The sequence below is a fragment of the Nyctibius grandis genome, chromosome 2 (assembly GCF_013368605.1).
Source record: "Nyctibius grandis isolate bNycGra1 chromosome 2, bNycGra1.pri, whole genome shotgun sequence".
Lineage (NCBI taxonomy): Eukaryota > Metazoa > Chordata > Aves > Nyctibiiformes > Nyctibiidae > Nyctibius > Nyctibius grandis.
The window spans coordinates 1,135,781-1,279,449 of NC_090659.1; the positions used below are offsets into that span (position 1 = coordinate 1,135,781).

Below are 143,669 nucleotides of genomic sequence, written 5' to 3' on the forward strand. Positions count from 1 at the left end.
CATAGTACACTGCACTGCACCTCCAGTTTGGACAGAAAAGTTACATCAACAAATGCTTGGGCAGATGCAAAAGCATTGCTAAAGAAATGGACCCCAGTGAGGATCTGATTTGATTTTTGGGGTAAGTTAACATGTTTGCTTTGGGATTACTTTTTTTTCATCTGGATTTATTTCCTCCTTTAATGCCAATAAACCGCAAACCGGGTGACGGAAAAGAAACTGGATTGTGAGTCGTAAATAGGATTATTGGCTAAATACCAGTTGTAGGATATACACTGCCAATGCATGAGCCAGAAAGCACATCCTGACTATACGGTTTTGTTTCTATTTTCACAGAAGCAGCAGTTAAAAAAATCATTATCACTTGTGTCTGAGCTGATCGTGTTTGATTTGGAAGTCACTGGGATGCAATAAACAGGAAACCCCAGGGTGCCATTTCACTGAGTCAGTTTTCGGAGAGGAACCACAGTTTCTGCTACAAAGCACTGTTGATTTACATGGATTTTCTTGTCACATGTTTTGGCAAAATGTATCAGCTTGTGCTTCTTAGCATCAACAAATAATACTTGACTTGCAAACGAGCTCCTTGGCAAGTACCCAGCTATGGGAGGCTTAGAGACTCGACTGAATAAAAAAGACTTTCATTTCACCAATTTGTGCACTGGCGCTATCCCTGCCGTGGTTGTCTGCAGTCACTCTCTGATCCTTGCTCTTGATTTTGGCTGTTGAAGCTATTCACTCTGTTAGCTTTTACCAAATTCCAAGCAATGAAAATTAAACATCTATTTTTTTTCAATTTCCATGTAAATGCCTTAAAGGGCTCTCAAGCTCATTTGTGCTCTCACGTTTGAAATTCATCTTTTCTACATGTGACATTGATATCTTTTCCCTCGCTGTGTAGGCCTTTCAAAACGTTCACCTTCTAAAGAAAAAAAAAGCAGCTTACTTTGTATTTTTACTGTGCAGCCTTCTTGTTCAGAATGAGCTTAAATATAATGAGCACAAACCCATCTGGAAATAAAATTATGCACCACGTTCACTAAAAAAAGTAATTACATTATAATCAAACTGTCACTGTATGAGATAGTGGGCGATTAAATACACCATAAGCTGACAAAAGAAGAGGACAGCTTGCTCTTTTAAATATCATCCATGGCACAAAGCAGTGAAGAAACTCTGAATTACGTACAGCATAACCAGGAAAGCTCTTGCAACCTGGGAGGGGAAGCACAGCACTAGGACCAGAGAGACAGAGGTGCTTTCTTCTGGTGGAGTGGAGGAACCTTCAGCCATATGTAGCCCAATGCATGTGCAGTAGACTGACAGCCCAAGTGTGTTTGGACACAGGGTGGGAAACTTTGACCCCGTGATTAGGAAATACACTGGATTCGTGCATCGTGTTTTGCACGGACCTCCAGCCTCTGTAAGTGTGGCAGGTCTTGAGTTATCGTCCCTGATCGCTTCACCTGAAGCATTTGTGCCCCACCAAGCTGTCAGCCTGTATTCAGTAGAGGCTGAATTGCATCTCAGGTTAAACGCGCAAGTGAATTGGGAAAATCTGAACGTGTGAGGGGTTGCCTTTGTTTCTTGTGGCCCCTTCAACCTGCATTGCCTTAGTGTGGATGGAAATATCTTGCTTTGAGGGGAAATTCATGGTCCTTTGTAGCCACTGAGTAGATGGCAGCATTCAAGTGGGAGCGATCTTTAGTCCTTCAGGCCCTTGTCATGTGAGCTGTTCTTGAGTAAAGTCCTTTTTTCACTCCTGATGTAATTTCTTTGGGATTTGAGTCCATTCCCTGCTTTCCTTTCTCTGCCAGCAATGGATCCTTTACAAAAATTTGTTTTCATATGGGGCTTTCTTCTGGTAACTGAAAACAGCTTCAGGAATATGAATGGGTTGAGCTTTGTGGTTTTGTAGTCTGATTTTGTTTCTATTCTAGAGATAGAAATGGTGACATACTGGGAGGTCCATGCTGTGGAAGTGGCACAGCCGATACCTTTATCCAGTGTCTTGTTTTTCTCTTTTCATGCTACGAACACAGCGACAGAGCAGCACAGCGTGCTGTGCTGGCTGTGCACGGTGTTATTTTCTGTGAGCAGTGGAGAAGACCCACTTTGTGTATTCATGCCACATATCTATCTGGCAGGGTACTGCGAGCCTCAGGAAAACAGGAGCTGGAGGAGCCTGCTGGAGACTTCTCAATAGTACAGCTTGCTTTTTCAATTTTAAATCTCTGATTTGTTTAAGTACAATTAATTTTATTTTTCTAAGAAAACTGGAAAGATTTCCATTCCAAGAACATGAACGTGAAACGAAGCTTCATCAAAAAGAAGTAATAATAAAACCTTGTCCAAATGCCTGTGTAACCATGTAGTCTCTGTTTTGACAGAAATATCTTCTGTCAGAAATGGCTTCTGACAGTAGCTCTCTCTCCCCAGATAAAACTAACAGTTTTAAAGCTACTGTTTTTTAACTTCTGTCACCAAACCTCAGCACAAGCGACCCCAGTCACGGACTGCCAACAGCGGACTACTGATGAGCTGTAAGTTGTGTGTTGAAGGCCTCATGGGCTTAAATTTAGCATCATCCTGATTTCATGTGATGCTGCTGTTGCTGGCAATAGATTTGGTTAAAATGCCATAGTTTTCTTCTCATTAAATTCATGCTCCTATAGCCACCTTTATCATGCAAGATGTGTAAGATGATGTCTTGAATTACAAAAAAAAACCCCTCAAACTAAAACAACAACAAAAAAATGTATTCTCATGACAGAAGATGCAAGTAAGATTTTCTTGGCTTTAATTGTGCAGATACTTTCGTGAGGCCACTGTGGCCTGTTGGGCATAACAAGGCTATTTGAAATAGACACTACACTCATCCCGGTGTCTTGGGTAGTCTCACTTTCCTCCTTGTTGTTCTGCTGCAAGGATGAGGACAGGGATGCTGGTTCATCTCCGTGCCCACCTCACTGCATACAGCAAGACTCAGTCGAAGCCTCGAAGTCGCAGCAGAGCCATGGGTGGAATTTGGTTCCCTGGTGGATTTGAATCCTTAAGAAAGGTGGAGGATTAGCACGTGTCAATTGTGTTCACTCCCTTTGGGACCCACTGCCTTTCTGGCTGTCCTCAAATTGACCCTGAGTCACAACAGATGCTGCAAAAAAAGGCTTCTACACAGATCAGATGGTGCTCTCTTTTTAAAAAAATCTGTTTAAACAGCTGGGGCTTAAGTTGCAAGGGTCTGTTTGTGGTGTAGGTAAGCTTCATCACTTCCACATGGAAAGCTGAATTGAAGAAGGGATGTAACAGCCTTCTTTTAGAAAACAAAACCCTTGAATCTCATATTAACCCTAGTACAGAAAGATGTGAGGCTTTAACTTCTCCTGCTCCTAACCAAAGTGCATACACAGAAGGTATTTTTTTACAACGCTAGCAAGAAGCTTTGGACATTATGTCAAAGAACTGGCAATAGAGAATAATCTCTGGCTTTTGACTTAGCCTAAACTAATCATCAACAGTCCCATAAACAGCTACATCTTTCTGATATTGAATCCTCTTTACCCTGTGAAGATCATAGCAATGCAATAATTAAGCTCAGATAGATGTGGCACTGTAAGGCTGAATACTATGTTTTACCTGCCTGCAGCAGCTGCTGCCTAGTGACCTAAACACTAGTCATGATAAAGACAAAAATAGAAATTTTACCTTAAAAGTGGTGGGTTTGGGCTTTTTTGGTAAGTAGAGTCATGGAGGTGTGCAAAGACAAAATGACCCAGCTGGGCCTGGAGCAATGTTCTCAGGATGTATATCACAGTTGTGGACAACAGTAGGTGATGTAGCTGACTCAGCCTGAAAATGAGGGTGGCAAGATGACTGTAGTAGGTTCATGACACTGCATGTATCTAGGGAGTCTACACACAAGATATAAATTCTGGTCTGACTCAATGAACTTGTTTTTTTGACAATTTTTTTAGTTTCTTTTCTTTTTTTTTTTTGTCGTCGTCCCCCCCGCCCCCCGTGTTGCTTCCTTCAGCTACTGTGCTGAGTGGAAAACAGACACTTATTTATGAGCTGGTCTGTTAAGGTCTGTTCAGGGCCTGATGATTCTTCCTGGTCCTGAAAGGGAGAGAGATATTAGAGCTTTGTATTGCTTCTTTACAGGGGCCAGAGCACAAAGCCTCTGGCACAGCTTGACACTGAGGTATAAGGGCTAGACTTGCTTAAAATGTACTAACAGAGAAGGATTATTTTCTAGTCACTGGGTGCATTTGCGTTGTACTTTTGTTGGAGGTGCTATAGGCCCCGCAACTGCCACCAAAGGTCTACACTTTTCCTGGTAGCCAGGCCTGCATGCACTAGTTTTTAGCCTGGAGAAGAGGAGGCTCAGAGGTGACCTTAGTGCAGTCTACAACTACCTGAAGGGAGGTTGTAGTGAAGTGGGAGTTGTCCTCTTCTCCCGGGCAACTAGCGATAGGACAAGAGGACACAGCCTCAAGCTTGGCCAGGGGAGGTTCAGGTTGGACATTAGGAAGAATTTCTTTTCAGAAAGGGTCATTAGCCATTGGAAGGGGCTGCCCAGGGAGGTGGTGGAGTCACCATCTCTGGAGGTGTTTAAGAAAAGACTGGACATGGCACTTAGTGCCCTGGTCTAGTTGACATGGTGGTGTCAGGGCAATGGTTGGACTTGATGATCCCTGAGGTCTCTTCCAACCTGGCTGATTCTGTGATTCTGTGATTCTGAAAGCTGAAACTTCCATCTTCATTTCTGAAATGGCTGAGCACCTCTGTCTCTTCAGATCGTGTTGCGCTCCCTTTCTCTCTCCACTCCAATGCTGAGATGCACAGTATGGGCAGTATGGCTCTGAAACTGTTCTACTGTCCAGTCTCCTTACAAGAACGCATATGAAGAGTGGTGAGGCTGGTAACTCACGTAGCTTCTTCCTATTTTTTTCTTCTTCAAGCATGCTGAGACTGAGGAAAATCAATATCACACTTCTTCTAAAACTATCCTTGTGGCTGATGCAAACCCTCCTAAAAGCATGTCAAAACAACTTGCTTAAGCATGGCAATTTGCTAAAAAGTAATGATGTTGGAAAACAGGACAAACTCATACGAAGACTGTAGGAAAAGAGCTTTGGCTGCTTGTAATCTCAAGATTTTAAACAGAATATCAGCTCAGAGGTGTGTGATGACTTTTGATTGTGGACAAACCAAAGATGGAGGTTTTAGGAATCAATCTCTAATGTATTTAAAAAAAACCCATCTGGGCAGTGTCTTCTCTCTGCCTGCAAGAAAGAAGCCTTCCATGTGATCCCTGCTCTTCAAGCAAAGGCAGCAAGGCTTGTTGACCTGGATGAAATAAATCACTGGTCTTAATACAATATTTAAATGAAATATGCTCTAAAATCTAACCCGTGTGGGCCTAAGACAGTTGGCAGCTTCCACATGTACGAATGAGAAGCTGATGGTCTGCTTGCTTATTTTTCTACTGTAATTATCCTTATCTTTGTAAAAACATATTATTCCATTTTTATACTCCGTAGATTAAAGCCAGAATTGCTAATAATAAGGATTTTTGCTGTCTCATTGTAAAATGCTCGTGGCTTCATTAGAAGCAATATGTGAGCTCTTTACACTCCTGACCTGACTTAAAAGGGATGTGTAATGCAAAACAAGCACAATGGGAAGAGCTCTCCCATTCTCACTTAATGTGTTTGACGAAGAACGAAAACCCCTCCATTATAATACTTAATAATAAATTCAGCTCAAAAATAGAGGCTTAAAAAAATCCAACTTTTTTTTTGCATAGCTCCAAACACTCTCGCTCCTATTGGCCACAATTGCCACTGAGTCCTCTGCAATGTAAATCCCATTACAAGGCACCTGAGTTCTGGCCTTAGAAACAAGTGGAGACCGGGCCACAACAACATTTACTGTAATTACTTATTTTATTAGGAATAAATTGTTTTTTTTCCAGTGAAGTCATTGCACTGCGTGCAGGCACATCAACGCTGGACCCAAATTTCCTCGTAGAAAGTGGCATTCTCCTAGAGTTTAGCACGTGTCTTCAGCTCAGAAGCCTGTGCTTACCCTGTCCTTACTGTTACTCTGATGCAAACTTAAGGGTTTTGTCTCCACAGCCATATCTGACCAAGGTAGTTATCTGTATCAATGCAAGGGCAAGAAATAAGCTCAAAATCTGAGACATATGTGTAATTACTATGTGGGTTGGTTGTTTTTTTTTTTAGATTCCCTTCCCTTCAGTGCTATTAATTTATTTGACGAACCTCATCATGCAGTGTTTCCAGACTCAGTGCATGGTACCTGCTTGTTACAAGCATGACTTACCCTTCCACACCCCAATAGATCATTTCAAGCACAACCATTCCAAAATGGGAAATGTGTTAAATAGAAAGTTAGAGAAAATTCAGGAATCAAAAATGAAACAGAGCTTACTCAGAGGCACAGAGTCCCAAAGGAGCTTTTTATGTGAAGAACATAAATCTAGCAAGTTGTAGTTGCTAAGACACATGGATGTCAAGGCTCAGGAGGAGTGACTTGCTAGACCATTAATAACATAAGCAAATTACACCCAGATATGAAACTGCAAATAGAGTCAGAGCTCTGCCCTTAAAAAGATTTTGCACATTAGCACCATAACCTTGAAATTAATCTTTCCTCCTTTAGCATTCTCACCTCTGTTGCAAGTAAAGTTGCTACAATACCCATTGAACTATCTTTCATGCCAATGCTCTTTGGCAGCCATACTGTGAAGATGCTGATGAAAGAAGAGAGGTCATTTTACGTGGAGCTGGTGTACCAGGTGAGTGTTGCTCTGACTGTGTCCAAAGGAAAAGTGTGTGGCTTGATTTTATGGAAACTGCCAACAGATCTGGTTGAAAAAATATACAGTATTCTGAAAGATAGCTTCATCTTTCTCACAGTCTGCCTAATTAATAAGCTAATTGAAAATCAGCTCAGAATGAGCTTTCTCCCTGCAGGCATGATCTTTGCTCAGGCTTCAAGTGATGCTTTCAATGCATTAAAATATGCAGACAGTGGTCATGGACTGAGGCTGAGAGCAGACAGCACCCATTTTAAGCCTCTCCAGGACACATTTGAGAATGAAAGCCTGGACTGATTCAGCCTTTATTTGTCCTACAAACTTAGAGCAGTTTATGGGCTTTCTATCACTGAGACAGATCTGAGAGTCACTGGCATGGAAATGAAATTTCAGGTTACAATAATGAAGACTATATCGTGAGGACATGATAAGCACCCAGTAAAATGCATGAGCTTTTTAATGGGCTTCTGTAGGAAAGGTGCTGTCTTAGGCAAGCCATAACGTACTTAAGGCTCTGCACCAGTGAAGGTTCAGGTAGCAGCCAGAGAAAGCCTGGCTTCAATGTTGGCTTGAAGCCAGGCTGGCTTTGAAATTGGCACTTTTGCTTGGCATAGCTTAAACATGCCACCTTTCTGGCTTATCGCTGGCTGGAACAACCAGCTCTGTCAGGCTTGGTAGGTAAGCTGGAGAGATCCTGTTCTGAAGGAAAGCAGAGCGGAAAGAGGAACTCAGATTTGTATGTGGGGAGCTGAAGGATGGAGAGATGAAGCCAGTTCCCCAGGTTTATGGAGCCTGCACAAGCTGAGAACAGAGTTGGGGTATTTGGAGTCTGAACATTATCTCTGTGTTTCTTTTCATAGCTACATCCAGGAATACCAGCTGCCCTGGCTTGCTTGTGGCAGGACAAACTGTTTTCTGAAGCGTGGAAGAAAAGATCATGATTTGCAGCTGAACCTGTTAATAACTAAGCTTGTTATTAGTTACCTTATTTAACATTTTTAGAGGTACTGTCGTAACGTCTAGAGAGGACAGATGCATAAGAGTCAATCTGATTTATGCAAATTAGAAGTGGGAAAATGGGCTTATGTAACGGGGATGTCATAAATATCTCCGAGTTATGAAGTGGGGTGTTATCAGAAAGGTCAGGAGCAGGACGAAGTGATTGCTCACGACCTGGTATTCATCATGAGTCCCTTCTCTAATCCCTTTGTATTGCTCCTTTTGTACCTTTGAAAAATACACTGATAAGCAGAAAGCTGGAAATGGAGTCTAGAGAGGATCATACCATGAGTTAAATTAACTCTACCAGAGGTGAATAACTCCAGTGGTAATTCTTCCCTGTGTATTGGAGTTATAGTGTCAGATATGATGTATATTCAGATGCATTTCTCCAAGGAGCAAAGAGGCCAATGAGTGATTGTTGTGTCATATAATCAAATAATTGTTTTTCAGCCTGCTGTAGCTTACTATTGATGGCAAGAATCGCCAGGAGGCACTCAGGCAGGGAAACGATCAGCGTGTGCATGAGAGCTGCCACAGCAAAGCTGAGATCTTACCCCAGAGCAGGGTATAAATACAATAAGGGTGAGGAGAGGGCTCGCACACATTCGTGTCTCGGGAATGCATCCGGCGTGTAAGTGCATTAGATTTGAATGCCCATAATGCCTACCACAGACAAGTATCTTAGTATTAGTATGCATTTCTAATGTTTATGCCACAGACACAGGGTGCAGGACTGAGGGAAAAATACAATTACACACATTTAGAAATAGAAAAGCTATGTGGTGATTAATGGGTAGTTGCGTTGTATCTTTTGCTGCAGTGTGCTAATTAGTAGAATCTTGGTAAACCTCTGGAAATCCTTAGGTGTAACAATATCTGTTCATTTCTTCTGAATTTTCCTTCATTGGCCTTTCCCAGTTATTTAACAGCAGGGAATACTCAGAGAGCATCAAGTAAATCCAAAAAGTTAAAATGGCATGTGGATGGGCACACGTACAAATCGTTCTGCATTCGAGAAATCTTTTTTCAGACAAAATCATGGAACTGATTAACCGTAATTGATGAATAACTTTGTTGCATTTATGTTTTACAGTTTATCTTACTCAGTTAAACTTCATCATAATCAATAAGTTGTCTCTCAGGTCTCACTGAGGGGTCGGTAATTATTAACTTTGTCTCCATGGGAACCAAATCACTTCAGGAACCTTGAAGTTTATTTGAGGGTTAAGAAAGGTAACAGTATTCAGCTCCACAGGGATCATCTTGTTCCATATCATTTACTAAACAATTAGGACAGTGTGGACTGTCTTTGAAAGGAGCTATTCTGTGGGCTTCTCCATAAGCAGCTGATAATCATGAAGATCTGGTGCCTAACATTTAGCAGCTGATTCAATGTCAGAGTAATTGATTTTAGGCTATGGAGATGTTATTTATAAGTTTAAAATAATAGGAAAGGGTGACATTCCAGGAAAGTTTCTATTTGCTGTTTTTGACATTACCTTGTTGATGGTGGCTTGCTATTGAATATGATTTATTATACGTAGATGTTGATGGTACAGAGGATACGAAATAGAAAACTGTTCTGTGAAGTTCTGGTTCAACAAACCTGTCACTTCACATTTCTCTGTTCTGTTTTGTTATAAAACGGTGATGCCGCTTTCATGATCAGCCCGACTTCTCTGACTAATAGAATATTTAGCTTAAGACTTGTAGCATGTGCACATTCTTCATCTGAACTAGTGGAGAAACCATCCAGATGAGTGTAGTATGTACAATCCTACTGTACTCAGTTGTTGCAGACATGGACAGAGTGCTTAAAAATACAAATCAAAACACAAAAATTGAACACCTCCTATCATATTGCAGTCTTTGTGTAAGGGTAGTGGTTGTGTGGGGACTCAAATCTCTCAAACAGCATGGTTTGCAGTCTGTATGGCAACGGGACTCTCATTGCGAGGACCTTGGTATCAGCATTGTATCCATTGTTACTGATTATCTTAAACTACATACAAAGCACCTACCTCTTCAAAAGATGGTGACCATTGCTGTATCTGCAGGAACTATTTCTATATCCAAGTGTCCCACCTATGCAGAACCTGGTCAATTCTGCAGCAGGAATTGCCTGGGAAGACCCTGGGACAGCCAGATCCCCACCTAGGATGCACATCAGAACACTGAAGCATAGATTGCTCTGCCCATAGCAGGGATCTACCTGGGAGTCTAGCATTTTCCAAAATCCTCTCCTGAAGAGCTCCTGAGAAAGTTAGTCACGTGTTTTGCTATGACAGTAACTAGGAGTTTGGTCAACACCATGCCTCACATCCATCTTTTGTCTTATCAGTCCACTGATTCTTCTGGGCAGAGACTAACCTGCTAAGATCCTGGAACCCAAGGAATTAAGGACATAAATGCACTGGATGTACAAGCAAGTGTTTAAGAAAAGGCTGGACATGGCACTTAGTGCCATGGTCTAGTTGACAGGGTGGTGTCAGGGCAGCGGTTGGACTCGATGATCCCTGAGGTCTCTTCCAACCTGGTTGATTCTGTGTGTGATTATGCCACAATTAGAATTATAGAACAAACTTGAGTTTCTTCCTCATATCTCACAAACAAATTAAATGCAATAGCTCTTGCCACACAATACACATAACGGTGATTTACAAGGTGTGTTTCCATTCTTGCTGTTGCCCCAGGAAATGGTAGATGCCTGCCTCTGAGCTCACACATCAGGAACTCCTTCATTTCTGTCATCACTAGCTAAAATAAGTCGTTTACACCACCAAACTGAAGCTCAGTGTATCTACACGCAAAATATTGTTGCCTGCTCAATGCACTGCTCTCATACCCTCTGTAAATTGAAAAGACAGCTCCTTCTTAAGCTGTGGGTTGAATTTCGATATGAATTACATAAAAGCAGCAACATTTTCCAGGATATTAGCTTATAAACTTAACACTAGCTACGTCACCTTTTATTTCTTGTTGCTTGTGACACTTACACTTCTGTAACATTGGCAGTTGTTTACAATGCTTAGGTTGGTGAATAGAAACAAAATTAATAGAGCTTTTTCTGATAAGAAAATATTGGAAGAGATTATTGGAAATGTCTTGACAGTTAAAGCATCCAACTCAAGATGCTTCATAAAATGTTAGTAATTGTTCAGTATTTTTGATCTGCAACTTCATGTGGGCAGAGGAGTAAAAAGCCAAGCTAATGTCAAGCAGCCTTCGGCAAACATAAATGAACGTGTAGAAGCCACACAATTCAAATTGACTTTTTCTACAAACAAAGGCAGCTCTACACTGTTCAATAATTGAAAAATCCCTGTGGCATGAACATACGTAATGATGGGCAGCGAAAATACTTCATCTCCCTTGCAGTGCTTGTTGTGGGTTTCATGACTGGAGCTTGTTGAATTATTCATTGGAAACTGTTCTTATTGGGGATGTGTCTCCTTTTTGCATTCAGAAGTCAAGAGATGCTGTGGCTCAGTTAAAAGAGGCTGTGATATGATACTCACTGTGTCATTTCCCGTGACCAGATACATAGCATTGGGATGAGAGAATCAAAATGTCCCTTTGGAGAATCACAACTGTAGCTCTCAAAAATTCAATTTTCTCTCTGATTGTATTTAGTCAGTAGTTTATCATGCAATTAGGTGCCATACAACTTTCTTTTCATCCTGTGTGCTGCTCAGCTTGCTACATGAACTTGTTGCTCCTTAGTCTCACACCATATCTGGACACACGTCTCTGTTCATGGATCTTCATGTACATTTAGTGATGCAAGTGCACAAAAAGGACTGAATGCAAACTGTGAAGCTTCACTGTCATAATGTTTTCCCAGCTAGCCTCCTACCCACAGAATCATGGAATCGTAGAATGGTTTGGGTTGGAAGGGACCTTAAAGATCACCTAGTTCCAACCCCCACCCACCATGGGCAGGGACACCTTTCACTAGACCATGTTGCTCAGAGCCCCATCCAACCTGGCCTTAAACATGGCCAGGGAGGGGGCAGCCACAGCTTCTCTGGGCAACCTGTGCCAGGGTCTCACCACCCTCACAGTAAAGCATTTCTCCCTGGTATCTAATCTAAACCTACCCTCTTGCAGTTTAAAACTCTTTCCCCTCCTGTCACTACATGCCCTTGTAAAAAGTCCCTCTCCCACTTTCCTGTAGGCCCCTTTCAGGTACTGGAAGGCTGCTATGAGGTCTCCCTGGAGCCTTCTCTTCTCCAGGCTGAACAGCCCCAACTCTCTCAGCCTGTCTTCATAGAGTGCTCCAGCCCTCTCATCATGTACATGGCCTCCTCTGGACTCGTTCCAATAGCTCCATGTTCTTCTTATGTTGGGGGCCCCAGAGCTGAATGCAGTACTCCAGGTGGGGTCTCACCAGAGTGGAGAGGAGGGGCAGAATCAAGGCTTTCTTTGATAACCTGAAAGACAGACAAACATTTCTGGCAAGGGTATGTGAAACTTGATTTCAAGTAACCTGTCACTGCCATGCCTGGTCCAACTAGTCATCGAGAATTTTGTTTTAGCAGTCCACAAACAGTTTTGCTCAGGTCACCATCTTTGGAGCACAAGTTCCTTGTGGCAAGGAAAAAAGTTGTAGAAACTTCTTTAAAAAGTATTGGCAGTGTTTTGCTGGGCATCAAGTAAGCTATCCCTGTCGGTCATGCACAGTTAGTCTCCAAAGTGATGGATCATCCAAAAACCTAGTTCCTTGTGACTGTCATCATCTTCGATGAAGTACAACTAGATTGTGACCATCTCATGCACGGGTAGCACATTCAGTCAGTCAGCATTGTTGCAGGGAAGGGGAGGAAGTCTCATACTTTTGGTTATGATGCCATTAAAGGGCTTAAGCATGTTCACAGAATCAACCAGGTTGGAAGAGACCTCTGGGATCATCGAGTCCAACCATTGCCCTGACACCACCATGGCAACTAGACCAGGGCACTAAGTGCCATGTCCAGTCTTTTCTTAAACCCCTCCAGAGATGGTGACTCCACCACCTCCCTGGGCAGCCCCTTCCAATGGCTAATGACCCTTTCTGAAAAGAAATGCTTCCTAATGTCCAACCTGAACCTCCCCTGGCGAAGCTTGAGGCTGTGTCCTCTTGTCCTATCGCTAGTTGCCCAGGAGAAGAGGCCAACTCCCACTTCACTACAACCTCCCTTCAGGTAGTTGTAGACTGCACTAAGGTCACCTCTGAGCCTCCTCTTCTCCAGGCTAAACAACCCCAGCTCCCTCAGCTGTTCCTCGTAGGTCAGACCCTCCAGACCCTTCACCAGCTTGGTCGCCCTCCTCTGGACTCGCTACAAAGTTTGGTAGTTAAGAAGATGAAGAAGGAAAAGTAAGCACTCATAAATCTACATGCTATAAATCTGAATGACAACTATAAAAAATTATTTGTATTATCTGGGGGTGGAGAAGAGCATGTGCCAGAAAAAAAAATCCCCAGTCCCAGGTATCTATTTTTAAGCTCTAAACATTCACATGTATTCCTTCCAGGTTGTGTATTCCCCACTGGTTGTCCTGTAATTTTCTGTGCTCAGTTTTACAGTGCACTAAGTATGTTGTGTTGTATTATTTTCCTTGAGCCAAAATATCACAGATGGCTGCTCATGTACACACTTGTCAATGAAGCTGGCATGTAGAAGATGTAAGGATTCAAAAGAGAAAATCAGATAAAGGATAGGAAAGGGAAAGACTTCAGCACTTGGGAAGTACAAGAAGAAAAGCTTTTTTTTTTTTTAATGTCATTAAATGTTAGCAAAATATTCATGAGAAGTTTCAAACGAATGTTTGAATAGTCCAAGTAATTTAAAGATGACCAAAGTAATTGAGAAATTCAGCTTTTAGTTTAATCTGACAAAGGAAAATATTTGAACAACAGAATGTTACTTTTCAATATGTGAAAAAGGAAATTACCTTATACCTTCAGGCTCTGGCTTCTTCTCATTTTTAAAACCATCCTAAATGTAGAGTTTTCTTTATGTGAAGCAAAATTAGTTCTTTTTTTTTCCTCATTTGTGGGTGAACAGGGGAATCATTGTTTTCAAGACTTCATTAGCTAGCAAAAAACTGGGCTGTCAGTTCTGACACCTCATAGACCAAATCCAGCTGGAGCACGACTCCAGTCATGGTGGAGCAAACCTACAGCTCCTCCCTTGCCACTGTGAGATGAACCACCAGGGCCCAGCTATGCCCCTGAGAAACTGCTCCCTGACATAGCTTTGCTTTCCTCATCTGGCCATCCCTGCAGGTCCCTCTGTCATAAATGTGGTGACCAAGGGGTTTGGGGTGGCTCCTTGGCAGGGCTGCTTTCAGAGCAGCTTATTCTTGAGGTTTTCTTGTCTCGGGACTTTCTGCTCTTAGCACACAGATATCACAGAATCACAGAATCAACCAGGTTGGAGGAGACCTCTGGAATCATCGAGTCCAACCGTTGCCCTGACACCACCCTGTCAACTAGACCAGGGCACTAAGTGCCATGTCCAGTCTTTTCTTAAACACCTCCAGAGATGGTGACTCCACAAATATCAAATGCCTGGGGGCTTTCCCTGCCCTCAGAACATCACTGCTGGCATGAAGGGGAGGCCCTGGGGCCAGATCCCTGAAGTCAAACACCACCAAAAAGAATCCAGCAGAAAACCCCACGTGAGGGATCTGGTACCTGAAAGCAGTGGTGTGGTACCCTGCTGTATCAACAAGTACTCCATGTACCTCCTAAATCTTTTGTTCAATGGCAAGAAATCAAAGGTAAATAAGCAAGTAGCATAGTCCATGTACACTTGTGAGCATAGCAGCTGAACCTGCCTCATGGGAGACCATAAATCCAATAGGCAGCTACAGTTAGAAGAGCAAAAATAGTAAGGTCCATTTGAAATAGCACTGTGTTCCAATACCAATGACTCTATATATGTCAGGAATGGCTTTTGAACACCATAAATCAATCCTCTAGATTGCTAGAAGGAGAGGAGTTTTGGTCAGAAGATGTCAAGAGATACCAGGCTGCAATAACTCATAGAGGCACCTGCCTTGCATTCACAGGTGGAACATTTCCAGAGAGAAATATCAGGAAAATGGAGTCTGCATCTAGGCTTTCTTGTTGAAGAGGAAATCTTAAAGAAATGACTTTTTTTTTTGTCTCCAAGAAGCAGTAAAAGCAATCTGCTGTAAAGGCATGCATTTGTGTTCAATGCTTCAGTCAACGCTTTTGAAAAGTGAGTTCAGTTGCTATAGAGAGGGAAGTCTCCTCTCCCCTCACCACTGCCTCTCCTCCCCTCAAGAAATGTGGATAAGCAGTGAACAACAGTCTTCACTCTACCCTTGCAGCGTGTTTCAACACTGTTTCTAGGCACCAAAGGTATTAATTCCCATTTTTGTCATTTATCGAGAAGCAGAATACATTGGAAGCTGTGGCTGCAGATCCCAAGGTGAGGACACAGTGCAGGAGACTGCCAAGTCTAAATGCTGGCCTGAGACATCTCCAAAAGAGCTCCAGTTGAAGCCATGGAACAAAATGCAATAAATTGGTTGGCTTTTGCACCATAGAGTAAAACCTACCAAAACCTTCATGTGGTAAATCCGGGTTCTGGTGCAGTAAAAGGCCACATTACTCTGTACAAATCCAGAGGTAAATGAAAGCGATAACCTTTCAGTGACTTAAATTTGGCCAGTGTGAAATATGTTTTTTTGGAGACAAGCACATCCCTTATAGAAAGGAACGTGTTGTTGAATTCTCATTGTACAGGAAATTCTATTGATCCTTGCAAGCACTCCCAGAGAGATGTCATGAGCTGGAGCAGGCCCTTGAGACTGTGTTTACTCTGACCAGTCTTCAGAAGTGGTTCATTCAGAGTTAGGATAAAGGCATGTTATTGCTTTTCTCCTGCTTTCTTGCAGGGTAAAGGAAAATTTCTTTACTTCAAAGCTGTCAGTGTAATGACCCTTACCAGAATGAACACAGCTTTTATGGAAAAATACCATCTTGTTTAATTGCACCACAAGGAAAAGGGGAAAATAAAGGGGAAAACAGGATTGTAAAATGATGCCTTCAGAGATGTAAATATAGCACATAGTGTTTCTAGAAAAGAGGGGAAATAAAAAAAAAAAGAGGTGCATGCAATTTTTCCTGATGGTAGGACTAAGACACCTGAGTAAATTTGTGCAAGAAACAGTTATGAATTTTTTGAGTGAGGCTTCAGTGTTTTCTTTAAACAAATGTTATTTAAAAAAAAAATCCTTCCAGGAGATGTCTCAGAAAATGACATTTTGATTGTTTTTTCCCTGATTAGGGGAAAATTGAACTTCAGGCAAGTGGCTGGAGCTGCAGCTTTCCTGCTGCGGGAGAACGCCAGGTATGTGAGACACGTTCGGGTCAGCTGTTGAATTTACTCATTACTCAGATTTTTTACGTACAGATGAGTGCTACTTCAAGTCTTAAAATTCTGAGGTTTTTTTGCCACAGTCTGTTTTTTTTTTAACCAGTCATGCTTTGTAAGGAGATATCAGTCTACTTCAAGGCTTTGAAGCAGAAGTTAATAGGAACAAACAGGTTTTACATAGCTCTGCAAGTTTCATACAAATAAATCACACACTGAACAAGAAAATGAAGGCAACACCTTTCTTGTCCCAACCCTATTGCAAATAAAATGATTGTTTATCAATAAATACATAATGCACTTTACAACCACATTATAAACAGTGGGAGCTGAGTGAATTTCAGTTGTGCAGAGCAATGATATTGTATCATCCATTATATAAATCAAACCCAGGCATAGGCCTGTAAGCTTTCACTGCTTCACTGATTTTTATTGCCATAGAAAATGGAAAACCATATAGAACAAGGCAAATTAGGAATTTATTGGGGCGAAAATGCAATTGGAAATGAACATCCTCCTGAAAGTTACATTCGTGCGACAAATGCCTTGTGAGATTTTATCTTTCATGCACACTGGGATGATATTCCTGTGCGTATATGGTTAAATTAATTTTCCCTTATCAGCATAAAAATGTAGCTGGCCAAAATAGATTAGAAATGCATAATATGTTGGATCACATTTTATTTAGGTGGAGAAGATGAAAATTTAATTTCAGCCTGGAATGTTATTGAGCAGAATAAAAGATTGAGTTCAAACAAAGAGATCATGATTCCCAGGGTTTTTTTCTTTTGTTGTGTGAATGAAATGATCTGTAAATTCATGACAAGACGATGATTTTCTCAGCTGCAGAATAGTGAAAAGAAAATAAAATTATTTCTCTGTGGTCAAACAGAAACTCCTGATGCCGCTGGGGTCCAGTCTCACTCCTTGAAGGATTATTCAGTTTCTTGGGGTTCAGTCAGTCAGTTTGTGCAGTTTGAGGCTAAGGTGAGATGAGGAAATCTGCGTCCTGCAGGATTGTTCTGTAAATGGACTCATCTTCTAAACAACTGCAAAATGCCCATGTCTGTTAATAAAACCCAGCTTGGTCCACAGAGGATAAGCAGCTGACTTCAAACCAGCCCAGTCAAGTTGTACGATTAACCTGCCGTTTGCTAGTAAGATTACATTTGCCTTTTTTTAGTAGTAGTTTCAGTTCACCTGTAACTACTCTGAGCAAGTGGCGTCAGGGGTGCCAGGCTTGTCCCTCTGCTAAACACACACAGCAGCCCCTGGGGCACCAAGGACGCTGTCCCCTGTACACAGACCCACTGAAACTCATCAAATGGAAAACCATTTCATTGTGAGTTGGAAAAAACAGTAGGAGAAGGGTGGTATTTATTTGTGTTTATTCATTTTCTAATCCTGTTTTTTTACTTCTCCTTGTCACATAAGAATTTCTTGAGGTTGGTCGGGTTTTGCTTTTTTTGCTTCAACCAAAATGCTATGGAGAATTAATCAGCCTTCAGCTATTGTTTACGAAAACTTTTGAAGAATACTTCTAGCGTGTGCCTTAGCTTCATGTTTCAATAACAAAACCCCCTTCAAACAAGACAGGCAAATATCTGCAGTAGGAGGAGATTTATTTTGACCACTGCTTCTAGTTTCAGCCATGTAGATATTTTTTAATCCAAAATTCAAACATTATTGATTGAACTGGTGATCATTTAACCTTAAGATGAGATTTAATTGTTATTTTTTTATTTGATTGCTTATTTTTTGATTTAATTGCTTATTTTTGGTGTTAGGCATTTCACTGTATTTCTTCAACATTCCAGATTTAATTCATACCTGTTTCTACTCGATCTTTAAGTAGACAATATTTTGTGGGCCATACTGAATGTTTTGGCCAATGTGCCCTTTAATAAGACAGGTTTATCCTGAAAATGCCTTTAATAACTCCTATGTTACTGTTCATTATGCAGTAGTTCATGGAGCACTATGGGTCAATGGAGCCTCCTGGAGAAATACACAACCTACTATATACATAGTGGAAAATAAATGCATTTCCTCTAAACATTGCAGTGCCATCTCTGTGCAAGACCATCAAAACAGTGGTAAGATGTCTTTGCTGTCATGAAAGGGCTGACCTTGCTGATATTCAGGGAGATGGATGTTAAATGGCTTAATGAAGAAAATTCATTAATTTGGGGTTGTTTAGCCTGGAGAAGAGGAGGCTCAGAGGTGACCTTAGTGCAGTCTACAACTACCTGAAGGGAGGTTGTAGTGAAGTGGGAGTCGGCCTCTTCTCCCGGGCAACTAGCGATAGGACAAGAGGACACAGCCTCAAGCTTCACCAGGGGAGGTTCAGGTTGGACATTAGGAAGCATTTCTTCTCAGCAAGGGTCATTAGCCATTGGAAGGGGCTGCCCAGGGAGGTGGTGGAGTCACCATCTCTGGAGGTGTTTAAGAAAAGACTGGACGTGGCACTTAGTGCCATAGTCTAGTTGACAGGGTGGTGTCAGGGCAACGGTTGGACTCGATGATCCCAGAGGGCTCTTCCAACTTGGTTGATTCTGTGATTCTGTGAAAATTATTCCTTCAGAAGGTGGATTGTTGAAAACATAGCGGGAGTGGATAACATTGTTTAGAAATTGTTAGACTATATGTTTATTAAACAACAGAAGAATTTGGCTTAATAAAATGTAGAAGCTAAGAATAACGAAACTGAGGTTTGTGCACTGTAATTTTGTTTTTAGAAGTTTTGTGTATCATAATTAAAATTGTTCCTAGCTTCTTATACTCCATACCAGAAGTCTCGTGTGCCCAACAGTGTGCTTGGCTCTTGGTTTTTTTACAGTCGTATTGGCTGGTTTTGTGAAAGACAACCCTTTGCTTTCAGATCTCACTTAAATCTATAGATCACCATGTTTCTAAGAAACAGTTGCATCTTCTTAATTGAGGCATATCCTATTTGGGCAACCAGATTAAATGAAAGACATTGAAACAAACAGTAAATAACAATAATTCACTAGGTATCTATCACCTGATTTTACCAGTAATAGCAATGTCTTTGGGTAAATTTAGTAAAATAAATCTGGTTGAAATAATTGTCAAAATCAATTATTCAGTTTGAGTTCTTTGTGAAACTAATCAGATGTTTTAATAGTCAACACTTATGTTTAGCAGAATTTTAAATGCCAGTTTCAATGCCTAATCACTGTATTTTAGGGAGAAATAAGGAAGACGACCCTTCAAGGCACCAAAGATCTAGTGCATAAAAGTAGAGTTCATTTTAAAAATTAATTCATGGAAAATAATTGGAAAAAATCTCCACTCTTCCCCCTCCACCCCCCAGTCTACCTCCAAGTGGAGAGTGGAAGTGGCATCTATTGTGGTAAAACGTTCCTTGGGCTGTCTATGTTGGAGGAAATGAAAAACCATTAAATGGGTAATAGAATAAAAGTGCAATGAGATGTTCAGAGAAACCATCAATAAAAGGATGGCAAGCAATTGCTAAAGACAGCCCTTTCTAAATGTAGCTTTATTGCCAGAGGATGGAAAATTGAGAGAGAATTTGCAAACAAACAACTGAATTTATGGTAATGGCATATGAGCGTATTGTGCCACCAAAGCAAAGCACAGAGCAAATATAAAACACAAAATACACCAACGTCCCATGGAAACCCTTGTGTTTTGCCTATTATCTCTTGGTACTGGAAACTGTAATATTCTGATATTAAAATCAAATACATTGCAAAATGCATTAGCGTGCAGTAACTGGGTGATACTCTGCTCTGTGTCTGCTTTAAGGTGAATTGTTGGACTAAAAGCAATTCAAGACGTGAGCAACAAGGAGCTTGCTCCAGCGTACTCAAGGCAGCTTTGTTTCTTAGCTTCGGTGATACCTGGACAGTCTCATGCTCCTACCTTGGCGGCTTATGGGTAAATTACCTCCAGATAATTTGAGTCAATTTGAATTTTAAACCTGTTTGAAAGTGCGCTGTCACTAGATCTATTGAACCAGCAGAGATGACTGCTAAATGGCAGGCGGGAAGAAAATAATTGATGGGCTCAGAGACGGAGCCTCCCAATAACCAGATAAACTGGAAAGGGGGAAAAAAACAACTTCTGCTGCAGGTCACAGATATATCTTCTGGACAAAGCCCCAAACAAGGGCTAACAGGGCTAAAAACCTGTGGCTGAAAAACCGCAGGCACCAGGAAACCATAGGCTTAGAGACAGCCTGCGCTGAGGAAGCGATGGGGAAGGCTTTCCAGTAAAGCATGTTTTGATTTTTGCGTGCAAAGAAATTGCTGGCACGTTTTCAAAGGGGTTATTTATGCGTGGTTTGGTTTTTTTCACTCCATGTCCCCACCTTGCGGTGCCAGCTGCCTGCTTCAGCAGCTGTGCCTCCTCTGGTGACCACGGGGGCTCAGCGTGTCCCTGCTCCCCACTACTGCCCCCCTATAACCAACCCCACTGCACCAGTGCCAGCTGGGCCAGTGAAATGCCCCAGCTTGAAAGGCAGTCTGGGATTTTTTCTTGTTGTTTTGTTTTTTAATGATGTGTAGTCCCTGCTACTGCCAAGCGGAGTTGGCAAGAAGGTGCTGATGGGATTTAGTAGGCTGGGAGAGGGTGCTCGGTTCAACCCTTTTTTTGGCACACCTTACTGACTGTCCCTGCAGCAATGCAGGTGGTGCGGGGCAGCACCCTGCTGCTGCCTCTCGTTTCAAGCTGGCATTGGCACAAGGCTGCGGGCACTCTGCGGTGCTGCCAGCCTGCCTCTGCTCTCGCTCCTGCTGCCTTTGGCGTTCAGGTGGGTGCTCTTTCCCCAGTGACCTGACACAAGGCACGATGTGTTTGGGCGCCTCTGTGGATATAGGGCAGCGGGCACTGATGGGGTTACCTGACTGCATTGCTACCACTTGCCAAGCTGAGATTCTGGAGATCACAGAATCACAGAATCAACCAGGTTGGAAGAGCCCTCTGGGATCATCGAGTCCAACCGTTGCCCTGACACCACCCTGTCAACTAGACCATGGCACTAAGCGCCATGTCCAGTCTTTTCTTAAACCCCTCCAGAGATGGTGACTCCACCACCTCCCTGGGCAGCCCCTTCCAATGGCTAATGACCCTTTCTGAAAAGAAATTCTTCCTAATGTCCAACCTGAACCTCCCCTGGCCAAGCTTGAGGCATAAAGTAGATAATTCTCTGCGAAGCACTGAGAGGACGGAGGGCTTGCTAGATCTGTCTTCTGCAGATTTTTTGTTTGAGAACAGTGCTTGGAAACAGAACAAATGGTAATAAAATAACCCAGGTCAGAACGTGTCATTCAGGAGCACCTGCTCTCCCTAAGACAGGCATAGACAGAGCTGAGCCTACGTTCAGCTAAGCTGATTTTTCTGTAAGTCCTCTGCAATGACTGAACCTGCAAACAAGCTTCCCATACCAGAAGTCCTAGCTTGGAGGAAAAGAAGAGCAAAAACATCTTTGTAAAGAACAAATAATAATAATAATAATTAAAAATCCAATTTCTATTAATTACTTCCCAGGCCTCAATAGCAAACAGCAAGGATGGAAGCTGGAAAGTTTTGAAAATGGTAGGAGGTTGCTATAAGATAACCAGCAGTGACACACTCGATGGCTTTCAAAGCAGTGTGGGACTAGGAGACCCCAAAGAAATTAAATGGAGAAATGAAAGTAAGCTGAGGCAGCCCATCTCAGCCTGGCCCTGCGGAGAGAAGAGCTTGGAGAGTGCCACTAGTGGGGACAAAAATGTGTGAGCAGGCAGCTGATGGCCCTGCTGAGGTGGTGGGACAAGCTACTGCCAGGCAAAACATCTCTAAGCCAAGCCTCTGTTTTAAAGGCAAAGCCTTGAATGTTGATGGCTTGGGCTGTAACACAGTCTTGTGTCTCTTTCCCTGAAAACATTTGCTAAAAATCTAATTAACATGTATTACAGTGTTGCTGTTATTAATGACTCTACCTTTCCTGAAGTAAAATATTTCTGATTCATGGGAGTTTTTTTTGTTTTACACTGTTTCACCCAAAGCACAACTATTGCTGTATCTCTGGAAAGCCCAGATATGACAGAGGCACAGTACTGTGAGTCCTGTTGAAAGATTTAAGCCTGTCATTCCAAGAAGTGTAGTTGTCTTGGCAGAAAACAAGGATTTAAGGATACCTTTGAGACACTTGCCTTAAATTGTGGAGGAATGGCATCACCAGCTGCAAAAAATTTAACCCTCCAAAATGCTTGTCTTACTCATTAGCATATCGTTGAGGTGCTGGTTACAAAGATGAGGGCTGGAGAGGTGTCTGTAGCATTATTGTCTTGGCTGGGGGGCAAGCAGAGCCATGTGGGTTTAGCCGAGCCTGGCATCAGGAGGCCTGTGGGGCCTCCAAAAAGTTTATTTTTTTGAGTAACTAAAGGTCTGCAGTGTGGTAACGTGATGTTACGGGCACCAGCTGTCTGTACTTTAGCTGAGAGGTGGAAATGTTCAAGAGTAGTCACAAACCTGATAAAGCTGGGGAGGGGAGCAACTGTGGCGTTGTTGAGGGCCAGGATGGAGGCTGGCCATGTCCCTTCATAGGGCACAATGATTGTGGTCATCTTGTTTCCCCCATATTAGTCTCAGGCATCCAGAAGTTTGATGCATCTGGTGGTGGTGTCCCAGGAGAAGACCTGTAAGTATAGCAGAGTGCATGGGGAGCAGGGGGGAGGTGTTTTAGTTTCAGCCTGAGCAGCTCAAGAGCTGTAGTCTGTTTTTCTGTACCACTAAAGCTCTGTACACCTGGAAAAAAGTTTTTTTAAAACATTCTATTTTCCCAGATAACTTTATATTGGGAAAAAAGAGTGGCCCTGTCTGCATTTTTTGGAAAGCCATGATAGAAATTAACATGGATAAAATCTTCACGCCTGTGCTGCTTCTCTAATGATGAATGCTTCAAACCTTGTTTGTCAGAAAGTTGTGCTGGACTTTCCAAGCACTGATATGCAGCCATGGCTGCTGCTTTCTCCCCAGCAGCTGCCTCTCCCACCAGTCACTACCAGCATGGTGACGGTTTGATGAGTTCTGCCAAGGCTGGCCACTTTAAATCACCAGCTAGTGATAATGAGTGCTCAGCAGGCTGTCCTTGCCCCTTCTACCTCCCCCTATTCCCCAGCCAGGAATCTTAATTTACTCAGCTGTCTTTAAGCAGAGATCTGATTCAGTATTGTATTTGTCACCCCCAACATTCTTTATTCAAGTAGAATGGCTGAAAAGTAGCAAACGCAACACTGCACCTGGTGGGGTCCAGCTCTGTAGAAATTTCTTTCTGAAGGCTGGAGTTGGGCTCTCCTTTTGTATAAATTAAATCAGCTCTTTACAGAGGGAACTGTGCATTTGCTTGTCAGTCACTGCCTTCTGCCCAGCACTCAGCTTTCATTCCGGATCTGTTCACCATCAACCCTGTCTTCAATTTATTCTGTACAAATGGAGATGCTGTAATTGGACTTCTCCAAGTCTGCACAGCCTTGTCTTAAAGTACCCCAAGTGTCTTATCCAGGCTTCAATTACTCCTCTGACAGACTACAGGCATCCTGCTTTTTTGTTTATTAAGCAGCTTCTTATCCCAGTTGTAGTCTTAAGAAACTCCATCATTTCAGTTGCACAGCTCCCAGTAATTAGGCTTCCTGCTTTTTGGGTCCTACTGGCCTATATAAAGAGAGCAGAAGAAAGAGGTGTAAGAAAGAAAACATTACAACTGCTAGCAGTCAAGAGTGTAAAGTAAGAACATAAAGATATGTAAAGATCATATACGTCAGATGCTGAAGCCTGTAAAGCTAGGGTGTTGAGCAGACCAAAAAAGTGCTAACACAGGACCAGAGACCAAAAAGGTTAATAAAATAAGACAGATTATCTTGTCACAAAAACTGCTTATTGCCTTTTTCCATCGTCAACGCCCACCAATTACACATTCACTGGGAAGATGAGCTTGGCTTGGGGTTGCAAGTCACTTGCCTTGGGTGAATCTTCATCAAATGGCAACATGCACCTAACAGGCTGCTAAAGTACAAATATTCTGCTTTTTTACCTGCAATAATACCTGAAGTTAGAAAAAATTGAGGATTTATAAATGCCATTTATCCCCTGGAGAAGGAAGCCTGACTTGAATGCAGTTGAAGGCGCTGCAAATTAGAAATGTTTTAATCATGTATTGCCACTGGTGAGCACACATAACAGCAACAAATATTTATCCAGATGGATGAACGCAAGAATCAGCTTCAGCCTTAAGCTGTCACTGCTCGTAGCCAGCCACATATTTCACTGGTGGGTCTTGCTGACATGCTGTCTTCCTTGCTGAGAGCACCGGGGTGACTCCAGCTGCCTGCCAGTCCCTCCTTCTCCTCACTGGGTTGCTCCCAGTCACTCCTCAGGCTGTGACAAGTACACAGGACACAGGAGCTGGTCCATCTGCTGGCTTTTCACAGGGGAACAATTTGGGGCTCTATTCCCTGAGGTCAGCAGCACTGCCAGGATCTCGTGATGTGATAGACTTACAGGAGCCTGACAAAAGGTTAAATCAGACACTTGCCTGGCACTGTTTTAATTACTCAATAGGACAGTGCAGGGTACTGCCTGCCAGTGCTGCTGCTCGTTTAGCCACCCTTAAACGTTGTTCAGGCAGGAAGGAGTTTGAATAAATTATTGCCAAGCAGGGAGCGTGGATATAGTGTTGTACCATAGAGCAGGATGTTTTAAAACTAATTTCAGTCTTTTTGGGTCACAGTTCAGCTTCTTTCCTTTGAACTCCTGTAGGGAAATTCAATCAACGCTAATTGTTAAGGTTGGGGTTATTTTTCCCCCCTTAGCTTCCATCATCCTGGCAAGTAACTGGTTTCTGTAGTAAGATGAACTTATCTGATATTATTTTAAGGCTAAATCCTGAAAAAGTCTGGAAGAAGGCAGACAAAGTTCAGTTGTTAAAAGCGCAATGGGGCATTATGGAAGGGCTTTCTGAGGATGATAATTGTGTTGGCAGTAAAACTGCATCAGGACTAAGTTGTCAGAGCAATTTCAGTGCAAGCTTTTGGTGCCTGCTCTCCAGACGCAAAAAAATGCACCTGCACTAGCAAGCTTTTTCAGGCCCTGAAAACTGGGCACTTAAAATTGACTGAGAGTTACGTAGTTCTGGATTAAACTATGCAGGCACAAAATGTTTCCTTCAACTGATTCTTCTTGCAAAGAGTAGGGACTGTGGGTGCCTGTTGAGCTTTTTGCTCAGTTCTGGGGCCGGTGCTGTTCAATATCTTTATAGATGATCTAGACGTAGGGATTGAGTGCACCCTCAGCAAATTTGCAGATGACCCCAAGCTGGGTGGGAGTGTCAATCTGCTGGAGGGTAGGAAGGCCCTACAGAGGGATCTGGCCAGGTTGGATAGATGGGCCGAGACCAACGGCATGAGGTTCAACAAGAACAAGTGCCGGGTCTGACACTTGGGCCACAACAACCCCGTGCAGCGCTACAGGCTGGGGGAAGAGTGGTTAGAAAGCGGCCCAGCGGAAAGAGCCCTGGGGGTGCTGATGGACAGCCGGCTAAACATGAGCCAGCAGTGTGCCCAGGTGGCCAAGAAGGCCAATGGCATCCTGGCCTCTATTAGGAATAGTGTAGCCAACCGGTCTGGGGAAGTGATCGTCCCTCTGTACTCGGCACTGGTGACGCTGCACCTTGAATCCTGTGTCCAGTTCTGGGCCCCGCACTTCAAGAGAGATGTTGAGGTGTTGGAGCGAGTCCAGAGGAGGGCGACCAAGCTGGGGAAGGGTCTGGAGGGTCTGACCTACGAGGAATGGCTGAGGGAGCTGGGGTTGTTTAGCCTGGAGAAGAGGAGGCTCAGAGGTGACCTTAGTGCAGTCTACAACTACCTGAAGGGAGGTTGTAGTGAAGTGGGAGTCGGCCTCTTCTCCTGGGCAACTAGCGCTAGGACAAGAGGACACAGCCTCAAGCTTGGCCAGGGGAGGGTCAGGTTGGACATTAGGAAGAATTTCTTTTCAGCAAGGGTCATTAGCCATTGGAAGGGGCTGCCCAGGGAGGTGGTGGAGTCACCATCTCTGGAGGGGTTTAAAAAAAGCCTGGACATGGCACTTAGTGCCCTAGTCTAGTTGACAGGGTGGTGTCAGGGCAATGGTTGGACTCGATGATCCCAGAGGTCTCTTCCAACCTGGTTGATTCTGTGATGCCTATATAATGTATCTCAGGAAGGACTGGCAGGGCACAGAGTCTCAAACTCCTGAAAACGAAGGGGACTGGGAAAAGCCCTGGCGCTGCTGGCAGGAGGGGTTGGCTGTTTTGCACGTGGCAGTAGGACCTGTGCCAAACTGCTCCTGCAGCAGCAGCTTGTTGTCCGTGCCCCAGTGGGCAGGGCAGCAGCCCTGCTTATTAGCCTTTCTCTGGATTTACTGCTTTACACATGAAATTAATAAGATTTGTCATAAAAAATACTCACATTGACCATCTGTGTTAATAATTGACTTAACAAGGATCTAACTGCCTCTAGCCCATCCCAGAGAAGTTAATTGAGGGGATTGTGTTTATAATCTGCCTTGAGAGTCCTAATCTTCTGTTCTGGCGCTGCCAAGCCGTGGATTGATTGATTGATTTTGGTCTCTTGGAGCAAAATAACAACCTCCTGAGACAGGCTTTGGCAGTTTCCCAAAGAGAAAGTACACACCATGGGGAACCAGGAAAAAAATATAAGCTCCTTCATGGCTCTTTAATGCGGGCTGCTAAATCCTGCTTCCCAGAAAATAGGAACCAGTAAATGTTGAGCTCTTAGGTATGCTCCAGGTCCTTTGAAAAAGCTGTTGTTTTTAGTGGGGAATTTGTGTCTTTTTGATTGGACGATGAATGGTGAAGCTTTTTCTGCGAATTGGTGTGAGGGGTTTAAATAACAAAATAAACCAGGAGGTCATCCCTGCCTTTTGAGAGATGGTGGGAGAGGTCTTACAGAGGCAACTCTCTCCTAGGTCTGGGGACCTCCTCACCGGAGGAACCACCCAACTACTTGAGCTACCACATGAGGAGCAGGTCAGGGGTTGGCAAAACACGATTCTGGTGAGAGAAGGAAAAGTCACCCATAGAGAAAGACTGCTGGAAATTGCCACTGCAACTGAAAAATGGAAAATTGCAGGAAAAATGTGCTGGAGAGCCTGTCAGGAGATCTAATTCTTCATTTTGTACCAAACCGAGCCTCAGCTATTTTTTTGGTTAATATTTTCTAAAGATAACAATTCTAAGCATAAGATAGCTAATGTACTTGCTCTGTTCAATATTTTGTCCATTTTGAAAAAGCAGATGACTTCCCTGAAAAAATCAGAGTTATTTCCTCCGGGCAACTAGTGTATGATAGAGGTGCCAGTCCCATAAAACTGGGCATGTACTTTTTATGTTCAGAAAAAGCACGCAATCCTCCCTAGGATTCAAAGAATTGCGTTTATTGCACCCAGTGTTTTCAGACAGGGGTAGCATCCACATTGGTATAATAAAACATTTCTTCTGGGTGAATGGACCACATCCATAGACTGCTTTTTTTTTCATATATGTGTTGTTAAATGTTTCTGCTGTTCAAACCACTCAACTATATATGAATTTTCTTTGAACTAACATTTCTTTCATTATCCACCTTGCCCTCTTCAGCTTCCTGGGAACCAGAGCCAGTGCAAAGCAGGAAGCCTGCCAGGGAAGTCCAATATCTGAGGGTGATATGAGATTACAGCCCAAATCTAATCAGGATAGATTAGTTTTATTTCCCATTTAGCCACGAGCGTTGCTGGTAGAACAAAATATTAAATCAGACTGCTAAAATTGTACCTGTACTCTGAGCAGCTGGTGAGTTGTACTGATTCCCAGCCCTGGTACTTTCTCTTGCGTCCTGAAAGACCACGGCCAAGACTTTTCAGAAGCACTGCAAGCCAAACGCATCTCTGGTGTATTCAGGTAAATCACTGAAATGAGCCTGAAATGATTTTGATCCAGCCTCCTGCAAACAGATCTATGGCACTTCTAAACTTGTTTTTTCATGCAGCTCTGCGGTGGGCTTTTTTTTCCTTCTTGACAAGCTCTGTGCTGTACAGTAGCATCTGCTAGAGAAATACACCATGTGAGCCAGTGTAATTTTAAAGGGAGAAAGGATGACTGGTAATGGCTCCTGCTGCCTTAGTTTGCATGATGTTTGCTGCTTCAGCTGCTGTGCAGGGGTAGGGGAGGGAAGTGTCCTCTGGAGAGTCTGATTCACAACAAGCCAACTTGGTTCAGTTCTGTAATGAGAGATTTTTTCCTTATTTGCAATTAAAATGTCAAATAGCGTTAGAAGTATTTGATTTGTGCTCGGTCACAGTGCAATCCTCCAGCTTACTGACTTTAAGGAAAATCTTGCAAGATGCTTCTTTTTTTTTAATCCAATTACAGTAACAGACTGAAATTAATTTACTGAATCATTGATTTTTCAAGGGGCAGAAGGTGGCTTCAGCCTTTTGGGAAAAAAGGCTTGGGGAACACAAGCAGCTTCCCTTGTCTACAGTGGTGCTCTTTTTGGGACACAGAGTCTGGACGCACCCAGGTGCCACCCATCAACTTGGGCAGGGCTCTGGTAAGGCCCTTCAACCCCCTGAGCTGCTGCATATTCATTTTGAAAATGGAAGCAATCATGCAAAATAGAAGTTAACTGCTCTGGTAGAGGTCTCAAATGATTTCATTGCCATTAGCAGCATCGCTAAGCTTAATCAGCTGTGGAGAAGTTAAAGCACAACCTCATTTTGGGCAGGAGGGAGAGCAGTACTCAGTTGACTGGTGCCAGTGAGTTGGTAGGTCAGGAGCAGGCTCCCAGGAGCGGGTGGGTCACACATCACTGATTGGGATGGAAATAGTATTGAAGACAAGGGGTCAAACTGGGAGGAGGTGACTACCAGCCTACTTTTGGTTCACAACCAAAACTCCAGGCCAGGTGACGCTTGGGAATGATTTTCATGTGATTGTCCCTCCCTATACTTTAGATAGATAGTAAAAGTATGATCAGTGACCCCCTTAAATGCCCACTAGTTGGGATACTCTGTTTCACTGGAACAAGGATAAGCAGTGCAGGCCCTTCCTAGCATTGTTTCAGGAGGTGACAGACTCAGCTAGAAACTGAACATCCATTTCACATGGGCAGTGACCCTTACGAACCAACCAAAACCTAGAAATCTTTCTTAATTTTAGTGGTGGTAGAAACTTTAGGAACTCGTACTGAATGCTGAGAGAAGTGTTATATGTTGAAAACCATCTTAATTCCGTATCCTTTTCTTTAGCTACTTGGCCAAGAGTACCCTGGAAGGAGATTGGTGTGCAGCACACATTGCTGCGCTAACAAGTCCTCTCAGGTTCCTTAGGGGGCAGGTTCACATTATGCCTTGGAGCACAGAGTGAACCGAAAGGATTCACATCTGAGGTAGCTAGATATTACTCTGCTTGTGGCCTGGAAAATATCATTATGCAGAAATATCTGAGAAGTTTCCTGTTCTCTGTTTTACCTTCTAGCTACTCTTGTGCTGTATTCATCCCATCTAACTGCAGGCTGTTAACTCTATTGAGATAACCAGATTTAGGAATGCACTTGCCCTACACTGCCCTTGTGTAAGGTGCACTCTGCTCTGAGTTGCCTTCTGGAGGTGACCCCCCCTCTTTCCAGGACCTGGGTGACGTGTCTTGCTCTTCAAGGCTCCAGGCTAAAGCACCTCTGGAGCCAAACACAGGCTCCACCAATATACAGTTTAATCTCTGCAGAGTCAGTCTCAACATGAAAAACAACCTCTACTTTGCTTTTCTCATTGGTGTTTCACCACCTTTTCTAAACAGACGTGGAATTAGGATGTAGTGGACAATTTAATAGAAGATGGATGTGATGGGAGAGATATCTCACTTCCCTGTGGTTGCTTCTGACAGGCTGATAGCATGAGAGGTATTTATAGGGTTACAAAGATACCACGTGCAAACAAACTCATTAATGCCTGAGGCTTCCAAAGTATTCTGTCAAAAAAAAAAAATCCAAGTTATGGTTCTCAATGTCACTGTAACTTGGCCTTTTATTGCTGTAAATTATTTGATTTTTTTTTTTTATAATGAAAAGGCAGCTGCTGCCCTCAAATTGTCACTTCTACTGTATCTGAAGTTAACTTTCACATCTTTAATCATCTTTTCTATTTGATATATTTCTTCAGTGGTGAATTCTAACCAATCTGCTGTGTTGAGCTCTGGCCAGGCGGCTGTGTGTCTGTGAGATGTTATTTTCATACAACAGTATGGAGGAATTTAAATTAATCAGGGAACGGAATCCATCAGAGATGGTTTGCACAGCAAAATGAGCTGTACAACCCATCTAGGTTTACAGCACTTTGGATGCGAACCTAAGCTTTTAGTTTCTGATCGAGTGGTCTGTTGCTTGGCTTGATAACTCCCTCTTTCACACAGACCCCAAGATAAAGCCCCCACAGGCTGTGTTTATGAAAAGCCCGTTCTCAAGAAGAGTCCTGTTCTCTCTTGCTGTTGTGATTCAGGAAAGCTGCTCCAAACATTGTCTCTGACCATGACATTTAACAGTTGGACTCGATGATCCCAGAGGTCACTTCCAACCTGGTTGATTCTGTGATTCTCTGAAGCTCCTGCCAAAGTGACCAGGGAATGACATGGCCCTTCTGGGAATCTTCATGGGAAACCTCAACCTTGTAGTCTAACATGAGCAGATGTTTCCCAGCACTGGCAGTGGGTTACTCTTTCCTAACAAATGCCTTTTTAAAGCTATGGGTGCCATTGCATCTCGTTACGTGGTTATTAACCTAGTTAGAAACATTTTCTTACGAAATGTGGAGGATGAGACGTACAAGTGAAAAGCCTTAGCTGATTCTGTGCAGAGTAAGGGGAAAGCATGGTTTGTGCTGTAGCTACAAAAGAGAGCAACCAAAGCAAGCAGGGCTGGTCTCACATGTACCTTCCATTTAAATTTGAAAATAATGACTCTGTAAAGTCTTTCTTTTTTTTGGAAATGTCTGTCTGGATTTCACACAGTGTTTTTTCATTGGTGTATAGTTGTGGAGTCAATGTGCTTTATATTTGTTTTGTTTGTTGGTTGCACTTTTTACACTCTGCTTTTTCTGTAACTTGCACTTTGCACAATGCAATGTTCAATGGCTTACACTGATGGACCATCGTTGATCAAAAATGGCATTAAATAGGAGCAGAGGACCACAGGGACCTGTGGTTGGAATGGTAGAGAAGGTGAGGGATCTGATTCTCTTCAATTTATCCCCAAACATTCTCTTTCTCTGAAAGTTAGGCCTTCTAATTAGAAAAACTACTGCCAGCTTTTGCAGTCCCCTTCTTATATCACAGAAATGGAGAGTCAGAGATGTGCACACAGGGGAACCCAGCACTAGATCACTCCCTGTGATCCTCTTGCTTTCCCAAAAGATGCCCTGTTGTCTTATCTGAAAGGCTTTGTAAATATGAAGTGGTCATGAAGAGATTTTTCCCGCAGATAGCAAGAAGAGAGGATTTAAGAGCTGTAGTCCTTGCCTATCCATTCATTTTGACTTGTAGTCTTGGGCAAGGCTGCTCAAAAGCAAGTTCTCTGTTTACAAAGTGAAGAAAGCAATATTTACCAGTGGGATGAGTAAAAGGCATAATTAAAGAGCCATCATCTGGTTGGATTTGGCCCAAAAATATCTTCAGGACTTAATAGCAAGTGAAAAGTTTGTAGAAATGGTCATCTTGAATTCTGCTCGTGTTGGCACCAGGAGTGGTGGTGGAATTGGGGAAGGTGATGGAGCAGCCCTGGCACCAGCGCAGGCCAGGCCAGAGCAGGGAGGCTGTCAGTGAGGGGAAAGGGATGAAAAGTCCATTCAGATCTTTAAACATCTTTCAGCTGGAAAAATTGCTGTTGAGAGGGAAGTGTATATGCCTTGCCATGCTGCTTAAACACCCGGGCTGAAACCGGGGCTGTGTTATGTCAAACACAGTGTGCGGACATGCACATGTAGCTGAGAGAGGAGGAGAAAGAGGAGAAGGAAGCAGAGCGAGAAACCCTCTTCCCCTCTCCTTCCCATCCAGAAGAGACAGTGCTGCAAGCAGGCGAGAGGCACAAGAGCTAAGGATGAGGAGATGGAGGAAGCAAGGGGTCACAAAAAAAACCCCATGGGGATCCCACTGCCACCTCAGTGCCCTGCCCCCTGCCACGCTGCCCCCCTAGCCTGTGCCACCCACTCGTCTGCCCCTCCATGAGGTTGTCAGGTTCCGAGTCAAGTTCGTCACTTACCACGGCGAACTAAGAGTTTTAACAGTTGCCCGGCCCGTGGCAGCAACCCCAAGTAAATCTATTGCAGTCAGTCCCACGTGGAACCCACCTTTGAATCTTGTGGTTCAGGTTGGACATTAGGAAGAATTTCTTTTCAGAAAGGGTCATTAGACATTGGAAGGGGCTGCCCAGGGAGGTGGTGGAGTCACCATCTCTGGAGGGGTTTAAGAAAAGCCTGGACATGGCACTTAGTGCCATGGTCTAGTTGCCATGGTGGTGTCAGGGCAATGGTTGGACTCGATGATCCCAGAGGTCTCTTCCAACCTGGTTGATTCTATTCTATTCTATATCAAGGAACAGTTCCGCACAGAGGTGCCGTGGCCAAAGTTGCCTGCCAGCTACAGGGTCATTAGTGCAGTTTTCAAAGAAGTTCGAAAAAAAACCACAATGACAACGTGGCAGTTTCTGTGCCAAGCAGCAAGAAACCTGAAAGGTTAGTTTACTCTTTAATGAAATTCCTGCTTCAAAGTCTTCATCTCTTTTTCACTGGGGAGCAGTGCTCTCTTTAAGCAATGTTTAGAGGACACCAGTCTGCAAGGATAATCATCCTTGCCTCTGGCAGGAAGCGCTCGCACACTCGCATTTCTGAAAAGGCTCTTTGTGAACAGTTGAATTTGTCTCTGGAGTTCAAGATTTCTTTTTCTGTGGAGCTGACTGCACCTCTGCTTCTTCCTCAGGTGCAGCTTACTGCAACCGGGGTGGAAGAACTGTATTGCAGTTGAGGGTTTTGTGAGCACGACGCATAACAGGGGTGATGATTGCCACAGAAAGAGTTGTTTGTAGTGCTCAAAATGCCTCCTTCAGCGGTGAATGGATCTGCAGCAAATAATTAGAGGACCCCCCCACTCCCACCCAAGGGGAAAAAAATTAATGTCACGTGAGGCAGCAGAGGCATCCTTGAGCAGTGGACAGGGCCCCGCACTACAGTGCACTGCCAGGGCCCCCTCCTGGGGGATGCTCAGAGCCCATCCGTTCCCCCCAGCGCTGCCACCGCCTGGGACACAGGGACCCACGAGGAGCAGTCAGACCAACTGCTTGTCCAGCCCAAAAGAAAACGTTGCGGTTCACAAATCCCCTGACAACGTGTGTCTAGTGCCTGGGCAGAGCTTCTTTTCCTTTAAAACCTCTCAGCCTTGCAGTCTCTCCAGAAAGGTACGTGTAGTGTGATGGAACAACCTGTGCATCCCGACTCCGAGAGAAACATCCCTGCAGCTGCCCCACCAAGGAAAAGCCCATCACAGATATGTGGCCTTCCAGCTATCAACAAGGTCCACTGCCCCTGGGCACATGTCAGGACCTCCTCTCGTCCCCACCATCCATAACCTGGTGTGTAACATCCCACGCTGGCACCGACCAAGCTGCCCGTGAGTAACTCTTCAGGAAAGGGGTAGTGAGGGAGGAACCTCTCATAATAATTTGCATTGCTGTGAGCAGGACCTCATGGTCCTAGAGAAGAGGAGGCTCAGAGGTGACCTTAGTGCAGTCTACAACTACCTGAAGGGAGGGTGTAGTGAAGTGGGAGTCGGCCTCTTCTCCCGGGCAACTAGCGATAGGACAAGAGGACACAGCCTCAAGCTTCGCCACGGGAGGTTCAGGTTGGACATTAGGAAGCATTTCTTCTCAGAAAGGGTCATTAGCCATTGGAAGGGGCTGCCCAGGGAGGTGGTGGAGTCACCATCTCTGGAGGGGTTTAAGAAAAGCCTGGACATGGCACTTAGTGCCATGGTCTAGTTGACAGGGTGGTGTCAGGGCAACGGTTGGACTCGATGATCCCAGAGGGCTCTTCCAACCTGGTTGATTCTGTGATTTTATGGCCTGCTCCAGGGAAGAGATGGCTCCCTGCCGGTAGGCTAAGATAAGTGGCGTGTCTCAGAAGTATTTTTTGATGTCGTATGCATAGGCAGGCCTTAGCATTTCATGCACATCAGTGTCAGCAGCAGGGTGCACGACTATTTGAGACTTTGGGCTTAAGACTGGAATTGGGGCAAAACACAGCTCTGAAGTGAACAAAAATCCGTCAGGCTGGGAGGTTGCTTTCTTGTCTGCCTTTCATCACCAAGATCAGCAACCATGCTGGATGGCTGCATTCAGCCAACATAATGCAACATGGCAGCAGTGTATTTTTAGGATGTTATTTTAGGGGGGGAAGCAAATTGTAAGAGCAAGACATAGTGATCTAGCAACTGAAACAAGCCGCTCAGGGATTTCTGTGGCTTTTGAATATACCACATGGCACTCGGGGTGTCTTGTTGAATTGTGATGTATGTTTCAGATCAACAAAAAGGCTCATTTGAGATATTTTTTTCCCCATGTTACACAAATACATTCTCTCATGGGACAAAGCTTGCATGAACTGATCAGCAGGAGAAGCGAACATAACTGCACTCATGAATGAAAGCCCAAATTCTATATTGAAGTCCAATTTTCTTGGATTCTGCAGATAATCTCCAGGTTCTTTGTGGTCTCTGCTCTGAACTGGAAACCAGAGCACATACCTTTTTAATATTTTTTTACTCTCTTCTGTGGCTGTCAATTACAATGGCTTGAATATTCTCGTCATCCTGAACTTCAGGTCTTCTTGATCCTCCGAGAGAGATCTTTGTCAGGCTTCTGAATGACAAGCAGAGATTTCACCCTCAAGGAGCATTCCCTTAGCAGTGACACAGGCATCCAGCGCATTTCCTCAGGTAGGGGAGCAAGGCAAACAAAAAAGGAACTATTCAGCAGCACTTCTACTCCAAGACATGTCTGGAGGCCTGACCATAGCCTGGCCAGCTATGGTCAGGCTAAGGTCTCCAGCTGGAACAGTCCTGTTCCATCTGGAGATCTTATCCTGCTGAAATGCACTACCAAAAAATTGCACGTGCACAAATCAGGGAAGTGGTGTAGATGTGTTTGCATCTGGTAGTGCATAAAATAGGGAAATGACCAGTGAGCTCTTTCTTTTTTACCTTGAACTCTGTGCCTTGCACACTGGAGCTCCAAGGTCAGCAAAATTAACAGTCGAGAAGGAAACAGAAAATGGTCGGGAAGAAAATTGCAGGTGGTGACAGAAATGCAGAAGACTTCGAGGACAATTCGGAAGGACTTACAGGTGACCTGTGATAAAGATAGATCACAGGACTGGCAGGAGCCATGTGGCAGCACCAAAGCTACCGTCTGAACAGAGTGAGGTACAGGGGTTAACCACAACAAGTGATGTTGTCACATGTGATGCTGTAATTCTTCATCCTGCAGAAAATGGTCTCCTTCTCAGGGGAAAAAAAAAAAAAGTGAATCTGGAAAACTCTTAATTCACTGTTTTAATTTAGGGGGATTGGTTTTGGTTTTTTTGCTGTTTTCTTAAAAGATAGTGAGTGTAGAGAGTGTGGAAATAGTATATTTGAGCTATTTTGGAATAATATGTGAAGGAAATTAAGCAGGAGGAGAAAAAAAAAGTCAGCTTTTTTTGTATGCTTTGTACCAGATATTCAACTTTAGACACCTGACAAGTTTTCAAGAGAGTTTAACCCAGTAAACTGGGCTCGTCAGAAAAGATAAAGGAAAAAAAAGATAGTCTTGAATATGGGTTTACAATATAGGTAGTGTTTTCAACATAAAGGTTTCACGAGTTAATTTTACCACTCTGGCAGGAAACTGAGGCTTTGGCATTTAATGAAGCAGTTCTTTGAAGTCACGCTAAAACGATGAGCGTGACTGTGTCACACATCTGCCTGTGTGCACCGAGCAGACCGCTTCGACTTCCTCTTCTGAGACACTGCTGGGAGCAGGCCCAGAGAGCTACGAATTTACAAAACCTTCATCAGGTGAAGATGGAAAAAAGGTGGCTCTTCTCCCTCTTTTGTTTGTTCTTGGTGCCCAGCGTTGCAGGTAAGTGTGTCAGCAGGATGCCTTGAGTCGGCTTTCGATGGAGGGTGGCGAGGGGCAGGGTGGCATGTGTGGGCTTAGTGTGTCTCACTAGGGCGAGCTGTAGCTGTAGGTGATGATTTTCTGTTTCCTGACGAGTTTCTAATAACCCTAGTTATAATGTGCAGCTAGTGAGGAGTAAATGGCTCGTGCTGAAGAGCAGCTTAGTTTATTCAAAATGCCTAACTCGTTTTCATCAGAATAATCACTGAGATGAGCTCACTTGTATTTAGGGCAACATGTGCTCATCTCCAATGTGCAAAAAGGAAAACTGCTTTCAAAGAGCAAATAAAAAATATATGTCTCTCTCACACACACACCTGTGTATGCAAAGAGAGGATAAATTTTACAGCTACAACCCCTTAAATAGATGCTACCCTTTCTCTTCCCCACCCAGCCTGCTGTGCTAAAGGCTTGAGAAACAAGTTTGTCATTGGGAGCAAACTTTCAGAAAAGTTGAGTAAGGAGAACTGCATCCCCGTCAGAGGGAGTTTAAACCAAAAATGATCTGAGGAAAACCAAGGAAAAGCCTGATGTTCACAACCCCTTCCACCCACTCCCCCAGCAGGCTAATCATGCTGAATGCAGGAGTACTTATTCCCAGCTAGGAAGAGGAGTTTTGTAGGATATGCCTTTTTCCAGTTAAGGAAGGAAAAAGGTCATGTATTTGAGCATAAATATGAGGAAAAACTTCTTTACGGTGAGGGTGACCGAACACTGGCACAGGCTGCCCAGAGAGGGTGTGGAGTCTCCTTCTCTGGAGACATTCAAAACCCGCCTGGACGCGTTCCAGTGTGATATGGTCTAGGTAATCCTGCTCCGGCAGGGGGATTGGACTAGATGATCTTTCGAGGTCCCTTCCAATCCCTAACACTCTGTGATTCTGTGATTCCGTGATTTGACTGGCGTGGTAAGATGTATCTCAAAATCTGGCATAGGTTGTTCTTATTTTCTACATCACTGAGGCAAATTGGATTTTAAAAGAAAGGAAAATATTTCATATTCATAGAAAATAATAGTTCTCAAATGCAAAGAAAGAACTGGAAGCCTCAAGACATGCCATACAGGAAAGCAATACTGTTTAGGGGAAAATAGGACAATTGTTTTTCTTCCCCTGAGGATGAAATCCTCACTGAAGTCACTCAAAAGTGAAAGTGGACACTACCGTGCCCTTTGTGGAGATCAGACATCTAAATCTCTGGGAGTTACTCTATTAAATTTCAAATAGAGCACAAGTATGGGTTAATGGACAGCATTTGATTTGGAAAAATAAAGTTTGCATAACCTGAGACTAATTATTGAGATGGTAACAAAAAGTGAAGAACACTTTTGCATGAAAGGGTTTCAGTTAAAATAACCTGAAGTGCTGGGCTACTAACAAACAGAAAATGTTGTTTCTACATATGTAACTTTTTCATCTTAATATAAAATATTCAAGTAATTCTTGGTAGGCATTCTTTACATGATCCTTTGACCTGATACAGCATCAGTATGAATATGAGAGATAGATAACTTGCTAGGTGCCCCTTGCCTGCTAGTCCGATCACGAGATTGCTAATTGCTTTTTACTTAATTTTTGCTGATGCAAAACTTGCAGTAAAATCAGTGAGCATTTGCTATAATAAGCTCCTTGAACTTACCAAAAATAGTTTTCAGTAATTTTTCTCACAGTATTTGTCACTCGGGCTTATTTTTATTTACCCTCTTACATCATCCTATCCCTTAGAAGTCAATTAAAAGATGAACAGAGCATGCACAGCAATAAAAAATGGAGATTAATGTTCGTCATGGCCATTCTGCAGCTTTGTTCTCCATGCACCTATTCTCTATGTGTTCCTGCCAGACTTCAGTGGTTAGGTACCAAATCTCAGCCAGCTCTGCAGGGACGTGGGACCCTGCCCTTGTTCTTCCCTGTCGAACCAGAGCTCCATGTGGGCCAGGTCCCTGTCTTGCTCCCAGCTGAGCTGGCAGAGCACAGGACATGCTGGCCACCCTGCAGGCCCTGTCGAGGCTGCCTGGCCCCTGGCAGAGCATCCCCTGGCTCAGGTGTCATGGAGCCCTGTACCATGGAGAAGAGGAGGCTCAGAGGTGACCTTAGTGCAGTCTACAACTACCTGAAGGGAGGTTGTATCAGGGTGGGAGTCGGCCTCTTCTCCCGGGCAACTAGCAATAGGACAAGAGGGCACAGCCTCAGGCTTTGCCAGGGGAGGTTCAGGTTGGACATTAGGAAGAATTTCTTCTCAGAAAGGGTTATTAGACATTGGAAGGGGCTGCCCAGGGAGGTGGTGGAGTCACCATCTCTGGAGGGGTTTAAGAAAAGACTGGACATGGCACTTAGTGCCATGGTCTAGTTGACATGGTGGTATCAGGGCAATGGTTGGACTCGATGATCTCAGAGGTCTCTTCCAACCTGGTTGATTCTGTGATTCTGTGAAACTGGTACTCGCTTTTTTCAGGTAAAGAAGGCGAGCAGTGTGCACTTGCTGCCATGGGGAGTCAGCGGTACAGCTGGTGGGACTGTGGGGCAAGTTCCCAAAGCAAATTTACAGTGATGTTTTGATACACAGGGAGGATAAAATCCAGTGGGGATGGGAGGCGACAAGTCCGTACCTAAGAACATCTGCACAAACTCATTTTTTTTTCTGGGGACCCGCATGCCCTTTTGGAAAAGGGCCTTTTTGTGTATGGCTCTGTGGGTGTGATTGATTACTTGCCTCACTACGACTCCCCCATCCATAAATTCTTCATCTCCTTCAGTTTGTCAGTGCCCTGCCTGCAGGGGTTTGGGGACTGCGAGCCTCTTGTTCATAGGAGAGAGAACTGGAGAGAAATCAATTTTACTACAGCAGCAGCAAAACCAAGTCGTACAGGCTCCTGTTGGAAGTCCCATCATTTCACCGATCCATTACTCTTTTATATGGCACACTAAGGGCTCCAACATGCTTTATGAAATTAATTGAGGAAGAAAACATACACACCAGGGCAGCTCGCTCTAATGCTGAAACAGACACTGGTTTAGGCCATGCAGGAGCTGTTTAATAACGTGGAGGGTAAAGAATTCATCTGTTCCTGCAGAATAACCGGGCCCAGCTTGTGCTTTATTTATATCATTTGAAAGATTTCCATTTTCACAGAGGTCCTCAGAGCTCCCATTTCTCTCCCGTGAGTGCAACGGGAGCTCCCTGCCCTCTTCCAGACAAGCGTGCATTTGCTCTCCCAGTTCTCTCTCTGCAGTCTGTACTGGTGGAGATCTGCTGTAAAGCTCCTCACTGGAAAGCCTGTTGTTACAGTTGTAGGGTCTTCATAGTTGTCTGTGACTGAAGCACCAAATCATGTCAAAGATGTCTTAGGATAAAGCTTTGTTTAAAGATTACTTGCACTGAAAATGGTCCTGTTTGGTTTTAAGGCCAGCCTGAAGACGTCGTTACACAAACAGAAGTGGTCCATGCTTTGCCGGGTGCTGACGTGACCCTGGTGTGCACCTTTCCAAAACAACCCACCACCTACATAATACAGACACAGTGGTCCAAGACCGATGACAACCAGCTTACCAGAGTAGCTGTTTATCACCCCGTTTATGGCACCCATTACTTCACCTTTCCTGAGGCTTCTTACAACTTCTCGGTGTCCTTCAGCACGAGGAAGTGCTGCGGCTGGGATGTTACAGAGGCTTTGTGTTCCCCCGACCCAACTGCCACGTCTGAATGCAACTGGTGGGCTCTGCATCTGAAAAATGTTACCACCTCCCTTAGTGGGCAGTACAAGTGCAGTTTTGCTACTTACCCGTATGGGACAAAGGCTGCAAAAATTCAACTTATTGTCAAGGCAGAAGGTAAGTGATTATGAATGAGATGTTCCTTTTCCATAACAGGGGTGGGGGAATATCAAGACAGATCAACATTTCTTGGTCGGTGATGGTGACTGGCAAAGGAACAAATGGGTTTAAATAGGATATGAATGGATTTGACTACAAATTAAACAACAGTGGCAACCATTAGTGCAGCAACTTTGGGAACAGCTGTTTAACGCCAGAAATGAGGTCAAAAGCCCAAACATGGAGCTGGATGGGGACGTTGGGCAAGCTTGTTGTTGTGCACATGGGGAACTGGATTTGATGACCCCAGAAACCTCTTCCTGACCCAGGTTGCTGTTAACAAGCCAAGAAGGATTAAAGTAAATGCAACAAACCTGGTACAGTTTCAGTTCAGGGCTCCAAGGCCAACATGCTCGCTCTGCTTGTTCCCAGGGCTGTAGATGCAGCACATGTTCAAGGGTTAGGATGGGTGCAGGTGATGTTAGGGGTAGCAGAGGGCAGCAGCACTCCCATCGCCTCTTTGGTCTGCATCTGTGAGGCCAGACTCATGGCAGGAGGGAGGGGGTGTTGGTCCCCATGCTGGATCACATTGGTCCTGCAGCAGGAGGAGGTCCTATGCAAGCCTCGTACGCAGGGACATTTAACCCAAGCTGCTGCCTCGCTCCCTGATGGCCCCTGCATGGCAGTGGCTCCAAGCATTTTGGTACTGCTCTCGTGGAGGCATGCCTCAGGGGCAACCCAGCAGCACCCTCCTGCCCTGATGAACTTACAAGGGCAAAATCAGAGCCAGCATCTCTGCACAACCCATAGAGGATGGGTGTGTTCAAACAGTACGCGCTGGATAACTCAAGGATAAAGCTGCCACTCTACCTGCTGTACAGGGATGTGCTGTGGGAATTCCCTCTGGGAATTTTCCTGCCCTTCACAAGGCAGAGGGGCTGGATCAAGTGGAGAACGGTGAGCTACAAACAGTGCTGGTAACTGCATGAAACCCTGCTTCTGTTCTTCATGCGATTTTTCTCTCTTCCTTAATACAGTAACAGCACTAAGCAGGCATCGCTCCTTTTCTCTAGCTGGTGCCCTTTGTTGATACTGGCATGTTCAAGGCCGTTATTGCTGTCTACACGTTAAACGTGGGCAGCTCTTGTTCATATCAGCATCGTTGTGGCTTTTTTTTCAGCAACCACATGATGTATCAAGCTGTGCTACTGATAACTGCTTGCTAGAGAGAACTGAAAAATTCAGTTTGCAACATACCTCCTGCAGGTTTGTATTTTAAGGTAACCAGATCTTCTGCAATGAACCACTTCCACTCAAAAGAAGGCAAAATACCTTAATCCGGCCTATGAGTGGGATGGAGAAGGGTGCTAGTCATTAATGAAGTAGAGCTCCAGACTACACCGAAGCGAAGTGAATCCAGACGGATTCAACTTGTAGGTACTGCAAAACTCCCGCAGAGCAGCATGCCTACATAGCACTGACAGACACGGGGGACCTCAGCCAACAGGCTGGTAATGGAGATGGGGATCAAAGACAGGAGGTAAATAAGCAGCTGGGACACGTGACTGCGAGAACAGGCAGAGGTTGTTTGCAGACTGAGCTCCTGGGGCGGCTGCTCGTCTTCATACTTCTACGCTGCACTGCACTTTTGCGTGGTAGCTTGTCCCATCAAAGTCTCCTGTGCACTTTTCTTCCTGGGGAAGCTATAGATTTGCTTCGTTTGTCCGTCCTTGATCCTTTCCACACTATCCAGCCCCTCTAGGGCTTGTGCACTCTGTGTCCCACTGTGATAGGCAGCTCCTCCGCTGCTTCGCTCTGGTAGAGAGCGGAGATGAGCTGCTTCTGCTGCTGGGCACCACCTTTCTTTGCATCCCTGTGGCACAGGCTGCACACTGGCACTGTCACGCCGTGCTTGGGTGCCAGACATGAAGTTACAGTCACCAGAAAGTCCCCACTGCCAAATAATGTAACAGCCTGGGACTGCTCGATACTCTCCCTCCCCTCAAGAGAAAAAATAAATAAAAAAAAATATCTATTCTCTCTCACCAAGGCACTCGTAGCATCTCCTGGCCATCACCTCTGCTCACACGCACGCAGCCCCCATGTTTGGACCACAATTGTGCTCTGTTCAGTGCATCACTCTGCTCTCCTACAGGTGGACTGGAGTCCTGGACTGGGAATGGGTAGGGTGGGAGATGCTGAAATGGTTTTTTTTAAACAGATGACAAAGGAAAGAGTGACAAGTTCTCCGCTTCTGGTAGTGAGCAGGCTGGAGAATAAAAAAAGGAACACTGACACTGAAAAACAGCATTAATCTTAACCTGCCTGACACGCTGAACACCTCGCTTAGTGAGAGGAAGCGCTGCGGGTATCTTCAGAGAAAAGGAAATAGAGGTGCACAAAATTGTTGTGAAGGTTTATTGCCACAGAGGAAAAACTGTAAGAGAAAAATTGAAGCTTCAAATTATTCTCAGCTCCAAAAGGAGACATGTTGATCCTGCAGTTAAGCAAAGGTTTTTATGAATTGCCCAAAAACTCAGGTAAAGCTGTGAATTAGTCATGAAACTGCACCTAGAATCAGATGCAGGGCTTTCACTTAACAAATGGTAATGGTTGAAAATTACAGTTCCCTTCTAATAAAAAAAGTGCTTGTTCCTTGAATAGAGGACTAGTCAGCATTGGTTTTTAAAGCACAATGAGCACATTGTTTCTGATTTTCCTTCTTGGCCTTTTCTTGTCGTTGCAATGACAAAAGAGGAGCAACACTACGTGAAGGAAGTGCAGCTAAACCAGACTTTAGAAATTCCATGCCTCGAGGATACGAGCTCAGAAAATTTGTCCAATTATCCTTTGAAATGGCTAGTGGTAAGTATTTTTCATCTCAGGTATAAATCTCAGAAGGAACTACAGGGTATTTTTTCAGATTGAAATAGAAATGTTAGACTTTACTGTGTCCTGCAGAATCTGCTAAACAACAGATATCGGTTGTGTTGGACTGTGATAATAAAGGGAAAGAGTACAAGAGTGGGTTTGCAACATAGACACCACAAACAATAGCTGTTGAACAAACAAAGAGGGAAAATTCCATCTTAATTGCTTTTAATTTTTCAGGAGTATGTGTAGAGCAGGTCCATGGAAAGTGGCAAAGAACTTAGCAAATATAACAGAATTAAAATGTTCCTTGTGTTGGATTTCTCAGGGTTTTTTGCTGTGGTATCTTTGAAAAATACATGGTTGCTGTGTAGAGAAATGAGATATCAGGGCACTTTGAAATAGGAAAAAAAGGGGCTGACTGATGTTTTCAGTTTTGTTAGCCTCTGTGTCACAGATGCACACTGAAGACGTGCAAACCCATTTATCTAGCTAACCACATTAAAACTATTTTTAAGCATTTTGCTATGAGATATAAAGCTTGTTGTATTTTTGTACTGCATCTCACTTTCTGGACAAATATTTGTATGCCTGTTTTAATGTAACCTCCTAGCATTAATTTCAGTACGTAGAGATAAGTATCAGCCAGCAGCGTCTTTGAGCTTTAATGTCTATCTATTGTCACTGAGAAGCTGTTGAGAGTTTTCTTAAAGGTGATTTTCAAATATGTTAGGTTTTTTAGTCTTTTGTCCCAGCTCATTATCTATTTAGATCTCCCCTTTACACTGCGTTCTTAACATGAAAATTCTTAAATTTTTTGTAGGGAACATCCTTGTCCTTACTACTTTTTAGTGTTGCTAGTTCACTCTACACAAAGGAAAAGGAAAAAAAAACCCAAAGGTCAGCACAGTGACATATGTGGGTCACAGAATCACAGAATCAACCAGGTTGGAAGAGACCTCTGGGATCATCAAGTCCAACCGTTGCCCTGACACCACCCTGTCAACTAGACCATGGCACTAAGTGCCATGTCCAGGCTTTTCTTAAACCCCTCCAGAGATGGTGACTCCACCACCTCCCCAGGCAGCCCATTCCAATGGCTAATGACCCTTTCTGAAAAGAAATTCTTCCTGATGTCCAACCTGAACCTCCCCTGGCGAAGCTTGAGGCTGTGTCCTCTTGTCCTAGCGCTGGTTGCCCAGGAGAAGAGGCCGACTCCCACTTCACTACAACCTCCCTTCAGGTAGTTGTAGACTGCACTAAGGTCACCTCTGAGCCTCCTCTTCTCCAGGCTAAACCACCCCTACAGCTGGTCTACAAAAATATTTGGGGGGCATGTCTGGTCTTCACACATTGTGTGGGTTGCTCTTTTCGCAGGGGGAAAATGGCAGGAAAGAGGAGCTTGTGGCCAAGGATCCCTCCTGTCCTGCAGTGTACAGGAACGGCAGCGCGCTGTACGGGCGAAGAGTCCGCCTGGGTTTGAATAACTCTCTAAAGATTTTCCCCACCAAAATCACGGATAACGGCAGGGTGTTTTCCTGCCACGTGATGTACCACCCGGAGAGAGTCCAGAAGAGCAGCACCACTGTGAAAGTATTCGGTAAGGGGCTTATGCCAACTGACCACTTGCCCTTGGAAAGGTAACATTCCTCCCTGGTTCTTAAGGCAATAACTTTTGAAATACACTGGGGTTTTTTATATATACCTATTTACACTGTATTTTTTTTTCAGCTGCAATGAGTTAAAATGTTAGTAAATAACCCCATAGTTTGTAGGAAGAATTTGAGGCCATTCCTTCAATTTCTGGCATCAAAAATAGCAGATTCATTGCGCATATTTCAACACCGCTGGCATGCACATTGCCACTATCTTGCACAGATGTGTAAGATTATGTTGGCACTCTGCAAGTTACAGGTGAGAACCTTGGTCATCAAGATTTCCATGCCCCAGTTACAAAATGACCACGCTGCCTAACCGTGGTTAGGAAATCATGGCCAAAATTTAGTCAGCACCTAAAGCAGTTTGGAACTACCATTGTTGCAAAGTCGTATCCTCGAAGGCACGTGATGTTCAACTGCTGCCAAAGGCTCTGGTTCTGAAAATGAGGTCCTGCCTGGGGATCTCAAACTTGCTTAAGGAAGCCCGAGGCTTGAGATTGGCACAGGCATGCGAGGCTGATGCTCTGAATGCAAAGAAAGATTCAACAGGGAGCAGCAAAAAAGAAAAAATAAAAGCAAAACCTGTGCCTGGTGACTGTTGGTTACTGATGCAAGAGAAACAAAAATAGAAGTTAATGATCTGAAATTTCCTCTTTACCAGCGAATGGTAACAGAGAAGAGTGAGACAGCATGCAAAATAGTTGTTTTACCTGCGAAATGTCAGCTTTGGACCGGGGTGCTGTGCCATCAGCCTCTCTTGCAGGTGTCCTGAGGGCAGGGTTAGGTGGAGGGTCTACCCTGAGAGCTGCTTTGTGCTGGGTGCTCAGGAAGGTCTCTCAGACCTCAGGCCAATAGAGTCCAGATCTTGGAGGAAGTGCATTTTTGTGCTCTTAGCCCTTTCACGTCTGATATTTCGCAGGTAAAACAACTATTTTGCACGCTGTCTCACTCTTTTCTGTTACCATTCGCTGAAGTCACTCTGCTCACAACTGCGTCACACCAGCTTTTCTGCATTTATCTCTTTTGTGCTGCAGCGGGAGGGGAGACTGAAAGCAGATGGTCCAGAGCCACCCCTGCACCAGCCCACACACCCATGCACTGGCAGGGCAGGAGCTGGCGGAGAACAGGCAGAGACAGTGGCCAGAATAACCCAGTTGACATTTGGGGACAGACAAAACAGCCACTTCAGATGACAGCACTTCTCATGTTCCTTGTGCCAAAGCTGACCAGGGAATGAAGAAATGAACATTTATGTCGTAGCAGGTAGACCCAGCCTCAAATGACCAGGGCAGGATCTAAAGCATGATAGTAAGCATATAGAACGTCAACAGCACATTATATTGGTCAGATCTGTCATCCTGGCCATTAGAAAGGATGTAGCTAGAGAATCAAGGCCAAGAGAAACCTGGGGGGTCTTCCCATCTCAGCAAGTGTCCTGGTTTCATGGTGATAAAATTTATAGAATCAATTTTCTGTCAGATTTTGTTCCAGTTTGTGGCCAGCTGTGGTAGGGTGATCAAGGCCATCAGCAGTTAAATCCAGGGCAGATGACCCAGGCTGGCCCACAGGTGTGTTCTGTAACATTAACATCAGGTTCACTATAAATGCGAAAGCTTGAGAGGTGGGACTCTTTTTGCTTTGCTCTCTTCTCCTCTCCTTCTTCTCAGTGCTTGTGAACCCTAGATGAACTTGCCACCACTCTGGGCTAAGTATAATTTTGTGTGTTTTGTACCAGCATTGATATTGGTTTCTTTATTTTACTAAATCTGTTTAAATTTTAACCCACGAGTCTCCCTCCTTTTCCCAATTCCCTTTCTTGGTTGGGGAGGGGACATTGGGTGACGGAACAGTTGTGGGCTAAACAAAGACAGCAAGCCAGCATCCCCTCTGTCACTCAAACACTCGTGCAATTCAACTCCATGGGCTGGGTGGCACGAAAAAAGGGCAGGGAGGGCAGGCAGCCAGCTCACCACAGTGCTGTAACGGGCAGGAGGAGGAGAGGAAGGTCCTGTTGCCTGTGGAAAGCTCCTTGTGGAGGATCCCTCTGACACCCTTCAGGGCTAAACATAGTGGAGGCAGCCCAAGTCTGAGGGGTAGCAGTGGCACTTCCCCACAGGTGCTTGAGGTGGCCTGAGTATGACTGAGAGCTGGGCAGGAGAGGATGGGGAAGGCATGAACAAGCCTCTCAGTGGAGTTGAGAGTCTTGATAGGTTCTTGATAGGCTGAGGGAGCTGGGGTTGATTAGCCTGGAGAAGAGGAGGCTCAGAGGTGACCTTAGTGCAGTCTACAACTACCTGAAGGGAGGTTGTAGTGAAGTGGGAGTTGGCCTCTTCTCCCGGGCAACTAGCGATAGGACAAGAGGACACAGCCTCAAGCTTCGCCAGGGGAGGTTCAGGTTGGACATTAGGAAGCATTTCTTTTCAGCAAGGGTCATTAGCCATTGGAAGGGGCTGCCCAGGGAGGTGGTGGAGTCACCATCTCTGGAGGGGTTTGAGAAAAGACTGGCCATGGCACTTAGTGCCCTGGTCTAGTTGACAGGGTGGTGTCAGGGCAACGGTTGGACTCGATGATCCCAGAGGTCTCTTCCAACCTGGTTGATTCTGTGATTCTGTTGAGAGAAAACAGACATTCAATAGAGAGAGCTTTTTTAAGAGGGTACTTTTGGACTGAAATGCTTTAAAATATTTCTTTTCTAGAACAGAGTACTTTTAGATACAAGTTTCTGAGCAAATATATGGCCTCTCACGTCTAACTTTGCCAAATATTGATTTCTCCTTTTTGTAAGAGTAAAAGCTCAGCAGCAGAAACTACTATACTAAATATTGAATTTCTGCTAGACCCAAAACATTGGTAAACATCCTAGCAAGACAAATGAATGTCAAACTGTTAACAGGGGCTGAGATGTTAAATGTAAAAAATCTATTAGATCATTCAGAGCTGTGCTTGAGAGCTGCCTGCCAGAACAGTTACCCAGCAAACATGTCCTCTGAGAAAGCAGAGGACAGCATCCAGTGCAGGTGTGGAAAAGCATAGAATCATTTTGGTTGGAAAGGACCTTTAAGATCGACTCCAACTGTTAAACTGACGCTACCAAGTCCACCACTAAACCATGTCCCTAAGCACCACATCTACTCATCTTTTAAATACCTCCAGGGATGGTGACACCACCACTTCCCTGGGCAGCCTGTTCCAATGCTTGACAACCCTTTCAGTGAAGAAATTTTTCCTGCTATCCAATCTAAACCTCCTTCTTGGCCACCTGGGCACACTGCTGGCTCATATTCAGCCGGCCATCGATCAACACCCCCAGGTCCTTTTCCACCAGGCAGCTTCCAGCATAATCATTCTCATCAAAAAACAAAAGGAAGAGCAGGCACTAGACTAGGTGCTATTTAGTCTTCCAGCCAACTTTTAGCTGAGATTAGAAGATCCAGTTTACCAGACTTTTTCTCTATATCTGAAAAACTATGGTTGTCTTCTGCCAGCCCCGCTGCCATCTGTACGGTTTTGGCAAGGCAGAAACAAGGACAAAATCTTAAGACTTTGATTTTCTGATAGGAAGAATCCACCAAAAAAAAAAAAAAAAGCAGAAGAGAAAAAAGAAAAGAAAGGAAATTCCACCCAAAAAGTATCTTAAGTCCAGAAAATCATAAGGCCATGATAATTAAATATAGGTCACTCCTAGGCATAATCCTTCAGTAAGGCACAATCCTAGGCAGTAAAGCATAATCCTAGGCAGAAAAATGGAAATTAAAAAAGAAGGCCAGTGTCCTGGGTAGATTCACTGTATAAAACAACAGGGAAACTTGAGCACTTCACCTCAGAGGGGAACATAATGAACTGAGGTGACCCTACACCAATTAACAGAATTAGGGGAAAAAAAAAGGAAAATAAAATTATCTCAATGGTAGAGATTAAAATGAGGTTTAGGTTGGAAAGTTTAGATAGGCAGTGAAATACAACATGGATCTTGTGGTAGTAGCTGCTGATATACGCTTGTAAACCACTTCCTTGACCTCAACTTGGAGCTGTGCAAGCTTTTATCTTGCGAGGTGTGTGGGTGGATGCAGGATTTAATTTCCACTCTTTTACAAAGTAAGGCTGTTGAGTCTTATTAGAAGCTGATACGGTGACATTCAGTATCCGTTTCACTAATAAATTTCTGTTTGCTTTCCAGCCTACCCTAAGATCTCTGTCAGCCTGCAGGAGGGCTCAGCTGGCACCTTACAGAAGGTGAGAAACTTTGGAGCAAAGAGCAATGGCTGTGACCACCACCATGCCACCCCAGCAGGGCCAGGCAAGATAAGCTGAATCAGGACCTCCAAACTTACTGAGCTCACAGGGCGATGAGCAAGTCAACGAGTCAACGTCAGCCCTTCAGGTCCTTTCTTCTTAGAGATTCTCATCCCTGGAGCAGTGTGCTGCTTCAGTGAGTACAAACTGGAGCTAGCTATGGGCTTCTCCATGGTGTGGGCAAATTCTGGGTTTGTGTTAGCCCTAGGGAAGGCTCCAGGACAGGATCGAGAGGCTGTGAGAGGCTGATGATGTTGCAGGGGTCTGCGACGCTCCCTTTCCCTCCCCATCTGCTGTCTACCATCAAGCAGCCTCAAGCTGCCCTCTCCACACTGCTCAAAATCCCTCTCTGAAGAAGGTCACCCGCTACCCACAATGCAGTTGTTTGTGATTGCAGTTGTAGACTGCACTAAGGTCACCTCTGAGCCTCCTCTTCTCCAGGCTAAACACCCCCATCTCCCCCAACACAGCATGCCCATTACTGATTCCATTGTTTCTCCATGTGGGTGTTTGTCGCTGAGGTGCTGGGCTGGGAGCGGGAGGGTCACCCTATATCTCTCTAGCCACAGCACGGTATTGGAGAGTGTTGGAGCCCTGTCACCCCCCACCTGACCCAGGGCAATGGAGGTGTCCCTGGGCTCTCATTTAATGGTGTTTGCAGCCAGAAAAATAGGGCAGGGGAGGGGGGAAGAAACACAAGAAAGAGGAAGCCAGTGCTTCCTCCCTGAGTGGGATGGTGAGTAAATAACCTCTGTCCATAAGGAATTTTGGAAGCTGGAAGCCAGGTGAGAAATGACTGAGGCTAACGACTGGTTTTTACTGCTCCATAGCCTAACGTGAGCTGCGTGGTGAGGAAGGCATTTCCCAAGCCCAGACTTGTGTGGTACATGGACAGAGCGAGCCTGATGGAGCAACCTGGAGGTAACGCAACCTATGAGTAGGACAATGGCACAGCTGTACAAGTGGCTCCCAAGAAAAGCAATGGTTGCTCATCCGCTCCTGCTACAGGGAGCCTGGAGGTGTCTGTCTGGGTGAAGGGCAGACTATCATGCCTCCTCAAAGGGAACAGCTGGCAAACAGCTGTGACCACAGCCAGTGATGGGAACGATGGCTTGGCATAGCCACGCTGTTCTTGTCAAATCTTTGATAGCGTCTCAGCAAAGAAACCTGCAGCCATATAAGCTTGCTTTTCAGTACCAATATTTTGCACAGCTCTGATTTATAGTTTGGAGTGTAATGAGAGGGTCTTGCAGATTTTCTTTTTTTTTTCTCTTTCCCCAAGAAATTTCTGTTGAACAAGAAGACTTGCAAGACAGTGAAGGTTTCTATCAGCTGAGATCAACACTGATGTTGCAAGGGACCCACCAGACACATAAGACGTTCTCATGTGCATGTCTGTTTTCTTTCCTCGGGAATAGAACATGGAATATTTCATCAGAAGAAATATTTGTTTCCTTTGGTAGGTTTTTCATACCTGAAACATGAAATGTTAGCAACACTGAACGCATGTATTCGCTGTTATTTAAAATACTGAAAAAATGCCCGGAGTATGGAAGATTTATTGTACAAGTTCATCACACAGCTTGAATTTCCTGGCAGGTTTTTCAGCTCAAGTCTTTGCTCAAGCCTCTAAATGAGCTAAAAAACTCCTGCACAAACATAAGGTGCTTGCTGTTTGTTTAGGCAGTATCTTGCTGCACTTCCCATACCCAAAAATACACTAGCTTAGCCACATGGCACCAGGGAGCTGTTATAATAATGTGCTTCCCACTGAGGACTCCTGGCAGAAAGTCTGCCTGCGTGCAATGGAGCTGCCTGGAAAATCAAACCCTCAGAGTCAGTTGTACATCTTCAGTGAAACCTGCAAAAGGCCCCTAAAACAGTTGAACCATTTTGGACAATGGAGAAACACCTCTACAAACTGTACTAGCAGAATTAGCTACACAACTAGGTGTCTTCATTTAGCCCGCACCCGGGGCTAAATAGCAGTTTTTCTCTCACCCAATGCCCCTTCCCCAACTGAGGAAGGAAAAGAATGTCTGCATCAAAAGCCAGAGCTTACTCCTCTGGAGATGTAGCTTTGGAGGGAAGGGAGGTAGATGATGATTTCTCTCCAAAATGACTCATTTCACCTAATTTGCAGTTTTGTAGAAATATATTCAAATTGGAGAGGCGTCAATTAAAGCAGTCTACGTTCTTGCCTGCAGGCTATGCTAACGCTACGATAGATCCACTCCGTATAAAAATGTTAATGTATTTAGACGTGACAGAAAGAAAAGAATTAAATTAATTCTCAGCTATGTTCTGTGAAGGTGCCATACTACTGCACAGTATGACACAAAACCCCAAACTAAACTTTCAGCCTTTACAACAAAAGCCTAACTGCTTTTAAGAACTGCTTTCATCTTTCTTTTTTTTCTTTTTCTTCACAGACAATAAGTCTAATGAAGCCGTGTCTGAAGCTTTTACCACCACAGCTTCAGAAGGTAGGACAAATCACAGAACAAAATAACTTGGGTTATGTTAGAGGTTTGTCTATAAATTCCTAAAGCTGTTGGAGAAATGGTTTTGAAAACTTGTTTGTGGATGGGTAGTTAGGTACAGAATCACAGAATCAACCAGGTTGGAAGAGACCTCTGGGATCATCGAGTCCAACCGTTGCCCTGACACCACCCTGTCAACTAGACCATGCCCCTTTCTGCAGCTATGACTTCAGAGAAAATACAATAAGCAGATATTTTGGTGATGTAATCTATCATAATTAAGCCCCAAGCATAATTAAACTCCTGCTTTGAGGGGCACTTAATGTTATTTCTGATGCTTCAGCTGGCATTTGAATATAGGTCTTTCAGCACTGAACTGATAATTAAAAATAACAGCTCTACTAATGGTTCTACCTTCTGCTTAAGTACACAGCCAAGATCCTCAACACTTTACCCTAATTAAAGAACTGATGAGATGTTTCTCAGTTTGTGTAAATTTGGTAAATCTGCACTCTGCCCCTGCAAGCTTGTCTTATTATCAGCTTATTGCAGACAGATAAATCATTCCCTTCACACCTCAGCTGAAGCCCTTTGGAGATGCCTCTCCTGGAGCTGCTTGCTCTGCTCTGCCTGGGAGGCAGCTGCGTTTCAGCAGTGGGTTACAGAATCACAGAATCAACCAGGTTGGAAGAGACCTCAGGGATCATCGAGTCCAACCGTTGCCCTGACACCACCATGTCAACTAGACCAGGGCACTAAGTGCCATGTCCAGGCTTTTCTTAAACACCTCCAGAGATGGTGACTCCACCACCTCCCTGGGCAGCCCATTCCAATGGCTAATGACCCTTGCTGAGAAGAAATTCTTCCTAATGTCCAACCTGAACCTCCCCTGGTGAAGCTTGAGGCTGTGTCCTCTTGTCTTATCGCTAGTTGTCCAGGAGTGCGTCAGAGAAATGCTGTAGACAAACATCATGGAAAGCAGTGTGGTTTCCTCTGTAAGCTTCCTTCTGCAAGTGCAGGTTGTAGCAGGCCCTGGAGGTTCAGCCAATACCCTGCTGGGCACCAGAAAGCCATCCCAGGTGCCAGGGCTCCCCGAGAGAGAGACTTTGTCTTCCACTGGTTTCTGCAAGGTGATCTCTCAAAGCAGCCCTTGAATCTTGCGTCTTGCACGCTCTGCAGAAACATACTGGGAGCTGGGCACACCTCGATCTGCCTCACTACCCTGTTTTTTGACCTGCTGCATATTTGGTAAGGAGTCCTTTTATGTCAGCCAGCTACTACGAAATCCCTGCTAGCGCAGGCGAGGCAAAGTTGAAATGCAAATGGAAGAGCAACACTCAAAACAGTCAAAGGAGGTACAAATGCTTGCAAGGAAAAGCAGCTGGAGAGTTGATGGTTACCTTACTCATGCTAAGATCCTGTCTGCAGAGGATCTCTTCCCACCCAATGCCCTCCCAACGTGCCTGACCAGACAGAGGTACCTTCTGGCTGCCTTCCTAGATATGTTTTTCTAATGGCGTGCATGAGCTTTCATAGATCACCTCCTTCATGGAGCCTTTTGGGGAGATTTAATCCTTCCTCCTAACCTACTCAGGGTGTACTTTGCCTCACCTTCTGGGCAAAAAAAAAGAAGAAATGAACCATTCCTCACTCAGGATGTAAATGCTGTTTGGGCAGGATGGTCTACAACTACCTGAAGGGAGGTTGTAGTGAAGTGGGAGTCGGCCTCTTCTCCTGGGCAACTAGCGATAGGACAAGAGGACACAGCCTCAAGCTTCGCCAGGGGAGGTTCAGGTTGGACATTAGGAAGAATTTCTTTTCAGCAAGGGTCATTAGCCATTGGAAGGGGCTGCCCAGGGAGGTGGTGGAGTCACCATCTCTGGAGGGGTTTAAGAAAAGACTGGACATGGCACTTAGTGCCATGATCTAGTTGACAGGGTGGTGCCAGGGCAATGGTTGGACTCGATGATCCCCGAGGTCTCTTCCAACCTGGCTGATTCTGTAATTCTGTGTCTCTGCTGTTCTTGGCTATCTGGTTAACAGTCCTTTAATTACAAAGAATAACACCCTCTACTCTTCTTTGAGGACTCAGTGAAGACTTTTCAGTGCAAAATGTCCCTGAAATTTCCTGTCATACTTGCAGTCTCTGAATTGCCTCATGGATGGAGCTATGCAGGTTCTGTCACTGCGTCCTATATGTTATTTCAACATGCATGCTAATAAGGTGCATCTGTTTGTACAGGATAGAACCATGTAACTAACTTCTGGTTTTTAAGTTGAGGTGCCAGGGGCTCCAAAACCTTTTTTCCCAAAACCTTTTTTCCAAAACCTTTTTTTCCCTAGGGATTTCACAGCACAGTTACCTCAGGTGCCTCATGCTTCTTGCTGGACCACTTGGCTGAGTTGTGAATTGAAAGATCATTTGGAAATTGTGTGATGCACTCTCTCACTCTTGAGTCTTTGAATCACCCACTTTTCTAAAGCAGAATAAACACCTTTCTCATCCTGATTAGAAGTGTTTTCTTTGATTTATTATAGACCTTGGAAATTCAGCACTTCCATCAGCTGTCATGACTACATCAGGTAAGGGGGAAAAAAAAAAGCCTTCTTTATTACTCAGTCAATACATGTAGGATCTCTGTTTGACCATTGCTTAAATGTCATGTATACAGAGCCAGAGGCATGCCAGGGAAAGGTCAGTGTGCTCTAGTACTGATGGTACCTGTGTGCTGCTGAATGGGAATTTGTGAGCTATGAAGTTACCCAAGAAGAAATCTGACATAAATCCTGCTAAAACTATCATGTTAGGACAGCATGTAAAGTGGCATGCTGATTATCATATATTATTCCCATTCATTAATGATGTAAGATAAATAGCACTGCTTTACCAGAGCATGCACAATTGAGAGGAAAACCCACAAGAGCAGGTGATCTCCTGGGTGTATACAGCTGCCACACATTGTCGGGACCATTTCTGGCAAGGCCCTGGCTAGGTGGGGAAGCACCACCATCAAGTGTGTAATCCAGCCCACAGCAGTTAAACTGAATCCTGTGTATAATCATGGAATCATAGAATGGTTGGGGTTGGAAGGGACCTTAAAGATCTTCTAGTTCCTACCCCTCTATCATGGGCAGGGACACCTTCCACTAGACCAGGTTGCTCAAAGCCCCATCCAAACTGGCCTTGAACACTGCCAGGGAGGGGGCAGCCACAGCTTCTCTGGGCAACCTGGGCCAGGGTCTCACCACCCTCACAGTAAAGAATTTCTTCCTAAGATCTAATCTAAATCTCCCCTCTTTCAGTTTAAAACCGTTCCCCCTCGTCCTGTCACTCCATGCCCTTGTAAAATCTCCCTCTCCCGCTTTCCTGTAGGCCCCCTTCAGGTACTGGAAGGCTGCTAGAAGGTCTCCCCAGAGCCTTCTCTTCTCCAGGCTGAACAGCCCCAGCTCTCTCAGCCTGTCTCCATAGCAGAGGTGCTCCAGCCCTCTGATCATCTTCATGGCCTCCTCTGGACTCGCTCCAACAGCTCCATGTCCTTTTTATGTTGGGGCCCCCAGAGCTGGACACAGTACTGCAGGGGGGGTCTCACAAGAGCAGAGTAGAGGGGCAGAATCACCTCCCTCGACCTGCTGGCCACACTGCTTTTGATGCATACTTTTGATAAAAACATAAATACATAACACACACATCTAGCCTGCATGAAAGGGTCAGCATTAATAACATCAGCTGTCTCTGAGCGCCCCTTGAATTTGTGGGATGTGTTTTGAGCATTTAACCTTAACTCCGACAGCGGGAATCCTGCTGCAGCGTCTGCATTTACCCAGCTGCTGCTGCAAGCTCTTTGATCCAGGTTGTTTTATGATTTATTAATATTATTTTAAAAAGACCCTATTGACTAAACGTGATACCATGTAATTTGCTTATCTTTAGAGCACCAGTCGACATCTTTGGCCTCTCTGGATTTCACAAGTCAAGCAAGTTTGGCACCTCCTTCCGCAACACAAGGTAATCAATTCAGCCAAAATGTCTTTGTTGTTTCAAGAACGTAGGAGAAAGTTACATAAACACAACCACCCGCTTGCATTTTTTGTAGCAAACAATTTAACGTACACTGAAGCCCCTTTCCTAGTGCATTATAAACTTAGGAAGTCCACAGCTCAAAAATAAATATATGAGAAAATGCTGCCTTGATTTTATCTTTTTTTAATGCTCTGTTCAGGATTTATGCATTAATTTCAGCAAGTGAACAGATATTGAGTATGGATTTTTACAATACTTATTCTTTGTATCTCTTTAATGAAATATCACACAAAAATAGGATTACATTAGAGCTAGAAAAAGCACAACCCAAACATTGGAGCACAGGAGTACAAAGCACTGATAAAATATTTACAGCAGATGACTCAACTCAGTGATTTCTTCTCCGGGCTGGTGTCACTGAGGCCAGTGGAGGTCAGGGTACCTCACTTGGAAGGGTTTAACCTCACTTCCCCAGGGAGAGGTACGTGCACCAGCAGCTGGGAAGCACTCAACAGCACAGCAGCAGCCTGAATTGAAAGCAGGTGAAGCTGTGAACCTCCTGCCTCCTGATCCCAAAATAAAGGGTTGACGCCCGTCAGTCCCAGCAGAGTGCATTTCCTCGCAGCACAGCATGTCTGTGAACACTTCTTCCTTTAAAGTCTCTTTCTGTTTTGAAGCCCAGCTGTTGATCCCTGTAGGACTGGCTGGTTTGAAGCAGCAGTTAGAAGGGCGTTGGGGCTGCCCTCACCGGCAGCAAGGTGTGTGCTCGTTGCCATGTGACCTGAATAAACACGGGCATGGCACGCGCTCCCATTCCAGAGACAAAACTGCGAGTGCCAAACAGCAGCGCAGGCAGCCTGAGGAAGAGGCAACATGGCAAGTCAGAGAATCACAGAATCAACCAGGTTGGAAGAGCCCTCTGGGATCATCAAGTCCAACCGTTGCCCTGACACCACCATGGCAACTAGACCATGGCACTAAGTGCCATGTCCAGTCTTTTCTTAAACACATCCAGAGATGGTGACTCCACCACCTCCCTGGGCAGCCCCTTCCAATGGCTAATGACCCTTGCTGAGAAGAAATGCTTCCTAATGTCCAACCTGAACCTCCCCTGGTGAAGCTTGAGGCTGTGTCCTCTTGTCCTATCGCTAGTTGCCTGGGAGAAGAGGCCGACTCCCACTTCACTACAACCTCCCTTCAGGTAGTTGTAGACTGCACTAAGGTCACCTCTGAGCCTCCTCTTCTCCAGGCTAAACACCCCCAGCTCCCTCAGCCGTTCCTCGGAGGTCAGACCCTCCAGACCCTTCACCGTCTTGGTTGCCCTCCTCTGCACTCGCTCCAACACCTCAACATCTTTCTTGAAGTGCGGGGCCCAGAACTGGACACAGGATTCAAGTCGCCAAACACCATCTTCCCCTCCATAGCAGCACCAAAGCTTTGGCTAACCTACATTGTGCTGCAGCAGTATTTACCCAGAGATGAGTGAGTAATGCAATGGGCAGTGTGTGGGGTAATACTTGAGGAAGACACTGAACACAAGGCTTCATCCTACCCCAGTAGAGTGCTGTTTGGGAACTGAATCACTCAATGTAAAGCCCTGGAGCATGAAAAGAGGCTAGATCGAGATATGCCAGGGCAGGAACACAGATTGCAGGGGTGCTGAAATTGAAAATTTTGCTGCTTCTCACGCTGCCTTCCCCATCTCCAAAGTAGAGACACGTGCCCAGCCTGGCGGTCAGCAGGGCAGCAAAGTGCTTGTCCAAGTGGTGTGAAAGCCCTTTTGTCTCAACAGTTTCACGACAAAGGCTATAAATATATAATGTGAACAGAGAGGATTCTCCTTGCTGGATTATACATCTGGTTGAGGAGGTACGAGGTCAATGTCATAGTGTAGTCTGGAGCAGAGCCATTTCTTTTCTGTAAATAGCCCAGGAAACAACTGCCTTTTAACCAATGCCCCTGAAGTGTGGCAGTCATGGTGTGCCAACCATGGACTGGTGCTTCTCCTCTCTGGCTCACTGCTGGTTGCCACACTGGTGCCACCATCAGCTTCTTGAGCAGACCCTTTGGGCCGCAGCCAAGTAAGGATGGCAAGTCCAAGTCTGACATAGTAAAAAGAGATTTGGTTCAGTTCCTATTATTTTGCAAGTTTTTAATGAAAAATCTAAGAGACAGCTGGGAATTGGTACAAGGGGAGAGTGCCCAGACACAGGCAGGGGAAGAAGGGGAGACAAAACCAAGGCTGATAAAACTGCAGTCCCATCTTTGTTTAGCTTCCACGATAGCTCCATCTCTAAGCCCAGAGCTGCTGGGGATTTGAGTGTTGGGTAACAGCTGCTTTTACCTTCTCAGGTTTGTTCAGATGGCTTAACGATACTTTTCCAAAAACCAGACAGGTGTTAGGAAAGATGGACTCTTTTTAGTAAATGTGAAATAGTCCTCTTGGGAAACTAGAGGTCTACTTGCTAACCACCATCTGTCTGTGTTTTAATATCAGGTAAATAGCTCCTTGAGGTTTAGAATACTTAGCACTTCAAAAAAAGATTAAAGGAAAATGTTAAATAAGTTGGTATCTGGCACCAGGCATCACAGGTGTGACTCCTGTGCACTAACTTCTTCAAAACTTCCCTTTGCTAATCGGGAAAACCGTTTTGTCTCATTGGAGCTGGTGAAACCCTGTCTAAATTTATGTATGTTTGTTTGTTCATTGCTCTACTGGCTTCAGGTCGAAACAAGCCAGTGCACTTGGAACTACTGAGTTTCAGCTGGAACTTTCAGCTTAAATACCCCATATGTTTTCTCAAGGTTTATTCATCCATCTCACCAAGCTCCTCTTGAGCTTCTAGCTTGTGATAGACTTTCAAACCAGACACAGAGCTGTGTGGTGCTTGTCCAAGGGAAGCCAGCATCTCAAGGAGTAGGTTACAAATGTTTGACCTCATTAGTCAGGAAATAGCAAAGAAAGAGGGAAAAATGAAAAACAAGTGACATGGTCCTCTACAGCAATTTTTACAATCATCTTGTGTGTTTTTCAGCAGGAGTGCTGATTTCTACTGCGGATACAAAAAGCTATACCAGCCCCACAGCATTCAATGAAGGTTTGACAACAGCACGTGAGTAGATGATCCATCTCCTTGGCTTTGTAGGACTGTAACAGGGGAGTTACGAGCCAATTATGGGTGCTGTAAAGTGCTAATGTGACACCAACTTAGTGTTGGGTTGCAAATCTACAGTGATCTGGAGTATCTTGCAAAAGGTACAGCAGCAGGTACTCGGCTCTACGTGGTCCTCAGTTTGTGACGCCCTTGCCAAGAACATTAGCTCCGCAGTGCTTCTTTTCAGCTGCTACTTGATAGTCATCACATCGCCATGCAAAAATTATTACTAAACATGGAAGTTGTGTCTGAGCAGAGGCCAAAAGTCAGATGGTGTAATCTGTACCAGCTTTTCAATACTTCACAGAAGCAATTCCTCTCTTGAGTTGCACTGAGTTAGGAGATAAAGGCTTGAGTCTTCCAAGCCATCAAGGATTTGCAGCGGCAAAAGAAGAATGAAAAAACATTTGAGTATCCTGGTTTTATTAGATGCATTTAATTTAATAATACTAAAATTGAGAGAGTTGCTAGGCAAATGTAGTGAGTACTGAGGGTAGTTTATAGATGAAATAAATTACTGGAGAAGCTAAACAAAATCACAGAGCAGCAATGAATTAATGAGATAATGTGGGACAACAAAGTCTGGCTAATAGAACACTGAAAGGCGGCCTCACTAAAGATCAACAAATCAATTAAAAAAACCCCTGGGAGTGGACATTTTTTTACAGATCTTTCCCTTTAGAAAATCTCTGCTCAGCAGTAGAAAGCCAGAAGTTACTTTATTTCTTAACATCTTGGTTTCTCTTTGTGCTTTCAGAACCTGTCCATGTGCTTTTGCATTTGCATGGCAATTGTCTGTTGGCTGAAGCACAAATGTAGCAGCCGCTTTCCATTCTCTGAATATATTTTTGGCACCCTATAAAACTAAGCACCTAATAAACAAGGCAAAAAGAAGAACTGAATTGAATTAATGTCCAAAACTCTCAGTGAATTTTTAGAGTGCCCTAAAATTGGACCGATTTTGGTAGGGCTTTTTAACACATACATATGTACGTACATACATACATATATATGTATCCTGGGGTGTATTAGAAGGGCTGTGGTTAGCAGGTCAAGAGAGGTTCTCCTCCCCCTCTACTCTGCCCTGGTGAGGCCGCATCTGGAATATTGTGTCCAGTTCTGGGCCCCTCAGTTCAAGAAGGACAGGGAACTGCTAGAGAGAGTCCAACGCAGAGCCACGAAGATGATTAAGGGAGTGGAACATCTCCCTTATGAGGAGAGGCTGAGGGAGCTGGGTCTCTTTAGCTTGGAGAAGAGGAGACTGAGGGGTGACCTCATTAATGTTTATAAATATGTAAAGGGCAAGTGTCATGAGGATGGAGCCAGGCTCTTCTCAGTGACATCCCTTGACAGGACAAGGGGCAATGGGTGCAAGCTGGAACACAGGAGGTTCCACATAAATATGAGGAAAAACTTCTTTACGGTGAGGGTGACCGAACACTGGCACAGGCTGCCCAGAGAGGTTGTGGAGTCTCCTTCTCTGGAGACATTCAAAACCCGCCTGGACGCGTTCCTGTGTGACATGATCTAGGTAATCCTGCTCCGGCAGGGGGATTGGACTAGATGATCTTTCGAGGTCCCTTCCAATCCCTGACATTCTGTGATTCTGTGATATATATACACTTGAGTGCTCAATTTCAATCAGAACCAGCATCTTGCAAGGACGAACTTTTCCTGGCTCTGTCTGGTTACTCATTTACATAATTTAAACAGTGGGGTTTTTTTTCTTGGATTTATAAATCAGCAATTATACTAGAGACTTTCAGGTATCTCTGTTATTTCATTTGTTGTTTGCATCAGAGAAAAGCAAAGGGTATAAAATAGCCACAGTTGAGTCAAATGAAGCAGTCACGTACAGGTTTGTAAGATAATTGAAGGATATTCTTTCTTTTTGTACAGGTTTGAACAATTCCATCACTGAATCCCCTCAAAGCCTGAGCAATGTGACAAGCTCCTCTGAGAATACAACCCTGGTGCACCGTAAGTGCCGTGGCAGCTCTGGAAATGCTGTGCCATTATCTAGTCGCGTATTTTAGCTATTATTTCGGAAGACACGAACATGGAAACGGCTAGAAAAAACAGGAATGTATCCTTAGGCAGCACTGATTCTACACATAGGCAGCTTAGCTGTATTAGGAAAGGCAAAATATCTGTCTACAACCAGACAAAAGATGATTTTTGTGGTTCAGACAAAGTACTTGACAGAGGAGACTGAGGTTTCACTCAGTCACGGCAGAGGCAGACTCTTTGTGTTGCTGCTAAGCCACTTAATATCTTTAGCTTGTTCATTGCCATCAAAGAGGTGAAAAGCTTATCATTCTCCCAGACCGCTGTGCAGCTCAATGCTGGCTGGCTGGAACATCTTAATAGGTGTTTTCTAATAGTCTGTCTTTCTTTCTTCTAATATTCTTTAAATTGATAAAAGCACTTTTTTTTTTGTCTAACACCAGGCTGTAGGCCAAAAATGTAGGCATTTTGCCAAGTGAATTTTGATATTCTGATTGTGGAATTTGATTTTCAGTCTTCAGCAGGGTGAATAACGGTGGCTTCAAAACACGACCTTCATTAAAAGAAAAAAATGGATTCAGTTACTAAAATGTTCTGTGCTCATATCTTTGTAGGTAACCTGTCCTTCAGCATCACAGACCAGCCAATTTCAGTTACCAGAGGGGAAGTTTTCTTTACTGCCAGCAGTCTGCTCAATAGTACTGGTGAGACATTGTCCTACAACTCCTCTTCTTTCAGAAACTTCCTTACGGTGAGGGTAACTGAACACTGGAACAGTCTGCCCAGAGAGGTTGTGGAGTCTCCTTCTCTGGAGACATTCAAAACCTGCCTGGACGTGTTCCTGTGTGACATGATCTAGGTAATCCTACTCCTGCAAGGGACTGGACTAGATGATCTTTCAAGGTCCCTTCCAATCCCTGACATTCTGTGATTCTGTGAAAAGAGATGAACAGAGGGATCACGGTTGCTATGTCTCCACACCGCGGGTTGTTGCAGGCTTTTGGCATTCCTGCTTTCTCCCTGCATCCACAAGCAACGCCCCAGCGCATGTTTTCTTCCAGCAGCAAAGTCTGGCTGGTCACACCCCTGTGCCCCAGGGGCCACTCACAGCTGATGCAGCGTGGTGGGCTTGGTGGCCGGCTGCGGCACTGGCTGCCACCGTGGCCAAGACCCAGGCTGGATGACATACCAGTATGACCAGCCTTGTACAGGGCCATGACGCCAGCACAACGGGAGGTGACACTGAGGCAGTGTCGCCCAGTGACTCTTGTGCTCCAGCCTTCTCTGGCACCCAGCCCACTGCTGCACTCTTGGTGGCAGCTGGAGAAGGACCGTGCTCCTCCTCCTCTTCCTTCCTCTAGCACCTCTTTCAGCTGCCAGAACCCCCAAGGGTGTCTGTGCAGAAGGGGGGAGTGGGGGATCCCAGCACCACAGTGGGGAGAGGCAGCTGGGGCTAGGCAGGGATGCTGTGCTGCCAACAAGATCTCACCCCAAAAGGCGGCTGCACCCTTGGCCAGATGTTTCAGCAGAGTTTGGTGGCAGCAGTGTGAAAAATAAGCTGGTGGGAAGGAGGGCTGGGGTGGGCGGCTGTGCCCGGCTGCACCACAACGTGCTTCCTCTTCTCAGAGGAGCTCATGGGGGAACAGAGAAAACCAATGGTTTTCAGATGAAATGTTTTCCAGGCTGTGCCTGAATAATCTCATCGGTGAACCAACTGGTGGCCGAAACCAGCCCGCAAACCCAGTCAGAACAAAAGTGGGTTAAGTCCATAAATTAGAACCGCAATGCTCAGAGTTTGGGGTCCTCAGCCTAGGAACCTGGCAGTCCAGCGTTGGCGTGGGGCTGTGTTGTCCCCAGTACCGTGCCTGGGGCGGGGAGCAGCGAGCCACAGGCAGCAAGCCCACATCTCCTTCCTCTCTGAGGACATCCAGCTGAGCTCTGTCTCGTGTGTCCCTTCCAGGTGGTGTGAGGAACATGAAAGCCAGCAGCTTCCCCTGGCCAGCGGTGGTAGCCATCCTGCTTCTCTTCTGCAGTTTTCTAATAGCTGTAGGCATCAGGAAATGGTGTCAGTACCAGAAAGAAATGTAAGTACTAGGGAGGAGAACATCTCCCTGCCACCTGCTTTTGCTCTGTCGTTTGCATGAGGATGTGTTTTAATGAAGTTGTACTTCTAGGGCAACTCTGTTTGAGTTGTGAATAATATATGTGCAAGTAGGCTACCTGAAACTTAATCGCAGTCAAAGAAGCATTGAGTTTATAATTATTACCAAAGTTTAATTCCCTACTAAATCCCTCAGACATCTAAAAGCAGTATCTAAGAGCCAATTATTTTTAATCTTACTAACGTTACTAGAATGTTTGAAAAATCATGGTGATAATGAATCAGTTGGGGTTCTAGAAAACCCTTTTGAAGTGTGACTAAATCCTCTGTATCGAAGGTAAAAATGGGATTGATTTTTTCACTGATTTGGGATGGGACCTTTCTTTATCTTGGCCTGTAAATTGACAAAAAAAAGAAGTTATGAGTCTTTAAATATACCTTCAGAGAGCAGTGTGAGCAAAAGATCTCTGCGAGGGTTTTGAATGGTTCACCGGGACCATGATCTGTTCTTTTAAAGCATGAATAAAGTAAAAATGTGAGGTGGGAGCTGAGAAAGCCAAATGAATACCAGGAGGTGCGCTGGGGCTATAGAACAGTAACAGGGAAGTCGCAGTAGGTAAGAGCAAATGCCAGGTGCTCTCATAATGACTTTATGACCTCCTCATAAAGATGGAGGTGTCCATCTACCTCCTCCCATGAACGTTTTACAATCGTCTTTTAAACAGCTTTTTTTTGGTGACACTGCATTTTTTCTCCTCTATTTCAGTATGAACAGACCTCCATCTTTCAAGCCACCACCACCTCCAATAAAGTATACCTCCATGGTGGAGTTTGATGGGACTCCCCCATCCTGCCATGAACTGGAGAACCTGTAACGTTGCCTACACCCCCCGTGTAGCGTGCCAAGGAGTGACACAGTTAAAAGGCTCTGTCTTTACAACAGTGAGTGCAGGAGTTTGGTGTTAATGACCCATATTAAAATTCAGAGAGACACTGACAGTGATGTTGGAAGCTGAGCACTCCTGAGGACACTTACTTCATCTCTATGTATGCATTATGTGAACACTGTTGTGAGTGTCACCGTGAGATTACATGTGGTTAATTTGAACTGGGTGATCAACTGGGAATTTGCTGTCTTGTTAATGGGAGCAGATTAACACATCGCTCCGCCAGCCTGCCTGAAGAGCGTTGAAGCTTTTTGTTTTATTAAGTGTATGGAGATGACAGCTCTGCCATATGGACACCACGATTACATGGGAAACGTTGGCTTAACCCAAGCTTTTGGATACCTACATGAACCATTCTTACAATTATTTTTTACTATACAAATATTGACTAATATAACCCAATATATAATTTCCTATCACTGTGAAACAAAAAAATAGTTGGCATCTGTCATCACAGGATCACAGGGAGGGGTTGGTGAGATGAAAGGGCACAGTGCAGGCCTGGTGGGAGTGTTCATGAAGAAGACTCAGTTGTTGGTGGTGAAGTCGCAAGAAAGAGTCAACTTTGGGCCCATGTGCAAGCCACCTGCGGACCAGAGACTTAAGGACTGAAGTGAATAAGGACCCTAAAGATAATGGAAAATTATCTTCTAGTCCTTTTGGAAGCGTTGTGCCTTTGAAACGGTAATTACTCTTGAGTCTGCTTTTCTGAAATTATGTTTATGGTACACATGAAGAAAAAAAAATATAATCATTCTATTCTCCTTTGGTCTTAATGAGCTTCTGTCATTTGCTATCTTCACGTTTTTCAAGACCTCAGGCGTAGTTTCCCAGGTGGCTTAAGCTTGTGGAAGAGACAGAACAGAATCACAGAACAGAACAGAATCAACCAGGTTGGAAGAGACCTCTGGGATCATCGAGTCCAACCGTTGCCCTGACACCACCATGGCAACTAGACCATGGCACTAAGTGCCATGTCCAGTCTTTTCTTAAACACCTCCAGAGATGGTGACTCCACCACCTCCCTGGGCAGCCCCTTCCAATGGCTAATGACCCTTTCTGAAAAGAAATGCTTCCTAATGTCCAACCTGAACCTCCCCTGGCGAAGCTTGAGGCTGTGTCCTCTTGTCCTATCGCTAGTGGTCCGGGAGAAGAGGCCGACTCCCACTTCACTACAACCTCCCTTCAGGTAGTTGTAGACTGCACTAAGGTCACCTCTGAGTCTTCTCTTCTCCAGGCTAAACACCCCCAGCTCCCTCAGCCGTTCCTCATAGCTCAGACCCTCCAGACCCTTCACCAGCTTGGTCGCCCTCCTCTGGACTCGCTCCAACACCTCAACATCTTTCTTGAAGTGCGGGGCCCAGAACTGAACACAGTATTCAAGGTGCGGCCTCACCAGTGCCGAGTACAGAGGGACGATCACTTCCCCAGACCGGTAGGACAGTCCAGTCCTACCCCTATCCTGCCTGGCCTGCGTATTTCCTTGCATTGGCACTAAGGATTAAATGACCGTGCCAAAGGTGGGATCAGCTCAGCCTGCTGCACAGGTCTCAGCCAGGTCAGCAGCGGCGTGATCACTAACGCAAGGCACACCAGCTGCAGCAGGAGCGCTGCTTTTGGCAGCAGTGTGGTCCTACGTTACCTTCAGTCAGCCAAGAAACTGTCCCTCCAAGCTTGTTTGAAAACGTATTGTTACCACAACGGTATTTCTGTAACTAATGCAAATCAACTAAAATTCAATCATGTCAGGCTTAAAATTGGTGTTCTGATTTAGGAATGGGAAATCAGAAATTAGGAAATCAGAAAAAAAAGGCTGAATAGCCGTGTTCCAAGGGATGTGGAGAGCCAGGACCTTCTTCCTTGTCATTAGATGAGGATGACTGTCCGCAGCATACCTGTCGAAAAAGGGGTTATTTTATCATCTCGGATATTTCAGTCCCCACAGTTGCTTCAGGTCAGAGATGGTCCCTCTGACGCTGAGGTTTTGCAGGGTGCCTTGAGAAGCGCTCGGGCTCGGCGTGATTTCCACCGCTCCCGGCTAACGGATTGGCAAGCGCCAATCCCCATTTTTAGGGCCAAAAATCCTCCCTTTTAGGATCAAAATCATCTTTTTAGGGCCAAGGTCCCCATTATTAGATCTGAAACCCTCCCTTTTAGGGACAAAACCACAATTCTTAGGGCAAAACCCACAATTTTAGGGCCAAAATCCCCATTTCTACAGCCAAAATCCTCCTTTTTAGGGCTGAAATCCTCATTTATGTTCAAAATCCCCATTTCTAGCGATAAAATCCTCCTTTTTAGGTTCAAAATCCTCTTTTTGGGGCTGAAATCCTCATTTTTAGGGGCAAAATCCCCATTTTTAGGGCCAAAATCCTCCCTTTTAGGATCAAAATCGTCTTTTTAGGGCCAAGGTCCCCATTATCAGATCTGAAACCCTCCCTTTTAGGGACAAAACCACAATTCTTAGGGCCAAAACCACAATTTTAGGGCCAAAATCCCCATTTCTACAGCCAAAATCCTCCTTTTTAGGGCTGAAATCCTCATTTATATTCAAAATCCCCATTTCTAGGGATAAAATCCTCCTTTTTACGTTCAAAATCCTCCTTTTTGGGGGCTGAAATCCTTATTTTTAGGGGCAAAATCCTTATTTTTAGGGCCAAAATCCTCCCTTTTAGGATCAAAATCCTCTTTTTAGGGCCAAGGTCCCCATTATCAGATCTGAAACCCTCCTTTTTAGGGACAAAACCACAATTCTTAGGGCCAAAACCCACAATTTTAGGCCCCAAATCCTCCTTCTTAGGGCCCAAATCCCCATTTTTAGGGCCAAGCGGAGGCAAGTGGAGCTGCCAGGAGCCCGGACCCGCTGCCTGAGTGCTGCTGCTTCCACAAACCCGGATTAACAACGCAAAGATCCCCAGGCGGGTCCCGCCCGGTTGAGGAGCACGTCCAGCCCCTCCGGGGGGGCTTCCTCAGCCCCCGCCCCCGCCGCGGAAACACCGGCGGGCACCGCGGCCGCGCTCCCGCCGCCGACCAGCAGGTGGCGCCGCAGCACCGCACCCGGCGCGAGCGCGGCCCGTTCCCCCCCCGCCCCGCCGGGGACCAGGCCCGAGGGACCCCCCCCCGGCAGAGCGGGGCTGACGGGGGGGACAAGGAGGGTGTCCACCCTCCCCTGCCGGCTCCAGAGAGGGACCGGGGGAAGGGGCAGCCAGCACTGTGGGACCTGCGTGGAGAAAGACAGAGAGAAAATCCCCGTCTGCCAGCCCCCACCTTTCCGGTTTTCTGCAGCTAAATTTGGTGTAGGATCACAGAATCACAGAATGGTTTCTGTTGGAAGGGACCTTAAAGATCATCTAGTTCCAACCCCCCTGCCACAGGCAGGGACACCTTCCACCAGACCAGGTTGCTCAAAGCCCCATCCAACCTGGCCTTGAACACTGCCAGGGAGGGGGCAGCCACAGCTTCTCTGGGCAACCTGGGCCAGTGTCTCACCACTCTCACCGCAAAGAATTTCTTCCTAATATCTAATCTAAATCTCCCCTCTTTCAGTTTAAAACCATTCCCTCTCGCCCTATCACTACTTGCCCTTGTAAAAAGTCCCTCTCCCGCTTTCCTGTAGCCCCTTCAGGTACTGGAAGGCTGCTCTAAGGTCTCCCTGGAGCCTTCTCTTCTCCAGGCTGAACAGCCCCAACTCTCTCAGCCTGTCTCCATAGCAGAGGTGCTCCAGCCCTCTGATCATCTTCATGGCCCTCCTCTGGACTCGCTCTAACAGCTCCATGTCCTTCTTATGTTGGGGGCCCCAGAGCTGGATGCAGCACTGCAGGTGGGGTCTCACAAGAGCAGTGTAGAGGGGCAGAATCACCTCCCTCAACCTGCTGGCCACGCTGCTGGGGATGCAGCCCAGGACACGGTTGGTCTTCTGGGCTGCAAGCGCACATTGCCAGCTCATCTTGATCTTCTCATCAACCATCACCCCCAAGTCCTTCTCCTCAGGCCTGCTCTCAGTCCATTCTCTGCCCAGCCTGTATTTGTGCTTGGGATTGCCCCGACCCACGTGCAGGACCTTGCACTTGGCCTTGTCGAACTTCATGCGGAGGGTGAAAGATAGGATGGTTTATATTTCTGTTTGACTTCATCTGCTCCTCACCAGGATAAGCAGGTAACATATAGTTACTCAAGAATTGTGATTGGGTTCAAAACTGACCCCTCCTTTAATTTAAAGAGGAAAAAAAATATCCTCTCAAGGCATTATTTTTGGCATCAGCTGCCCCAGTATTCAAGCTTAAATCATTCAGCTTGGACTTGGGTTCTGTCAACCCTGGAATAATTTGGCCCAGATCAAGTTACCAGATGCTTGAAGATGGCTACAGGAGTGTCAGATAAAAGCTTTTCTATAAGACTGGTGTGTTCAAAGCTTGCTGTGTGGGTATAGAAAAGATTTTTTGAGAGAGTCTTGAATGTTATGTTGTAAATGCAAACCCATGAACAATGAAACCTGTAAAGCAGGCCCGAGTCAGACTCTGAGGTCACGTATAACACGTGTAATACTGTGAAATTAGCTGGGTCTGCTGGATATAGTCTTTAATGAGTGCATTACGCAGCTGTAAAAGCAACACACTGGAAAGCTCCATAGCAAGGCGATTTTATGTACAAGTTGTTTCCATCTGCTTCCAGGGAGACATCAAATGTTGCAGGGGCTGGCGGGGAAGGATAAAAGCAAGAAATTTGTTTTCAGTATTTGTTTCCAGTCACTAACGTGCCTTGTGAAGTCAAGGCAGGGCCCTGGGACCTCAGTAGAGCGAGTGACTTCTCCCAGCGCTCCGCAGTTTGTGTCCCTGCTGTTTGCGTCCCAGTGGTGCTGGGCCCCACTGACTTGGGGCGGGGGAAAGGCTGCCAGCCCCGAGCCCGTGCGGAAAGAGCCCTGGGGGAGCTGATCGACAGCCGGCTAAACATGAGCCAGCAGTGTGCCCAGGTAGCCAAGAAGGCCAGTGGCATCCTGGCCTCTATTAGGAATAGTGTAGCCAGCCAGTCTAGGGAAGTGATTGTCCCTCTGTACTCGGCACTGGTGAGGCCACACCTTGAATCCTGTGTCCAGTTGTGGGCCCCGCACTTCAAGAGAGATATTGAGGTGTTGGAGCAAGTCCAGAGGAGGACGACCAAGCTGGTGAAGGGTCTGGAGGGTCTGACCTACGAGGAGCGGCTGAGGGAGCTGGGGGTGTTTAGCCTGGAGAAGAGGAGGCGCAGAGGTGACCTTAGTGCAGTCTACAACTACCTGAAGGGAGGTTGTAGTGAAGTGGGAGTCAGCCTCTTCTCCCGGGCAACTAGCGATAGGACAAGAGGACACAGACTCAAGTTTGGCCAGGGGAGGTTCAGGTTGGACATTAGGAAGAATTTCTTTTCAGAAAGGGTCATTAGCCATTGGAAGGGGCTGCCCAGGGAGGTGGTGGAGTCACCATCTCTGGATGTGTTTAAGAAAAGCCTGGACATGGCACTTAGTGCCATGGTCTAGTTGACAGGGTGGTGTCAGGGCAACGGTTGGACTCGATGATCCCAGAGGGCTCTTCCAACCTGGTTGATTCTGTGATTCTGTGGATTTCCTGGGGAAACAGCACATCTTAACATGCACCCACAGATTATTAGGGAGATGTTTTCCTTGTTGCAGCTGTGTTGAAAGCCTCGTGAAGCGTTCCGGCTTCATTTTAATGTACGTGTTTGTTTTAAAAAGCTGCGTACAGAAATTACACCTGCTAACCAGAACGGCATATTGGTTACCTTACACTGGATCCTTCGGTTACCTTAAATCCTTCGCTGGATTTAAAGCCATTGCTTATCAGAGCAGGCAAACATTAGAAAGATCTGTGTATACTTGAACTCCAGAAGAAGCAGTATATGAAGGAGAAATTTTGTTTTATTTATTGTTTATGTTAGTAGGTAATTCTTCCTGACTCTGCAATTAACTCTGAGCAATGAGCCAATGGAAAGCTTCTAAAAAGCTCTGCAGGCGGATAATGATTACTTAATCCTGTCTAAGGAGATTTTAGTGGAAACAATATGAAGTGATATTATATTTAAAATGATTCCTTAAGGACAAGACAAAGCTCGAGGAAGTCCCCAGCAAAGATTATTTGATTTCAGAGAACATCAGATTATGTCTTTAAAAATCCTCTTCCACCTGTTTTCTAGCGTGTGATGTTTCACCTCTTTCCTTTCAAAGTCTCCTGTACCAGGCTGCCCCAGTAAGATTTTTAATCAGTGGGGGGAAAAAAAATGTATCTGCAGTGATGCCTGCAGAGCTTTGTGATTGAGCGCGTCTGATGGTTTTAAATGTTAAGTAATTCCATTACAGTCAGGGTAAAAATGGTAATGAACAGCTTGGAAGAGAGTCTGAGTATACTTACATGAAATGTTGAGCAATTAGCTTCTCTCTGTGAGAGTGAATCCTGCAGTTTTCTTCTCATCAGTAGCAAAGTGACCTTTAAAATATGCGCATGACACAGAAGCTCTTCCAATAACTTATTTGATCTGTTGTCTGCTGATAAACTGTGTGTAAGGATTTGGAATTTACGTGGCACAGTAGACTTTGGACTGAAATGGAAGATTTTGAAAACATTAACTGAAAGCTTTTTAAGAGTAGCAATGCCTCCTGTTGAATAATGGGATGGGTGTTAGTGGGGTACTCAGCGTGGTAAGGAGAAGGAGGCTGAGCTCCCTGTAGCGCTTGATGGTATCAACTCGTTTTCAGTTGCTTTAAAGCACTTTGAAAAGCTCATTGTTCTGGCTTTTTATTCGGTATACGGCAGCCCAAGAGCTGCATGTTAAAAATGAAATAAAACACATTTATGTGTTTGGAATTGGCTAACAGAGAAAAACCATATGCCTCTTAGTGCCTAAATAGCATCAGCCTGATCTGCACAGCTCATCTTTTTACTATGCGTTTGAAAACAGGAGGGTTAGGGGTGTGGGAAAGGGATTTGAGCTGCCAGATTGTCTGGGCTGCCGATGACATTGACTCGTACTCTGCACCAAGGCTCAAGGGAATAGCTGAGCTCTCCCAGTAAATCCACGTAAGGCATAAATATGGCTATATAAACTGTGGGGAAAAATGGAGAGTAAAGTTTTACTCAGGACATCCTCAGTGCTGAATGTGATTCATATGTGAGTGCTCCAGCAACATGGAAAAATACAACTTACTGACCTTGATACAGGATTTTAAAAAACATCCATAGCATGACATTTTTCCTGCCTGCTTATTCATTCATTTTCACAGCCACATAAACACATGCTTGAAGTGGAGCAGTTGAAGGGTCTCAAGTGACAAGACCCTAGGTAATTTGTGGGTTTAGTCTGCGGAAAATAAAATTGTATTATTAATGCATATTTGTTCCCTCTGGCCATCGCAATTAATGTTCATCATTGCAGGGTTTGGTACTGATGATAGGACAAAATTACAGAGTTTTGTGGAGATGGAAAGAGGTTGAGGTTTTGGGGAACAGGCAATTTAATGCTCTTCTTTTCTAGTAAAGCCCAGGAAGGACTTTTGGACTATAAGGAAGTTCTGCTAGCAGTTACTGTCGGCCAGCATCTATGCATTGCATCTGATGCTCACAGCTGAAGTCTCACCCTGCAGTGCTGAATGGATGCATCTCCTCTTTCCCTCATCATTCTGGTTACAAGCTGTGGGCATCCCACACGGTCTAAATGGCCTTTGCAGCTTGGAGCTCTAGAAACCATCTTAACCACAAGAGTCAGGGTGTACTCACGCCTGGGGATGCTGAAACTAGCTGTGACAAGTGAGAAAGCCACTGCGCTGTGGTAGCACTGAAGCACCCCAATGCTGCCACATGCTCCAGTACTGTTAAAAAAGTGATGGCAAAGGGTCAGAGACTTTTAGGAGGCTGTGAAGGAAGCAGGTTTGAGACTCTCCCCCGCCCAGCTTTAGCCCCCTCTTTTCCAGCTGACCTGATGGCAGAGGACTGCTAAGACGTGCTCTCATGGTAGAGGTGATTGGACTCCTTTTCCCATACCAAACCACACCCTGCCTGTTCCCCTTCAGACTCTGCTGTCTGTCATACACACTCCATCTTCTTTATGTCATTTGAAAGATGGGAAATGCAAGATGAGGCCTGGTAAGGACACCAAGAGTACCATGTCAGCAGTTGGCCTTAGTAATTTTGGCTCTAGACTACAGCTTCAGTGTTAACAGTTTCACTGACCACAGTGGAGTACTGCCCCAAAGACACAAAGATGTCCTTGAGAACGTATCAACCTCAGTGAAACGGCTACCCCTGTACTGCAAAGCTTTCCCTTTCTGGAAAGCTACGCTGTGAAACAGCCGTGGTTGCCAACCATATTCGAGCAGTTCACACATGCTGGTTTGCTGGGCGGTCCCAGGTCTTAACAGGAAGGGGGAGCAGGGCTGCAGGACAGTTGTGCATGCCAAACCTACCATCCATGTTCCTCCTTGAGCGTGAGGAGTCCTAGGTCAGGAGTCCTTTGTGAAAACCTATTATAGAAATTGCACTATTTTTACAGAATCACAGAATCACAGAATCACAGAATCAACCAGGTTGGAAGAGACCTCTGGGATCATCGAGTCCAACCGTTGCCCTGACACCACCATGGCAACTAGACCATGGCACTAAGTGCCATGTCCAGGCTTTTCTTAAACCCCTCCAGAGATGGTGACTCCACCACCTCCCTGGGCAGCCCCTTCCAATGGCTAATGACCCTTTCTGAAAAGAAATTCTTCCTAATGTCCAACCTGAACCTCCCCTGGCAAAGCTTGAGGCTGTGTCCTCTTGTCCTATCGCTAGTTGCCCGGGAGAAGAGGCCGACTCCCACTTCACTCCAACCTCCCTTCAGGTAGTTGTAGACTGCACTAAGGTCACCTCTGAGCCTCCTCTTCTCCAGGCTAAACACCCCCAGCTCCCTCAGCCGCTCCTCGAATATTGTTCAATATCAAAGCTCTAAAAGAAAAATGTCTTTGTTTGCTTCCTTGAAAAGGAAAATACAGATTTATGGAAGGAGATGGATTCTGGTTGTATTAGGTGAAAATACATAGTTAACATATATGTATTTACAGATACATTATGTATACTTTAAATGTATAGTTCAATTAGCAGTTTTACTCTATATTAATGAAATCATTCTGTGAATAATGTGCAAACTTTGATGCACCAAATGAAAAATACTTATTTACAAAACATATATATATTAAAAATATATTTACAAATATAAATATTTTATAAAAATACTTCCTTACAGACAAAACAGAGGACTTCTGATATATATACCCTTGGTATTTAGCATTCAGCCTTTAGTGAAAAATTATCTTTCAGAGCAATGTTTGTTTTTTGTTTTTCAGCAGCGTATGATGGAGTAGACAGTGTTGTACACCTGGTCATCTCTATGTCCTGTGTGTAGAGTATGGAAATAATGTGTTTGTACATATTTGTAGGAAGCAGTTAAGAGAAGTTGCTCACTTCTTTGAGTGCTTTGAGTTGCTCACTTTGAAGGATACTTCAAAGGTATGTAATAATGCAAGGGAGAAAAAATATATCTTAGAGGATCCATTTTGTGTATCCAGAAATTGTTTTGGACAAAATGCTTAACCTGAGAGCTAAATGAAGCGTAAGGCAGAGTGTGAGACTGTCAGGGAAAGAGAATTGCTGAAAGAGCAGGTGGAAGGGATTGAGGCTGCCCTTATCTTGCTCCTTAAACCTTCTGCTGTGGTGTTGACTCGTGAGGTGCAGTGTGTAAATTGCTCCAACTAATACATTTACTAACAGTAAGTTAGTTGTAACTTTGCAGTCTACAACTACCTGAAGGGGGGTTGTAGCGCAGTGGGAGTCGGCCTCTTCTCCCAGGCAACTAGCGATAGGACAAGAGGACACAGCCTCAAGCTTCGCCAGGGGAGGTTCAGGTTGGACATTAGGAAGAATTTCTTTTCAGCAAGGGTCATTAGACATTGGAAGGGGCTGCCCAGGGAGGTGGTGGAGTCACCATCTCTGGAGGTGTTTAAGAAAAGCCTGGACATGGCACTTAGTGCCCTGGTCTAGTTGACAGGGTGGTGTCAGGGCAGCGGTTGGACTCGATGATCCCAGAGGGCTCTCCCAACCTGGTTGATTCTGTGATTCTGTAACAAGACAAAACCGTAAAGCCATGGCGTTGGCCCCCCATACCGGGGCTAGCTTCTCTCTCGCTACAGCAGAGCGAACACGTGGATCCAAGCTCGCAGCCATTTCCCGGTGTACGCGGGGCAGCCGTTTCCGCGCACGGCGCGCACACACCGCAGAAAGCCGTGGGCTGCGCAAAGCTTCGCAGCTGGTGCCGCCACAGCGAAGGCAGAGCCCCCTGGCTCGGAGGCTCCCGAATTCCCGGTGGCTGCCGAAGCCCTGCGCGGTGCCACCCGCGGGGTCGCGCCGCCACCGGCCCCTCACACACACCCCGACCCAACGCCACCAGCGCGCGCGTCCCGCCACCTGCGGGGCGGGGCGGGGCCGTGGGCGGGGCCGAGCGGCGGGCAGCCAATGGCTGGCGGTCGGGCCGGGGCCGTGGGCGGGGCTAGCGGCGGGCAGCCAATGGCTGGCGGCCGGGCCGCACCTGTTACATAAAGAGGGCCGGGCGGTGGCTACCGGCCGCGTCCCTGTCGCTGTCCCCGCTGGCTCCGACCGCGCCGTTGCGGCCGGGCCCGGCCCGGCCCCCCGTGCCGGGGATGAAGCCGCCGGCCGGCAGGGAGGGCGTCCGGCGGCGGCGGAGGCGCTGGTGGGCGGTCGCGGAGACCGTGGTGGAGAGCAAAGCGGACTGGATGGGCTCGCTGCCGGCGGCGCTGCGCTCCTACCCGCTCTCCAACCTGGCCATCCCCGGTAAGGCGGCGGCGAGGGGAGGGGAGGGGTTGTTTGGGTGCCGGGGCCTCTCCGGGGCCACCCCTGGGGTGGCGAGGCCTGGCGCTGAGGGAGGAGCCGGCTTCGTCGTGTCCCCCCCCCCCCACGTTAGTAACGTGCCTGCAGGTGCTCGGGGCAGGGCCCTCGGTGCCCGGTGCTGTCGCCTCAGGCTTGGCCGTGAGGTGTTTGCCCGTGAACCGCAGCAAGCGGTGTGGAAAGGCTGTCTGGAGGCGTCAGGGGCGGGCTAGGGCTGAGGTGGATCCTTAATCCTCCGCAAATACCGCTGCGGATCGCTGACCCGTTGACCTGCGTGTTTTCATCGGCGTTGAAGCAGGTAGCGGTGACCTCTGGAAGGTGGTCACCTCTTTAAGGTGTCTCACGTTGTTTAGGCAAGGCTAAAAGCAGGTAGGGAGAAAGGTTTGTTCACATTGAATCTAAGAGCTGGAGAGTCATCAAGTGGAAATGTCTTTTATAGCAGAACCTATGTATGGCTTGTCAGAGAGTGAAAGAGTACAGCACGGTTATGAAATATCCCAGTGCCTCATGTTTAGAACACTGTAAATGCTTATAAAATGCTCCCCTTTTCCCGCAGAACTTAAAATAACTAACTTCTAGCTCCTGCACAGAGCTTCTAGGTTAAGAAATTGGTAAGAGTGTCATCACTTCTGGCTTACAGATAGATAAACTAACAAATGAGGAAGACAACAGCTGACCCTAAAGTTACTTGGGAATAGGCTGAATTCCCATCTATAAATGGCAAAAAAATAATCTAGTATGGTTTGTAGATGTCAAGAGAGAAGATTTTAGGGCTGACTGCTGTAGTGGTTCATTCTGATACTGGTTCTTAAGCTGGTCATTAGTGGTACAGGGTTGATTTTCATGGTAGTGCCTTAGCTTGTCAAACCCCTTTGGGTATGTGTTGTATAGAGGACATGTGGAGACACTTCCCTAGGAGCAGAGTGACTTCCTTTTTTGTGCCAGCACAGATCACCAAATGGTATTGGAAATATGTAGAGAAGGCGCTACACCCCTCCTGTGGGGTACCACAGCACTCACTGCTGTATTTCCTGAATTAGAACAGTTGAAATGCCTTGTTTTAATCAAAAATAACACCTTTCCCCCCTACCACTCTAACAAGATCATTTTATGTAATCCTGTTCATGTGAACAGGGAGGGGGGACAAAAAGGCAGTTCAGTGTTCATATAAAATTCAAGCAGCTACCGATTTTGAAACTTCATTCTCTGTTTTAGTGAACAGTAATAATCAACTTCTTGTTACTCCAGCAGTTTAAGGACTGTAACACTTTGTTTGCAGAAGGTTATGGTGCTGGTTTGTGTTAGGTGCATTGTTGCTGTCCATCACTTACAATATTGGTTTTGTGATCTTTGTAGCAGAGGAACCAAGAAAAGAGTTGTTGTTTCAGCAATGTTTTCAAAATGAGTAGTGTTTTCTTTGAAAAAGGTTTCAGTGCATGTTTATTTGTAGTCAAAGCTGCTGTATTTTCCCACCCCTTTCCTACAGGTACCTCATGCCACTTATGTTTCCCTGAGTAAAGACATTTTGGGTAGACATCTGGGGATTTTTTTTTTTTTACTTTAGTCCAATGATTCTTTTGCTGACACAGAGTTTTGGGGGCCAAGGTGATGTTAGTAGCAGCGTGCAAGGAAAGGATTTTACAAAAGAGGTTGCAGTTGAGGCATCTGTTTTCAGATGCTGAACAGCAGTGAAGGCCAAGGCTGACTTCAAAAGAGAGATGAAAGGTAGGCTTCAGGTCAAATGAGAAGCATTTTTGTCTGTGCTTAATACCTCTGTGTGCATATGATGGGTGTGGCCTGCTTTTGTCCATCTCCAGGTGCATTTGTTTTCACTGCTGGACAGATGGACTCAACTTTTTTTGATATTTTTATTTTCCCTTCCCTCCTCCCAATCACTCTGTCTGCAGAGGAGCTGAGATGTATCTGTAATGAAGGCGCTGGAGCAGCTGAAACCTTAAAACTTGTTTTAACTTTATTTAAAGTCAGCACTCAACACCCTGAAACTGTTGCTTGGGTTTGTTTTTTTTTACTTTGTTGCACTTTGGCAAAATGCAGCAGTTGAAGGTTAAAAGATTCTGCTTTTTTTGAAAAAGGGGCAAAATGTTGGCACGATGGAGCTATTTAAAGTGAAAGAATTAATAGTATACACAGAAAAGAAACTGTTTAGATTTAACTCATTGTATGGGGGAAACTCTTAGTAACCCTCTTGTAGGAAGCTAAGGATGGTCTGTATAGAGTTCTGCTTCTTTATCTGTTGCAAACAGTTTTGCCTTTAGAGCTGCTTGTTTTTGCTGGCTTTAAAAGAAAGGCAGCTGTGGCTTCTGGGGGTCCTTTTTAATGTACATTATTCTATGATTCCCTGAGCTGTTAAATGTGCTGTGAAACGTGCTACATGAGGACAGAGGAAGTCATTATTTGTTCAATCTTTTTCTTGGTAACAAAGAATGTTTGAGATGGGTATTTCATGCACTATACCAGTTTGGTGTTTACGTGCTCATTTAACTCTGTGCTCAAAACAGAGGAGAGACTTTGAGAAATTCGGGGTCATCCTCCAAGGCTTGGGTGCAATCAGTTCCAGAGGTCAGGTTTTTCTGTTGTTTCTAGTGGAAAAACTCTAGACTAAATTCTAAACCAGCAGTCTTCTCCAAGGAGAAGAGATGAGGTATCCTGTGTGATGTGATGAGAGAAGGAAGCGTTTGCAATGAGAAATTGCCAAATATCAAGTAACTAAAGTGTCATCAACTTACATGCATACAGTATAGTCAACAAATTGACTGCCTCCACCAAGTGGTGACCTTGTGTGAAACTCTAGAGGGTTTTCTCTTAATTATGCTCCAGACTAATCCTCTTTGAATGTGGGTTTAAAAATGAACGCTTAAACATCTTGATTGTGAACGTGACCCTTGGCAGGGTAATGTATATTATAGTATGTATTTAATCTCAAGCTGGTTTACTTCAAACAATTTTTTGAAATCATGTACAACTGTGGCACATTACTTTGGTTGTCTCTTAATCTGCATCTGTTGGTTTTCTTTTTTCCCTCTTGAGAAATGGAACGTGAGAAAAAGCTGCAGTGCTGTCACTATGCTGCTTTCGAAGTAATTTGACTATTTAATGAATTTGCTGGAGAACCCTAACCTGTTTCTTACTTGTACTTGCATGCTGGTAATTCATAGCACCGTGGCACATCCAGTGTGCACTGTTTCACTTTGACTACTTGCCTTTCTAAGTAATTTTTGCAGTCTCACCATTAACTAGGTGCTAGAGTCTGAGAAGTCTCTCTGCTTTTGAAGATACAGCACTGCTTTCCAGTTTCATCAAGCTTTTACATGAATAGCTGTGTTAGGACAGCTGAAACAATTTTTCTGCCTCAAGATCCACTTTTTGAGGTCATGGTAAGCTTGTGCCTGTTGTCTTGAGACAGCAAAGCAATCCAGCAGATGTTCACTGCCAACTATCAGTGTTGGCTTATAGAGTGTTTTATTAGTCCAGCCTCCAAGGTGCTGCTGGATGAATGTGATGAGCAGAAGAGTAGGCAGTTCTGTTTTCCTTTGGGTCTTTGTAACAATTTACTGAATCCTGTCTGGGTTATTCAGTCTTTGAATAACTAAGAGCCATGACATAACAGCAAGGCATACTTGCTATTTTTGATCAAACTGTATTCCTGAATTGGTCACCCATTTTGGTCAGGATAGTTAGCTGTGAGTTTTTCCCCGGTGCTGATTTTCTTTCCTTATCTTCTAGAGCAAATTCATGATTACTTGGGTAAGGATCCACTGGTATATGGGAGGGTAAGCAAACTCCTTGCAGGAGCACCCAGAATAGTTATGGGTGCCACTTCGTAATATGAGGAAGCCAGTGAAATGCCTCTTCTGTCCTGTGCTTTCCCTCCTCTGCTTCCCTCCCCTAAAAAAATAGAGTAGGGCTCCCATTTCCCTCCATTGGGGCTTGTTTGGTCCTACAAGCAGAAATGAGTGCATGCGGCAAGCTAACCTGATGGAGAGCTTTTCTATGTTGATGATAATGGTTTGGGGGGATTTTCTTGAAGTGGTTCCTGCCAGAAAAGCTTCTCAAAACAACTATTCATGTGCTTGTGTTACCGAAAAATAGTAACCAAGAAAACTCTCCGAACCAAATTATAGTTTAGAAAGCTGACATTGGTTTATTACAGCTGGGTGCATGGGGGATCTCTCCTCCTAGCATGCACACCTAAGAACAAAAGCTTGCTCCTTATATACATAATTCCAAGAAAAGCCCACCCATTCCAAAAAAAAACTTATGCATAATACGTTATGTAATGCATTACATAATGTCTCTATGCATGCGTACTAAATTGGGGAAGGGGTCTTGGGTGGTCTCTGGGGTCGCTGGTGGTCCCAATCCCCCTTTAATCATGTTGTGCGCAAGCGTGGTCAAGGCCTTCTTGTTTACAAGTACATGTGTTCTCAAGAAGAAGATATCGTTTTGGACTTATCTCTGCTCTGACACAAGAGTTTATGAATCAAGTTAATTTAGACATCACAAAGTTGTTCTTTACAGTTTTGTTTTGTCTTTTGTCCCTTTTATAATTAGCAGAGACCTTTGTTTTTCTAAGACTAAGCGTAAACAGCATGAATCATTGTCTACTAGAACCTTGTTATCAATCCCATAAACAAACTCTATCTACAAAACAGGTAGTTTGCTTCAGAACCTATTGTTATTCTCTATTATTCTAGCTAAAAGGAAAATTATTGACAGGAAAGTTTGTTCTGTGTAAAGGTAACACAGAGCAGGCCTTTTAGAGCCTACTCTGAGGCCTACTCTTGCTAAACCGTTGCTGAACCTGAGGCCTACTCTTGCTAAACCGTTTCTAACTCTGAGGCCTACTCTTGCTAAACCATTGCTGAACTGAACCATCTGGTATCACTTGGACAAACCTCAGGGTGGGTGCTGAAGCATGTGGCTCTCCTGAGGGAGCATGATGGTTACCTGGTGTGTCACAGTGCTGCAGATGTAGGCAGGAAAGAAGAAGAGGTAGGATGGCCGTATTTAGAAAACATGGGGGGTTATATTTTCTTTCACATAGCTTTAGTGAGCCTGCTGTTGAGGAAAGAATTAAGCTTAGCTGGGAGACACTTAGTTTGAATCTGAACTAAGTTCAATTTGAATTGAATCTCTAGAGAAGAGAGCTGAAAAATAGAACATTTTACTTTTTCCAAATTTTCTAGTTCAGCATTTTGAAATGTGATATTAAAGAAGTCAGTTAGCACCAATGTTCGTGTCCTAGATTGTAAGTCTTTGGTTTTTTAATCTTGAAATATAAATGTTTCTGTGTTGTAGGTCAAATTTTGTATGTTTTAATCTGATTTGAAACACTAAAGAAGTTTTTGCTGCCAAAAGTTAATTTTTCAGATACACGTATGCCTAGAGCTGTGTGTAACGCTAGGCAGGGTGTCCTGCTGGTGTGGAGCATGTGGGCAGGGCAGCCTGCACCTCTGGGAGAGGGAGGGCAGCTCTTCAGTCATGGCTTCGGATGGTGCACAGAGCCTTTTCTGTCATCATCTTACGTATTAGCTCATCCTCTGAAGATACATGGAAGGATGGCCAGGGTCTCATTTCTAAGCAATGCAGAGCAGTTGCGACATGGTGCCTCTGCCTGCATCAGGCTGGACGATTGGTGGAGAGTTGCCCATAGGATGCTGGGTTGTAGGCAGCTAAAGCTGATGGAAAAGCTGAGTTTTACAGTTCCAGAAGCATTTTTTTAAACAGAGAAAATAAGCTTGGCTCAAATATATAGCAGCCTTCCAGTACCTGAAGGGGGCCTACAGGAAAGCAGGAGAGGGACTTTTCACAAGGGCATGGAGTGATAGGAGGAGGGGGAATGGTTTTAAACTGAAAGAGGGGAGATTTAGATTACATCTTAGGAAGAAATTCTTTACTGTGAGGGTGGTGAGACACTGGCCCAGGTTGCCCAGAGAAGCTGTGGATGTCCCCTCCCCGGCAGTGTTCAAGGCCAGATTGGATGGGGCTTTGAGCAACCTGGTGTAGTGGAAGGTGTGCCTGCCTGTGGCGGGGGGGTTGGAACTAGATGATCTTCAAGGTCCCTTCCAACCCAAACCATTCTATGATTCTATGAAATATGGCTAAAATAAGACTATACTGGAGAGCTGAAATAGTTGTTGAAATGTCTTCGATTTGTTTTTCACTGATCTCCGAGGAGATGTGTCCCTGGCCTTCTAAAATAGTAAATGTTGGTCTTCTGCTCCAAAGTACAGCACTTGTCAAGCTGCTGCATTCCCCCCTACAACACTCACACTTTTAAAATTAGCTTTCTAACTAACTTTTAATTGAATAACTTTCCATAGTTTGTTCATGGTAGTGTCAGTATGACTATAGCTGAAAATTTTGGTACTACAACATGCCTCTGTTTCTGCTCTTTGCTGAGAAGATCACCCTAAAAGCCTGAGGCAGAAACCCAATCGTTTTGATCTAGATGATCAAAGTCCTACAAAGTGATCAGCCCTGGAAAACAGAGCTCTACAACTAGGGCTAGCAGGCAGGCTTAATGAGAAGCCCTACTAGCCAAGCCCGTAGCTAAGCCTGAAGGGAAGATGCAGAGCGTGGAAGGGTGATGACAAGCTGCTGTGGGTGACTGCCTTGTGCTGTAGCGTGACTGCTGGGTGCTTGCTGTGGCCATGTGTCGGGCACGTGGGGAGCGTCTGGAGCTGGTGGGGCCCTGGGCATCTCCGCATCTCCCCACCCACCAGCTCTGGACAACGCTGCTGTCCTGACATTGCGACTGCTCACCAAAAGCCCTATGGGCTGCTTGCCTCTTAGTTGGCCAAGCAGAAGTGAAATGGTTCTTTAAAGAAGCAGCAGCACTGTCTAATTAAGAGCTGGCCACTAGGATCTTATTAGGTTGGGGTTTTTTTTCTCTTTGCCTCCATGACTCTGAGGCAAGCTGCTGAACTTGCTAATGCAGCAGTTTTCTTGTTTCTTTGTTATTGGGCTGGTATGAGCTATGGACGTGCCTCCTGAGAGGAGAAGTGGTGGTAAGCTTGAGACTGCATCCTCCTTCCAAACAATACTCCTCTGGAGTGGTAATTAAAAGGATCATTGAATCAGCTAAATGGGCCATCTGTTGGGTTAAAGCTCAAAGGAAGGAAAGAGGAGGTTAATGTTCTGATTCACCAAGCTTTATTTTCCTTCCCAATTTAATTGGCATCTACCAATCAATGAGGTAGTAACCATTAAAATAAAACATCTGTGCAAGTATGGTGATGTTGGATATGATTTGTAAATGCAGAATTTTCAGGATGAACTTTTCCTGAAAGGACAAGTTATTTTATTACCTTGGTAGTCTACTTCATTGTCACAGCAAATCTCAACTCTTCTTAGAGAGAGGCTGTAAACTATCTGGACCGCTCTACTGATGAGAATATCTAATGGAAGTTGTTGCACTATTCCTAAGGAACAAAGTATTACCTCTGGATGTTCCTATGCGAGGAACTGGTGTGGCAGACACTGGGTCCATGCAGAAGTTCCCCTGGAAAGCCAACCTTAGATCTTGGGGTTTCTCTTCTTAAAGGACCACTGTCATCTGTTTAGCCAAAGCCAAATTGTTCTCAAAATGCCACAAAATTTTCTTCAGGCAGTATATGAAGATCTTAATTTTTTTTTTTTAATCAGGAAAAAATTTTCTTGCAGTAAGAGTGACTTAACTGCCTGGTAAATTAGTGCAGAACATGCTAAAGTTTTACTTCAGACAGAGAAAACCAATCACAATGTTGATATAAATGGTAGTCGCTCTCCTCCTGCGTTGTGTGAAAGTTCCAGATTACCTGCTCTTCCAGAAGAGGTGTAAAAAAGAGAAAAGTACTGTGTGATGGAAGGAGGAAAAAATTTCTCTAGAGCCTTCTCAGAAGACAAGGAGCCCTTTGTCCACACATTTGAGTGGTCACAAAAAAGCAATATAAGACTTGAAGGGTTTTTTGCTTTTCAGAGCAGGTGGATCTGTTCGGTCTTTGAGATGGTAGAGGAGTACTGCCACTCCTGAAAAGGGGACACTGGGGGAAATCAGGGTAATTCTTTGATAGGGAGAAGCTTTCCTAAGCGGATTTGGTCTGTACTAGGCTTTGTCCTCCCTAATGAGACTGCATTAAGAATACCTAAAGGATTCGTTCAGGAGTCTATTAAAATATAAATACTCATCTCAATAGTTTTAGATAATTAATTATCAATTGGATGTGTGTTATTCCTGCCTCTCCTCCTTTTGCTGGGCAAGTTACTATGAACTCTTCAATTCGCTTTTCATTAGTGAAGAGCTTTTAAGACGTTAATCTTTTGATTAGAAAATCTGGATTGTTAATGACCTGAATCCTGAGGACTTCTGGGCTTTGAGAGGCACTTTTGTTTATCCTGTTTTTCCCTCAGTTCTGGCACACATGGGACTATTGGTTTAGAAGAACATTTGTGGGACAACCTTAACTTGGTAGCACTTGCATCCTGTGTTTTTAGAACTTGATTACTGTGCTTCTGGATGTCTTGACTATGTAATGCTTGCTATGCTACGTCATGTGCGGTGTTTTGTAATACATGGGGAATGTGCTTTGTCTAGTGAGCAAAGCTCGCTCTGAGATGTTTGGCATCACTACAGCTAGGGTGATTCTTTGTCCACAAATGACCCTTTAATGCTTTTAGGGAGTTGGTACAGTATGTTGACCTTGCTTCTTACAAATGCTTAACATAACACAAGAGGTTTTCTTGCATTTTTTTAATCCTGTTAATATCCCATTAGTGTGATGATCAAACCAAATTATTCTGATGTAGTTGAACTTACTGACAGTGCCCTCTCCTACCCTTCTGCTTTCATTTATTGTTTCTTGGTTAGCCAGATTTTAGCTCTGACCTATGAGGAACGGCTGAGGGAGCTGGAGTTGTTTAGCCTGGAGAAGAGGAGGCTCAGAGGTGACCTTAGTGCAGTCTACAACTACCTGAAGGGAGGTTGTAGTGAAGTGGGAGTCGGCCTCTTCTCCCAGGCAACTAGCGATAGGACAAGAGGACACAGCCTCAAGCTTTGCCAGGGGAGGTTCAGGTTGGACATTAGGAAGCATTTCTTCTCAGCAAGGGTCATTAGCCATTGGAAGGGGCTGCCCAGGGAGGTGGTGGAGTCACCATCTCTGGATGTGTTTAAGAAAAGCCTGGACCTGGCACTTAGTGCCATGGTCTAGTTGCCATGGTGGTGTCAGGGCAATGGTTGGACTCGATGATCCCAGAGGGCTCTTCCAACCTGGTTGATTCTGTGATTCTGTGATTTTTGTGGAAAGTGTCTTTAACTGCTGCTTCTGACTACTCCGCAGCTTTGCAACCAGGCAGGCTAGCGATACGCTAGTAGACATGCTTATATCTGAAACAGGAGATCTTATCTTGTCTTCAAGTAATTGGCAGTGCACAAGTACGTTCTGTGTTGGAAGATCTCTGCGCTTTGCAGGCCATGTAGTCATATTTTTAACATCTCTTGAAGGTAAACTTACAAGCTCGCAAAAGGACGCCGGGGTTGGTGAGATGATCACAGAATCAACCAGGTTGGAAGAGCCCTCTGGGATCATCGAGTCCAACCGTTGCCCTGACACCACCCTGTCAACTAGACCAGGGCACTAAGTGCCATGTCCAGTCTTGTCTTAAACCCCTCCAGAGACGGTGACTCCACCACCTCCCTGGGCAGCCCCTTCCAATGGCTAATGACCCTTGCTGAGAAGAAATGCTTCCTAATGTCCAACCTGAACCTCCCCTGGCGAAGCTTGAGGCTATGATGCTTGTTCCTATCCCTGTGCTGCAAATGTATATGCAGAAAGTACTGGTGTGGAGGAAAAAAAAGATAATACAAAGTGATATAGCTGGTAATTGTTGAAATTCAAGGCTTAATAACCTTCTGTTGATGAGTGTCATTTGTTTGAGCTTACACCATGGGTTAATTTGACTATCTGTGACTAAGTAGCATGACAAATAGACACACTGGAAAGTTAGACTTTGCTGCAGATGTGATGATAAAAGGCTGCTTTCGAACAGTTAGCACAAAGGCTTCAACAAAAAAGTCATCCTGAACAGTGAATTACAATCTATTTAACATACAAATTGAATTGAGAAGTGATCTGTTTAACATACAATTAACTCGAGAAATTAATGTAAGGAGAATAAAAAGAGGTTTAATTATACGAGTAAAAATGAATCCACAGTTGCACTTACTGGGATAAAATTAAGAGGACTATCCATCATTTTAACAATGTGGCATCTGGAAGATACCTGTTTAATACTATTCTAACCATATTGATAGTTGAATATCTGAACGTTGGGTGGGATGTGACTGCTTTCTTTGAAGCTTCCAGTCTTTGTCAGATGAAAGAAATGAAACCAAAACAGAGCGGCCATTGTCTGTTACTCTGAGTGCTGCCAGCTGATGAGCAGTCCCCTAATTTTTTTCTTTGAATGTACTGACTCTTTCATGCTTAAATTTGATGCTTGCTGCTTCGTGCTATGCATCTTCAGCCTGTTGGGAGCAACTGGCAAATCATGATCTCTTTGGTTTATTTCCTGTGCCCAGCTTGGTTTCTGGAAGGGCTGAGCAGCTTAGTAAGGTTTGCAATCTGAATGCTGATCCGTTCTCACGTGCAGTGACTCAAGAAGCATGCTACATGTGCATGATCATGCCCTTGAGACAGTTCAGGCTGGGGTTCTGATCTCTCTTTGCCCAAAGGACCATGAAGACAAAGTTTTTTGGCTTTTCTGTGCCTTTTGATCTCTGTAAGATGGAGGTTATAAATACCTATGTTCATTAGATACTTTGTTCACAATCAACAGGTTTAAGGAATGGATTTATTGCATCAATATAGGGTGTTATTTATATTTAAGATGTCAGGTATAATCTGAAATGTCTTGCTGATAAGACTTCTTGAGCTGATTTTTTTTCCTGAGAAAAGTCATCAGTATGATCTGGGGAGACACATGCCATTTGGGTGGTGGGGAACACAGACCACAAAGGATTTCTTACACGTGGAAGAGACTTCACTGTGTAGTTGCTATGAGAGTTTTGTGATGCTTGCTCTGTTCAGGAACTGCCAGCCCCGTTGCTGTTATTGTATGATGTTACAGCATCGGAGTATCTTCACGCATCCTTGTATTAGACATGAATTGAGAACGTGGTTAGCAGCTCCAACACTGAGCTGCTGACAGAATGGGGCTGGTCTGCTCCATGCTTCTGGTGGAGGCTCTGGCCTTTGCCTTTTGAGTTGTCCAGGGTTGGGTTGGTTTAGGTTATGCTTTTTCAAAAAGAAATCCTGCTGTATCAGAAAGCAGCCTGGCTCCTGCCATAGCTACACAATGGCCAGGCCTTTCATGGAGTTTAGGGGTGGAGCGAAGGAGAGCAGGCATTATTTTGACATCATGATGCAATCAGCTTAGCAGGTAGCTTAACATCGCAGCTAAGCTATATTCAAAGCCAGTGGCTGAGCTGGTAACATAACACAGTGATCTTAAATTAAAGAAGGGCCTGGTGGATGACATGAATTCTCACCTAGCTCTTACACCTCAGCCCAACAAGTATCCGCTGCTGTTGCTTCAGGTTTCCAGATTGCTTTTTTTTCTCTTAACGGAGTAAAAAATTTTCTGGGTCCAGGTTTGGCCTAGAGATTTCTCACAGTTAGTGGCTGGCCTTCTGTAAACGAGCACTGAAAATCTAATTGAACTTCTGCTGTGTCTTTCCAACCCCAGTATTGATGATGTTCCTCTGTCCTTAGATGGGTGGACTCTTCAATGGGTTAAAAACTGGCTGGATGGCTGAGCCCAGAGAGTGGTGGTGAATGGGGCAAAGTCCCACTGGTGGCCAGTCACTAGCGGTGTTTCCCAGGGCTCAGTTCTGGGCCCGGTGCTGTTCAATATCTTTATAGATGGTCTAGACGTAGGGATTGAGTGCACCCTCAGGGAATGTGCAGATGACACCAAGCTGGGTGGGAGTGTCGATCTGCTGGAGGGTAGGAAGGCCCTACAGAGGGATCTGGACAGGTTGGATAGATGGGCCGAGACCAACGGCATGAGGTTCAACAAGAACAAGTGCCGGGTCTTACACTTGGGCCACACCAACCCCCTGCAGCGCTACAGGCTGGGGGAAGAGTGGTTAGAAAGCGGCCCGGTGGAAAGAGCCCTGGGGGTGCTGATCGACAGCTGGCTAAACATGAGCCAGCAGTGTGCCCAGGTGGCCAAGAAGGCCAATGGCATCCTGGCCTCTATCAGGAATAGTGTAGCCAGCTGGTCTGGGGAAGTGATCGTCCCTCTGTACTCGGCACTGGTGAGGCCGCACTTTGAATCCTGTGTCCAGTTCTGGGCCCCGCACTTCAAGAAAGATGTTGAGGTGTTGGAGCGAGTGCAGAGGAGGGCGACCAAGCTGGTGAAGGGTCTGGAGGGTCTGACCTACGAGGAACGGCTGAGGGAGCTGGGGGTGTTTAGCCTGGAGAAGAGGAGGCTCCGAGGTGACCTTAGTGCAGTCTACAACTACCTGAAGGGAGGTTGTAGTGAAGTGGGAGTCGGCCTCTTCTCCCGGGCAACTAGCGATAGGACAAGAGGACACAGCCTCAAGCTTCTCCAGGGGAGGGTCAGGTTGGACATTAGGAAGAATTTTTTCTCAGAAGGGGTCATTAGCCATTGGAGGGGGCTGCCCAGGGAGGTGGTGGAGTCACCATCTCTGGATGTGTTTAAGAAAAGCCTGGACATGGCACTTAGTGCCATGGTCTAGTTGCCATGGTGGTATCAGGGCAACGGTTGGACTCGATGATCCCAGAGGTCTCTTCCAACCTGGTTGATTCTGTGATTCTACTAACCATGGAAAGGAGAGCTTGTTTTTCAGATGTTACAGTTCATGTTGTACTTGGTTATGTCTACGTATACATGTTGACTTTGTAAATGAGAAGTTCAATATCCTGGGTTTTTAGAACTCCTGCCCCGTGGCTCTGCTTAATGATCTTCTCTAACTATAGAAGCATGGGTTGGACTCAATGATTCCAGAGGTCTTTTCCAACCTGGTTGATTCTGTGATTCTGTGATGCCACATACAGTTCAGTTTCTCAAATAGCAGCTGCCCTGTTAAGGAGTGCAGTTCTTAAAGTGTGTGTTGAATAAGTTGTGATGTGCTTGTGGCTTGTTTTTCTTGTTTTCTAGAGCTATAAATAGAATTTGATTTGTGATAGCGCAAGGATAAATTTGCTCTTTGTATCCTTAAATGTGCCTTGGGTGTGACAATCTGCAAAGGAAAGGCTTTTGTAGCTGTAAAGTTAGGAAGAAAAGCTGTTTCTTGGCTTGGATTTGCTTAGACAACTCTGAATTGACAACAATGTATTTGATGCCAGATAAAATTGTCATTCCTTCATCAGTCAGATTGATCAGTTACGCTGAGGGAGTGTAATGGTGCAAGTGACTTCTGTAGACAGCGATCTAGAGGCTGCTATACAGTCTTAGTTAAAATGAAAATGTTTCTTATGGCCTTATTCTAGCATGTTAAACGATTTTATACAGTGACCTAAATAGGGTAAGAAAATAAAACGGATAGAATTGAGAACTTAAAAAACCACCAAACCAAACCAAAACAAAAAACAACCCCCAAAAAAAACAACCAACCAAAAAAAAAAAAATGAAAAACCCAAACAAAGCAACCAGAAGATTGAATGGAAAGCCACATAAGAGGCACACTTTGTGAAGAACTTGTGAAGAACTTTGTGAACTCATGAACTAATCAGAATTAGTTTTAGTGTTCATTTCCTCAAGACCTCAAGAGAACCTCAAGAGAGGTTCTCCTCCCCCTCTACTCTGCCCTGGTGAGGCCGCATCTGGAATATTGTGTCCAGTTCTGGGCCCCTCAGTTCAAGAAGGACAGGGAACTGCTAGAGAGAGTCCAGCGCAGAGCCACGAAGATGATTAAGGGAGTGGAACATCTCCCTTCTGAGGAGAGGCTGAGGGAGCTGGGTCTCTTTAGCTTGGAGAAGAGGAGACTGAGGGGTGACCTCATTAATGTTTATAAATACGTAAAGGGCAAGTGTCATGAGGATGGAGCCAGGCTCTTCTCAGTGACATCCCTTGACAGGACAAGGGGCAATGGGTGCAAGCTGGAGCACAGGAGGTTCCACATAAATGTGAGGAAAAACTTCTTTACGGTGAGGGTGACCAAACACTGGCACAGGCTGCCCAGAGAGGTTGTGGAGTCTCCTCCTCTGGAGACATTCAAAACCCGCCTGGACGCGTTCCTGTGTGACATGATCTAGGTAATCCTGCTCCGGCAGGGGGATTGGACTAGATGATCTTTCGAGGTCCCTTCCAATCCCTGACATTCTGTGATTCTGTGATTTGTAAAGCCCAAAAACTCGCCTTCCCAGTTCCTTTTCAGTACTTTTGTACTAGTTGAAATTCATGGGAAAGTGCATTTAGGGTTGTTGTGAATTGATATTTGGTTTGTGCACTCTGTTCTTCCATCTGGATTAAAAACTCATGACAAGATAAACCAATTGAGATCATAATCTTGTTTATAGCTCTGACCTCGCATCATAGGAAATGCATCAATCTTCAGGTGGGCACTGGTACACAGATAAAAGGTTTGGGTAAAGGAGGTTGTGGGTGCCTCAAATGTTGTCTTAAAATTGGAAATGACAAATTAGGATTTTTTTTTTTAACAGTTGCAGACTGAGGTACAGGAGGAAATTCTAGAAAAGTATAGTCCCAGAAGCAGGCACAAGAACCCTGAGTCATACAGGAAGGGAAAATGTGGATGCTGTCAGCATGGTGCAGGGTCACTGTACCCCTGGGGCAGCTGGAAAAGGAGCTGCTTGTGGTGGTGGGGGATGAAGATGCTTTCCCTGTACTTCAGCAAAGCGGGTGTGCAGGAAGCAGGTGGGGTTTGGCTTGATCACAGAATCACAGAATGTCAGGGATTGGAAGGGACCTCGAAAGATCATCTAGTCCAATCCCCCTGCCGGAGCAGGATTACCTAGATCATGTCACACAGGAACGTGTCCAGGAGGGTTTTGAATGTCTCCAGAGAAGGAGACTCCACAACCTCTCTGGGCAGCCTGTGCCAGTGTTCAGTCACCCTCACCATAAAGAAGTTTTTCCTCATATTTATGTGGAACCTCCTGTGTTCCAGCTTGCACCCATTGCCCCTTGTCCTGTCAATGGATGTCACTGAGAAGAGCCTGGCTCCATCCTCATGACACTTGCCCTTGACATATTTATAAACATTAATGAGGTCACCCCTCAGTCTCCTCTTCTCCAAGCTAAAGAGACCCAGCTCCCTCAGCCTCTCCTCAGAAGGGAGATGTTCCACTCCCTTAATCATCTTCGTGGCTCTGCGCTGGACTCTCTCTAGCAGTTCCCTGTCCTTCTTGAACTGAGGGGACTTGATGGGGAACCTCTCAGCTGCTCTCCTGAAGGACAAAGGGCAGCAGGGCTGTCAGAGCTCCTGTAGTGTTTTTCCTGGCTGGGGCTTCACAGGGAAGTCATGCCTGGAGTGGCTGCAGCTTCTTGGCCAGAATGCTGGTGCCTGGTGTAAATGGTTAGAAATCCCTGGTGAACCTCAGGCTGTGGTAGATCAGCTTCTGCCAATCTTCATGCTGTTCTGGTACAGTGTAACCTGAGATACACTGCCCTATTACTCTTTCTTTCTGTTATCGACTTGGCTCAGCTGGGGCTATTTCGTTGACTCTGAAGCTGTTACTTTGAAGGAGTTTTGTTAATTTCTTAGTTTTGTTTCCATTTACTACTGAATTTTCAGTTGGAGGTTTTCTTTCTCCTAAGCACAAACTTTATACCAGAGATGCTGTTTCTCTGCCAAGGTACAGGTTGTGTTACAGGAGCTGTTGGACACGTGTTATTTGGGCAGGGACTGGCGATTTTGATTGCTGGTGTCTCTTTTGGTGAATTTTATATTCACCACACCTGTGGTCACTCAAAGGCACTGCCAGGTAAAAGGCATGTTCATGAACTTGTTTAACGTGAGCTCGGTATCACACAGTAACTGGTGGTATTTCCAGTTGAGTACAACTGTACTCAGTTGTTCCACCTCTAAGTTCAGCCAGCCGTTGCCCACCCTTCAAACTACTAATCATTTATTTACCACCTTGGGGCTAAAGTGAGATGTGCTGGTAAGGTGTGTGCATGTACACATCTTTATTCCATCACATGAATAAAGATAGCTGTTCCAAGAGCTTTGGTGTATTAGGTCACATTTGGATTTACTAGGTAGAATCTGAGGCTTTATCTTCATTCTTTCAAAGAAGATGGAGTCTCATCTCAAATCAGTGACGTACCAGGCTCTGGGAAGGCTTTGGAGGTAGATTGATAGTTTGTAAATGAAGGAAGGTTAGAAGGAAGTTTCCCTTTACCACTGATGTTTGTCTTAGGATCATGATTTTCAGAGTGCATTGAAATTGGGAGCTCACACAAGAAAACAGTTCAAACTGAGAACTTGAAGCACAGCTGTTGTACTGGTAGGGAAAATAAGGTGTAAAGGATAGTCTGAAAGACTCACACTTGTGAACAACTCTTCTGCAACCCTGCTATGCACGTAGGACGTTTTTCAGTTTACAGGGCACATGGATATACGTGTTTTGGGGAAATCAGTTTTCTAAAATTAAATATTCTTATCTCTTGTTTCTAGGGTCACATGATTCTTTCAGCTACTGGGTTGATGAGAAATCTCCTGTGGGACCAGACCAAGCCACAGCCATCAAACGTCTGGCGAGAATTTCTTTGGTTAAAAAGATCATGAAGAAATGGTCAGTGACCCAAAATCTGACTTTCAAAGAGCAGTTGGAAGCTGGGATCCGCTACTTTGATCTTCGTGTATCTTCCAAACCTGGAGAAATAGGACAAGAGGCTTACTTCATACATGGCTTGTTTGGCATCAAAGTATGGGATGGGCTGAAGGAGATTAACACCTTTCTTGAGCAGCACCCCAAGGAAGTGGTCTTCCTGGATTTCAATCACTTCTACGCCATGGATGACAGCCACCACTACTTCTTGATCAACAGGATCTGCTCAGCGTTTGGATCCAAACTTTGTTCTGTTGAATGTGTAGAACATGTGACGTTACAGTACATGTGGGAGAAGAAACACCAGGTGGGGAAAGGATGTGTAATGTTTTTCAAACCCGAAAGGTTAAGATTTAAATCGAGAGGCTGGGTATGGTTCCCAGTCAGAGGTATGGGCCCAAGGACACTGCTGCCAGCCAGTTTAAAGCCCACTAGGGCCTCCTTGATGCAGTGTGCATGTTTCCCTCCAGCCCCTCCATCCATGGTGTGGCTAGATTGTGTCCTGCTCCCTTAAATAATTAAATGATAGTATTCTCAGGGCCTGGTGCTCCTTACAAATGGTTTTCTTTTCCGGAAGAGCATGTTGTGCTGACTTGTGGTGGTCAGGATTTGATAAACTCTGATCTTGCCAGTGTGAAGCATATAAGCTTTAACATGACTAAGGTATCTACAGAATTTATCTCCTTTGCAGCCATCCAGATCTGTAGTGGCAGGATTAAATGCCTCTTCTCAGTGGTAACGTGTTGTGTTTAATGCATACACACAAACTGAGAACAGGGTTTCAGCGACTGCACGTAATTTTTAAACTAAAGATAAGTGAGCCTTTGAGGAATTCCTCATAGGAGTTATGCAGAAGATGGCAAGACTGCTAAAATCCTTCACTTCAAGTACAGATGTAATATTCTCTGACAGTGCTTTGAAATGCTTTTAAGCCGAGTTCTTTGAATGACATTTCAGTATGCTCCTGGCAACTTTGTCATTTTAAACTGATGACCCATAAAGCCTGAAGCGATTCTGTCCTCATAGCTAACTGAGATGATCTCCATCTCCATTGTTGGCAATAGTGCAACATTTACTGACACTCATGACTCAGGAGAAGCTTCTTTTTGCTTGGTCCTCTTTTCACTTCTGTGCTAGCTGCAGCACTACTGCATAAGCATAAACCAATACAGAATCACAGACTCAACCAGGTTGGAAGAGCCCTCTGGGATCATCGAGTCCAACCGTTGCCCTGACACCACCATGTCAACTAGACCAGGGCAGTAAGTGCCACATCCAGTCTTTTCTTAAACCCCTCCAGAGATGGTGACTCCACCACCTCCCTGGGCAGCCCCTTCCAATGGCTAATGACCCTTGCTGAGAAGAAATTCTTCCTAATGTCCAACCTGAACCTTCCCTGGCGAAGCTTAAGGCTGTGTCCTCTTGTCCTACACAATACCCTGTTTAAATATAAATGATGTAGTTGTGAATTTTTGTTTACTTTTTCTCCTTTTTCTTCTTTTCTCCTTTTTCTCTGTTCTTTTAGGTTCTTGTATTCTACCACTATCCGTTGTATGAGGAATACCCCTTCCTGTGGCCAGGGAGTAAAATGCCGGCACCATGGGCTAATACAACCAACGTGCACAAACTGTTACAGTTCCTAGAGACCACTCTTGAGGAACGAAGTCGTTACGGGACTTTCCATGTTTCTCAAGCAATTCTCACACCTCGAGTGAAAACTATTGCACGGCATCTAATTCGTGGTCTGAAGAACACGCTTGTTCATAGGTAAGGACTTGGCTTGTGCCACAGAGGAAAATTGCCTATTTGTGGGCTCAGTTTTGCATTTGTCTGTACAAATCTGTCTTGGTAACTTCAGTAATGGCCAAAAATGTACGACCTGGGACAGTATTTTGTTTGGTTGGGTTTTTTTTACCAAAAATTAGATTAACAATTTGACTTTTTTTATATCACTGACTGTTGAACAATTAATTTATTGATGAGTAAGATCATTAGAAGAGGGTTTTGCTTTGAGTAGCGCAGAGTGCCAGCAATTTTTGGTAGTGTTAACAGCATGACCAGGATAGGTACCATGTGGCCTTATTTTATGGCGTTATCACCTTATAGCCTGTTGGCTAAAGATTGCCAGAACTGTAACAGTCCTGGTGGGATCTGGTCTCCTGGCTCACAGTTTAATATTGCCTGTTTTGATGTCACTAACAGTTTATCTCACCATAATCACAGAATCAACCAGGTTGGAAGAGACCTCTGGGATCATCGAGTCCAACCGTTGCCCTGACACCACCCTGTCAACTAGACCATGGCACTAAGTGCCATGTCAAGAACTTAACTTGTCCAGAGCTTGTCTAGAACAGTCTTGTCCAGAACTTAATGATATTAAGTTCTAAATTGCACTTGTATAGGTGGTCACAACTGGTCTAACTTAATCAAAAACTGAGTTTAATATTAAGCAGTGAGATACACACACATCATCAGTTAGTTTGTGTTCCCTTTGGGAGGATCATTGGTGACTTTAGAAGTAATTACAGTATTATTTTTAAGCCAAAGTCAATGTGACTTTTTTCTTTTTCTTAAAAATCCTTTCTAAAAATAGCAAGTGCTGTGCTTTTGCAGTCACAAAAGGTCTTGATAGAAGTTTGTTTGCCACAATCTATTCAGGTCTCCACCGTGTCTGTGCGGTCCATGATAGTCACTAGATGGTGCTCAGGGGCTTTCAGGCTGGGTTTGCTGGCACCAGTTGCACAACTGTAAATGCATGTGCTGGGTGAGGACACTTAACAGAAAGCACGGATGTAATTTACATCTGCGTACTGTTGTCTCGTGATTAAAGGAGAGATCGTACTGAATTTCTATTTTTAAACTAATAAAGGATCATCTAATTTCATGGAATGGGTGAGCAGCTTTGTTTCAAGTGACTCCTGGCACAGATCTGGCCTGTAAGCCACTGGTGGGCTGGAAGCTTGCCTTTGTTCCAGCCCTTTCCCTCTGCCTCATCGTTACCACTTGTTTGAAAGTAAACTGGGAAAATTTAAAATAGATGCCACTGTTTGCTAAAGCGTGATTGCTGGTGTATGTTTACATATTCTAGCTGATTTGTATGTGTAAATCTGTCTTTGCAGTTCTGTGTAGATGTCTTCCTTCTCATGTGGAAATTTTGCCCTGAATATGAATATCTAAGTGTTCTTGAGCTCTTGCTAAAGGAGAAATGTGCAACGTTGACACTTACCTGGCTACACTCTGGTGTGTCCCTTGACAGGGACAGTAATTATGCCTGCACTGAAGTTCTCTCTTCTCTTGGTTCTTTTGAGAGTCCAACCATTGCCCTGGCACCACCATGTCAACTAGACCATGGCACTAAGTGCCATGTCCAGTCTTTTCTTAAACCCCTCCAGAGATGGTGACTCCACCACGTCCCTGGGCAGCCCCTTCCAATGGCTAATGACCCTTTCTGAGAAGAAATGCTTCCTAATGTCCAACCTGAACCTCCCCTGGCAAAGCCAAGCCATTCCAAATGACTTGGAATATCTCACCACGGTAGAATTTCTAACTCCATTTAACTCAATTCCTGATGCACCTCACCTTTCTCTGGTTACAGTGATGTATGGTAGGATGGTCAACCCTTATAGAGCTGATTCTGGGTTTGGTGTCCCTGATCCCATTGCTCTGGGTGGGTCTGGTGGCTGAAAGGAATTTGGGAGAAATGCAGCGTGCTGCCCCCAACAACTTATTTCCTGCCCACCTTAAGGCAGAGGTGGGCAGGGGAGCATCTTGGGGCAGATAAAGCCTTGCTTTTTGCTGAACTGAAGTCTGCTGTGAAGTGAAGCTTTTGGTTCAACATGGATAAGAACAAACCAAGATGAAGGAAACTGTAGTGCAGCATTAAATCCTGAAGCAGAGTCTGATATAGAGTTCACAAATGTTATTTTGCATGCATGGCAGTTTGGATTGATGACTGACCAATATCTCTATTTGATAACTATGTCAAGCACACTTCTCATCAGCCAGTTGCATTTTGGGTGGCAGTCAGGACGTGATCGCAAATGTGAGAGAACATAGTTTGTAAACAGCATGTTGTATTTGAAAGAAGGAGAGTATGTATAGAGAAGTCTCTTAAAAAAATGTTTAATTTTCTTTATTTCAATTTCTTTAGGAACCTGCCCCTGATTTTGAATTGGGTGAAAGCACAGAAGCCCGGTGTTATGGGCGTTAACATAATTACATCAGACTTCGTGGAGCTGGTTGACTTTGCTGCCACAGTTATTGCGTTAAACGACCTCCTTTTAGAAGAGGATGAGCCTGCGGCTGAATCCTGATTGCTGTCCCCCACTTGTGCTCCTCAGTGGATATCTTCAAACTACACTAAATGTTTTATTTGTTAAGTGAAACCTATTGTCATCTCTGTTTATTTAAAAATTTTCTAGAGGAAACGTGGTTAAACATCCCGTGCAGGCAGGTCCCTTCTCCCAGTTACGTGTGAATCTGAGTGGAACAAAGTGTTGTCTGGGTGCTGCTGCGTGTCTGTGGCTGCGTGTTTGACTAAGCTATGCCCACATCTGCTGCAGTCCGCCGTGGTGTCTGCCTGCCAACGAGAGCCTGGCCTCCGGAGCAGATGGACCCCATTATGGTGCACGTCTCCCTGGTGACTGGACTCACCAGGCCCTCTGTGTGCATCCCCCTTATTTCTCAACTCCAGGGCTCAAGGATGGCTGCTGATCCCTTTAGCAGCAGTGTGACCAGGCCAGCTGAGATGGTATTGTTCGTGGGCCACCTCAGGCGTCGCTGGGCTCAGCTGGAGGCTGCTGCTGTATTCATGACGCTGTTTTAGACACTACCTCTGACTTACTTGAAGAAACAATATTGCTGCTGTTCAGGGGGGAAGCTCTTACACTGTGTTGAATATCTGAACTGTCCTTTGGGCCTGAGAGGCGAAGGCTTGGCACTCTCTGCCTCTCTGGGCTCCAAACTCTTCTTCTGGACCTCTTTATTTTACTTTAATACATTTATTGCAACCATGTTTTAGTGTGTTTCTTTCGTCATTAATTTGGAGGATATTTCAGTCTCAATTCTGAATTCCTGTTGAGACATTGGAGAAACCACAGCACAACCTTTCTCTTTCGCTTGTTGTTCACTTGTTTTTTCCATCCATTGAGTTTTCTTTGGGGAAGGTCTCTCCCCCAGATGGCCTTTCTCTGGAAGAAGATGGGCCCAAAAGTTGTGCTTGTGGTCAGAGAGCCACAGCTATGGGGGAGAAATTTCCCCAGCTTCCACCTGCTTGTGACAAAGTAAACCACAGTCATACAAGCACAGGCAGGCGTTGGTGCTGCTGCTTTCTGTAGTCACACTCATTTTTGTGTTGATTCACAACAAAATGTGACCATGTGTGCTTGAGCCAATGCAGTTGACTGTTGGTACTTATCAGCACTTAATTGACTAGCTGATGGCAGTCCTACAGTCTGATTTTTCTTTAAAAAAAAAAAAATAAACATAAAAGTGACTGTTTAGGAGATACTTTTCTGCTCAATCATCTTCCTAAGCAACTGTTGCTGCACTAATTATTCAGTGATTATGAATTTGTATTAATCTCTAAGCTATTTATAACAGAATATGTTGTCATTATAGATACTTTATTCAAAAGAAAAGTGAATCTCCAGATTGATTTATTTTGTTATCATATCCTATGTCTGCCATCATGGTCTGACAGCCCAGAAAACTCCAAAACCTCTTTGCTTGCTTGTCACAAACGCTGAACTCAGGACAAGTTTATCTAAAGGTTTGCAAACCTTTCATGTGACCCTTGGCCGAGTTTTGAGCAGACTGTCATCTGGTTTATCTGTTTGTTGCATGGTTTTCATTAGAGTTCTTTGAATTTTTTTTAACTGAATCCTTTTCCTAAGGGAGTTGGGGGGTGTCTGTCTCTCCAGCTCTCTTTCTCCTTTCCTCTTGTGTTTCAGTGATGGGGGGCAAGTCATGAAAATCAGTTTTTTTGGGAACTAAAGATCAAATTTCTAGTTTAAAACTTCCTTTAAAAACCCCAGCAGGAAGTTTTTATTTTTGATTTTTTTTTTTTCTTGTTGATGAAACTTTTGGAACCTGTTTTGAACAGCACTATTTTGTTTGCAAAGTTATTTAAAATACCTGAATTTTCCTTAGGTGGATTTTGTGTTAACATGTACTTTTCTCGTGGCCCCAACTGAAACTCTGATAGTGTTAAAAGTATGGGTTTGGTTTCAGTGGTGTTTTAGCTGCAAATTTTGTCTTAGAGCTCAGAACTCGGAAAAACTTGGTTTGAATGCTGATGAGGGAGAATGTTTGCGAGGTTTCCTGCAGGACAAGGCGAGAAGGTGAAATGAGTATGATGTTTGCATTCAACCCTTAATGTATTTTGTACTGTATATATCTACCTCAAAAGAGATTTATCAGGCTTAACCAACATTTATATTGTGCGTGCTAACTAACTATGTTGTTAGTCCTCCTGTTGGATTTATTTGAATAGAGATGTGATGGCTGTAACTCAGGGCTTTGGTTAGATATTTTTAAACTCAGTTGGTTTTCTAACGTATTTGCTGTTAGCTCTTGCCTCTTGAAATAGGACAAAGGCGTGCTAAGGTGTTAAGAGTGTTAGCAGAGGGGAAAGAAATGGAAAATAAGAAAAAATTCTGTAAGTTTGGCCTGTGTGTCGTTTCAGAGCAGTGCTTGGTGTTATGGCTCCATGTGAGGAACCCAACAGTCTCAACATTGAGTTGGGCAACTGCAACAGGATATCTCCTGTGGATACTCTGGGCATAAAATTGGTTTTAGGGTAGTCCTAAACCATCCTAAATAATATGAACTACCTGTTCTTCTGCTGCACATTACAGCCCATAACAAAGCTACCTCTATAATAGGCTTACCTCTCTGACACAGCACCACAGCATGTTCAGGTTCCCTCACAACGGAGCTCATCTAGACTTGGACTTTGGGCTGCAGACTGTTTTCCATCATTATGAAAATAAAAAGGTGAGCTGGGCAGGAAGGGAGGATCAAGGAAGTAGGGCAGTAGTTTGCATCCAGTGCCCACGTGGAAGGTGTGGCAGTGTTTGGCCAGCTTTCAGGGAGCAGAGTGGAGCAGGACTGGCAGGTGAGTGACAGTGTCTGCAGCTTGTACTGAGAAACTTGGCCGAGAATCTGGCCTCTGAGCCAGCTTCAGCTGGGTAGAGTATGGAGAAACCAACAGCCTGCAAGGTCATGGATGTATGAGCTTGAGGAAAATAGTGGCATGAACGCAGGAGAAGGCTGGGGGTTTCTTGTTGTTGGTGTAGACCTGCATCTGTTGTATACAGTGATTGTCTTGCTTCTATCTTCCCTAAGCAGTAGGAAATAAATATATTTAACAACTTTTTGAAATATATTTAACAACTGTGCAGCTGGAAGTTGTAATGTTGATTTTATTTTTTTTTTGAGAACAAAAGACAGATTCCTGCTGTCCAGTTGTGTCTCAAGAACCGAAGGGATACCACTTTGCATGTGCTTTGCTGTGATGGTGAGGATCCTGGTGGAGACAGTGCTGGCAAGGCACGTTTCAGGGGTGCTGTGGTCAGTGAGAAATGTCAGGCTGGGATCCTGCAGAGCAGAAATGCTGGTTGCAGAAAGGCCCCTGTTCTGCTAAACAGGCTCTTTGGAGATGAAATAATGGGAAAATGGTATCTTTGCTCCCAACACATGCTGTGTTCTGCTGTGTTGGTACTGAGTTGTTATGTTGAAGTTTAGAAAGCACCTGTGCTGTAAAGCTGAAGAAGCACCTTTAAACTGGGATTTTGGCTCAAACAGCAGTAGGGCATCTGCCAAGATGCTTATCTATCGTTCTCATCTGGCTAAGCCTTTGGAAATATTTTCTTGGCATACCTGTCTCAGGTGTCAGGATTCATTGTTGTATCATCTAGCAGACCAGTGTTTAGGACTTCTATAGATAAATAGAGAATATGGCTGGTTTGATTTAAAATTGGGTTACCCAGGGAAGTCTGATAGAGCATGTGTGACTTGAGATTTACTTGACTATACAATATTTAATGCAGAGTCCACAGGCAGTTTTAGTAAGACTTTCATTTAGACTCGAGCATGTTGTTACCTATCCCTAATAAGCAAATTCTTCGGTCAGAGGACCACTGTTTGGGACAAAACTTGGGGCAAATTTTCAGTGGTCGTTTAAGCACAGAGAAATTTTCTAATGTGAAGAACAGAACTGACCCAAAACTTCATTAAAAATTCAATCTGTAGTCCTTTCAGCAGTGGAGATGATTCTTTTGCTTTTCTGTGTCTGACAAATTCTTATTCTAGCTTTGGTTTTTGACTCAACAGACAGAAGAGGCAGAGCATATACTGAAGAGTGAATAAATTTTATGCTAAGGACATGTGGTAAGAGTGTAGTGATTTGCTTACAGTCACACCTTCCAGTGGTAATCCTATTAGCTGTTTGGTTTAGGTTGTTAAATCAGTCTCTATTTTGTATTAAAAGAATCAGTCTTACTGGTTCAATACACGTCTCTTTTGAAGAAATGTGTGTACTGCTGTAAGCGTATTTATTTCTCTACAAGTCTTATCAAGTAAGCTTTAACTTTTAATTGAAGGGACTGGAATAGGAATGTCAGCTTTAGAACTGTTTGCTGAATCTAATTATATTTTATATTCTTGAATATTTGTGTATTGTGTGTTGTTCATTGAAACAGTACTGCTCTTACCCTGTTAGACCTGTGATAACTTCTTCTGTATCTCACTTAAATTGAATTGTATTCTTAATTGTGAAAAAAGTATTGATCAGTACATCCTATCTAAAAATAATTTTTATGGTTCTTTGATTTTGCTCAATGTCAAATGTATTTTGCAGTTGGATTTTTTTATTTGTGCTGTTTATACTGTGGAAGGGGGCAGAGGGAGCCAGGTGAAGAGGAGTTACCTATTCTCAATTTATATTTTGTGCAGTTTCTCTTTCTTCTGGCAGTTTGTGCTTTACCCATCTGTCCAATTCAGCTTTGTGAAACCAGGATGCCTCATTTGAACTGCAGATAAACTTGAGTTGACATCTGTTTTTCTGCTTTACTCTGCATTTATATCATTGGGGTTTTTAATCCTGAAAATAAAAGTATAACTTGAGTTAATCATCTTTACTGCATGTTCTGTACTGCTGGCTGTTTTGATACATGATGATTACATTGTGAGTCAATTAACATCAACTGAAGTCAGTTACTTTTCTGATGCACAATGATATCATTGAAGGTTGTTTTTTTGAGGTGCCACATCTTGCTGCACTTGTGTCCACCCAGGTATTTAGACCTGGACAACATGCTTATTTTTAGGATGTGCTGAGAACTTCTCTTTGGAAGTAGTAGTGCAAAGTGTGATTAGAAAACTGTGTGTGCTTGCACTTGCATACATCTGCCTGAATACACTGGATAAAAGCATGCTCATGCATGAATCCAGCTGCATCTTGAAAGATAGGTACAATTTTTATGCAGCCTCTACTGCTGTAACACAGGTGATAAAGCTTCATGGTAACACTTGATCAGGAAACAAAATATTGATAATGATTCCCAGAGCGTGGGCTTGTAAGCCAGTGAGATCAGCGAGACCCTTCTTTGGGGTTATTTTCAGCTTGCCTGTCTTGAGAATGGGGGAAGAGACTCCAATTCCTACATGTTGACTGGTAACTGATGGGTGCTGTGTTTGTGGATTTTATTTATTTTTTTTCTTCCTAAAGATAGAGCTGGGAGTTCAGAGCCAAATCGCTGCTGTCCTTACCTGTAGTCTCAGAGCTGGAGGTAAGTGGTTACAAGCCAGAGTAGCTTAAGAGTGACTCACGTACGTAGCTAGCCAAGAGATTCAGTGACTTGTCTGAAATGTGCTGTAGGCAGGGAGCGTGCCACTATTTTTTAGAATATACACCTATGTGAATAGCAAAAGCTACCAGTGTCTGAAAACACTGATGGTTAAATAGCTTGTAGTAGCTGTGTTACTTTTTTTTTCCCCTCCTCCAGATGCTCTTTCCCAAGGCCAGGAATCTTATACCTTAGAGGGGACTTCAGGCCCAAGAGCAAGCATGATTTCGTCATATTCCTTCCCTAGGGGATTTAATAGATTTTAACAGAATTTTTTTTTCAGTCTGGGTGTCTTTCAACGACGCTGCACAAGGGCACATGTGCATATACATGCACATATATGCACAAAGTAATACCTCTTATGAAGTGCATAATGAGACTGCAAAAACTAGGCGTATGTTCTGCAACAAATTTATGCATGCCCTTTATACCGAGTCTCCTTGTTGCCACAAACCTGTGATTAGCTGTTCAAACAGAATCATTCCTGCATTGCACATGGCTTAGTATTTGCCTCTTAGGAGATACTGCTGCTTTTCTCAGGGATCTAGAGTTTGATGCTTGTTTCTGCTCAGCTGACAGCAGTGCCACTGCCTGAAGCCAAAGTCGAGATGAAGTGGAATCTTCTGGAGAAGATGGTGAGTGACCAGGATCGTTAACAGGTAACTTGCTGTATAGATAAGCTGTTTAGATAATCACACTCAAAATCAACTTTCCCTCAATTTAGAGATGTGCTTTAAATTAAAAGCAAAGGTTGCTTAGAGTAGAAAATGGTTGGTTTTGTCCTGTCTCATATCTCTTATCTGCAGTAGAAATAAATATACCTTGGGGGAAGAACTGCAGGGTCTGCTTGAGGGAGAAGCTGCTGTCAGACACGTAGCTGTGTAGGTTTATATCTGCAGGTTCAACAAAAATTCAGGTTCAGTGAGTAGGTACCATTCCTTTCAGCAACCAGTGAGAACACGTGCCTGTGGCAGAACTGTTTATATGGCTGAATTTGTGAATTAAAAAACTTTCAGCATAATTACTATGGGCTGAAATGATGTGTGCTTGTGAATTAGGTGGTACTTCAGAGAGGTGAATGCTTCTCTTGTCTGTTTTGTGATTATTTTTTGTTTGTTTTCAGTAGTTTAAAAATAAAACAACCTTGTTTGTAAGACAGCATTGCTTAGCCTGGCTTCTAATTTAGAAGCAGAATTTACAGGGGTGATTTTGTGCTGCCATATCTGTAGTGAGCAGTTTCTTGGTGGAAGAAAGGGAGTGACTTCCAACCAGTGCATGAAGGTAGCATAAAGTGGAAACTGCATGACACGGTGTTGGCACAGACTGTCTCTTTACAACAGAGGCAGACACTGGTTGCTGGATGAACCTTTGAAAGAGTTCTGGTGACTCAGGAGATGCTGAACAACGAATGAGTTGGTCTTCATGTAAAGACTTGCAGGTTTCACTGAAAGGCCTAAAAGCCTGAGTGGTGTGTGCAGAGCCCAGATGGTATCTCGTGTTTGGGTTTGAAAGGGTAATTTCTGTATTTGATCAGAGTTGTAGATGCTTTTGGTGTTTCATCTCTGTTATAATCACAAGGAAGTTTTGATGCTATTAGTGGCAAATACTGTTTGGGTTGCTCAGCAGAGGGGAAGACAAACAGCAGGCCCAGCCACGTCCCCCCAGCCCCTCACCTTGTACTGCCAACAGCACCTTGGCAATTCAGATGTTCTTGTAACTCTACGACCAGTTCCTCTTGGGTTGAAAATTTGGGAATGCAAAGTACAGAAGAAATTGAGAGCCGAGTTGTTTTCTATCATGTTGCTTCTTGCAAATGAGCTTTAAGAAAAGAGAAATAAAAGACTGCCTGAGGGGTTGTTCCTCCCTGCATCAAAGTCATCATCTGGCAGACTGGGTGGAGAAAAACATACATTGTTTGTTTGGTGAGCTCTGTGTAAATGAGAAGTAAAGATAGGAAAAATATTTTTCTTGAATGTTCTACAGGGCGTTCACTTTTCTTTTTGCTCGTAGCAACTGAGCAAGGGGTTGGCTTTCGGTATTCCTGGGTTTTCTTCCAGCTTGAAATGACAAAACTTAAAATCACGAGTGAGAGGAAGAAACAAAAAGCATCCTCAGAAAGAGAGGCTGGAGCAGTGGAAAGGGAGAAGGAAAGGTATGCAGTAGAGATGGTGCTGCAACTTGCCCTTTGGAACAGAAAATAAAGCTCTTCTGGTTTGGGGCTTTTTTTTTTTTTTTAGACAGAACAAATTATTACATGAAGTTCTCTTTGAATCCCATCCAGTACAAAGTTCATCTGATATGCTAAATGCAGTTCCACGTTTACAAAAGTGCTGAATTTGACTTGATTGCATCCTTTGAAAGACTACACTGGCAGCAAATAAAACACAATGTGCCAGGCATTTCTTCTGAGAAAAATAACAATTGCTAGTATTTCAGCCTAAATATCTCAACAGTTTTTTTTTTTCCTCTAATTTTGCATTTCTTAGAGGAATCATGATTTGAACTCTGAAGCATTAGAAGCAGCCAACTCATCCTGTGTGATAGTGGTTATTGCTGGAAAACGTGCTTTGGTTATTGCCAAAACAAAATAAGTGTGTATCACAAAGATAATCCTCTGCTGGCCCTCATAAACCTGTCTTGAAAATGCACTTAGTAACAGGGTTGTCTGAGGATAAATGACACAAGCTGTTTCACCATGTTGCCGTCTTTGTTGCACACCACAAACATGGTTATAGAGTGATGAACTGGTATTTCTCAAGACCGATTTCCCCCCCACACCCCCCCGTATGCTGGATATGTTCACTGTGCAGCCATGCACGATGTTAACAATAGCACTTGAAGCCAGACAAATCTTTACAGGCCTTGAGATTCAAAATGAATCCAAAACTCCGTGTAGGTTTGCTGAAATGGTGTGTCCACAAGGGAAGAGCAAGGATAGCTTAGACTAGCAACAGCTAATGCAATTTGGAGGATCATAGTGACTCCTGCCAGGTAATCATTTGTTTTCATAGTACTACCTCTGGAAAGAGATTTGGCAGTGCCACCCTTGTGCCACCTGTATTTTGTGCACAAGGGCTGCGTTCTCAGATGATTATTGGACTGCCATCTCCTGGAAAGAATTACTGAAACTAGACTACTAAAAATTGTTTGTTTATGGCAATAAACTAGATAATTACAATCTTTACTTCTTGCATTTATTGCCAAGAACAAGGACTTCTGAGTAGCTTAATTTCCCTTCTGCATTTAGTTCCTTCCTCTGTCTTGGGGCTAGATTTGTTCCCTTTCCAAAGCTGGAGGATAATGCAGGCAGTGTTAATAACACGCACCAGGGAACCAGCTTCTCGAGATCATGATTATAGTGAAATTCTGTTTACCCAAAAGTGAAATGAAAGAGAATTGGCCATGAATTTGTTCTCTGCTGTGTTACTATACTGCAACTCTTGGAGCAGAAGAGGCTGTAGGAGCTGTTACAGCAATGCTTTTAGCAGACAACGAGGGAAACTGAAAACAAGCCTCCGGAGGACACTGGAGCTCCCACTAAATGTGAGTGCTTCTGCAGACGGGTAACAAGCAGTCAGCTTTAAATCCCTGTTTTCCTGCCCCACTTGCTGTGAGCGGTTGGTTAGGGTGCTTTAGAAAAGATAAGGAAAATCCTTTTTACTGTCCTTATGCCCACTGAAATGTAATGTTTAATAGACAGGTATATACTGCTGTGCCCCCCTGCTGTCCAACAGGCACTGATCAGTAGATCCAGAGGCTCACCAGTGTGGTGTCCCAGGTTTCTACCACGTACTTTCTCCTTGTTAGAGATGTGTGGTTGCCCTGTCCTGTTCCCAAGATCTTGCTTTGCTGGGTCTATATGGTTTTAATGGTCTTCACGCACCCTTTGTGCCTGTGGAGTTGACAGGTGGGCTTTCCTTTGTGGGCTTCAAGCCTTGCCAAAGTTTAGAGAAGTTCTGAAAGTGATGAACTGAAATAACTTGTGTTATGTTTGTTTAGAAGAAAAACATGACTACCTTCTAATATGCTGAAAATTACAGTGGTGATCATTATACCTGCCCAGATCACAGAGGTGGTGGTGTGATCTGTTGTGATTCATTAAAGCTTGAGAGACACTCCTGCTGTGGTACTGAGGACTGACATGAGCTCTAGGCTAAGCAGACCGAAACTGAACTCCCATGTACAGACTCAAGAATGCCTTTTGCAAAGTGCAGGGGTGCATGTCCCACCTGGCTCTTCCTATGGGGGCAAGTGTGGACACACCTCCCTGGAGAATGTGGACCCCCAGGGTCAACGTTAGGCTCAAGCATACACTCTGAGATACCATCTCTAACATCTCAGGGCACCACACCTTATTCTTCTTGAAGACTCCTCTTCTCCTCTCCTACCATGCACAGGGGCAAGTTGGTAGCTTCTCATGTTAGGAATCTCAAGCCCATGCTCAGACCTCTCTTGTCTCTGTCTTTCTGGATTCCTGTCAGTCAGGACACATCTGCTCTGCCCAGTGAGTCTCATCATTAGTGCTCATGCTGTTGTTTCCTCACTCAGAGGTAGCTGGCACGTGTAGTTGTGTTCCCCAAGAGAGTTTAATTAGATTTAGGTATGGCTTTCTGGCTCCAGGTTGAGACAGCGTTCAGACTGACTATTTTTTTTTTTTTTCCAGAGCTGGTTGGTCTAGGACTAGTGTTGAAAGATGCCTTTTAGTTTCAAAAGCATTTAACAGTCCCACTAAATTATTAGCATTGGCAAGATGCTGCCGAGTGGGATGGAGTCCAGTTCCAGCGAGGTGGTAGAGCTGTTCTCTTACTTTGTTCTTGAATAACAACCACAAAAGACCACCTAACACTCCTCAAAGTTTTCCCTCCTGATCTGATGGAAGCAGGATATATTAGCATTGGGTCTGAGGGAAATGTGGGTTCTTGCTTCCTCTGCTTTTTCTTTTGTGTGTGTCAAAGGAAAAGGAGAATTCAGAAAATGTGAGGAATTCTCACGTCACTTTTCTCCCTGCTTGTTTTTAAGTGCCTGAGTGGAAAGCCAATACCTTAGCAGGCTTTCCAGCCTTCTACTCAGAATATAATTACTCCATGACACATTTCAGGCCAGTTTTGATACCTGGGAAGGAGGCATCCTCCCCCAGGGGCATTATCATCCTGCTGGACGAGGGGATTTGCTGGTGTTTGTAAAACTCCATTTGCTGTTCTGTCTGTTAACTTCATTCTGTTTCAACACACCTTCAGCTGACCTGTGCTCTAGAGCACTCTTAAACATTGCAGGAATGCTAAAGGAAGGAAAACAATCTGCCTTTTCACTTGGAGTGCAGCACTTAAACTGACTGGTATGGCAGAAGGAGCAGTAGATGTGCTGTGGGTGGTGCTCGACTGGTTTGAAGAGAACTGGGAATGGCATGAAGTGTGGAACTATGAACTTTATACCGTGGTGGGATGGATAAGTTAGCATCTACCTGCTGGCAGACCTTTTTTTGGGGGGGGTGTTAGAGCTTTAAAAGTATTGTGGGTTCCAGAAGGAGCACTTGGAAAGGGTTTGAGATTGAGCCTCAGTGTTGCCTTTGCCTTGCTCAAGGAGAAGGTCACCAGAGATGGTTAATAAAGCTTTAGCTGCTGAGCTCACTAAACATTCTTCCAGTTCAATGGCCTATGCAGAATGATGTGTTTAGTCAATGTTTAATTCCTAAGCAACAAATGGTGATTGTCATACTAGAAGGCACTTGTGGTGCTGACCGAAGCAATGGAGGCCAAGGAATATAAAGGTCGTATGGAGAGATCTCTTCTGCAGCCTCAAAGCTCTCTCTTCTAGGTCAGGTCCCTTCACAGCAGGAGAAAATGGGGAGAAGGTCATGCTGCCTTAAGGCCAAAAAAGGCTTTCCAATAAGAAAACAAAACAGCCCTTGTTTTTTTTTTTTAAAAAAAAAGAAAAAAAAAAAGGAAACTTGGCTGTAGGGGGGGAAAAAAAAAACCAACAAAAAAACCCAAAAAAACAAAAGGAAATGTTAACTGTGGGATGATTGAGAGAAGGCAGGAGAAGGCAGGAAATCAGGAGACATCTACCCTGACCCTGGTGGCAGGAGAGGAGCACGTGGCTGCTGCTTTGGTGGGCAGGAGAGGCAGGCTGTGACTGAGAGCAGGAGGGGAAAGGTGCAGCAGCGAAAGCAGCAGCAGCTGTGGAGAAGGCTGTGGGCTGCCTGTACAGCTTGGATCTGGAGAGGAGATGCAGAGAGAACTGCAAACAGTGTCCTCACAGAGCAGAGGAGACCTGGGTGGGATGTCGGGTAGAAAGCTCAAGAAGCTTTCTTGTTGGATGAGTCAGAAATGAGAAGAGCCCTCTCTCCTCTCAGCTGACAGCCTCTATCCCTGCCTCACCCTTCCTTGAGATCTGCCCGCTCCCAAATGGATATATCCTACCTGCCCTTTTAGGAAACCTCATGCTCTTGAAAAGCCACAGCCCTTGTGTCTGCAGAAAGTACAGACTTCAACGCATGTGTGAGGCTTCCTGCAGAAAATAACATTACTACCACGCACACTAGAGTGCTTATCTTGTGTTGGTCATGACCAGGCCTGTGGGCTCTGAGCAGTCGCCAGGGTTGTTTATGCCTAAGTCTCGCCTGGTTTTGTCTGAAGCTGCTTTTTCCAAGGACTCTGTTAGCTCAGGCTTTATGTGGGGGTGTGACACTCCTACCTGCTATGAAACCAGCTTCAAAGCGCTTGAAGCTTACAAATCTGTTTATAAAGTTTGGCCCAGGTCAATGGGCTTGGCTGTTTTGGCACGTGTGCCAAGAGGATCTACAGGGGTTCACTTCTGCATAGGTGGTAGGAGGATCAGTGTGATTTGTCCTTTATTTCCCGTGTTTTAGACACCAACATGTATAATTAGTAATTATTCTGTGCATTTCTAATTCTGCCAGGTGAAGTACAATGGGATTTTGTGATACAGACAAAGAGCAAGTGCTGTTCAAACCACTGCGCTTCCAGATTGTGACTCAGTATTTGACATGGCTTTGTCTTAAAGGCAGAGCTATTACCAATTTTTTTTTTGTAGGCTGTTACTGAACCTGGGCATGTGTAATACAGACCAGAGTTCTGCTTCAGTTTTAGAAGATTAAGGCAAGACTGAGCAGATTATCTTTGATCTACCAAGACACCCACTGCTGAACTACTAAGAGCAAGGCTGCAAGCTAATGGCAGGGCTTACTTGTGGCCAGGACGTGCTACTCCTTCCATCCTAGATACTGACTTCAGCACTGATTTAGTGGGCACCAGGAATAATTTTCACCCATGAAATTTCCAGCTGCAAGATAGGTTTAACACTAGATTACTGATCTGTGGGTATTTCTGTCATGGCGGTGATTTATTTTGCTGATGAGCTGATGCTCTTATAAACATGTGGGGCAGCTGTGTGAAAGTCATCATCTGAGGTTTGCTTTATTTTTTTTAAATTTCATGCTGTTTACCTTGAGAATGAAGAATGAATGCTCTAGACAAGTGGCATGTCCTAGGAGCCAGTATTACTTTGCTCAGTATATCAGCAGGAGCGAGCTGTTCAGCAGCCAGGGTGCACATTCCAAAGCAATTAGAACAGTTGCATGAGTAAATACTGCTCAGCAGCTGATAAAATGCCTTTCAGATGTCTTCAAAAACAGATTCAGGTGACCAGTAAAGAACTGCTTTCTCTGATCTTCGCAATCAATTGTGAAAATGCTTACTTTGAATTTTAACAACTTCTTCATTGTAAAATCACTGTGAATTGAAAGTAGTGAACTTGTTTTGTTAGAGTAGTCTGCAACTGAGTCACAGGGAAAAGAAAAGGTGACGATCACAATTCCACACCCCTGTCTGCTTCCCCAAGGTCCCTGCCCTCTCAGAGCATAACTACACATGCAACTCATTTGATACTTGGCTCAACTGAGAGGATGAAGACTCCTAGGGAGGAGGAACAAGTTGGGGGGATGGAAACCATAAAAGGAGGACTTCCTCCGCCTATAAACGGGCATGTGCATAACTGCAATTCATCTGGGAAGCTCAGCAAACTCTAAAGCATGCCTGGTTGCTGCTCAGAAGGAGCATGGCTGCAAGCTGCAGCACTGCTTCCCAAACTTCTTGGACCAGCAAACCCCTTCAGTCCTCAGCTTCTCCCCATGTTGACCTTTGTCATAGAGCTTTGAATTCCCAACCTCACAACTGTGGTGTGGTCTCCTCACAGGCCCACCAGCTCTGTGTTTCCTATCTGTGAGAACCCCTGGCCCAGAGTACTCTTTGGGTATAAATATAGGGAGTTGGCAATTATGTACTCCAAGCCCAAAGCTAAAGATCTTGTTTCCAGAAACACGCTTTCAGAAACTAAACAAAACATTCTTTTAGGTGTGGGTTGTTTTTTTTTCTTTTGTCTCTACTGTTTCCCTGGTTTTCTTTCTTTCCTATCCTTCATACCTCTTGACTAGTGTTATTTCTCTGGACTGATTCCTTTCTCCACATTGCCTCTTTGTGAAGGGTGGATAAAAAACTATGGAGGGATAGTTTTCTTCCAAACACTTTTGCTTCTGGAGAGTGTTGCTGTGATGAGTAGCACAGGAAGGCAGGCCGTGGGGAAGTTACCCAGAGCACCCCCTGGAAATTCCCAACACAAGGACAAAAGAGACCAAGCGTGTGAGGAGGGAGGAGCACAAGCCCTGTGAGCGAGGCTGAGCCTGGAGAGCAATAGGGAATGGAGGTGGGCCTGGAGCAAAGCCAGCTGAAGTTCAGCCTGGACAGTGCGTGAAGCCAAACCCTGAATCTGTTCGCTTTGACTGAGTAAATTAAAACTTGCACTTGGATGCTGTGGTCCAGACCCTGGCCAAGCACATAGAGCATTAGCCTGCATGAGTACGGGGAAGAAGTCATCAGATTTGTCAATCTACAGCCCAACCTTGTCGTATAAGCACGCCCTGAACTTTAAGCATGTGGGTAGCACTGGTTCCAGTACAGCATTTGAAAATGTGTCCTTCATCTTGATGAAGAGAACAGGATTTATAGAGAGGATTTTAAGCATAAAGTTGCCTTTTTGTTTTGCACTGTACTGAAGCATGCAGATAGAAAATGTACACAAAGATCTGTTTAATTTCATTGACTCCAGCTAGCAGAAGCAGGGCTAGCATTGGTTTGGGATTTTTGTGTTGGTCTTGTTCTGTTTTGATGTGGCTTTCCTGGGGAGGGTTGTATGTGATGTGGTAGCATGAGAAATGTAAATCAAAGAACTGGGCTTGGCAGTTTTCTGTGGACATCCCGTGGGGTTGCTGGTGGCACATACCTGGCGATGTTCCAGACGTGACCAGCTACAAGAAGATATTTCTGCTGCCTCTTGCCCAAACGCTTTCCACGTTGTGCTCCCCCTTCAAGCCTGCTTCCAGAACAGCAGCTCATGGTTGTACTTGGTGGAGCTTAGTTCTGCTGGAAACCTGGCCCAGCTCTGTCCTGGACCTGAAGCCTGATGTGATATCTGGATAAGTTCAATCCACTTTTTCTCTCCGTGTTTCCCAAGTCTATATACAGAATCCATATTTCCACGTGGCCTTTTTTTTTTTTTTAAATCCTGAGTTAGACTAAGCAGGGAAACAACTGTTGATTATGTTATGAAGCCTTATTTATGGCATGGTTGTCTTCCTCAGCTTGACCCAGTTTTAAAAAAAAACAAATGCTTCCAGAATATGAGGTGACTGTGGCTAAAGTTTTCCAACACCTCTGAGGCCTTCAGGTCACAAGAATTGTCCTGATTTTGGTTTGCTGTGAGTTGAAACCTAAACAAAATCCTGAGCTCGACCTTATTTCCACCCCTGAGCTCTGCTACATTAAAGGCAAATGTACAAATTTTACCCAGATGATTTGAAGAGCTTTTACAGGACCTTCCTCAGTTTCAAAACCTTGTGGAAAAGCAAGAGGAAGCTTCTATAGTTTTACATTTAGTTTCAAGCTGCAGTCAGAGACTCTGTAGTATTTCCTTGCTTTGGCTTGGAGAGGGAGCTGCCTTGGCCGTCAGCCAGCTGGCAGAGGTGTAGCTTTCAGGCTTCCCCATGGAGCCCTGCTCTCTGCAGGTCAGCAGCCCAGTCCTGGGCAGGAGAGTTGGGTCCTGGCCAATTTGGCACGCTATGTCCCTGCTGGGTGAGAATGCAGCAGGCCAAGATCCTGAGCTCTCAGAAGCAGGGAGAGAGTCTGTATGACCCTTGGGACCTGGTGCTTCATACCAGCTTTAGCTCAGAAGGAAGGAGGTGTCTCCATCATGCAGGACTGGATGGGGGGTGGCATATCTATGCCTCTGTTTTCTAATCCCACACTGAGTGGAACAGGCCTGAAATCTGCTGCAAAGTTAGCTCTGAGCACTCAAACTCTCAAAATGATATTCAGACTCATAGCTTTATTAAAATCATTATAGTAATTTTCACCTAGAGAGCATTACAGTACTCTTCAAACTGAGAAATGTTTTGGCTGAGGAAGACCCCAAAATCAGGCAGTGTTCAGACTGAGGCCCTTCTCTGTTTTCACAATTTTCACTATTTAAAACAAAAAAAAAAAAAAATCACCTGTCATGCTGCTTAAAAATCTATTAGTTCCTACCTACTCCAAAACTCTTGTGTTGGCATGACCAACAGAAGTCACGCAAGTGGGCCCACATGATGTGCAAGGTAATTTGCCCATAGAGGAAGAATTTCCAAATTCCTCTTATGTTGACTCATCCAAAATTCATGAGTTTGGATTAGAGTTTTCTCTTGAGTCTTTTAATCACTTGAAACCTGGCTGGCACTTCTGCATCGACACAGCTGTTTGGTTCTTTGCTGTAGGCCGTGGTCTTGGCTTTAGGTACAAAACAGTATGATGAGGCCTGCAGTTTTGGGAGTCTGAACCCAGTGACCCCAGATAAACGTGGCCTATGTCCCTGGTGTCTTATGTGCTACGTGGCAAAAGTTACGTCTTTCTCGCTTTTAAACTTGTTGGTTTTCCATTTTGCTAAGTTTTATTTTTAATCATTTCCTGGGAAAGAGAACCTTTAAAGCTGCTCTTTCACCTCTAATTTGGGCAAGTAGGCTAAGTGCTGCTAATATGACAACGCTTAAAGGGATTAGTTAGCACATTAACAGTTTTAGTTGCTAATCTCCTGTAGAACCTGGGCCTTTGGAAGTGAATAACTTTTCCCTGATGACCTTCAACTGCTTGTTCTGCATGGATCCAGGGTCCTTCCTCAATATCTGCATGAGACCAGCAGGCAGTGTGCTAACTCAAATGGTACGGTGCTTCCACAAAAATGAGTAACCAGCTGAGGTGCTGAGTCAGCATTAAAGTCACCTCATGGAAGACTATACTGATGATGATCAAAAAAGGAAAATGCTTCATGGTATGACCAGTCTTTATTTCTCAGGGAAGCCAAGAGAAGCTTCAGTCACACATTTCCTGTAATGCCTAATCACTTCTCATAACTCCTCACTAAGAACAAGCAGCAAAAATCAATTTTTCAGAGTTTCTGCTTTCACTTCCAGCTTGTTGAGAAACTTATGCTTCTTCCACCCTCTTGAATGAAGATTTGGCCCAGGTATTCGTTGTCTCCATGGTGGTTTTCTTGCACTTGTATGTAAAGCTAAGTAACTCCAGCATACTCCTACTTCAGCTGGAACGGTAGGAAGCTGCTTGCTTTTCCCATATCCCATATGCTTGTAGTTTCAATGCACATTCACGATAGGGATCTTGACCTCTGGGTTCCCATGAAACAGCTGTATGCTTCTCAGATATGGCAGGCTGTGAAGCATAGAGTGCTGGAGGACAAAAGGTAATGCATTCATGGTCAAAGCGGCCCAGAGGAAAAAGAAGTCACAGTTCCTCCTTAGGAAATGTCTGCAAAGAAGATATTTCACATGTAGTCAGAGAATATTCATCCCATCTTGTCTCCCATAAATGCCTAATAGTTTGTCCCATTAGAGAGACAGACATCTCTTGCTGCTCCTTCAGAAGGAAGGTAGTGAAGTTCAACGAGAGGCTAGAATTAAAAAACTTCAAGGACATGTTACATAGCCCACTGGATTCCCTACTGCATGTCTTTCAGAAGAGTGCTTGCCTCTAATCTGGAGAATGTCCTTTCAGTATTTGTTGGCAAATCACACCATTTTTATTCCGGGTGAAGCTTAAACATTGTTTTCTTCAGTATTGCTTCCCATTGCAGCTCTCAGCCATGACCTTCCACCACTTCATCTCCTTAAACCTCACTTGTGTTCTAAAATGTTTTTTTCTGGAATTTGGGTATTCAGGGCAAAGTAATAAAAGGAAGGCCTTGCAGCATCCTCTGTTTAACAAAAGGTTAACAAATCCAAAAATAGCTCCTCAAAGCTGTGGGCGATTTCAGGCCAGGTTTGCATTTTTCAGATTCTTGCTTTGCCTTATTTGGCCATGCAAAATGGGATCCAGCAGTCCCTGGGGACTCGGCTGTGAGGAGATGGGGCTTTGTTAAGATGAAAGTATGTGCTTTTTGCTTCGGAGACACATGGCTAAATATGGGCTATGTTAACAAATGAGTCTGTTTTCTGGCAGAGTTACAGCTTCCCAACGTCCCTCAAGTGAAAAAGGCAAACACGCAGCAGCCCTTCAGCATCAAGCTTTGTGACTTTGACAGCAACTCTACTGGAAGGTTGGGGGGAACGGAGGGATGTGCCAACATTGACAGTGACGAAGCTTGTTTTCGTTTCACTGAGTAGTTTGGACACAAGATAGCTGTAGTTGTCTAAAACAACAACTTGAAATAAAACCAAGCAGGCCAGAGAATGAGAGCTGAGTATTTTTGGGGAGCTGAGACTGCATGTCATCTTTTTTGTTATATTTTTCCTTTTTTTTTGTAGTCCTTTTCCTGTGAACAGCTCTTCTCCATCTGAAAAATACAAGGAGACAAACCATAAGACAGCCAAATAATATGCATACTTTTAGAGAATAAATATTGACTTAGGATCTGCTGTTGGTCAAGTGATACAATTGAGGTGTGCCTTATAAAATGTAGCTCTTGGCAAAGGAGCAGTATCAGATTAAAAAAACCTCTGCTGGCTTCACACTTTATTTACTTATTCACAAGTGTTGTCTAAAATATTGCCGCTCAGTGCTTTGTTAGGTGTGAAACCTGTTGATGCTCGGGCCGAGGTGAAGAGCGTAAAGGGGACAGTAATGGCAAAGCAGAGGCGTATTAAAGTATGTGTTGCATCAAGCATTAACTGTATAACCACTTTTTTAAATCTAACAAAAAGGTTGGGGATTTCTTGAAGGAGCAAGGGGAGGGTGTGGCCATGATACCAGACGGTTCAGTTCAGCAATGGTTTAGCAAGAGTAGGCCTCAGAGTTAGCAACGGTTTAGCAAGAGTAGGCCTCAGAGTAGGCTCTAAAAGGCCTGCTCTGTGTTACCTTTACACAGAACAAACTTTCCTGTCAGTAATTTTCCTTTTAGCTAGAATAATATAGAATAACAATAGGTTCTGAAGCAAACTACATGTTTTGTAGATAGAGTTTGTTTATGGGATTGATAACAAGGTTCTAGTAGACAATGATTCATGCTGTTTACGCTTAGTCTTAGAAAAACAAAGGTCTCTGCTAATTATAAAAGGGCCAAAACACAAAACAAAACTGTAGAGAACAACTTTGTGATGTCTAATTAATTTGATTCATAAACTCTTGTGTCAGAGGAGAGATAAGTCCAAAACGATATCTTCTTCTTGAGAACACATGTACTTGTAAACAAGAAGGCCTCGACCACGCTTGTGCACAAGCACGATTAAAGGGGGATTGGGACCACCAGCGACCCCCAGAGACCACCCAAGACCCCTTCCCCAATTTAGTACGCATGCGTAAAGACATTATGTAATGCATTACATAACGTAAGTTTGGTTTTTTTGGAATGGGTGGGCTTTTCTTGGAATTATGTATATAAGGAGCAAGCTTTTGTTCTTAGGTGTGCATGCTAGGAGGAGAGATCCCCCATGCACCCAGCGCTGCAATAAACCAATGTCGGCTTTCTAAACTATCATTTGGTTTGGAGAGTTTTCTTGGTTACTATTTTCCGGTAACAGCCAGAGCCTGTCAAGGAGCTGTCAGGCCCAGAACAGATGTTAGGAAAAAAAAGTAAAGGTAGTGAAACAGCTCCTACTGCTTGCTTGGGCATTGCTGATGGGACAATATAAGCCAAAATCCAACAATAAGATCCTCATGCTAGTTGACAGAGATTTAACTCCTCAGAAATAACTGCAGGCCAAAATCCTTATAGATGGTTCTTTGCTCACAAAAAAATTTGGGAATAACAGCAAAGTTTAACTGTTCTATTAAGTGGGGCTTCAGGTGAGTCATGGAGGAAGGTCTAAGAGGGCATGTCCCAGTGAGATTTTCATTAGGAACACATTACATCTCAAGCTCAGTTGCTTCATGAGCTTCCTGTGCAGGTGGTGAAAATGCGAATTGTCTAAAATGCTTTTTGGAGATGTTGAAAACCAGACAGCCACAAGAGCTTGCAGGCATGCCGATGACGTGTTTGATGCGTGTCAGTGCAACTGCATCATGCATAGAAGCAGATGGGGGAAGCTGAGGGAGCTGGGGTTGTTTAGCCTGGAGAAGAGGAGGCTCAGAGGTGACCTTAGTGCAGTCTACAACTACCTGAAGGGAGGTTGTAGCACAGTGGGAGTCGGCCTCTTCTCCCGGGCAACTAGCGATAGGACAATAGGACACAGCCTCAAGCTTGGCCAGGGGAGGGTCAGGTTGGACATTAGGAAGAATTTCTTTTCAGAAAGGGTCATTAGCCATTGGAAGGGGCTGCCCAGGGAGGTGGTGGAGTCACCATCTCTGGAGGGGTTTAAGAAAAGCCTGGACATGGCACTTAGTGCCCTGGTCTAGTTGCCATGGTGGTGTCAGGGCAACAGTTGGACTCGATGATCCCAGAGGTCTCTTCCAACCTGGCTGATTCTGTGATTCTGTGGGGGTCGGTTGCACCACGGCTGCAACCCTGTCTTTATATCTGTTCTTGAGAAAGTAATTTTAAACTTGCCACAGTCTCCTCGTGTGTTTATATATAACTACTCAGATTGTACAAATGTTTTAAGTAGAGCTGGTTGAAATTTTCTTGTGAGAAGAGTCTTGCAGAAAAGGTTTTACTGAAAAAATAAAAATTTCACATGAAAAAGGAAAACTCTGCCTGGACAGTTACTTTGGGGTTTTCTTGCTCTCTCTGTTCAAAATATTTTGCATTACAAGAAGAGAAGGATTTCAAAATTAAGGAGTCTTGCCTTCAGACTTCCTGTGAATATTTGTACTTTGTGGTGGAATGGAGGAGAATATTGGTTCCCATAAGTGTTGTGTGGATTAAAGTCTTGGCAGAGCTCTGACCATGTGAAGTGTTACAAAACCTTGGTTATTTTCGATGTGAATGACATTCTCAGTCTTTTTGTAAATGGTTTTTAAAGCCAGAGAGCAAAGAACTCCAAAAATCCAAGTGCTGTCATTCTTACTCTAACGCATCTGCATGTCCAAGGGTAACATCATTTTACTGGCCACTGATTTTTCTTTTTTTTTTTTATTTCAGTACCCAGGTTCGTACCTGAGCATTTGTAGGAGTGAATGACTTTGGTTGGAGTTGCAAGTGGTTCAGGACCTCGAGGTCCTAAAGCTACACTCGAGGCCTCTCAGGCTCCACACCAGGATTAGGGACTTTCTCCTGGAAGTTTTGCTGCAACTTTTTGTCACAGCTGGTGCTGTTTTTACACCACTGTTGCATGATGATGAGCTGATATTAGGAGAATGTGACTACTGAGGACTGATTCACTTGTCTGTATGAGGGTTAGAACTTTGAAATGTGTGACCTGTTCAAGATCCTGCTCTAGACTGGAGTCCTGAGGTCTTTTTAGTGAGTTTCAGTAGCAGTGTGTGACTGATAAGCAATGTTATCGCTGTTTGTGCTGCCTCTGCTTTGACTCCAAGCACCACCCACAGTCTCAGAGCGTGGAGATGGTTTGCAAGGCTCTCTCTGTGCCGGCTGGCTGTGCCCACATACCAAGGTATGTTGGGACAAGGCTGGGATTCATGCCTGAAATGCCTGCTGCATACCAACAAACCCACTCCCACTGCCCGTCTGTTTGGAGGAGGCACCGCCAGACCAAAGGGCCCTCGTGGCCTCTGATCAGCTAATTACTGGTGGCTCAAATGATTATGGGATGGAATGTGCCTCCTATTTACCACTTGACCTGTGCAGAGAAGTTGCCTTTGACGCGTTGTTTTGTGGGTGAATGGTGTAAAGTGTATGTGCAAAGTCTAAGTTTGTTTGAGTGTGTTATCAGTGCTACTTTATAACACTGAGGTTTCTTTACTGTCTGTTTTTAAAATATTAATAAGCACAGTGCATTGGAGCTGGGCACATAAGCTCATCAGGCACAAGGGTTCCTGTGAAGCAGCCGTGTAGCCCCCTCAAAACCGGTATTTTGTGTGTGTAATTATGCTTGCTGCTGCTAATTACAAGGTAGTCATTGTTTATAACCTCATCTACCCTTCCGGCTTCCTCTTGGAAGGACAGGCACAGCTTCATCTCCCTGAGGCAACTGGAGGCAACATGCTGTGGCTGATGGTGGTTGGCCACACCAGCCAAAGCATGACGCTTGAGAGGGGAATATCTGAGTTGGGACCCAACACTTGCTCTTCAGATAGAATCACAGAATCAACGAGGTTGGAAGAGACCTCTGGGATCTGGCCCTGGTGAGGCCGCATCTGGAATATTGTGTCCAGTTCTGGGCCCCTCGGTTCAAGAAGGACAGGGAACTGCTAGAGAAAGTCCAGCGCAGAGCCACGAAGATGATGAAGGGGGTGGAACATCTCCCTTATGAGGAGAGGCTGAGGGAGCTGGGTCTCTTTAGCTTGGAGAAGAGGAGACTGAGGGGTGACCTCATTAATGTTTATAAATATGTAAAGGGCAAGTGTCATGAGGATGGAGCCAGGCTCTTCTCAGTGACATCCATTGACAGGACAAGGGGCAACGGGTGCAAGCTGGAACACAGGAGGTTCCACATAAATATGAGGAAAAACTTCTTTATGGTGAGGGTGACTGAACACTGGAACAGGCTGCCCAGAGAGGTTGTGGAGTCTCCTTCTCTGGAGACATTCAAAACCCACCTGGACGCGTTCCTGTGTGATATGGTCTAGGCAATCCTGCTCCGGCAGGGGGATTGGACTAGATGATCTTTCGAGGTCCCTTCCAATCCCTAACATTCTGTGATTCTGTGATCATCGAGTCCAACCATTGCCCTGACACCACCCTTTCAACTAGACCATGGCACTAAGTGCCATGTCCAGTCTTTTCTTAAACCCCTCCAGAGATGGGGACTCCACCACCTCCCTGGGCAGCCCCTTCCAATGGCTAATGACCCTTTCTGAAAAGAAATTCTTCCTAATGTCCAACCTGAACCTCCCCTGGTTGCAGTTAGTCCTAACTGAGAGTAGGACAGGGAGGAACAGCCTGTCATGCAGAAGGGGGGGCTTGCACGATGAGCAGTAGCCTTAGGGAATGAGATCTTGTCCAACATACAAAAAAACCCCTTATTCTGTAGTAAAGTAGAATATGAACTCCAAGCAGAATAGTTAATTTGAAACAACTCTATGGATAAGTGAGTGTTAGAGTCTTGAATCAGGGAACAGTGCTTTTTTTTCAGGAAATGAGAGGAAAAGGGACGCATGCTTTTCCTTTGGAAACAATAACGTGGGATTTAGATTATCAGATAGCAGCTGTATTGATGCAGACACAATAGCTGTCTGCCAAGAGCCTGCAGCCAGCTTAAGGATGAAGTTGCAATGCTCCCAGCAAACACTGGTATCCACTGTGGGAGGCGTCACTGGTGGCTGTGGATGAGGCCGTTCCTGAGTGGAAGGTTTCTTCAGGATTACAGCTCAACGTGCCTGGGAAAGTTTTGGTGAGAAGGTTTTCTGTAATGTAGAGAATGCAGTTTTATCATAATTAAAACAAATCCTATGAAATTGTGGATCTTTGGGGGAAAAATATTCGGCAAAAATTGGAGTGATTAGTTTTCTCTATTTGACTTTAGCTGGATAAAATCAGAATATGTCATTTTGAAATGAAACAGCTCTACCTAATCCATCAGTTTTTGGGAAGGTATGCTTCATTCAGCTTGTTGGAGGGTATACTTAAACCAAACTGTATCTCATATTTTAAGATGCATTTGCAAGTGAAGAAAGAATGTTTAAGACAATGGTTCCCTTTACTGAAATCAGAAATTTGCATCTAAAAGATTTTTATTGGTCTTAACGTAAAATTGGGAATTTTTCAGCCTTTCACTCTTGTTAAGACTGAACTATTCTTAAGCATCAGAATGTTTTTTGAGAACAGAAGCTGATTCTTGACTGGCTTATCTACAATAAAATATTTAATTCAAATATCTACCTAACTGCTAAAGACCCTTCAGGAGGCTAGTCTTTTAATTATTTAATTGAGGCTGTTAATGTCTAAACTTTAAATAGCATCCCCCTCTCCAGTCATAGCGTTTTGCCAAGAGCTTATCGTACCATGTGGGAAGAAGGAACAGGCAGAGGAGACGTAACAAGCCCAACATCACCCAGCATGTCCGAGCTTGACTTGGTTTAGGCTCCTAGGAAGAAAAAAACCCCAAACTGTGCAGCATCAGTGAGCTGTGCAGGCTCAAACCCCACATCCATGTTAGCAACCACAGAGAGGCAGAGGGCAGGAGTAGCTTTTTGTCAGTGTGACTGTACTAATGCTTGGATGTCCTGGGCCCCTTGTCTGCCATCACTTGCTGGTGGATCTACCTGCTCTGCAATGTCTTATAGGGCTAAGTGATGTGGTAGGCACAGAAGAGGGAAGGAGGTGGCTGTAAACACTGAAACACCACCTGAGGGAGACCCTGGGGGTCTATGACCTGCCTTCTCCACTCTTCTGTGAAAAATGACACGGAATCACAGAATCAACCAGGTTGGAAGAGACCTCTGGGATCATCGAGTTCAACCGTTGCCCTGACAGCACCCTGTCAACTAGACCAGGGCACTAAGTGCCATGTCCAGGCTTTTCTTAAACACATCCAGAGATGGTGACTCCACCACCTCCCTGGGCAGCCCCTTCCAATGGCTAATGACCCTTGCTGAGAAGAAATTCTTCCTAATGTCCAACCTGACCCTCCCCTGACGAAGCTTGAGGCTGTGTCCTCTTGTCCTATCGCTAGCTGCCCGGGAGAAGAGGTCGACTCCCACTTCACTACAACCTCCCTTCAGGTAGTTGTAGACTGCACTAAGGTCACCTCTGAGCCTCCTCTCCTCCAGGCTAAACAACCCCAGCTCCCTCAGCCATTCCTTGTAGGTCAGACCCTCCAGACCCTTCCCCAGCTTGGTCGCCCTCGTCTGGACTCGCTCCAACACCTCAACATCTTTCTTGAAGTGCGGGGCCCAGAACTGGACACAGTATTCAAGGTGCGGCCTCACCAGTGCCACCATGACATTTGGAATGGGTTGATAGTTACTATTATTGCAGGGCACCTGCGTACAGACCTTGTGGTGTAGCTCGTACTGGGTGGAGCTGTTATTTTGGGCTTTGTACACGTCTTGCTGCTGAAAGCAAGGGGAGCAGCAACCTTAATGGAGAGGCGAGCCTTTTCCAGAGCTGAACCTTGGAGGAGCAATGCAAGCACCTGCTAGAGGTGTTGCTGGGGAAGAGGGAGGCATGCGAATAGGACTCTCCTTAATAGCTTCCTGCAACACGAGGGAGCATACTTTGAAATTATCACTTTTGTGGACACCTCTTTGTCTGCTTGCTATGCTTGTTGTCCTCAGAAACACAGGTAGGATAGCAAGGACACGGGTATTTGGTTATGCTAGTGGTCCAGGAGGACACCAAGGTCAGGTGGAAAAACCATGAGACGAAAAGATTCAAAGTATGTTTTTGATGGGGAAATAGAGTGGAAATGAGAAATCCCTGACCAGCACACCTTGCTTTAGGAGTCAGCAGAGGTCCCCTCCACAGCAGCAGGGGCGCTGGCCTCCAGCAGATTGGAAAATGATTATGGATTGAATGTTAAGCAAAACACAGGGCCTGGGAAAGGGCATGTTCTTCCCTGGGGTTTGAGAGCTATTTCCCTCTGTCTATTCTTGTCTTGCACAAATATTCTAAACTGGCACCAGTCTGTAGCCAGTTGCAGCCAATGTTGCATATTTTACATGTACCAGCTTTCTGTAAATGTGACTTAGAACTGCTTAGATCTGAAATTTAGGTTTAATTTTAAAATGGAACAGCTCATAAGCCTTCATGTAAAAGGAAATGTTTTAGTACACGGTTCTTTTTAAACATGTTTTGGCATTGCAAAGCGATGTGAATCAAGCACTGATTCTTCCATTGTACCTAGGAATAAGCAAGGCCGTATGGAAGAGTCCAATAACACTGAAATTTAAAAGGTTAAACTAGCAGCACGGAGAGGTTAACACAAGTGAAAAATAACATGATTTCCTAAGGACACAGAGCTGTTTGATCAGACCTGCTACTGCATCTTTTTCTGCCTGAAAACTCTTTGCATCTGTTGTCCAGCTTTGGTTAAGTGTGATAGAGGGAGGAAGGTACTCAACATAGTTAACTTTTGCCAAGGTTTATGAAAGAGGTGTTGGAGCGAGTCCAGAGGAGGGCGACCAAGCTGGGGAAGGGTCTGGAGGGTCTGAGCTACGAGGAACGGCTGAGGGAGCTGGGGGTGTTTAGCCTGGAGAAGAGGAGGCTCAGAGGTGACCTCATTGCAGTCTACAACTACCTGAAGGGAGGTTGTAGTGAAGTGGGAGTCGGCCTCTTCTCCCAGGCAACCAGCGATAGGACAAGAGGACACAGCCTCAAGCTTCGCCAGGGGAGGTTCAGGTTGGACATTAGGAAGCATTTCTTCTCAGCAAGGGTCATTAGCCATTGGAAGGGGCTGCCCAGGGAGGTGGTGGAGTCACCATCTCTGGATGTGTTTAAGAAAAGACTGGACATGGCACTTAGTGCCCTGGTCTAGTTGCCATGGTGGTGTCAGGGCAAAGGTTGGACTCGATGATCCCAGAGGTCTCTTCCAACCTGGTTGATTCTGTGATTCTGTGATCTGTGGCTGGTGGCTCTGTGCACTTGCCACCACCACCTTGTCACCCCACTGGTTGGGGGAGAGTGAAGCAGCCAGTTTACTTCCACCTTTGTACTGGGGGTAGGCTCTACTCTTTTAGCATATTTATGGAAAATATTTGTAGTGGCATGGTCACACAACGATGTGCTGAGCAGAGCCCTGTTTGTTGGAGAATGGAGGTGGCAGAGTGCAGCAATGGTGATGGGCACTGTCCCCTCCATGCAAGCCCAAAGATAACACACACCCAAACTACTGTGAACACAGAGCTAAGATTGCTCAGATGTTTGAGCTCCTATCAGCAATGTGGCAGGGGGGGAAAATTGTGCCTCTAGCATTAAATGTGAAGTCAACATGTGCAAATCCCCACCCTGGTGATTCAGGGTACGAAGCAGTTATTGCAGAGACCCCGCTGGGCTCTCCAGGGCTTGCTGTCTGCAACTACAGACACTGCTTCTATGTGTCTTTCTGAAAGAATCTTCTAATATAAACACATTATGAAGTTAATGAATATTCTAACACATTTCTGCACACTTTTCCTAGTACTGCTTTCCCAGTACTAGATGGTGGAGCTGTTTACTGGACCTGCTAAGGAGAGGTGCAGTTTAGAGGTCCTGCATAACCTGATGCTCAAGTATCTCATTGCAGTGCTTGGTTTCAGAGCACTCATTGCCATGAGGATTGGCCATGGTTGCTTTCAGGTGGCACGTGTGACCACAGGTTCTCAGTGAGAGAGGGCAACTCTTTGGGAGGGGTGAAAAATAACTCCTGCCATCTTGGTGGTGGTTTGTGTGGAGCAGGCTCAGTGTTGGGTGATGATCCTGGTGTTGGTACTTCCTCTCTTGCAGCTGATCTAAGCTTCATCTTTGTGCTTACAGGGAAGCAACCTGCTCCAAAGTGTCCTGAAGCTTCTGTGAGAGTCAGATGTGACAGTGCTGGGACAATGCTTAACAAGGGTAAACTTACAGTATCCCACACCATGGTAGCTGAGTTCTGAGATGGCATAAAGCCTGTTCTTTAGCAAGCAGAGCTTGAATATTCCTGATGATGAGCAAAATAGGAATATTTTGCTGCGGCAGGAAATCCTGCTAAAGCAGCAGTACAGTTTAAAGAGTAGTTTTGCTGCTGACAGAAAGCTCTGCTTTCTTAAAAGATTCTCATAAAATCCAAGTTACTGCTTTATGGTTCGTTTCCTACACTGTGGAAGTGATGTGCTAGCCACTGATTGCAATGTTCTAACAGTTTTCATTATGACAAGGTTCCTCTCTAGATTTCTGGCTTTAAATGCCTTTTGAAGGCAAAGATAATTGGTTTTCATGCAAATCCAATGTCCATGCTCACTTTGGTCTTCAAAATGAAAGATCCACTGACCAGTGTTAATGAGAAATAGTGCTGTTAAGAGTCAACAAGGAATAGTTTCTGCAATGCCGTGCTTGACTGTAGAAGAGAACAGTACAACCGTGAGCAGTAAAACAGAATTTTGCTGCAAAAGGGTTTAATTTAGCAGTTTTGGAAATCCAGATTTTTAGTTTCTCTGAGACTCAGGTGATGGAATTTTTTTGTGTGTGTCAAATAATTTTAGATCCAAGCCTCTTAGATCTCTGGTTTCATCATGCTATTGTATTTCCCTTGGAAATCAATGGGAAATAAAACCGAGCATGTGCAGGCCATGTTGATCATTGACACTAACAGCTGATGTTTTTCAAATTAAGCCGCACTGTATTTTTGGCACTGGTCCTTTCCTATTCTTTTTATGTTCTTTCTGGATCATGGCTTTGTTGAAACTGGTTGGACCCTAAGTCTTTACACTTACAAGTGGAATTCTTCTTTCACTCTGCCTTCTGTAGGGTGCAGCAACCAAAAATATGGTTTTGTTCCATCCAGCACAAACATCAGACATAGCCTGGCCATGCGTGTGTGCAGCAGAGCGGGATCTGGCATGCAAAGAAGCGGTGGCTGCCTGTGAGACTGGCTTGCTCCTCGTGAGCACTGCAGGCATATCCTTGGTCTGCAGTGAGTGTGGGCTTTGCTATCAGCCCAAATCCCTTGAACTGGGAAAAAAAAAAAGAAGGTTTTGTTTGATGCAGCAGCAAAACAAACCTCTCTGGTCCTCTTGAAGAACATCTCAGGGCCTATTCTTCAAGGGGGTGGTGGAAATGTCAATGGGAGCTGGGGTTGTTTAGCCTGGAGAAGAGGAGGCTCCGAGGTGACCTTAGTGCAGTCTACAACTACCTGAAGGGAGGTTGTAGTGAAGTGGGAGTCGGCCTCTTCTCCCGGGCAACTAGCGATAGGACAAGAGGACACAGCCTCAAGCTTTGCCAGGGGAGGTTCAGGTTGGACATCAGGAAGAATTTCTTTTCAGAAAGGGTCATTAGCCATTGGAAGGGGCTGCCCAGGGAGGTGGTGGAGTCACCATCTCTGGAGGGGTTTAAGAAAAGACTGGACATGGCACTTAGTGCCATGGTCTAGTTGACAGGGTGGTGTCAGGGCAACAGTTGGACTCGATGATCCCAGAGGTCTCTTCCAACCTGGTTGATTCTGTGATTCTGTGAAATAGCTGAGCAATGGCTAACCTGATTTGCTTCAGAGCAGGCTTGGGGACAGATATTAGGAGATCAGTTTTTGAAAGACAGGACAAAAGGTGGCTGCATCTTCAGAGAGGGAAGGTGGGACACTTGTCACTCTCCCCCTTCTGCTTGGTAAATCCACGCTTGCTGAAGATACCATAATCTGCCTGTTTTTGGGCAGTACTCTGCTGAGGGAAGTATTTTGACCATCCCTTTTCAACACCAGAGTAGTTTACATTAGTCTTTAAAAGATGATAAAGACAGTGTGAATGTGTCCTTTATTAATCAAATCTTCTAACTAAATGTTGGTATTGTCTTGCTTGGTAAGTCAAGGGAAACATGATATGATAAAAGAATGGATCAGAAAAGGGCTCTTCAAGTAGTTGTCAGGAGATCATCACCCAAATGAAGGAATGTTCCAGAGAGGCCTGAAGTCAGTCATTATTTTCCCCAATGACTTGGACAATAGAACAGTGATTAATGATTAAATATATTTGATAATGGAAAATTCAGACTAGGGGGTGGGGCTCAGGAATTTTAGGTAACAAGCTTCTGATTCAAAATAACTGAGAAGAACTGGAAAAATTATTTGAAAATAGATTGCAGTCCAGGGAAGACAAATGTGAATTTCTGCATTGTAACAAGCAATAATGAGTCAGTTGGTTACGAGGTGGGAAACAAATGGAGAGGTTGCAGTTCTGCAGAAAAAGGTCAAAAAATGACAGTGACTGAGACAATATATTACAGTGAAAATGTCAGTTATTCCACAAGGTTAGACAAACAGAGGTGACAGGACATGCAAAAGGATCCTACTCCATGTGGAGATAATAGTGGTAATTCCTCAGCGAGACCAACTGGACGGGCTTGAAAGGAATAAGAAGAAAGACCAGGGCTGTGAAGAGAAAGACATGATGTTGTATAATTTAGGGAAGATAAGGCTGAAAGAAATGAATTTTTTCAAATAAATAAATTGTTTGCAAATACAAACCCAATAATCCGTTCTCTGATCTACGGTGACCAGAACAGGCATTAAGATTTTGTTGAGAGTAACAGTAGTTGGGACAGGCAACTTGCAGAACCTCTGTTCAAACCATGTAGACCGTGTCTTTCACAGAATCACAGAATCAACCAGGTTGGAAGAGAGCTCTGGGATCATCGAGTCCAACCGTTGCCCTGACACCACCCTGGCAACTAGACCAGGGCACTAAGTGCCATGTCCAGTCTTTTCTTAAACCCCTCCAGAGATGGTGACTCCACCACCTCCCTGGGCAGCCCCTTCCAATGGCTAATAACCCTTTCTGAAAAGAAATGCTTCCTGATGTCCAACCTGAACCTCCCCCAGGGATGGCGTGGGTGCAGCTGATCCTGCTTGGGGGCACAGCTATGTGGCGTGAACTCATGAGGTCCCAATTGGTCAAATGGTGGAGGGAGGGACCCCTTAACCTGTGGTGATGCAACATTTTGGACAGTGCTTTCTCCTGCCTTTCTTCAACCCCATGCTTCCAACTCCTGAACTCAGACTCCTCTTCTTTGCTTGTTGACATAAATTATGCAGCAAGTTCTTTCAGGCAGGGGCTGTGTTTACCTGCCTATTTATCTGGCATCAGTTGGGCACCAGTTTTGACTGGAGCTTCAAGCATAAACAATAACCATTGTCAAAGCAGATTATTCAGAGCGGAGCAATCTGAAGTCATTTGGTTATGAAAGGCTCCCTAGAGCATGGGTGCTTGCTGTGACCCAGAAATGTTGGCATGTGAATCGATTACATGGTAGGATTTATGTGGCAAACTTGCAGTTCTTCCTTGTGCAAACAGCACATGGTGTCATGGAGATGGTGCCTGTTGTGTGGAATGTATGTGCAGCCTTCCTAAAGGGAGTACAAACTCCAGCCATGGGAAAGAGGGCTGAAGGAGCCAGTTTGTCAGGAGAAGGGCTGATGAAGCTGGAGAGAGAACCTTTGGAATTTCCAAAGTGAGACAAAATAAACAATTGTTGGGGAGGAGGTGAGATATAGGGGCCAAAGACGCAGGGTATGAAGCCAAGCGACTCCCTCTGTACCAATGTTCTCCCAAAGGATGGCAGCTCTGTTGCCTGAGCACCAATTAGACAAAGCCCTGAAGAATACACAGCTGTTTGAAACGGGCCAAAAGCCCTTTTCCTCTTCCATTTCTCTGCTCTGCTGTGTGCCTCTGATGAACATTCCTGCCAAATCTGCTTTCCGGGTTGGTGGGGAGAAACCAAGCATAATTATTCATATCATCTGCCCTGTTTCGGACAGCTTGGCTGCTGTTACTGCTGCAGCCTGGCAGCAGCTGAAGGTACAGCATCTCTTGATGGGGATTCAGGCACTGGAAACCACGGTTATGGTCCCCACACTGAAATTGTGGGAATTGTTGAGAAGGTCCCCAGATATTTTGCCTAGTGGGTCTCTCAGAGCTCCTAAGAACAGCCACTAGGGTAGACACACTGTGGGGGCACAAAGCAAAAAATTGCTTACAAGAAAATTTTGAATTTCCCTAAGAATCGTTTTAAAATGCAAAATTTGTGCTTTAAAAACAAACAGACACAAAAAAAAAAGCCAACCAAGACCGCCCAAATGGCTAAAGGTCTTAATGGGGACTCTGTTAAGACTTAATCTGAAATGATAAATCTGCCCCAAAGACTAAATGCAGGAGAATAGTTCTGAAGATGATCAAAGCCACTCTTCCAGTGCGTTTCAACTAGCACAGCAAGGGCATTTCCTTTGCTGTCATAATTAATGTGTGAAAGGGCAACATGTTAAATATGTACAAAGTATGCTCAGCTCAGAGGACCAAAACTGTCTTGATTTCTGCTCTGGAGAAGTTTCAAAAATAAGGAGCCAGCAAAATAAAACAGCAAGGAGAAGACGTACGTGTCCAGCATCCACGTCTCCAGCTGTGGCAAATACCCAATTCTTGAGGCTACAGCAAAGAAACCACTAACAGAGCTATGAACTTGTGTGATAGCTGCATATGCAGTGAGACACAGTTTCTTTCCTAATCCATATGGTGATCAGCTTAAAGCATGAAGTGTGAAATGTGATTACCCTTGTCCAGTGTTTGAATTAAGGGGCTGTAAGGAAAGGCTCAGTGCTCCGGCTTGCATGAGGGAGGGGAAGACAGGCACAAAGACCAAGAGCTGTTTCTGCATGGCTCTGAGGCAAGGCAGAAAGAGAGTCCTCTTCCATTTACTCACTGAGATCTACGTATGATGAACTAGAAGCATTAAAACTCTCTCAAGAGGGGTTTAATACAGATCTTCGTTATGGACGACAGCTGCTATGGAGGACAAATGAGTGACGTGTTAGTCTTTCCCCACAAACTGGAAATCAATTGGAGTGAGTGCAGAGGAGGGCGACCAAGCTGGTGAAGGGTCTGGAGGGTCTGACCTCCGAGGAACGGCTGAGGGAGCTGGGGGTGTTTAGCCTGGAGAAGAGGAGGCTCAGAGGTGACCTTAGTGCAGTCTACAACTACCTGAAGGGAGGGTGTAGTGAAATGGGAGTCGGCCTGTTCTCCCAGGCAACTAGTGATAGGACAAGAGGACACAGCCTCAAGCTTCGCCAGGGGAGGTTCAGGTTGGACATTAGGAAGAATTTCTTTTCAGCAAGGGTCATTAGACATTGGAAGGGGCTGCCCAGGGAGGTGGTGGAGTCACCATCTCTGGAGGGGTTTAAGAAAAGCCTGGACATGGCACTTAGTGCCATGGTCTAGTTGACGTGGTGGTGTCAGGGCAACGGTTGGACTCGATGATCCCTGAGGTCTCTTCCAATCTGGTTGATTCTGTGATTCTGTAATTCTTGGGAAAAACAAGACACTTGGAAATGAACATTTAGTCAGTGCCAGACTGTGTGCAGATCATAACCATTTACACCATAGATATGGTCACAATCTTATCGTAGCTTCACCTGACCATCTGTTAGTTGTCACAAAAGCCGGAGTGCAGCTGCCTGTGAATTAACCTGCATTTGCAGATTATTTTTTTTCCCCTGATAACCTCATCTATTTTGAGCAGGCCTGCTGGTTATATTACAAGAGAAGTTGATGGGAACTTCTTTGTTTCATTTTTCAACTGTTGACAAGACACTGTGCCTGCTTTGGCACAGTTGTGATGCTGCTGTGTCTGAGTAGTGATGTGGAAAGACAGCCGCTTCTGTCTGCTGTGGAAGAGAACTGGGGATGCCTTATGGTATTGCTTTGAACTGACAAATAGGTGTCAGTTTTGCCCAAAAAAAAGCATTTTACACCATGTCTAAATGAAAGATACAGGTGTGTCTACAGCAATTAGTACTGACAGTGGGCTTCAGTTTGCAATGCGCTGACTTGGAGCCCCTACCCTGTCCTGAAAGGTCTCTAATGCTAATTAATAGAAAACCTGCTGTGCTTTGCTGTTGATCTAACACTGGTACTTTTCACATCCCAAGGGTGGGAAATTCACAGTGGGGTTGGATAACCTTTCTTTTGAGTCTGTGCTGACATTTGAAGCTGTTAGCTTCATAGAGAGGCCACGGTATTCACCAAACTGTGGATGTGTTGGGCTAGAATGTGTGAATAAGAACAGCCGAAAGCCAGTGGTGGTTGTCATTGAAATACCAAGTGAAATTCTCTGTTGCTTCTTCACTTGCTTTGCTTTTCTTGCCTCAATTTCCACGGTTATCTAACCAGTTATGGTAGCTTTCTAGAGTCTTTTTTAAGAGTTGGTGCGTGAAATGTTTTGGTTTTAGCAGTGCAGTTTCACCTTAATGCCCTGGCATCCTGCAACTGCCTTTAGAGAGACAAATCCCATAAATACCAACATACACAGCTCTGTTTGCTGTAACTCACTGCTTGCAAGTGCTTGACTCTGCTTGCAGGTGCTTGGCCTTGGACATGTTATAATATTCATGAGATATTGATAGCCCATATCAAAGGAAAAAAACCCATTTTGTGAGCCAAGCCTGGAAGCTAGACTTAAAGAAATCCACACAGTACAAAAAAAACCTCTGCTTTAGTTTAGTGGGCTGCTAATGTGTGGTTGGCCCCGCACTTCAAGAAAAATGTTGAGGTGTTGGAGCAAGTGCAGAGGAGGGCGACCAAGCTGGTGAAGGGTCTGGAGGGTCTGACCTACGAGGAACGGCTGAGGGAGCTGGGGTTGTTTAGCCTGGAGAAGAGGAGGCTCAGAGGTGACCTTAGTGCAGTCTACAACTACCTGAAGGGAGGTTGTAGTGAAGTGGGAGTCGGCCTCTTCTCCCAGGCAACTAGCGATAGGACAAGAGGACACAGCCTCAAGCTTCGCCAGGGGAGGTTCAGGTTGGACATTAGGAAGCATTTTTTCTCAGAAAGGGTCATTAGACATTGGAAGGGGCTGCCCAGGGAGGTGGTGGAGTCACCATCTCTGGAGGTGTTTAAGAAAAGCCTGGACATGGCACTTAGTGCCCTGGTCTAGTTGACAGGGTGGTGTCAGGGCAACGGTTGGACTCGATGATCCCAGAGGTCTCTTCCAACCTGGTTGATTCTGTGATTCTGTGAGGACAGAATAGTGTTCTCCACCTCCCTATAAAAAGCTACACAACAAATACTTTATTCTTTCTCAGAGACTTTCCACTGGCCTTTGAAAACAAACTTATTTTTCTTTTCAATGTTCCCTTCACACAAGCTTTTGTGTAGACTATTGGCAAGCTACCTACAAAGAGATTATATTCTGGTTGCATATTGCACTTTTCTGTCACATTATTGATGTATTAATATCTTTTCAAGCATAAGTCTGTGCACTGAGGTGTTTTAGGGCTTTTTTTTTCCCCAGTCTGCTATGTCCTTGAGGAAACTCTGGAGGGACGCTGGAGAGCTGTCATCACGCTGAGCAGGTCTCACTGCTGAGCGCAGGGATTTTCACTCATGAGCAGAAGCAGACTCTGAGCCTCCAGCCTGCCTCCTTGACCCAATTCTGTGGCTTTGCTGCTCAAAAAGAAAAGGCAGTGGAGGAACTGGGGTGGCTTCAGGCTGGAAGCCAGGAGAGGTGGGGAGATCTCTGTGTTTGGCCCACTGGGGATCCAGCTGGGGGTCTGGGGTGCCCTTACCGAGCCCCCTATTCAGCAGTAACAGCTCTTTTCCTTCACGCCCTGTCCTAGGCTTGAACCGTCAGCGTGTAACTGCAAGGCTGTGGATCCCATGCCAGTTAGGCAGTACTTAAAGCATCTATTATTTATTATAAAATAAGCAAGTCCAGATAGGAATGACATAGCTTGAGCTATGAATCATGTCTGACTCACATTAAAGGTTACAAGTCCAATTCTACTTTCATCTGTCTCAAGGGCTGTGCTGCTATTGGTGCTAATACATGCAAAAACAAGCGTCAGTACAAGACAGCTTTTAATACGAACTATTCATCTTATCTTGTTTCAGCCTAGGTATTGCAAGGGTGTCATCACTTGTATTTAACAGTTGTCAAAACAGTTGAACATGGCAGGGGGGTTGTTTCTCCTCAGCAAACTTTGCAGCCCGCCTGACTTCAGATAATAAATCCCTTCGTAGCATAAAATGTTTTCCGATGCAGAAACCAGTTATTAACTCGTGCCTTCGTCGAAGTTTTAATAATATGTTGCATACAGGAGATATCTGTGGTTTGGATGGGAGAGGGAGGAGAAGAAATGCAGCAATTTATATTTATATATTAGGCAATATGTCTGGATGATGGGGGATGTGATAGAATTACCTATGTAGAGCTGCAGTGACAGCTAAGAAATGGAGCATACAAATATGGACGTATCTTTTGACTGTGGCTACTGCTGGCCACCACAAATAATACCGAATATGAAGCTGGCCCCTCTTGGTTAGTTCAATATTTCAGATTAATTTTCTCCAGATGTATGTGGCATTAGTCATTTTTGTACGGTATATATCGTTTGCTTAATTTTTTTTTGATTATTTGCTATTCTTACTCTGGGCTTGGTTTAGTAATCATGATGATGCTCTTTCTAGTCCCCCACTATGTGGCTGAAACACATTGGAGAGAGCATTAGGGGAAGAAAGGAAATGCACTCGGCATCCTAAATTTCATAATCTTGTTAATATTGATCAACGTTTCAGGAGCCACAAGCACTTTTACAAATACTTGGCAGTGTCCAAATATTTGCAAGCAATCAATATTCCGGTCTGGTAAATGAAGACAAGCTAAGCTATGGGTTTAATTTTTTTTTTTTAAAGTTCTGCTTTATTTTTAGCTCTCTTTTCTGCTCCCACGCTACTGTATTCGCGGAAATTGCCGCTGGCCACAGGGGTTTGTGTTTGTTGCACGGTATCATTTTCCAGAGGAAGTTAAAAAGCCGTTGGGCTCACGGGGCAGGGAGTGTCCAGTTCTGGGCCCCGCACTTCAAGAAAGATGTTGAGGTGTTGGAGCGAGTCGAGAGGAGGGCGACCAAGCTGGTGAAGGGTCTGGAGGGTCTGACCTACGAGGAACGGCTGAGGGAGCTGGGGTTGTTTAGCCTGGAGAAGAGGAGGCTCAGAGGTGACCTTAGTGCAGTCTACAACTACCTGAAGGGAGGTTGTAGTGAAGTGGGAGTTGGCCTCTTCTCCCGGGCAACCAGCGATAGGACAAGAGGACACAGCCTCAAGCTTGGCCAGGGGAGGTTCAGGTTGGACTTTAGGAAGAATTTCTTTTCAGAAAGGGTCATTAGCCATTGGAAGGGGCTGCCCAGGGAGGTGGTGGAGTCACCATCTCTGGAGGGGTTTAAGAAAAGACTGGACATGGCACTTAGTGCCCTGGTCTAGTTGACAGGGTGGTGTCAGGGCAGTGGTTGGACTCGATGATCCCAGAGGTCTCTTCCAACCTGGTTGATTCTGTGATTCTGTGAGATCTCTTCCTGCATTTCTGTACAGCACTTTGCTGTAGTTGTCTCTGCTGTAAGCGAGGCCATGCTCACGATTCCTTTGCTGGTGGCTTTTCTTTTTTTTTGCTATTACATGAACTCAACTTAGTGCAAGAAATGCATCGTTTGGCATTGGCAGTCACTGCTATGGTCCTTGTGCCTACAGACCGGTGCACAACGCGTAGGAAGCTCCTGACCAGTGCCTCCAGGCAGCTCTCATGCCTAGTATCAGCCAGCACCGCCTTCCCACACAAATCCTTTATCTTCCTGCTGGAACTCCCTCTGCCTCCCACCGTCTCCTAATTGTTCATGCTGATGCTAGATCTTCACTTAGAAGCATGGTTCCCAAAATTAGTTTACACCAGTATTGCCGCTGGTAACAGCAGCTGTTGGTGGCAGCTCTGGGCTCTGCGCTTTGTGTGTGAGCAGAAAGAGATGGTTGTCAGTTCAGGCAGTGTTTTGGTAATATGTGAAGTATCTGGCATGCAACTTGTCTGGGAAACCCTAATTAAGACCATTCAGGTTCTGCAGCATTGGTCATCTGTGACTGATTGTAGAGACCTGAGGAGATCACAGAATCACAGAATCAACCAGGTTGGAAGAGCCCTCTGGGATCATCAAGTCCAACCATTGCCCTGACACCACCCTGTCAACTAGACCAGGGCACTAAGTGCCATGTCCAGGCTTTTCTTAAACACCTCCAGAGATGGTGACTCCACCACCTCCCTGGGCAGCCCCTTCCAATGGCTAATGACCCTTGCTGAGAAGAAATGCTTCCTAATGTCCAACCTGAACCTCCCCTGGCCAAGCTTGAGGCTGTGTCCTCTTGTCCTATCGCTGGTTGCCCGGGAGAAGAGGCCTACTCCCACTTCACTACAACCTCCCTTCAGGTAGTTGTAGACTGCACTAAGGTCACCTCTGAGCCTCCTCTTCTCCAGGCTAAACAACCCCAGCTCCCTCTGGACCTACCCCTAAAGCCTCAGCTGTGAGCTCTCGCTCTTGGTGCCAGAGCCCAAAATACTCTCCGCGTTTCTTGAATCCTTGGAAAAAAGTTAAGAAACAAGTGACATCTGTCTCGCACGTCCCTTCTTGGCATGCAAGTAATGGATCTATGACTACCAAAGGAGACTTTAAGAGTGGAACAGGCAACAGAGAGGCACAGGCTCAAAACTTTGTAAGAATTTTAACTGGGTAGCTTCTTGGGATGTTTGTTTTGGTTGTGTGGCTTTGAAAATTTAGGGTTAGTTATTTGAAATACAAGCTAAGAAGGGTATATAATTATATCAGTCCCTTAGTAGCCTTTGGAAATGAAAATCGTTTTGCTGTTAGGTCCTGCTAACCTGGGGAGGAAAATACAGAAATTCTGATCCGAGGAGGAAAATACAGCTTTATAACACCAGGCAATAAAATGAAACTTTACCCTAGCTGAGACCTCCTTGGATATTTGTACAACTTTGCATGATGTTTTGGATATGTCTGACGTACACGAGCATAATAAATCTCTTGCCATGTCTCAGCTGTAGGCAAATGGCTCCATCTCTGAATGGTCCATGCAAATGGTTTGCTATACTTGAGGGGCAAATTGCATGATTAGGCAATTAATAGTAAAAACTTTGCTCTTTCCCACTGGAGTGCAGCAATATTCAGCTAAATGTATTGCTCATTTGCTCCTTGAAGGTCTTTTTTGCTTCTCAAACAGTCAGCACTGGTTGAGTAATCTTTTTTCATGTAAGAAAAACAGCTCTGATTGCAGAGTCACTGCTTTCAGTAGTGAACTGAATACATCTCAGACTCATTTCCCCTTTTGGGCCTACATGTAGAGGAGTCATCAATAAAAGATCTTCGCAATTACCTCTGCTTGTTCAGAGAAGGCAATTAAGCACCTGATTCTTCGTCTTGTAAAGCGGTGCTTTGTCTTACTGGATCATTTTGCCAACAAATTCTGATGATCCATTGAGCAGGCGGGTTAAAGTGTCACAGTCTCACGCTGAATACTGCTGCAGCCACAGGTGGAAAATAAGGCAAAAGGATGTATAGGCAGTAGCAGTGTTTCCATGAGGGTATATTATGTGGTTGAGAGAGAAAATTATTAGCACGGGAGAAAAAAGTAGTCTTCCATTCCTCACAGAGTCACTGGTATCCAGAAGTAATTACATCGCCGTCTCAATCTTTCCAATGTCATCAGTTTTGATAATTATGTATGTGCCTGTCTCTAATAAGCAGTAGAACTTACCTAAGCTGGAGTACGTCTTTTTGGCTAGCCATTACTGCTGCTTGGAAAGGATTATGTGTATTTGTGGACTCATTTGGCACAGGCATGTGATTATTTTACTTTGTTAGATGGTATTTGAAGATGGTTTTCCAAGACTATTTGGTTTGTGAGCTTAAACAGCCGTGCGACTGGCACAGGGAGTAAATACACTGGAGGAGGATGTTTAATCTGTCATAGTTCTTCATCAATAAAGCAAAATCTAAAGAAAAGAATGAGGATGGACTCTAGTATGGCTGAATTTGGTCTGCTACTATGAGGTATTGCCTGCTCACGCTGTCTAGCTTGGGCTTCTCTGGCACCAATCAAAAGCTGAGATCCCCTGTGTGTGTGAGCAGAACCTCTGCCCAGTGCCTCCCAGCATCTAGGGATGGCTGCTTCTGATGGGTAAAAAAAAGTATGTATTAGTCATGATTAAAGAGTCAGTCAGAAAAGCAGCCTTTTCAATTTTATAAGATCACCTCCTGATCTTTTCAACATGTCTGACCATATTACTTGGGCTCCTGGTTGATGTCAGTGAACATGGGCAGCCCTGGTATATGGGGGAAATAGAAAGGGAGGTGGCTGAACACCTCCTCCCACCCTGACGGAGAGGGCAGGGATGGCCTGGAGGTGGGAGAAGACACCACATGCATGTGCATGCCCGTGCCTCTGCCCAACTTCTCTACAGCCCCTCTGTCACTTCGAAGGTCTAGGGAAGTGATCATCCCTCTGTACTCGGCACTGGTGAGGCCGCACCTTGAATCCTGTGTCCAGTTCTGGGCCCCGCACTTCAAGAAAGATGTTGAGGTGTTGGAGCGAGTCCAGAGGAGGGCGACCAAGCTGGGGAAGGGTCTGGAGGGTCTGACCTCCGAGGAACGGCTGAGGGAGCTGGGGGTGTTTAGCCTGGAGAAGAGGAGGCTCAGAGGTGACCTTAGTGCAGTCTACAACTACCTGAAGGGAGGTTGTAGTGAAGTGGGAGTTGGCCTCTTCTCCTGGGCAACTAGCGATAGGACAAGAGGACACAGCCTCAAGCTTCGCCAGGGGAGGTTCAGGTTGGACATTAGGAAGAATTTCTTTTCAGAAAGGGTTATTAGACATTGGAAGGGGCTGCCCAGAGAGGTGGTGGAGTCACCACCTCTGGATGTGTTTAAGAAAAGACTGGACATGGCACTTAGTGCCATGGTCTAGTTGACATGGTGGTATCAGGGCAACGGTTGGACTCGATGATCCCAGAGGTCTCTTCCAACCTGGTTGATTCTGTGATTCTGTGAAGGACGTGGGCATGCAAGAATTGTCTGTAAGGATGGGAAGGTAGAACAGACATGAAGGGTGGTGGGAGAGGCTGAGATGTCTGGTAAATCCCTGTGCGCTCTGGATGCCGTGAAGGTCAATGACTACACTCCTGAAGGCGAATGTCAGATGGCCAGAAAGTCCAGGACTCAGGCTGGATGTCTGCAGGGGTTTTATATCATCCATCTGAGTGCCAAGGGCACTCAGCCCACCTAAATAGTGGGGCAAGGCTGGGAAAGCCTTTCCTCAAGCGCGCAGCTTGGAGTAGGAGCATTGCTTCAGTGAAGGACTTGGCCATTCCCTACGTCCTAGAAGTGATGAGTAGTCAGTAGCTGTTGTAGCAGCTGGCTAGGGGTGAGTACTCTCATGGCAGCCAGCAGTCTCCTGGAGCTCACGCGTAGGGTTCAGGCTATTGCTGCCTCAGGCAACTCGTGCCATGAATGATCTGCAGAGGTGGCCGCCTCCATGCTGTTTCTTCGCCCAGGGAATTAAAATTCCCCTTGGACCAGAGCTGCCTCCATCCTGTGGCATGGGCTGTTGGATGGGTATCTGGCAGCTCACAAAGGAAGCAAAAAAAGGATTCTTATGACACAGCTCCCAGATACTCTGTTGTCCCTCTCCAAAGGTTTATTGGTGTCACCATTTGCTTATATATCCCTGACATGAAAGATTAAAGAGGGCACATGAGGAGACTGGTCCTGTAATGTAACCTCCTGTGGTAGGTCCCTCAGGTGGTGCAACTACCTCATCCTTCCCTTGGCAATGAAAACAGCTGTTTAAAATTTACTTTGAGTGCTGTGACTGAAACCTGCATGTGGATCATGGGTGATCCACAACAAAGTCCCTGCTGAAGGCGCAGGCTGAAATTGCACGGCAGGATTTTCTAAAGTGACTATTGGCTTTGCCCTCCCCGTGGTGTCTTCTTAAAAGACACCACGTAGGATCTGGGTTTTCAGAGGGGAAGTCCTCAGTGCTGTCTGAAAACCAAAGCCTTCTGAGCTGCTCTGTGTGTTGCATATGCAGAATCAGAGAAAATCAAACTCAGTTATTGTAGAAAATATGGACTGGAATATTTAAAAATTAATTCTTCATTTTTTAATTTCTGGGAATAATTCTGTTGACATCACCACTGACATCGAAATTGTCAGTCTTTCAATGTCGTTACCGTCACTGTGAGTACCATAGCAATGGGAGCATTATAATACTTCCAACTCTTACAATGCAAAGAAAATCACAGCCTGTTTTAAAAGACTTGTTTGATGTGGCTGAGTTCAGAAAATCCTAGCTCTTGTGTTTGTTTGGTTTGGGTATCATAATCAGAAATTTGGTTAAATGGTGACTTTTGGCAATCTTTCTGCAAATCTGGATTGTTTCTTGCGTATCACAAATCAAAAACTAAGTGTAGCAAGACTTTAAAGTATTAGCTTTGCCAGATGCGACACTTGAGCACAAGATGTTCAAAGACAAGGCTCTTGGCTTTCTACCAAGTTGCCAAAGACATTCAGGATGAATTAAACTATATTTTGTTAATTGCCAAAGACTAAATGGGAAAAAGAAAACATTTTGTGCAGAGACAGCAAATTATTCTGACTTCTTTCCATTACACTGATGATAAGGTCCAAGTTCCCTACTCAGACTGATGCAGATCCATAATGATTCTTCTGAAATCAATACCGAACCCATATTTACAGTGCTGTTCAGGCAAGTTAATATTGCTCAGGTACTTTCTGCAACTTTGGTAAAAATTTCAGTTCTCTCAGACGAATCACCTCAGATTAATCTTTTAAAAGGTTTACATGAGTCTTAAAATGTATGTTTATTGGTTCATCATTTCAAATTGAAAGGAAGTACAGAGCAGCCTGCAAAATAAAGCCATGTTTTAATTGATACTGGTTACATATTTTCTGAAATTTAACAATAAGTGGAAATCTAAATATAAGAAAAAGAAAGAAAAGAAAAGCTGCTTATTTGGAGATACATGGATGTATAATATACCATGAATTAAATTTGTTTTAACAGTCTAGTTGCAGGCATGGAGCGTTAGAAGTAGTAACCAATGAGGAGGAGGACTTTAAATTACAATGGTAATAGGAAAGTCTCTTTTTGGATGAATCTCTAAAAGGACAACCTGCTAGTTAAAAAAAAAATAGAAAAGCTGCTGTTCTTTTACCAAAAAAAAAAAAAAACAAACCCACCACCAAAAACAATAAAACACAAACCAAAATTAAACAAAAAAACAAGACAGGTAAAATACTGGAAGTTTCTCCCATTACAATCCTTACAATCATTCCTCGAAAATGGGAGTTACTTGCTTCAATCGTCCCTGATTGCACATCTTATCCCTTTACCAAATTTCCCAGCCCCAGCAGGATACACCTTGAGCTCATGTGCTGAGATAAAAGATAACATTTGAAATTCACCTAAACCACATGGAATGTCAGCTCATGCGAATTGAAGGCACCCTGTCAATGTTCAAGTATCTCACCTCCAGAGATGGTGACTCCACCACCTCCCTGGGCAGCCCATTCCAATGGCTAATGACCCTTGCTGAGAAGAAATGCTTCCTAATGTCCAACCTGAACCTCCCCTGGCGAAGCTTGAGGCTGTGTCCTCTTGTCCTATCGCTAGTTGCCCAGGAGAAGAGGCCGACTCCCACTTCACTACAACCTCCCTTCAGGTAGTTGTAGACTGCAATAAGGTCACCTCTGAGCATCCTCTTCTCCAGGCTAAACACCCCCAGCTCCCTCAGCCTTTCCTCGTAGGTCAGAAATATGGAGATACTAATATGGAACTGCATCCTTCTGAAACGTGACTCTAATGGACACAAGATTATATTTTTAAATATTAGCTTAAGTTAATGTTAAAGGAGTATTAAATTCTTGAAATGCAAATCCTATCTCCTCAATCGCCCCCCCCCCATCAAAGGGACTAATTCCCTATTAAAACCTTATCTTGCAAGGCAGAAAGTTTAGAGCTCTTCTCATGAGGCCCCCAGTTGTGTTCTTCCGACAACATAGCTGTATCTCTACCTTTGCCTGGGTGCTTTGAAGGCAGAAAATGCATCACAGACTGCTTTAGCTTCTGAAGAAATAATCTAATTGTGCAGAAGGAATGACAGTACTGAGTAAAGAAAAAGATAGAGAAATATTTTTATTAGCCAGTGAAGCGCATGACACCTTCATTTCAAAATCACAGTACTTCTGTGATTTTGTGTTTTGACCTCTTCTTGCGGCACTGAGGCTGGGAACATGCAAAGTGGAGAACTTCTGTGGGCCTGGTTTGCTATAAGCATTCCTGCCTTTGGCAGAGGCTCTTCTGCTTGCTGTTTTCTGCAGCAAAAGTAACGGGGCATTTGTTAAAATTGGGATCTGAAAGCAAAAAGCTGATAGGACTTGTACTGGTCACTGGCTGTCATTGGACCTTGAGAAGCCAAAATATAGTACTTAAAATTGTAACTGTGCACACTGTAAATTAAATTCTACAATTATGACGAAAAACTCTGGGGTGAGGAAGAAATATATCTTAGTCTTCCCCATTAAGGTCCAAGTAACTATTTGCAGCAAGGTGACCAGAGCACCTGGTATCTTGTAGGATGAGCTCTAAGACATGCTGATAGTTTTAATTTTAGTATAATTTCACCTGGGAGCAACATATAATAAGTTGATTATGTGGTGATTCATAACAACTTTTGTGGGGAATGCACATTTATTGGCATGTTCCTCTTGCACTGTGAATAGATGGCTGGCTTTTTTGGATGACTGAGGTGAGAGCACCCACTTAGGATGTGTTGAGCAAAGGAAGCTCTGTTTTTTTCATTATTATTACCTCACTGCTATTGTGTTACTATTGAATATGATTAAAAGTTAAAAAGAAAAAAAAAAGTCTGTGGAATAGGCCATGGTGGGAGAGGAAACCAAGTAACTGACGAATCAGCGGCTGGCATAGTCTTAAGACTTACAACCTGTGGCTCCTGGTGCCCCAAAACTCATCGTTGGAAGGAACAAGTAAGGTCTTTCAGTGAGGCTTAAGAGCTTCTAGAAATGTTTCCTGTCTTGGTGCTCTTTGGGTGCCTGTTACTCATGATTAGGTTTCCAGACCACTTTGTCATCATTCATATTTTGGAGAAATCTGAGAACAAAAACCAAATACCTCATCTTTTGTTTTTCACTTCAAATGTTTTTATAGAAACCAAATGAGCCTGCTTTTCATTTTTTAGCTATGGAAGAAGATGGACTTCTCTGAGGGACAAAATAGGATAGCATGAGAAATGGCATGGTTTAGTACCACATGTTTTACACTAGATAAAGCTGACAGATAATGCTTGTTTTCATTGAGAAGCCTCCTTTGGTTAGAACCACCTTGTTTCAGTGTGGACTTCACCTTTACACAGCAACTTACTGTGTGAAATTAATTCATTTTAAAATATATAGTTTGTATTAAGCCTTCACAGAATTCACAGTTTCAGTTAGGTTTTCCTGTCTTAATCTTCAGTCTGAATCTTCTAAGATTCTTTGACCTGGGCAGTCTATCTCTTTCTTCTCCTCTTCTTTATATTCAGTCCATTTTTCATTCTATTTACCTCACTGCCTCACTAAAACACATACTATTCTTATTTACCTTGGGCTGTCATTTCTGTATCTCCGTGGGTTTGTTTTCCCCACCCCCAGCCAGGAAACAAAAAACAGGGTGTGCTTTTAAAGGCAGGAAAGTAGCTTTAAATATCCTGATGGCAGAGCTGGGAGATTTGTTTTTTTTCTTTAAAAAAAAGCAGCATGATTTTCTTGAAGACTCTCCAAATGTGTAGCTGTGTGAGATGTTTATTAGAGTCCCTTTCTGAGTCTAGAAGCGAAGCTGCTTCTAACAACACAGGCAGGACTTCCTTTTCTCCTCTTGCCCCCCTGCCCTCCCAGGGCATTACAAATAGCATTTTTCCTGTAGAATAAATAACTTCACCAAAATAGATACATAAACCTACCGTAAAACTCAGTCTGTTTATAGCTGAAATCCAACTGTTATTTTGCAGCTGGTCTCTATGGTTTATGCTGAACCTCCCAGAAGGTTGTTAGCTTCTCCGAGATCTTTGTTTTGCACATTAGTTCCTTTTGAATGGGAACTCAGCCTTGTTCCTGACCTTTCTTAACGTTCATTGCTACAAGCAATAGGGGCAAGAAGGCTCAATAAAAATAGCTGGGGCCAAACAGAGCTAGTCCCCTGAAGACTCCTCACCTGTGAACAGAGCTGGGGCCTTGCCAGTGTTGAGATAATACAAACCAAGCAAAAGCTCCACATAATTATCATTATTCCTGCTCTACTAAGCTATGTTGCTTTGCTTTTTGCGTTTTTGAGGTGGGGGAAGAGAGATAGAGACAAGGTTTAATGAAGTAATGTGTGCAGAACCTTTTGTGGGTGAGTTCAGGACACAGCTAGCATCTTCATTTCATAGTAAACTGTAATTTCCAACCTCTAGATCATGGTCATAAAAGGTTCATGATCCTGGAGGTGATGTTATGTGCCTAGAAGCATGAATGAGAAATGTATTCACAAAGCAAAAATTCTGGGCAGCAGCCCTCTCTTTTTGTCAGAGCTACACTTAGGTTCTGACCACAAGAAAGCAAAGTGTGGAGACAACTGGAAAATTACGCTGCTGTTCCAGTTCAGGTGGTGGTGTCAGAATATGCAAGACCTAACAAGATTAGAGCAGTTTTGCCCTTTAATTTGAACAGATGCAAGTTAGAGTCACTAGTAGATTTGCATCATAACTCTGGTTCAACCCTGAGTCATGGGATTATTTCATTCTGCTATATTCATTTCTGATGAACCACTTTGCTGCTTTTTTTTTGTGAGGGTGGGTTAAACAAATGCTAATTCCTCAATGAAATACTTCTCCCCTGTTGAAACTCGAATGGGATATTTTCCAGAGTGCAAGATAAGAATCACAGAATCACAGAATCAATCAGGTTGGAAGAGACCTCTGGGATCATCAAGTCCAACCATTGCCCTGACGCCACCATGGCAACTAGACCATGGCACTAAGTGCCATGTCCAGTCTTTACTTAAACACCTCCAGAGATGGTGACTCCACCACCTCCCTGGGCAGCCCCTTCCAATGGCTAATGACCCTTTCAGAGAAAAAATGCTTCCTAATGTCCAACCTGAACCTCCCCTGGCCAAGCTTGAGGCTGTGTCCTCTTGTGCTATCGCTAGTTGCCCGGGAGAAGAGGCCAACTCCCACTTCACTACAACCTCCCTTCAGGTAATTGTAGACTGCACTAAGGTCACCTCTGAGCCTCCTCTTCTCCAGGCTAAACAACCCCACCTCCCTCAGCCGCTCCTCGTAGGTCAGACCCTCCAGACCCTTCCCCAGCTTGGTCGCCCTCCTCTGCACTCGCTCCAACACCTCAACATCTTTCTTGAAGTGCGGGGCCCAGAACTGGACACAGAATTCAAGGTGCGGCCTCACCAGTGCCGAGTACAGAGGGACGATCACTTCCCCAGACCGGCTGGCCACACTATTCCTAATAGAGGCCAGGATGCCATTGGCCTTCTTGGCCACCTGGGCACACTGCTGGCTCATGTTTAGCCAGCTGTCCATCAGTACCCCCAGGGCTCTTCCTAACCACTCTTCCCCCAGCCTGTAGCGCTGCAGGGGGTTGTTGTGGCCCAAGTGTAAGACCCGGCACTTGTTCTTGTTGAACCTCACGCCGTTCGTCTCGGTCCATTTATCTAACCTGTCCAGATCCCTCTGTAGGACCTTCCTACCCTCCAGCAGATCGACACTCCCACCCAGCTTGGGGTCATCTGCAAATTTGCTGAGGGTGCACTCAATCCCTACGTCTAGATCATCTATAAAGATATTGAACAGCACCGGCCCCAGAACTGAGCCCTGGGGAACACCGCTAGTGACTGGCCGCCAGTTGGACTTTGCCCCATTCACCACCACTCTCTGGGCTCGGCCATCCAGACAGTTTTAAACTTTTAAACAGTTGAAACCACCCTTCACACAATAGCTGTGCCAGAAAGGCTTACCACGAAAGCGGATCGCCAAGGGGTGGGTAGCATTAATGAAATGGGCAAGACGGGCTTTTCAAGGAGTATTTATATTTTGATATTTCTTGTCTTGTGACATTAATTTTTTTTGCACCGAA

At 44.6% G+C, this 143,669-nt stretch overlaps 2 protein-coding genes across 2 annotated transcripts; both read left to right on the forward strand.

Annotated features, from left to right (window-relative positions):
* Positions 1-34,917: 34,917 nt before the first annotated feature.
* On the forward strand, positions 34,918-63,769 carry CD96 (CD96 molecule). The gene is made up of 16 exons (XM_068395538.1): positions 34,918-34,933; positions 36,327-36,455; positions 39,898-40,323; positions 43,061-43,170; positions 44,554-44,776; positions 49,012-49,067; positions 49,958-50,048; positions 50,410-50,586; positions 51,560-51,613; positions 54,149-54,193; positions 55,542-55,616; positions 58,667-58,744; positions 60,686-60,766; positions 61,408-61,497; positions 62,754-62,877; positions 63,661-63,769. Exons 1-16 carry the CDS (start codon positions 34,918-34,920, stop codon positions 63,767-63,769), a joined length of 1,884 nt encoding a protein of 627 aa, XP_068251639.1.
* A 10,783-nt stretch (positions 63,770-74,552) lies between these two features.
* Positions 74,553-95,918, forward strand: PLCXD2 (phosphatidylinositol specific phospholipase C X domain containing 2). The gene is made up of 4 exons (XM_068425564.1): positions 74,553-74,703; positions 91,427-91,887; positions 93,106-93,347; positions 95,731-95,918. Exons 1-4 carry the CDS (start codon positions 74,553-74,555, stop codon positions 95,891-95,893), a joined length of 1,017 nt encoding a protein of 338 aa, XP_068281665.1. The 3' UTR covers positions 95,894-95,918.
* Positions 95,919-143,669: the final 47,751 nt, after the last annotated feature.

Excerpts from the sequence above, each read along its gene's own strand:
- CD96 (XM_068395538.1), top strand. Across the intron at positions 36,456-39,897 it reads CTTGGTGCCCAGCGTTGCAG|GCCAGCCTGAAGACGTCGTT; the intron begins GTAAGTGTGTCA and ends TTTGGTTTTAAG. Across the intron at positions 54,194-55,541 it reads AGCTGTCATGACTACATCAG|AGCACCAGTCGACATCTTTG; the intron begins GTAAGGGGGAAA and ends GCTTATCTTTAG.
- PLCXD2 (XM_068425564.1), top strand. The coding sequence starts at position 74,553 with ATGAAGCCGCCGGCCGGCAGGGAGGGCGTCCGGCGGCGGCGGAGGCGC. Across the intron at positions 74,704-91,426 it reads CTCCAACCTGGCCATCCCCG|GGTCACATGATTCTTTCAGC; the intron begins GTAAGGCGGCGG and ends TCTTGTTTCTAG. Across the intron at positions 93,348-95,730 it reads AAGAACACGCTTGTTCATAG|GAACCTGCCCCTGATTTTGA; the intron begins GTAAGGACTTGG and ends CAATTTCTTTAG.